This window comes from Lactuca serriola, chromosome 1 (genome assembly GCF_051521515.1).
Source record: "Lactuca serriola cultivar US96UC23 chromosome 1, Lser_US96UC23_V15, whole genome shotgun sequence".
NCBI classification, from domain to species: domain Eukaryota; kingdom Viridiplantae; phylum Streptophyta; class Magnoliopsida; order Asterales; family Asteraceae; genus Lactuca; species Lactuca serriola.
This window is the reverse complement of record NC_136408.1, coordinates 228,497,180-228,641,358: the sequence shown is the minus strand read 5'-3', so window position 1 is coordinate 228,641,358 and position 144,179 is coordinate 228,497,180. Positions and strand designations below refer to the sequence as shown.

The window sequence follows — 144,179 nt, the reverse complement described above, 5'->3', positions numbered from 1 at the left end:
TATCAATCACATGTGATTTATAACCCGCATGCACAAGATTTTACAACACTATACGCTGTTTTACCGAGTAGGACACTATAATGGTTTTCTAAAAGGTTTTCATTTGTTTCAAAACTCTTACTTACACTGTTTTATCTAAATTCATTGTAAATTGGTTTATGAAAGATTTCCAAAGGTTTTCAAACATATTTTACAAAAGAATACAAATTATGATTTTTCCCCGAGTATAAAGGCTTTTCCTCAAAGTTCCCTTTTACGACGTATATTCTTACTTGTTAGTTGCTACTGCTTCGCTTTCATGTATTTTAAACTCCTACTTGATAATGCTTTCTCTTCGTGATACGCTTATACCTGTTATTGCCTCTATTTCACTTATACTTGTAGTCGCTTATACCTGATAGACGCTCTTGCTTCACTTATTGTCGTCTCTACTTCGTGATACGCTTATACTTGTTCGACACTCCTACTTCACTGGCGACCGCTCTTACTTCACTTGTTCGACACTCCTACTTCACTTGCGACCGCTCCTACTTCACTTGTTAGACACTCCTACTTCACAAGAATCACTTCTACTTGATACACACTCAGTCGTAGTTAGATGTATGTCTGTGCTTGTATAGGTACATATAAGTAAGGATTGAAAGACATAGGAAGGCTCATCCGCCCTATTTCCTTTTCTTCGTTGAGATGTGGTCTGGTGGGATCGGATGGCCGTCCGAAGGTCGTTTGATTCATTAGTTATATATTATGTATATGAGTATGGTCATACAGGAATTCTCTAGTCAGTTCAGTTAAGAGTCTCTATCTCTAGTCTACACTTACATTAGAAACACACTACTCACTATTTGGAAGTCTCTACCTCTAGTTCAACACTTACACACTACCCACTATTTGGAAGTCTCTACCCACTATTTGGGATGCATCTTCAGGACATGGCCTTCTCCGTCGTCTAGTTGGTAACCAGAGTCTCCTGTAGGGAGAGAGGAAATTATGTGTATAGATCTATACGGGATTGACAACCCCGCACCCAGACTGCTAGCTACAGTCCCGGCCTACCAAGCCAGCGGGTGACAAATGTCACATTTTATAGACGCCTGTAGGGCGTCTGGAACTCTAGTCAGTATGGTTACAAGTATCCCGGGTTATCTTATAATTCATTGGCCTTATGGTAACGGTATTTCACCGGCAATTTACATTGTATGCTGGTAATTCATTTTCAGAGTCACACTGTTTTAATCTTACAAGACGTATCTTTCATTTGATACTGTTTGGGGTCTGTCTTCTCTGGTTTGACCTTACAAAATGTATCTTTCATTTGATACTATTTGGGGTCTGTTTTCACTGTTTTAGACCTTACTAGTTGTACCTTTCATTTGGTACCTTCTGGGGCCTGAGTCTCTATTTGTTAGGCTGAACCAGGCATGTCGATCGTTCGATACTTTCCTGGAGTCTATGATTCCTTGCCTTAGTCAGCAGTCCTCACTGCTGAGGCATATGTTATTCCCTGGTGTCGTTTTCTTTTCCTCAATAATTTAATTCAGTATTTTGATAATGATAGCAGTTTAGGGAAAACTACTTTTTATCACATAACACTGACCAGCCTTGGTAGAAGGCTGCTTTATTAAAGAAAATATAGGATTTTCTGGAAGGAACTCTAATACACAGTAAACTCTTAAACTACTACTTTATAAAGCTATTTGAATAAATGTCACTAAATACTTATGAACTCACCAGCATTTGTAAAAATGCTGATACTCACTTTTCAAATAACTTATATTCTCAGGTCAGGAATTAGACAGGTACACCCTCAGAGCTGTTGATGAAGATGGCTTAGTACCTTGCTGTACTTTATATATATTTTTATGTATTACTTTGATACCTTGTAATGTAACCATATAAAATTATTCTATTAATGCAATGTTTTGTTGTACTTTGATTACTATAATGCATGTGTTGTGATACTTGACATGACGTCATCCACCCTAGAACGTTTCCGCCGTTCGGGTTTTAGGGTGTGACACATGATATTATGTTATGTGATAGTGATGGTAGGGGTGAAATAGTCACCGATAATCAGTCGATAGGACCGAAGGGGTAGTTTAGTACCCCAGTCATGCTAGTCAGATTATGATATATGTGACATGATATTATGTGGTAGTAGTAGGGGTGAAATAGTCTCTGGTTACTGGTCTACTGGACCGAAGGGGTAGGCCAGCACCCATATATGCTAGGCAGTATGTGATTTATGTTTATATGCTAGGGTTTTATGTGGTAGTGGTAGGGGTGAAATAGTCCCCGGTTACCGGTCGAGAGGACCGAAGGGGTAGGCCAGCACCCAGATATGCTAGGCAAGGTCACCGGTTGAGAGGACCGAAGGGGTAGGCCAACACCCATATATGCTCAGCAAGGCCACCGGTCGAGAGGACCGAAGGGGTAGGTCAGGCACCCAGATATGCCTAGCAGTATGTATGTCATGTGTTTGTATGGTATGTGGTATGATGGGGGAACTCACTAAGCTTTGTGCTTACGGTTTTTAGTTTTGGTTTCAGGTACTTCGTTTTCAAAGGAAATGAGCCGACTTGATCGCAGCGCATCACACCATATTTTCCGCACACTAGATCTTTGGGATTACACTCTGATATGGTTTATGATACTATGTCTTGATTATTGACACTTTGGTTTTGACATGAGATATTATTATGAACGTTTTTATACTGATAGTTTTATGTAATAACTTAATTAGAATAGATTTTTTGGCCTGTATTTTGGGATGTTTCAAGTTGGTATCAAAGCCTTGGTTTGAGGGATTCGGACACACTCTCGGGTGTGTCTGAACTCAAACTAAGGACTTGGTATGAAAATTTTCAAAAGCAAAACCCTTTTATAAAAAGAAGTTTGAAAAGAATGTGAAAAGAGAAAATAACTTTGAAAAGAACAAGGTGTGTGATGCGTGCAATCAGCCGAGCTCAAGTAAGTTTTCCCCAAGATACCCATACATGTTATGATATGTTATGTTATGCTATGATTATGAGAACTGCATGCTAGATTAGGACTAAGGATATAGGAGGATGCCTTATGTGCATGTTTTATGTGAATAATCTCCATGAATTGCATCCTAGTACAGATTCCTGAATAGAGAATAGAACAGTTTGATTGATGGTTAGATTTCCATTATCCGAATGTTGCTTTCTTTGTGCTTTGTGGGACTCTTAGCAATACGAGCTAACTAATAATTGAATATACTAAGTCACGTGTGGCACAGGCTGGATAATCTCAGAGTGTTGGATTTGACCCTATTGCGTAGCTCTCGTATGAGTCTAACTGTTTTAGGGATGAGTCCTTTAGTCAAAGGATTATCTGATCCCTGTTGCATGTGACTATATTCATGAGGTAGTTAGATGATATTGGTGGGAAGTCCTTCAACAGCTGAGGACGGGGTGGTTTAGTGGATTCCCTGGGGTAAGCCTAGGATGAGAGTAGTGTTGGTAGCAATAGTAGTAGAGTAAGGGACTTAGTGGAGTCAATGCAATTCTTGAGGAAAGTACGGATAGATGTGGCAGGTAGTGTGGGCCCGTACTACTGAAAGCAGAGGATCTGTACTCAATTCAAGAAGGACCGAGATAAGACCAGGAAACTTTTAGTGCATATGGGATCCCTCATCAGTGAGGAGTATTCAGATGGGTGTTATGATATGTTTGCAGCATGGTGACGCTACGAGATAGACTGGTGGGCGGTGCGGGCGCCGGTGAGGGATCAGGCTCGGGTTCAGGAGCCAGTCAGCTCGAGGAGCAGATGGGACAGTTTGTATCAACTGAGGTTACGCACGGTATCTTTGACCAGACTCCTTTGATCTTTGGCACGGTCAAGGAGGGAATTTAGGAGCTTTTGGATAGCCGCCTCGAGGCCTTTCAGGTCAAGATCGCTGCAGGACAGTTAGAGGATCCTCAGGGGCCAAATGTTGGTGGGTCACTAGGATCCCTCGGTAGGAAGGATTCCGTTATTAGCTTGAGTCATCAGGGGTCAGAGATGAGGTACTCACCTGGTCTTCAGGAGAGTTACTACACGGTTGGATTGTGATGGAGGTTTCGTGGGTCGTACACAAGGAGTTACCTGACATTATTGAGCGTGTTACTAGCAGGGTAATAGCGAGGTTTCAGGGTCAGACGCGACTGTTTAGGCAGTTGATGGGGTAGCCGAGGCAACTCGGGAGCAAGAGATTGGTTTGGATGTGTAGTTAGGGAAAAGGAAGCGGACGCCAACATTAGGACGATTGAAGGAAGGTGGAGGTTCCGACTCGGTTGGGTTGAGTGTTGGAAGTCATGGAGATCTTGTGGTTTGTGGCAAGTGTTGGGGAACCCATGGATTTACTTATCAAAAGTTTAGGTGTTTCAAATGTGGAGAAAGAGGGCATGTACACCGGGATTGCAAGAAGGATCATATATGTTTTCATTGTCACCAGCCAGGTCATTTCAAGTCTCGATGTCCTAATTTAGAGGTGGAGAGAGTTCAAGTTCCAACGCCCTTGGTTCCGCAGGAAATCAAGATCGAGCCACAATAGACTGCTAGTATGCATTCCAATTCAGCTTATGTGTGTGATGTTATTGTTATGGTACTGCATCAATGTTAGTAAGTGTATTTCAGAATATTATGTTTTCTGCTCATAATTAAGTTATATGTCATCTGCATACCTTGGATGTTAGAGTAGTAGTTCGAAGATGTTTCCTTTTTGAGCAGGTTCTCAGGATGTTGTCACTGTAGCAAGTGTGAGAGGGGCTCAGGAGGTATTCTATTAGTCTTTTAGAGTGGTTCAGATTCGTTATTAGTTAGTTTTGGAGCACTAGCAATAGTAAGTATTGGTTGCCAGCAGATCGACCATTAGATGGAGAAAAGGATTGAGAATCCTTTTCAAACAATGAGATGTAAGGAATTAGCAGGATCAAAGGGGGGGGGGGGGAACCCTCCAAGTATTCAGGAGCAGTAGCAAACTAAACCTGGAGGAGTTAGTGACCTTCGAGATGGAAAGGAAAGCAGTCCGAGGGGATTTGTGGGTAGAGGAGTGCAGGAGTTAAGAAGTTGGGAAACTTCCCAACGTTTAGTTAGTATATTCATGTTAGTCGATGGATGGTTTGGGAAACCAGGTCGGAGGATCGCCAGCAAGACTCAAGTGAGTCAGGATGAAGATTATGTAAACGTCTGGCATAGGATGCTTTCAGATTGGAGTCAGTGGTAGAGACAACATGGAGAGTGTGGTAAGACTGCGAAACAGCTGCAACATTCGTTAGTAGCCAGTTAGAGGAGTGTGGGCGAGGGCCCGTATCTCCTAGTTAGCGGAGGGTGGGCGAGGCCCGTATCTCCTAGTTAGCATGATAGAAATAAGGAAAGGATAGTTCGTTGAGATTGAGTATAGAGCTGTCCTGCATAGGTCTAGAGGGGTGAGACCTTGGGAGAGGCCGCTCCAAGATATAGTTGGGTGAGACTATATCAACATTTCTTCATATATTGAATTTACCTATCTCCAGTTCCAAATTAAAAGAATAATACAAAATCAGATATGAGTGGAAATATCACCCAAATCATAATTTCATAGTGTAAATAAATAAATAAGTAATGCCATTCCAACCTACCCTTTCACCATCTTCAATAAACATACTCATAACCATTAATCGCAACCGACTTTCTATCTGAAAACATGCCATCCATTTCACTTCCAGAATGATGAGCAATTTAAGTATGGAAACTCAAACGTCATCAACATTAAAAGGTCATATATAAATCCATTAACCACACCACGATTCTACACCTCATCCATTCACAGCACCGGTCAAAAAAAGAAAATAAAAAAACAAAAACCACAAAATGAAACCAGCAGAGATGGAAAACATTGTCACACCCCGAAACCGAAGGCGGAAACGTTCCGGGGCGGATGTGACGTCATGTTGAATATCATAACCAATGTACATAGTAAGCAAAGTAAAAAACCATTACATTACATATGAAAATTTACATCCGTTTGAAAATCAAGTGTTATATATATATATATATATATATATATATATATATATATATATATATATATATATATATATATATATATATATATATATATGAACAAAAGTAAAGACGTGTCTTCCTCGCACTCCGTCTTCGCCATAAGGATCATTGGGTACCTGTCTAATGTAGACCTGAGAATACAAGTAGTTTGAAAATCAGCATAAAGCTGGTGAGTTCATAAGTGGTTTGTTTTCTGAAAATGAACAAGTTTCCTTCTGTTTCTGAAAAGTTATGAATCCAAGAAAATCCCATATTTTCTTATATATAAATTTTAGTTATCCGTTCGTTACACAAGTTTGGTTATGTACAGTTCGATTATCCCAGGAAAAACCCTTATTTTCCCGAAAGTTTGATTACTACAAAAGTTATGTTCTGAAAACACAGTTATCCTTGTAAAGCGTATTAGTTTTAACACGTATATAAAACAAATAAGTAAGTATCAAAGTTTTCATAATCTAGATTGCAAGTTCTATAACCATACTAAAGACTAGATAAGGCTCGAAACGTGGCCAGTATCGTTTTATGACTTTTGTCACCCTTGAACCTTTCGGTTCGACTGTAGCTAGCAGCCAGGTGCGGGGTAGTCAATCCCGTATAGATCTATACACTCAAGTCACGTTCTCCCTCCAGGAGATTCTGGTTACAGGGGTAGTCCTACACTCTCGTATCTCGGTGGAGTGTTACCAAGGACGTGTCTCCAATCGTTAAGATTAATGAATTTTAAAAGTAGTCCTTCACTCTTGTATCTCAGTGGAGTGTTACCAAGAACGTGTCCTTCACTCTCGTATCTCAGTGGAGTGTTACCACGGACGTGTCCTTCACTCTCGTATCTCAGTGGAGTGTTACCAAGGATGTGTTGAAGTATAAGGTTAATGCTTTTAACAGATTTAATGTGGAAAATCATTTATGAAATATAAAATATAAAATATAACATATAATAATGGGTTTCACAAACAGTTTGAAAAACTATCTTCTGCAAGTTAAACGGTTAGCGGATACGATTCCCAGTGTTAAAAGCATAAGTGTCATGAAAACATTTCATACGAGATAATAAGTTTTGAGTACAAGTTCCCTTGTACCCTTGCTTGCATCCCCCCCCCCCCCCCCGAAAACATTGAAAAACGCGGAAAAAGGAGTTGGGGTATGAAATCACCGTTTAACGTAGGGTTCGAGTGTCAACAGATGCCCTGAACGCCAATGGCCCCTATTATTCATGTGATGACACATAAATGAGTTAGAACTAAGGTGTTTCATGACTAAACATGATGGGAAAACATCCTTAGGGCTTGGAATTACTAAGAATAAGTATCTTATGATCCAAAATTAATGATTTATGCAAGTTTAGGGCCAAATATGGGCATTAGAGTGGGTGTATGGCCTTGGAAATGAGTGTGCGGTTGGGGAGTGCGGCCAGGAGTGTGTGTGAGGCTGCACACAAGAGTGTGCAGCCGTACACAGGAGTGTGCGGCCGTACACTCCTCATTTGAGTCCATATGATGATATTTGAAGTGTTTGCTCTTCATACTTGGGAGTTTTGAATGTGTGCTGCCCCCATTTAAAGGTGTGCGGCCGTACACCTTCAAGGAACGATGAATATGATGAACATGATGAGTTTTAAGCTTGGGATTCAAGTGTTTACCACTATAATCAGCTTGAAGATGGAGTAGATCACGAATATGAAGCCTTCAAAGTGTTCTTGGTTGATGATTTAGAGAGAGAAAGTAGAGAGAGGGAAAAGGAACATCTAAATAAATGAATGAAGGGGTATCTATCCATATATGGGGTTGGGTGTGAGGTTGAGGGTGTTTGCGGTTGGGTGTGTGGCTGCACACATGGGTGTGTGGCCGTACACACAGGTGTGTGGCCGCACACACCTTATTTGGTAAGTTTGGTCCGATTTTGTGATGCTAAACACTCTCCAACCCTTCCTAAGACTCATATCTAGATTATACTAAGTCCGGAGCACCCATATGGAACCACAAGATTTAATAAAAGATAATGAATTCAAGATTTAATGCTTATACGCGGATCAATTACATAGGTTAGAAATTTCGGGTTGTCACATTATCCCCCCGTTAGAGGGAATTTCGTCCCTAAATTCAAAAATTAAGACGTAATTCATGGATTTGGAAATAGATGCAGGTATTTCTGTTTCATCAAGTCTTCGCGCTCCCAAGTGAATTCTGGTCCCCGCTTGGCGTTCCAGCGAACCTTCACTATCGGGATGCGACTTTGCTTCGTACGTTTGATCTCTCGATCCATGATTTCGATTGTTTCCTCCACGAAGTTCAGGTTCTCATTGATCTTGATTTCATCAATAGGGATCACGAAGGTTTCATCGGATAAGCACTTCTTAAGATTAGAGACGTGGAAAACAGGATGGATGTTACTAAGCTCACGGGGTAATCGGAGTTTATAGGCTACAGGACCGATCCTAGCGAGGATCTCGAAAGGTCCTATATATCTCGGATTAAGTTTCCCGCGCTTTCCGAAGCGTATCATGCCTTTCCAGGGCGAGACCTTCAACAGGACACGGTCTCCAACCTGGAACTCCAAAGGTTTCTATCGTATATCGGCGTAACTCTTTTGTCGATCTCGTGAAGCTTTCAGTCGTTCTCGGATCTGGATGATCTTCTCGGTGGTTTCACGAATGATTTCAGGACCAGTGAGAGCACTGTCGGGGAATCGACTCTTGGCTAGCTGCGTGTCCCCTACCTCAGCCCAGCACAAAGGGGATCTGCACTTGCGACCGTAGAGGGTTCGAATGGAGCAGCCTTGATGCTGGTGTGGTAACTGTTGTTATACGAGAACTCGATCAAGGGTAGATGAGTGTCCCACGACTTTCCGAAATCAATGACACATGCTCTCAGCATGTCTTCCAGAGTTTGGATAGTTCTCTTACTCTGTCCATTTGTCTGAGGATGGTAAGCCATGCTCATGTCTAGTTTAGTTCCAAGAGCATTCTGTAGAGATTGCCAAAACCTCGATGTAACCTGCTATCTCGATCGAAGATAATGGACACAGGTACACCATGCAATCAGACTATCTCTTGGATGTAGATTCGCGTGAGTCTTTCCATCTTGAATGATTCTTTAATCGGGATGAAGTGAGCGGATTTTGTCAAACGATCGACAATTAACCAAATGGTGTCGTACCCACTCGGACATTTAGGTAACTTGGTAATGAAATCCATAGAAATCATCTCCCATTTCCACTCAGGTATCTCGGGTTGCTGGAGCAAACCTGAGGGTTTTTGATACTCAACTTTCACCTTGGCGCAAGTCAGGCACTTGCCCACAAATGTAGCGATCTCGGCTTTCATGTTTGGCCACCAGTATTGTTTCTTGAGGTCTAGGTACAATTTATTCGAAACTGGGTGAACAGAGTATCTGGTCTTGTGTGCTTCACTCATGACAACTTCCCTGAAACCTCCGAACTTTGGGGTCCATATTCGGTCCATGAAACAGTAGAATCCGTCACCTCTGATCTCAAGTTTGTTATTCATTCCCCTCAAGGCTTCGTTTGACACGTTCTCTGGTTTGAGGGCTTCTAACTGGGCTTCTCGGATTTGCATGGATAAGTGGGAATGGATGGTCATTGTCAGCGTCTTTACTTTGCGGCATGAACTTTCCTTTCGGCTAAGGGCATTTGCCACCACGTTGGCCTTGCCGGGATGGTAGCAGATTTCGCACTCATAGTCACTAAGCAACTCTACTCATCGCCGTTGCCTCATGTTTAGGTCTTTCTGATCGAAGATGTGCTGCAGACTCTTATGGTCGGTGAAGATCGTACACTTGGTTCTGTAGAGATAATGTCTCCAAATCTTTAGCGCAAAGACCACTGCTCCTAGCTCCAAATCGTGAGTGGTATAGTTGACTTTGTGTGCCTTCAGCTGTCTCGAGGCATAAGTGATAACTTTTCCTCTTTGCATAAGCACACAGCCTAAGCCCTGATTAGACGCATCATAATAGACAACGAAGTCCTCCGTCCCTTCGGGCAGAGACAGGATAGGTGCGCTGCACAAGGCTTGCTTTAACGTTTGGAACTGTGACAACCCGAAATTTCCATTCTGAACAAACCATATCAAGTCAATAGAAGTTAGAACAGTTACAGAGAAATTCCAGACTTTGGGTGTAAGTTTGAGTATTTCAGGTTTAACACTTAAGGAGATATCAGGAGAGTGGATGCACTAGGGTTTTGTGCAACACTGTTATTCCAATACTCTACGATATTAGAGTTCATTCCGGGACTAAAATATTTTCTGCCAAAAATATCAAGACTATAAATAGAAATCTGAGCCATATTCATTCATTAGTTACATTTCCAACTAGAGAAAAGCCATTTTCTCTCTCACAGATCTTTGGGTTGTTATCCCAAATCGTGAGTACTTCAATCTAGTTGTTTTATATATCTTAGATTGTGCTTAATAACATCAAAATCGGATCAAAACCCCAAGATTTGAGAGTTTACCGCCCAAGAACACTTGGAGAGTAAACTCCTTTTTAAGGGCCAAAGTGTACCCAATGTCCCTTCAAGCCTTGGAACTCAAACCAGAAGCTACCATTACATGTTTAGACCACACAATCATAACAAAACAACAAGATTTGAGAGTTACCTCCCAAGAACATCTTGGGGAGTAAACTCCTTTTTAAGGGCCAAATGGTGCCTAGTCCATTTCTTAAGCCAAGAGACTAATTTTGACAAGTACCCTAATGGGTTTATTGCCTAGAAATCATAAGGAAACACAAGGAAAAAGGAGTTTACGGCCAAGAAAAGTTCTTGGGCCATAAACCCCTATAAATGGGGCAAAGGACACCCTAACTCCTTCCTTATGCCTAGAACCCAACTTGGATAATATCCTTGAAATGATAAGGACCTAAAGCACCCAAGAAAACATGTTCCCATAGAGTTTATGGCCGTAAGCTCATAAGGATTGGTCCTTAGGCCGTAAACTCTATGAAGGGGTGATATTGTGCCCCTAATGCTTCCACATGGCTAGAACTTATCATAGAACAAATCACCAATGAGCTAGGAACCTCAAAACATCAAATGGTACTCCTTACCATGAGTTTACGGCCGTAAACTCATGGGGGAGTGGTCCCAGGGCCGTGAACCTTAATCACACATGGTCTTTATACCATAAACTTCCATATGAGGTCGTGTAATCCTTTGTTGCAACCCATTAGCCTCCTAGCACTTGACCAAAGTGTTTTCCTCACTTTATGATGTTTATACATGTTTAATTAGTGTTATAATCACTAATTGTTTATATACATATGTCTTCATATGTAATTAGGACCATTGTGTGTGTCTAAAGTCTTCACTTGACACCTAGCAGTCCTATCTCTTCAGTTCATCCGTATCACCCACAACAGGTGAGTTCATACCCCTAAATCAATGTTTTAAATGATTTTAAATGCTTTAATGGGGGGGGGGGATACAAGTAGAAAACAACATGTTATTAAATCATTCATGTGTATTTTATAACTGTGTTTTCATTCAACAGATTTCACATACTACAAAATGTGATGCATGAAATGGTTTTCTATCTTAAAAATACTTTGTTATCAAATGTATTACTTTTGAAATGTTTATTAAAATGACATCAAGTCATTGTTAATTATTGTTCAAAACTCTTAGATGTCTTACAAAACCATTTTTACCTTCTTGAACAAAATTATACTTATACACTTATGTTCTTATATATGTATTGATGTTATAGTTTTCATCCTTCATTCAGTTTCCCACACTCTTGTGTAGTAAGGGTGTATAAACCTACTTGAACAACCAATTACCTTTCAGTTAATTATCATAGGGATAGTTAGAAGATACAAAACATTATTCCTATTACAAGGAATCACACAAGAGTCAGTTCATTCATGAGTCTATACCAGTACATTACCTGATACATGAGTACATTTACATATGCTTACATGATACATGAGTACGTTTACATATTCTTACATGATACATGAATACGCTTACATGAATACACTTACATGAATACATTACATGAGTACCATTACATAGATACATTTTCCTGTATAAACTTACATGAATACATTACATGAGTACCATTACATAGATACATTTTCCTGTATACACTTACATGAATACATTACATGAGTACCATTACATAGATACATTTTCCTGTATACACTTACATGGATACTTGTACCTAGAGTTACGAGGATGATTTATTAGTACCTTCTATGTAAATTGTCCTGCCTATCCCAGTTCAACGGGATGTCTAGATGGTACTAACCATTCTGAATCCCAGCTGATTAGCACCAGTGGTTGATGAACATCTACGGATGCCTACGGTTATTACTTATATTAGTCTACAGCTACGGGACTAACCATTCCTCGAGCCTACTGTTCGCTACAGAGTTTGATGAACATCTACGGATGTCTACGGTTAATACTTATATTAGGAAATCGATTACGTGACTAACCCTTCCTCCCCCCTGCTGCTGCTACAGAGGACAATTGGACAATCTTTAGATGTTCATTATGTTATACATTTCGCTTACCGCGATGTCGTGTTAGTCCTAGTACCAAAAGATAACACTTATATCATATTCTTTTCCTATATTACGTTATTTTGTGACACATTCACATAAACAATGAGTTAGACAAATTACTGTTAGTAATAGTCAAAAAGGAAGGAAACACTATCATTTTTATAACAGAACATTCAAGTCTTGGTAGAAGACTATCATATTCCTTTGTAGTGTTAGTCCTAGTACCAAAGGATAACACTTATATTATATTCTTTTCCTACTTTACTTTATTTTGTGACACATTCACATAAACGATGAGTTAGACTAATTACTGTTTGTAATAGTCAAAAAGAAGGAAAAACTATCATTTTTATAACAGAACATTCAGGTCTTGGTAGAAGACTATCATATCATTTTCCTATTTTACTTTATTTTGTGATACATTCACATAAACGATGAGTTAGACTAATTACTGTTTGTAATAGTCAAAAAGAAGGAAAAACTATCATTTTTATAACAGAACATTCGGGTCTTGATAGAAGCCTACATTTCATACTAGTAGGAAATAAGGGATTTTCTAGGGTTTTCAAACTTATATCAAATGTTTCATTTAAAGATTTACAAGGCATTCATAACAGTTTTCCAAAACAAGACAATAACACTCAAATACTTATGAATTCACCAGCCTTAGGCTGATACTCACTTACAAAATAACTTGTATTCTCAGGTCACTAGTTAGTCAGGAACGATGGCCAGGTTTTGAGAAGACGGAGCACATTCAAGACTCATCTTATTTTGATTATTCATGTTATTGTTGTACATTATGAAAGAACACACATGTATTAAAACTATACTTTAATGCAATTGATGATGTTGTTGCTTGTTTACTACTTTACACTGTTATGATACTTCACATGACATCCTCCACCCCGGAACATTTCCTCCGTTCTTGGTTTTGGGGTGTGACAGATTGGTATCAGAGCATTGTTTATAGTGAATTAAGTATATCAACCCATAAAAGATATACTAACTATAAACACATTGGGATTAAAACACTCTGTCTAAGAGTTTATACTTTTAAATAATAAAATATTTAACAAAGTATACGTGCCTGCATTCATACTAAAAATCAGTGTCACAATGACAAGAACAAAAGTATTACGATTGTTGAATATCACAAGTAAGCCTGGGGATGTATGGCCAGTCTTGGGAGTGGCATAGCCTGATCAACTATGCTGTTCCAAGGAGTGATTAGCACATGCCCAAGAATGGTTGTGATATGGCAACAAGTCTAAAAACTTACCAACATTACCACAATGAGAACATTATAACAGAACCTAAGTTTAAAATACCATAGGGGTGTTTTGTGTTACTATAAGTACTTTATACTTGAGAACTAAAGCGGGATCTTCATTACCAAGTTGATAGTTGCTAAGTGGATACACTAAAGTTATATGTAACTAGGATGTTATAGACTTAGAATCAGTGAAATTTTGCTTTACCCCTATTCCTTGTGAATTTGGAGTTGAGGTCACTTATTCGAAGGCCTATCCTGTGTTGATTACATATAACTGGTATGCACTTTACAAATAGCGATGTAACTAATGACGATTTCCTAAATAATTATCCAGATAGTTCGTCTAATAATTATTTTCTTACCCCAAATTCTCGCGTAGATAACATGGCTGGATTCCATCCCCACATCAACCTGTTCCTTCCGAACGCGGTTATTGCTGGATGGTTTGGAGAAGAACCTGATAATGATTATCCGGTCCCTCTGAATGATCACCATGCTGACGACCTTTTGAATGGTGCTAACTCCGAACCCAAGGTTGAGGATCTACCCCAGGTAACTCCCGTTCCAATTCCTAACCCTCGTCCGACTTTTCATGGCCCGACGCCTCCATGGGTGGAATGTCTGGAAACATGGAGCGAAGATCAAGATCAAACTATGCCGTTCAATGGAGACCAAAGTTTCTACAATGTAAGTGAAGGGAGCTTAGCAGACAGAGTTCTACCAATTCTGATCCGAAGAGTTGCCCGAAACGAAATTCAGGGCAGGACAACTCTACAACGTATCGCAGAAGTGGATACAAATGGAGGAATGCATATGCTTCGCACCAGGCGACTTGAACATGCTCGTGAGAGTTCTGAGAGAGACCATGAAACCTTGCTTCAAGCACTAGCTGAATCACGAGCCAAAGTCATAGAACTTCGAGTACGCCAGAGAGTGTACGAAAGACACCTAGTTGATGTGGAACGCGAACTGGTCTTTAGACCATAAACTTCCGCCGTTCTGGTTTTGGGGTGTGACAGGAATGCAGTTTCTTGCTTTTCACTCCAACAAAAGGGTACACCTTTTTGTGTCAGAGTAGTTAAGGGCTTGGCGATTCTGGAAAAATTTCGGATGAATCTGCGGTAATAGCCGGCAAGACCCAAGAATTGACGGATTTCTGTGGGTGTCTTTGGTGCCGACCAATTCTCTATCGCTTTGATCTTGGAAGGGTCCATGTGAATACCCTCTTCACTAACCACGTGACCAAGGAAGGTTACCTTCCGAATCGAGAATTCACACTTAGAGAATTTCGCGTACAACTTTTCAGATCTGAGGGTTTCCAACACTAACCTCAAGTGTTGTTTGTGATCTTCTTCGCTTCTGGAGAAGACGAGTATATCGTCAATGAACATAATGACGAACTTGTCCAAAAAAGGGCGACACACCCAATTCATCAGGTCCATGAACACTATCGGTGCGTTGGTTAGACCGAAGGGCATCACTACGAACTCGTAGTGTCCATACCGAGTCCTGAAAGCTGTTTTGGAAACATCATTCTCATGAACTCCAAGCTGATGGTACCCTGACCTAAGGTCTATGTTTGAGAAGTAGTTGGCTCCCTGAAGTTGATTGAAGAGGTCATCTATTCGAGGAAGAGGATATCGGTTTTTTACGGTCAACTTGTTCAGCTCACGGTAGTCGATACACATCCGGAAGGATCCATCTTTCTTCTTAACAAACAATACCGGAGCTCCCCAGGGTGAGGAACTTGGTCTGATGAACCCTTTGCTGAGCAGCTCATTGAGCTGGCTAGATAACTCCTGCATTTCTGCTGGAGCTAAGCGATACGGAGATTTCGCTACGTGGGTAGCACCAGGAATTAGATCGATACGAAATTCAACTTGACGTTTGGGAGGAATTCCCGGAAGCTCTTCAGGAAAGACATCAGGAAAATTACAGACTTAGGGGATGCCCTCGAGGTCTTTTACTTCCTGTTTCTCGTTGATTACATGAGCTAGGAATGCATGGCACTCCTTTCGCAGAAGCTTTTGAGTTTTGATGCAGGAAATGATGCGAAGATTGGAGCTGAGCTTATCGCCATAGATCATGAGAGTCTGACCAGAGGGGAGATTGAGGCGGATGGCTTTTTCGTAATAAAGGATATCTGCATGATTGGGACTCAACCAATCCATGCCAATGATAACATCAAAGCTCTTTATGGAGACTGGCATAAGATCGATGGGGAATGAATGGTCGTACAGGGTAAGGGTACAATCTATGAATACATCGCTAGCACTTTCTTTCTCACCATTAGCCATCTCGACGGTAAATGTTTCAGTTAATAGTTGGGGATTATGTTTGAGGTTATGTTTGAATGAATGGCTCACAAAACTTCTTTCGGCACCCGAATCAAAAAGGATACTAGCATAAGAGTTGTCGAGAAGGAACGTACCCGAGATAACGGTGGGATCGACGACTGCCTCCTCTCGTCCCATGGCTAGGACTCTACCGGTATTACCAGTTGTTGCCGTCTTGGGGCAGTTCCTCTTGAAATGCCTGACTTCCCCACAATTGTAGCAGGCCTGACCGACACCTGCTCCGCAAGTTCGATTTGTTGATTGGGTTGGTGACTTGCAGTTTCGAGTAAGGTGGCCTTTCTTGCCACAGTTTTTGCAATGCACCTCCCGACACGGGCTGGAAGTGAGGTGATGGTAGTTGCATTTGTTGCACAGGGGAAGAGAACCAACATATTTACTGGTAGGAGTTTGAGTTGTGGATGTCACGGCAGAAGCAGCAGCAACAGGGATAGTAGCAGCGTGGACTGCTATAGTTTGCTGTTTCTTTGAGGATTCTTGAGAAGGATGACTCTTCTTTTTGTTCCAAAACTTTCTTTTCTCACCACTCCTCTTGGTCGGTTCAGGAGTGGTGGTTGCTTCTTCATGGTCATCGCTGTGGTCGATCAGAGTTTGCGCTAGACATTTGGCGCTGTAATAAGTGTCTGGCTTTGCAGCCAAGACATTCCCTTTGGTCGGTTGGGTCAGCCCCCAGATGAATCTCTCAATCTTTTTGCTCTCCGGGGTGACCAATCCCGGACATAGTAGCGCCATATCGTCGAATCTATAAGCAACAATATTGGAACCCTTCATCTTTAGGTTCCAGAGTTCATGCTCCAGATTTTGCATTTCGCCTCGAGGGCAGTACTTAGCTAGTAGAAGTTCCTTTATGGCCTCCCAACCCATAGCATTGGCTACAGGTAGGGTTAGGGATTTGACTCGGCCATTACACCAAGTTAGAGCTTTATCGGTGAAAGTGCAGGCGGCGAACTTCACCTTATCGGATTCAGAGCAGGCACAGATCTCGGAAATAGATTCGATTTTCTCGAACCATCGAGTCAGGGTAATGAAACCTCCAATGCCATCGAAAGACGTGGGTTTCGCGTTCATAAAGTCTTTGTAGGAACACTCCTTCTGGTGTCCCTGACTGCCTTCTTGGTTTTGAGTTTGGGTACCACCTCCTGAGCCACCGGAGCCACCGGTGTTCATTTGAGATATGGCGGCTGCTACTGCGGCAGTAACAGCTACCTGGAACATCACAGGATCAAATTGAGGAGGAGGTGGTGGCGGAGGGTTGTTGTTCTTTGAGCTGGGTCTCTTTCTTGGAGGCATCTTGATCTAAAAAGATCATGAAAGAGAGGATGGTAAGTCCTCTGAATTGAATCAAGAGATATGACAGATATAGATTTCTAATAAGCGATAAAGCAGGAATGAGTTATCAAAAAGTTAACAAAGCAGATAAATTATCGCTAAAGGAATGATTGAGGAGCAATGCTGGAATGAGGGTTCTCATAACAAAGTTGGCTCTAGAAATACTCCCATAGTATTTCATGATTCGCTACGACAATGGCTCGATGTTTGAGGGATTACGTAAGTTTTAGGCATGCCGAACACCACAGTCACACCCAAGCACATGTTGGTCGTGTCTCGAATGAATATAGTTGATCAGACTATATTGACCCTAGACACGACTACATAACTGCCCAGGTTTAACCGCAACGCCCAACATCCATTTACTTATGTTTTGTTCTAATCATAGTTACGGAATCTGGCGGTTAGGTATACTTGTATACTTTCGAAAATACTTTTATTTTAAAGCATACTTTTAGTTCAGAGCACATAGGCCGCTTTAGTGTTTATAGTTTTACACCATGTAAGGTTTGGTATACTTAGTTCACTATAAACAAGGGCTCTGATACCAATCTGTCACACCCCGAAACCGAAGGCGGAAACGTTCTGTGGCGGATGTGACGTCATGTTGAATATCATAACCAATGTACATAGTAAGCAAAGTAACCAACCATTACATGACATATGAAAATTTACATTCATTTGAAAATCAAGTGTTATACATACATACATATATATATATACATATATATATATATATATATATATATATATGAACAAAAGTAAAGACGTGTCTTCCTCGCACTCCGTCTTTGCCATAAGGATCATTGGGTACCTGTCTAATGTAGACCTGAGAATACAAGTAGTTTGAAAATCAGCATAAAGCTGGTGAGTTCATAAGTGGTTTGTTTTCTGAAAATGAACAAGTTTCCTTCTGTTTCTGAAAAGTTATGAATCCAAGAAAATCCCATATTTTCTTATATATAAATTTTAGTTATCCGTTCGTTACACAAGTTTGGTTATGTACAGTTCGATTATCCCAGGAAAAACCCTTATTTTCCCGAAAGTTTGATTACTACAAAAGTTATGTTCTGAAAACACAGTTATCCTTGTAAAGCGTATTAGTTTTAACACGTATATAAAACAAATAAGTAAGTATCAAAGTTTTCATAATCTAGATTGCAAGTTCTATAACCATACTAAAGACTAGATAAGGCTCGAAACGTGGCCAGTATCGTTTTATGACTTTTGTCACCCTTGAACCTTTCGGTTCGACTGTAGCTAGCAGCCAGGTGCGGGGTAGTCAATCCCGTATAGATCTATACACTCAAGTCACGTTCTCCCTCCAGGAGATTCTGGTTACAGGGGTAGTCCTACACTCTCGTATCTAGGTGGAGTGTTACCAAGGACGTGTCTCCAATCGTTAAGATTAATGAATTTTAAAAGTAGTCCTTCACTCTTGTATCTCAGTGGAGTGTTACCAAGAACGTGTCCTTCACTCTCGTATCTCAGTGGAGTGTTACCAAGGACGTGTCCTTCACTCTCGTATCTCAGTGGAGTGTTACCAAGGACGTGTTGAAGTATAAGGTTAATGCTTTTAACAGATTTAATGTGGAAAATCATTTATGAAATATAAAATATAAAATATAACATATAATAATGGGTTTCACAAACAGTTTGAAAAACTATCTTCTGCAAGTTAAACGGTTAGCGGATACGATTCCCAGTGTTAAAAGCATAAGTGTCATGAAAACATTTCATACGAGATAATAAGTTTTGAGTACAAGTTCCCTTGTACCCTTGCTTGTATCCCCCCCCCCCCCCCAAAAAAAAAACATTGAAAAACGCGGAAAAAGGAGTTGGGGTATGAAATCACCGTTTAACGTAGGGTTCGAGTGTCAATGGATGCCCTGAACGCCAATGGCCCCTATTATTCATGTGATGACACATAAATGAGTTAGAACTAAGGTGTTTCATGACTAAACATGATGGGAAAACATCCTTAGGGCTTGGAATTACTAAGAATAAGTATCTTATGATCCAAACTTAATGATTTATGCAAGTTTAGGGCCAAATATGGGCATTAGAGTGGGTGTATGGCCTTGGAAATGAGTGTGCGGTTGGGGAGTGCGGCCAGGAGTGTGTGTGAGGCTGCACACAAGAGTGTGCTGCCTTACAGAGGGTGTTCTTCATACTTGGGAGTTTTGAATGTGTGCTGCCCCCATTTGAAGGTGTGCGACTGTATACCTTCAAGGGACGATGAATATGATGAACATGATGAGTTTTAAGCTTGGGATTCAAGTGTTTACCACTATAATCAACTTGAAGATGGAGTAGATCATGAATATGAAGCCTTCAAAGTGTTCTTGGTTGATGATTTAGAGAGAGAAAGTAGAGAGAGGGAAAAGGAACATCTAAACGAATGAATGAAGGGGTATCCATCCATATATGGGGTTGGGTGTGAGGTTGAGGGTGTTTGCGGTTGGGTGTGTGGCTGCACACATGGGTGTGTGGCCGTACACAGAGGTGTGTGGCCGCACACACCTTATTTGGTGAGTTTGGTCCAATTTTGTGATGCTAAACACTCTCCAACCCTTCCTAAGACTCATATCTAGATTATACTAAGTCCGGAGCACCCATATGGAACCACAAGATTTAATAAAAGATAATGAATTCAAGATTTAATGCTGATACGCGGATCAATCACATAGGTTAGAAGTTTCGGGTTGTCACAAACATCCTCCATGTCCTCATCGGTCAGGCAGAGGAAGAGAAAAGAACACTGGCAAACTTTGAGAATGATTTCTTCTTACACCAACATATGAGGGAGGAAATACTGGAAAAGATGAGTTGCCGCCCCAAGTTCACCAACTACCTCTAGATAAAGGACACTCTCACCGCTAGCACCTACGACGGAGCAAAGCAATCCAAGCCATCTATAGCTTGAAGAAGGAAGCAGAACTGAACATCAACAACCTGAAAAAACAACTCAAAAAGGTTCCAGAAGATGATCATCCATACATGGACTTATCCATGATAGTGAAGCAACTGTCTCTTTTGCTCTTTTGTTTAACATCCGATGGGTGAACAATTTCCTCTTTTGATCTTTTGGTTATCGTGTTCCCTTTATTTCCCAAGATGTATGCATATCTAACAAATACATCCTATGGCTTTAACTTTATTTTCTGATTCTTATTGCATAGTATTTTAACTGTCAACACAAATATCCACACACATCAATGCACCACTAACACATTTAATAAAAAAATTACAACTCTATTTTTAAGGCCATGCATGAAAAAGAAAATGACATCTAAGTTCAACAAGTCACCGCCATTTTCAAACTTAATAGGTAGGTCATCATATAGATATCTAAGATCTTATCAAATCATCAAAGGAAAAAATAAATACCGCTCAACAATAAATTCTCTATATAAAACACCACTTTCTTTCTATCACCAACAAACAAGAGATGGAAACCATCATCGCAGAACTTACGACCAGACGAACACCATGAAGTTGAGCATTTTCGCAACCCAAACAACTTATGCCACCATCTCCACCATGACCTACTCAAACAGTCACCGACATTTCTCCCATACACCCACTGCGTTATCACAAAGGAACTCATCAAAGACATGGATAAAGAAACAACTCTGATGATGGACTCCTTCCAAGCCATGCAGGAGAGACTCCTTCCAAGATCCTGAAAGATCTTCCCTACATGTAGCAACCAATAATCTTATATTATCATTTAATAAGATAAGCATCGCGTATAATATCTGGTATGCCTTTATGCTAATGTCAAGTATCTAACTGTCACACCCCAAAACTGAGAACGGTGGAAATGTTCTGGGGCGGAGGACGTCATGTAATGTATCACAACACAGTAGTAGTAAACAAGCAAACAACATCATCCATTGCATTAAATATATAATTTTAATACAAGCATGTTCTGTACAGTTTTAGACACCAAAAATATAATGTAAATCACAATAATAAGACGAGTCTTGGATGCGCTCCATCTTCTCAAAAGCTGGTCTCGGTACCTGTCTACTGATGACCTGAGAATACAAGTTATTTTGAAAGCGAGTATCAGCATTAAGCTGGTGAGTTCATAAGTATTTTAGTGTCGGTGTTTGTATCAAAACGTTTGAACATGTCTCAATTGTAAGTTTGTAAAACATATGTAAATGTTTGTAAGTGTTTGTAGAAGTTTGAATATCTCAGAAAAACCTATATTTTCTATTAAAAGTAGCCTTCTCCCAAGGCGTAATTGTTTTGTATGTTTGTTTATCGTAAAAGTGGGTAATTTTCCAAGTGTAACTATCATTATCAAAATATAGTTTATACATTGTTATTTAAGTGAAATAGTCACTAAATGTATATAAAGGATAAATTACTGTAGTACTTGTAGTATTGTATTATAATAACTACTGTTGTACTATCTACCTTAAACCAGATTTATATTAAGGTATCATGTGATAAATTGCACCATACTATAGACTGGTAATAACGACAACGTATAGTCGAAAAATAAGGTATGACGTTTGGCACCCGCAGACCTGCCGGTCCGGCTGTAGCTAGCAGCAAGGTGTAGGATAGTCAATCCAATATAGATCTATACGCAAACTCATGCTCTCCCTTCAAGAGACTCTGGCTACAACTCGGGTCATGACAATTAAGGCATGCTCCCATACAGTGGATCACAATTGTTAACATATTCATGTATATGTAATGTAATGTTACTCGTTCTAGTATAGTTGTATATGTTCTCTTTCTAGTATAGTTGTATATATTCTCTTTCTAGTATAGTTGTATATGTTCTCTTTGTAATAAGTATTGACTCATGAATGAACTGACTCATTGATCTAGAATTTGTAGTAGTATGATCCTGTGTTACCCCGATGGTAACTTACTAATGATGTACTGATACGCATGAATATGGAAGTAATTTTATGTCTATATATGTATATTTGATATATAATTAATATTGAAACGACCTTCAGACGGTCACCCGAAATCCCACCAGACCACATCCAAATCGAGAAAAAGGAAATAGGGCGGATGGCCTTCCTAAGCCCTTTAAACATTTCTTATATATCTATACATATATGGGCATGCAATTTATAAGAAGTAAAACAAAGTTTAAATAAAATTATTTGATAAGTAAAAGAGTTTGTAAAGCAGTTTGAAGTAAAACAGCTTGGTAAACAGTTTGAACAGTAATAAAAACATTGGTTTTCTAGTTATTAATCACATGTGATTGATGTAATAACTATAAGTATTCAACTTGTATCCCCCTATAAAAGCATTTAAAACATTTAAAAGTATTTCAAAGGTTAATTAAAGGGGTATGAACTCACCTGCAGCGAGTGGTTCTGATGACAACGCTGGATTAGACGCTAGGTGCTAAGTGGTGACTTGAGTACACGCGCGAATCCTATTTAGCATATATTGGCACATATATGGATTTAATTAGTGTTATGAACAACTAATTGATGATTTTGGGACCACCTTGGGGACTAGAAAACACTTATAATGAAGTGTTATAATCATATATGATTGTATGAGGGTTTATAAGGCTATACAAGAGGATGTATGGCCAAAATACACACTATATGTGTGTGTGCGGTCAGGTGTGCGGCCTAGTGTGCTGCCAGCACATGTGTGCAGCCCTGTGTGCAGCCATGTGTGCTTCCAGGTGGTGTGTGCTGCCATGTGTGCGGCCAGATGAAGATCTTGGTGTTCTTGGTGTTCTTGGTACCTTTTATGAAGATCTTCAAGGAGAATGGATGATACTTGAGCGGATTTTCGTGTTTTATGCTTGAAGAAGTGAAGGAAGTGTTCAAGAATGATCTAAGGGTGGCATATATAGGTAGAGTGTGCGGTTGGGAAGGTGTGAGGCCGCAAACAAGAGTGTGTGGCCGCACACTCAAGTGTATGGCCGCACACTCCATGTGTTGGAGTGTTTGGCCCGGTTTTGATTCCTACACTTCGAGTTAACCCTTTTTAACACTCCTTCCTTGATTATATCACATATAGAATGCTTCATTAGACTTTAAAGGGTACTACTATATAGTAAAATAAGTCTAATATTTGAAGGAATTGAAGAGTGCATGCGAGAAGTTTTTCGGGTTGTCACATCATCTCCCTGTTAAGGGAATTTCGTCCCGAAATTTGATTTTAAGTTACTAGATTATTACAAATAACTAAGTAAAAAGATGAGGATATTTCAGTTTCATCTGATCCTCGCGTTCCCAAGTGAATTCTGGCCCGCGCTTGGCGTTCCAGCGGATCTTCACAATCGGGATACGGCTTTGCTTCGTCTGCTTGACCTCACGGTCCATGACTTCTACGGGTTCTTCCACGAAGTTGAGGCTCTTGTTGATCTCGATCTCGTCGAGTGGGATTACAAGAGTCTCGTCAGACTTACACTTTTTCAAGTTGGAAATGTGGAATGTAGAATGTATGTTACGAAGTTCGTTCGGTAGATTGAGTTTGTAAGCCACTGTGCCGATTCTTGCGAGAATCTCAAAAGGCCCAATGTACCTTGGATTTAGCTTTCCACGCTTTCCGAAGTGTATCAAGCCCTTCTAGGGTGAGACCTTCAATAAAACGCGGTCGCCCACCTGGAATTCCAACGGTTTCCTACGTTTATCGGCCTAGCTTTTCTGTCGGTCTCTGGAGGCTTTCAATCGTTCGCGGATCTGAACGATCTTCTCCGTCGTTTCCCGAATGATTTTCGGACCTGTGAGAGTACTGTCAGAAGCTTGACCCTTAGCTAATTGGGTATCACCCACCTCAGCCCAGCACAGAGGGGATATGCACTTTCGGCCGTAGAGGGCTTCAAATGGAGCAGCCTTGATGCTCGTGTGATAACTGTTATTATAGGAAAACTCGACAAGGGGTAAATGAGTATCCCATGCCTTTACGAAGTCAATCACACAGGCTCTCAACATATCTTCCAGTGTTTGGATGGTCCTCTCACTTTGTCCGTCGGTCTGTGGATGGTAGGTTGTGCTCATGTCTAGCGTTGTTCCTAGGGAATGTTGCAACGATTGCCAGAATCTTGAGGTGAACCTACTATCTCTATCGGAGATAATGGATATAGGAACACCATGTAGTCGCACTATTTCCCTAATGTATGTTCTCGTAAGTTTCTCCATCTTATCGGTTTCCTTGATAGGCAGGAAGTGTGCAGAATTGGTCAATCTATCGACGATAACCCATATGGTATCAAGTCCACCCGTTGTCTTGGGCAACTTGGTTATGAAATCCATAGTGATCCGCTCCCACTTCCATTCTGGGATCTTTGGTTGTTGCAGTAAACCAGAGGGTTTCTGGTACTCGACCTTGACCTTTGCGCAATTAAGGCATTTACTTACGAAGGTAGCAATCTTTGCTTTCATATTAGGCCACCAGTATAGCTTTTTAAGATCCAGATACATCTTATATGAACCTGGGTGGACGGAATACCGAGTGTTGTGCGCCTCGGTCATGACCAAGTCTCGGAAACCACCGTGTTTCGGGGTCCAGATCCGGTCCATGAAATATAGGGCTCCTTCACCCTTGGCTTCTAAGTTCTTATCCATTCCTCTGAGGGATTCATTCGCCACATGTTCAGGTTTCATAGCTTCAAGTTGAGCCGCTTGGATTTGTTTAGACAAGTGCGAATGGATAGTCATTGTCAACGAATTAACTCTTCGACCAGAATATTCCTTCCGACTTAGGGCGTCTGCTACTACGTTGGCTTTACCCGGATGATAACGCATGTCGCATTCATAGTCATTGAGTAGTTCGACCCACCGTCGTTGTCTCATGTTGAGCTCCTTCTGGTCGAATATGTGTTGTAAACTCTTGTGGTTGGTAAAAATAGTGCTTTTTGTGCCATACAAGTAATGTCTCCAGATCTTCAGGGCAAACACAACTGCCCCCAGTTCAAGATCATGTGTGGTGTAGTTGACATCGTGTGTCTTCAGCTGTCTCGAGGCGTAGGCGATGACCTTACCCTGTTGCATTAGGACACAACCGAGCCCTTGGTTTGACGCATCGCAATAGACCACGAAGTATTCTATCCCTTCGGGTAGGGATAGTATTGGTGCAGTGCACAATGCTCGTTTGAGCGTCTGAAATGCTCTCTCTTGTTTCTCTTCCCAGTCGAAGGCCACGCCCTTCTGGGTCAGTGTTGTAAGAGGTTTCGCAATACTGGAGAAGTTCTGTATGAATCTGCGGTAGTAGCCAGCAAGACCTAGAAATTGACGAATTTCTGTAGGCGTCTTTGGTGCTGACCAATTCTCAATAGCCTTAATTTTGGATGGATCCACGTGGATTCCCTCTTCGCTTACCACGTGTCCTAAGAATTCGACTCTTCGGATCCAAAATTCACATTTTGAGAACTTCGCATAGAGTTTCTCCGTTCGTAAAGTTCTTAAAACTTGTCGTAGGTTATTGTCATGCTCTTCCTTACTCCGGGAGTAGATCAAAATGTCGTCGATGAACACAATTACGAACTGATCTAAGTAAGGTCGGCATACTCGATTCATCAGATCCATGAAAACTGCGGGTGCATTGGTCAATCCGAATGGCATCACCACGAACTCGTAATGTCCGTAACGATTCCGGAAGGTTGCCTTCGGAACATCTTCCTCTAGCACTAGTAACTGGTGATATCCGGATCTCAGATCAATTTTGGAAAAATAATTCGCCCCTTGCAGCTGGTCAAATAGATCGTCTATGCGAGGCAGAGGGTAACGATTTTTGACCTTCAGTTTGTTGAGTTCCCTGTAGTCGATACACATACGGAATGATCCGTCTTTCTTCTTAACAAACAAGACTGGTGCTCCCCAAGGCGAGAAGCTTGGTCTTATGAAGCCCTTGCTGAGTAGTTCGTTAAGTTGACCAGATAATTCCTGCATCTCAGCTGGTGCTAATCGGTATGGCGACTTAGCTACAGGGTAGCTCCTGGAATTAAGTCGATTCTGAACTCGACCTGTCGTTGCGGAGGTAATCCAGGTAGCTCTTCTGGGAAAATGTCGGGGAAGTCGCTCACTACTAGGATGTTCTTTAATTCTTTCATTTCGAGGCTCGCATCGACGACGTGAGCAAGGAATGCACGGTATTCTTTACGGAGATACTTCTGTGCTTGAATACTTGATATTATACGAAGACTCGCACTAGGTTTGTCGCCATAGACTATAAGAGTTTCGTTAGACGGGAGGTTTAGATGGATTGCTTTCTCGAAGCATATGATGTAGGCGCGATGAAGACTCAACCAATCCATGCCGATGATAACGTCAAAACTTTTAATGGAAACCGACATGAGGTCGATTGGAAATGAATGGTTATCTAGAGTTAGGTTGCATCCTAAGTATATGCTCCTGGTGCTTTCAGTTTTCCCATTTGCCATTTCTACCGTGAATTGTTCCTTAAGTGCATGTGGTTGATGTTTAAGCATGTGAGCAAAGTTATGGTTCACGAAGCTTCGCTCCGCTCCACTATCGAACATAGTGCATGCATAGGAGTTATCGAGAAGGAACGTACCAGTCACCACCGTCGGGTCAGCAACTGCTTCCCCATGGCTTATTGCCAGTACTCTCCCCGATCCACCTGCATTCTTTGCTTTGGGGCAGTCCCTCTTGTAGTGGATTGCTTCACCACATTCATAGCAGGTTGGGCTCGCGCCTGAGCCAGGGACTTGAGTGATCGGTCTCGCCGGAGATTTACAGAAATGGACTGTGTGTCCTTTCCTGTGGCAGTTAGAGCACTGCATTTCATGGCAGGGCCATTGTGGTGGTAGTTTCATTTGTTGCATTTGGGCAAACTTCCAGCATACTGTCCCACTGGAGCAGTAGCAGCAGGGGTTATTGCAGCATGTACAGCCACAATTTGCTGCTTTTTGGCAGCTCGCTGCTTCCTCTTGTCATCCCAGAACTTCCGCTTAGAGTCAGCGGGTTTGGAGGGTTCTGGGATGGCTAGGGTTGTTGTCGCTGTTGGGGATTGAATTCCATGGTCGATGAGTCGCTGTGCCAGTCTCTTGGCACTGTCGAAAGTAGCGGGGTTTGATGATAGAACATTTCCTTGATACGGAGGCACCAGCCCCCATATGTACCTTTAGATCTTTTTCCCTTCAGTGGGAACCATATTGGGACAGAGAGCCACCAGTTCACTGAACCTGGCGGTATAAGCGACTATGTTGGAGCCCTTCATGGTTAGGCCCCACAGTTCTTGCTCCAATTTCTGGATTTCGCCCCTCGGGCAGTACTCCTCAATCATGAGGTCTTTCATTGTTTCCCAACCCATGTCGTTGGCTACAACGAGAGTTAGAGCTTTAACGTGGCCGTTCCACCACGTTAGGGCTTTTCCTTCAAAGGTGCATGCGGCATATTTGACTTTGCACGCAACAGGGCATGAACAGATTTCGAAGACCGATTCAGTCTTCTCGAACCATTGCGAGAGGGCAATGACTCCACCGGTTCCATAAAAGGACTTCGGCTTATAGTTGGTGAAATCCTTGTAGGAACATTCTTTCGTACGCACATGGATCTCAGCATGAGTGGATTCAACAGGGGTTCCACATTGGCTATTGTTAGTTGAGTGGTATTGGGCCATGGCAGTTGCCACTGCCGCAGCTACTGCAGCGTTCAGGGCCGTAGTATCTATGACCGGAGGAGGAGGAGGTGTAGGGTTATTCCGGGGAGATTTTCGAGGAGGCATCTTTCAGCTATAAGTTTATAAAGACAGATACAATGGTAAGAATCAATTGTAAGCAAGTTGAGAGTGACACATGGACTAAGTAGCCATAGTCCAACAGTTGAATGAGTGTACGAATTGAAGTCATGATAGGGAAGAATAGTAGGAAAACACAAGTGTAAAGATTTTCTCATAGGTTAGTTAGCTGTCAATATTACTGGTATTATTGATGTAATGTGTTCAGGGAAAAATCGACCTAACAGTAGGTCTTACATCATACCATACGGAAAAGTTTGACAGTTACTAAATTCCTAGTTAGCGTACTGAAAGTTAGGAATATTTTACAGACAAACGTTACCAAAAGCCCAGATACTAAAGGCTATTCCTTAATCAAAAGACAAAGATGTACTAGGTATCTTCTAACGATGAAGGGAACTCCTAGGGCGAATCCTCATATCTACCAGTTGCCGAACCACTTCTTGGAGGTGTCGTTCGTGAGCTCTTTGGCGAACTCAAAGTTCTGCAATTTCGGTGGTCAATTGATGTCGCAGTGCGTCATTGGATCTCCTCGTCCTTTCGAGTGCTTCTTCTAGATGTCGAATGCGGACGGTATTAACGCCTGAGTTAATATCAATTTCCATGACTCGGTCGATGGCTGCTCGACCTTGTTCAACGTTTCGAGCAATTCTACGGACCATGACAGGCAGAGCTCTATCCGCAGAACCACCTTCGCTAACGTTGTAAAAGCTTCGGTCCCCAAAGTAAGGTAAGGGTTGACCCTGTTCGTCGCTCCAGCGATTCAAGTTGTTTACCCACAAGGGAGTGGGACCTGGAAATGCTGGTCGGGGATCGTTGTTTGGGGCTTGACCTACTAGCGGTAGGTTGTTGACTTCAGGCTCGGAGTCGGATCCATCTGAAAAGCCTTCTGCGAGGTGATCATCCAAAGGGATTGGATGCTCATCTTCGGGCTCTTCTTCTTCGATCGACCCTGCATTGCCTTCTTCTGGAAAGTACGGGTCGCCGTGATGGAATCCAGCCATGATATCTATGCGAGAAGAGAGGTATGAGAATATAGTATATGCGTAGCTAGTAGTACAAAATACACCTATAGTATTTTAAGTTTAGGTTCTACTGATCTTCTTGTGGTATTGTTGGTAAGTTTTTAGACTTGTTAACATATCACAACCATTCAAGGGCATATGCTAATCACTCCTCGGACCAGCATAGTTGATCAGGCTATGCCATTCCCAAGACTGACCATACATCCCCGAGCTCACCTGTGATATTTAACAATCGTAATACTTTTGTTTTTGTCGTTGTGACACCGATTTTAGTATGAATGCAGCCTAGTATACTTAATTAAATATTTTAGTATTTAATGTATAGACTCTTGGTCAGAGTGCTTTAATCCCTAATGGGTTTATAGTTTAGTATATCTTTTATGGGTTGATATACGTAATTCGCTATAAACAATGCTCTGATACCAATCTGTCACACCCCAAAACCGAGAACGGCGGAAACGTTCTGGGGCGGAGGACGTCATGTAATGTATCACAACACAGTAGTAGTAAACAAGCAAACAACATCATCCATTGCATTAAATATATAATTTTAATACAAGCATGTTCTGTACAGTTTTAGACACCAAAAATATAATGTAAATCACAATAATAAGATGAGTCTTGGATGCGCTCCATCTTCTCAAAAGCTGGTCTCGGTACCTGTCTACTGATGACCTGAGCATACAAGTTATTTTGAAAGCGAGTATCAGCATTAAGCTGGTGAGTTCATAAGTATTTTAGTGTTGGTGTTTGTATCAAAACGTTTGAACATGTCTCAATTGTAAGTTTGTAAAACGTATGTAAATGTTTGTAAGTGTTTGTAGAAGTTTGAATATCTCAGAAAAACCTATATTTTCTATTAAAAGTAGCCTTCTCCCAAGGCGTAATTGTTTTGTATGTTTGTTTATCGTAAAAGTGGGTAATTTTCCAAGTGTAACTATCATTATCAAAATATAGTTTATACATTGTTATTTAAGTGAAATAGTCACTAAATGTATATAAAGGATAAATTACTGTAGTACTTGTAGTATTGTATTATAATAACTACTGTTGTACTATCTACCTTAAACCGGATTTATATTAAGGTATCATGTGATAAATTGCACCATACTATAGACCGGTAATAACGACAACGTATAGTCGAAAAATAAGGTATGACGTTTGGCACCCGCAGACCTGCCGGTCCGGTTGTAGCTAGCAGCAAGGTGTAGGATAGTCAATCTAGTATATATCTATACGCAAACTCACGCTCTCCCTTCAAGATACTCTGGCTACAACTCGGGTCATGACAATTAAGGCATGCTCCCATACAGTGGATCACAATTGTTAACATATTCATGTATATGTAATGTAATGTTACTCGTTCTAGTATAGTTGTATATGTTCTCTTTCTAGTATAGTTGTATATATTCTCTTTCTAGTATAGTTGTATATGTTCTCTTTGTAATAAGTATTGACTCATGAATGAACTGACTCATTGATCTAGAATTTGTAGTAGTATGATCCTGTGTTACCCCGATGGTAACTTACTAATGATGTACTGATACGCATGAATATGGAAGTACTTTTATGTCTATATATGTATATTTGATATATAATTAATATTGAAACGACCTTCGGACGGTCACCCGAAATCCCACCAGACCACATCCAAATCGAGAAAAAGGAAATAGGGCGGATGGCCTTCCTAAGCCCTTTAAACATTTCTTATATATCTATACATATATGGGCATGCAATTTATAAGAAGTAAAACAAAGTTTAAATAAAAGTATTTGATAAGTAAAAGAGTTTGTAAAGCAGTTTGAAGTAAAACACTTTGGTAAACAGTTTGAACAGTAATAAAAACATTGGTTTTCTAGTTATTAATCACATGTGATTGATGTAATAACTATAAGTATTCAACTTGTATCCCCCTATAAAAGCATTTAAAACATTTAAAAGTATTTCAAAGGTTAATTAAAGGGGTATGAACTCACCTGCGGCGAGTGGTTCTGATGAAAACGTTGGATTAGACGCTAGGTGCTAAGTGGTGACTTTAGTACACGCGCGAATCCTATTTAGCATATATTGGCACATATATGGATTTAATTAGTGTTATGAACAACTAATTGATGATTTTGGGACCACCTTAGGGACTAGCAAACACTTATAATGAAGTGTTATATTCATATATGATTGTATGAGGGTTTATAAGGCTATACAAGAGGGTGTATGGCCAAAATACACACTATATGTGTGTGTGCGGCCAGGTGTGCGGCCTAGTGTGCTGCCAGCACATGTGTGCGGCCCTGTGTGCTGCCAGGTGGTGTGTGCTGCCATGTGTGCGGCCAGATGAAGATCTTGGTGTTCTTGGTACCTTTTATGAATATCTTCAAGGAGAATGGATGATACTTGAGAGGATTTTCATGTTCTATGCTTGAAGAAGTGAAGGAAGTGTTCAAGAATGATCTAAGGGTGGCATATATAGGTAGAGTGTGCGGTTGGGAAGGTGTGAGGCCGCAAACAAGAGTGTGTGGCCGCACACTCAAGTGTATGGCCGCACACTCCATGTGTTGGAGTGTTTAGCCCGGTTTTGATTCCTACACTTCGAGTTAACCCTTTTTAAGACTCCTACCTTGATTATATCACATATAGAACGCTTCATTAGACTTTAAAGGGTACTACTATATAGTAAAATAAGTCTAATATTGGAAAGAATTGAAGAGTGCATGCGAGAAGTTTTTCGGGTTGTCACACTAACGTTCGTATGTTTTCTATATATCATGCTTTCAACTAACTATTTTGTAAGAAAAACCGCCCTGATGTAAATCGGCCAAACAATAATCTTCTATCACTATAAGTTAGACGTATTCACATCCGACCCCGCAAAGCAGGGTCACTCAAATCCAATCTGGGATGGCATACATATTGATGTAGATTTAAAAATTGATACCTGTGGGTGTAATTAGCCTAGCTAACCTTAGCAATATTAGCATAATTAATAGTTTAAAAAAATATATTTTTAATCAAAAAATTTGGATTGGTGACATCTGGGCATAAACATATAATTAGAGTTGCCACCAATAACCCCTTTTCCATTATGGTTAAGAGTTTGCTAGAAAGTCACGAAAGTGATAGTAAAGTTGTCCATGCAGGATTATCTACATTAGACATACCGATATGCATTCAAAATATGACCGTACAAAGAATAAACCGAAAAAAAAAACTCACATCCGACCCCGCAACGCGTGGTCACTCACCTAGTTATGATTATTATTGTTTAACCCCTTTACATCTATAATGCCTTTTAATTAATTTAACCATTTTTCAAACCTTCAAAGTTTAGTCTTTAATTATATAATTATTCGTTATTATTCATTAACCTCATTTTGAGATAACAAAACGAAAATGTGTGTTACATATCCTTTTCTTCCCTATCTACTATTGTAGGCTATTGGTCATCGAATTCCCAAATGTTGGGTTGTTTATCGGGTTATCCTTAATGCCGGTGTGGATGACAACATGGTTGCAATATATGAGAGTGGCCACTTCTAAGGGTAAGAATGTACAGTTTATTCCCTAGGGTTTTCATGCGAAGTAGATCTCCAGTAGTGGATTGGCATGATTGATGGAAAAGTAGGGTAGTGTAGTAGTGGTTATGGGCTCCTCGGCCTCTATTGGTTTGATCGTTGGTATGCTTCGCAAGATCAAGGTTACTTCCTTCGGAGGCTCTTCCTCGTCAGTCAAAGATGTATGAGTAGGGATGAAATAGTCGATGGGGTGGGGGAATGAGGTGGTGAAAATGGAATCTCATGTGTTCCTCAGAAGAACATGGGACATCCTGACACTCTTCGAAGTCAGAAATGATGGTTACAAGTAGTGGTGGTGAAGACCGCTTTGTGATATTAACAATATCCATTTTGCATTAACCTAGTTAGTAATGTATATGTCATATGAAACAATTGTTTGTAACGGTTTACAATCACACTTATCTCTTAATGTACTAAAAATTTCTAATGGGACATACGTAGTGTATGGTAGCTGAGTAGCTAAACATCAGATGTGATTAATGTTTATGAGTGCTAGAGTTTTATGAGTATTTATAATACTTACATAAGTTTTTTTGATAAGATATTACCGGTATCCTTGTGAGTTCTTAAGTTTTTTCCTTGTCATTCTAAACTGTGTAATCTTATTTGAGTCTCTTAGAACCTACAAGTGTTTAGCCTATCAACTACCATACTCAAGTTTAGTAGTGCATTTGGTCTGACCATAATAAAACATAGCTGATTAGTCTACATTTAGCTGGGTTTGGCCCTAGTACCACAAAACTTAGTTAAGGTATTTGATCTAAAACCTTGAGTCTAAGATAGTTAAGGTGTGTATTATATATGTTTTCTCATCATGACCTTCTTTTCAAATACTCTTTCCCATTTCGCATGTTCAAGTGTTTATATCAACTCTCGTATTGAAAAGTTTTCGTCGATCGTTCTCCTTTTTCCGTGTTTTTTTTAAGGAAAGGGAGTCTGCGAAGTGTGATAATTTTTTCGGTGGTACTTGGTTACTTGGGTCAATTAAATTATGGATAGTTATTATTATCATCAGCTTTCATCTTGTCCTTCTTATAGGGATTCACTGAATGTTCTTGAGGTAGATATGCAGTTTGTTAATATTTTGTAAGTCCTTTTCACTCTCACTATCTTCTTTCTATGTTATCCTTTTCCAGCTTCATCCGGATTAGGGTTCTTTAATGGATTTTCAAATGGAATGTGAATATGGATGTTGTTTTTTACGTACTGTTTTATAGGTGAAATTTTGTCAGAGAGCTTGCTGATTTGGTGTTTTGTGTATTGATCATGTACGAAAAAGAAAAAAACAACAACAACAAGAATCCTTGGGTTCCAAGGTCGAAATTTTTCAAAATTATTAGTAAATTTCTCAAATTGTCGAACCTATAGCGAACTTTAGATATATGAAATTGTGGGTGTTTAATTTTTAGGGGTTTATGTCAATTCTGCAATTACAAAGTAGTTTGTTTGATTTCAGATAACTTTTTCCTCGGGAACGAACTTATATTATTTCTTCCATGTAATGTCCCAAATTTCGTGTCCAAAAAATTTCATTTTAATTAATTGATTATAAAAACATTCATAAGAAAACTTCATGGAAATTTCGTAAATCACTGTATCATGTCTGAAAACCCAAATCATAAGATAATAACATATCATAGTACAATCCCAAAATATCTCAAGTGCGGAAAACCAATGCGTGTGTGTATGATGTGATGCTACCGTGCCAGCTCCTTCCCCTTCGCTGAAGAGGTACCTGAAACCAAAACTGTAAACTGTAAGCACGAAGCTTAGTAATTTACCCCATCATACCACATACCATACAATCACATAACATACATATAATGTCAGGCATATCTGGGTGCCCGACCTACCCCTTCGGTCTTGTCGACCGGATACTGCCTAGCATATCTGGGTGCTAGCCTCCCATTCGGTCCTTCCGACCGAATACTACCTAGCACATCTGGGTGCTGGCCTCCCCCTTCGGTCCTATCGACCGAATACTGCCTAGCATATCTCGGTGCTGGCCTCCCCCTTCGGTCCTATCCATCGGATACTGCCTAGAATATATGGGTGCTGGCCTCCCCTTTGGTCCTGTCGACTGGATATTGCCTAGCATATCTGGGTGTTTGCCCCCCCCCTTCGGTCCTGTCAACCGGATATTGCCTAGCATATCTGGGTGCTGGCCTCCCCTTCAGTCCTATCGACTAGATACTGGGGACTATTTCACCCCTCTACTGCTACCACATAACATGTATCATATAATCATATTCTATCTAGTATGACTGGGTATGACTACCCCTCTTCGGCCCTATCGACCGGAAATCTTGGGGACTATCTCCCCTACTGCTACTGGCATATAACATCATATCATACTAGCACATAACATATCAGGTAGTATCAAACCTAGATGAATATCACAAAGACAATCATCTAACATACAACCCCTACTGGTGGGCCGACATTGTGGCCGTAGACCCACCGCTACTGGAAGGTAACTCACCTCCTACGAGTAGCTGCTGATAATCTGTGCGGGAAATCTTTGTCTGCTGCTGCTCCGGAAATCCTCCGGCTATATTCCCCACAAAACACTCAGTCGGAATCTGATATCTACTCTTAGGGTAAAATGACTATTTTACCCTTGACCAAGTCCAAGTCTAAGTCCAAGTCAAAGTCCAAGTCAAATTCAACTTCCAGTTGACCTGACTCGCCGAGTTGGGTTGCCAACTCGTCGAGTCCCGATCCTTTTGACTGTCCTCATCCACGTCTCTACTCGTCGAGTTTAGAAATGACTCGAGGAGTTTAGAAATGACTCGACGAGTTTTACTTCTATACGAACATCGAATGAACCTTCATTCGACTGCTGAGTTGTATGAACAACTCGTCGAGTCTATCCTCATCCTATGAACCAGTCCTGTCCTTGACTCGCCGAGTTGTATGAACAACTCATAGAGTTCATCTTCAACAGTTAGGAGATTGCCTTGGACTCGCCGAGTCAGTTCATGCGCTCGTCGAGTCCTGTGAACTCCAGGACTGTGGCTTAGCCCAATACGTTGGGTCACTCCCCTGGACCCTCTAAAACCTTCCCAACACTCCATTGGGTCTCTTTGACCCATAACAGAAAAGAGAAGTCTAACCTCAGACTCGCCGAGTCCCAAGAACAACTCGCCGAGTTGTTACTATCCAAGTCCCTTTTCTCGATTTCTGGTGTATACTCTTGTCCAAATGATAGATCTAGGCTCCAAAGATCGATCTAGCACGTAAAGTTACAAACTTTATGTGCATGCATGGGAGAATGAGCTCAAATGTGACAACCGTCAAATTCTGGTCAATTCAAAGTCAAATAAAGTCAATAAGTCAAACCGGTCAACTTAACTAACCCTTGTGTACTAGGGCTTACGTTATGTAATTACTAAACAACTCGCTATTCTAATGAGAGATCATAAATCGAAAAGTGCGTACATCTAGATCTCCTTAACCTAAAACTATGGTACGTGGCGAGCCAAGCCGATAAAACAATGTTGCATACTCATCGGGAGTGTGTAAGATCCTTAAACGAGGCTTAACGGGGTTTACCGACCTTACATTGCGACGCCGGACACTCAAAAAGGTCACAAATGAAACCTCTCTCAATCGTTTTCACTCTATCTCTCTTCGTATGAGAAATCTCTGCAAGAGTGTGAAATCTCTCCCAAATCTCTCTCAAAAGTTCCCGTAACTTTTTGAAGTCATTCGGGTCATTCCGACCCTTAACCGGGTTAAAAACGGCTTGAAACGGGGTAAAAACAAGTAAGATAGGCTTAAGGACCCGAAACCCTCTTATTAGGGTCGAAGCCTCTTAGGACCCGAAAGTCCTCTTAGGGACCGAAACCAAGAGGACCGAACCCGAAGGCTCCCGGACCTGAACCCGAAGGTCCTCCCGGAACCGAACCCTCCCTTCGGGCCTGAACCGCGCACAAGGCTGAACCCGAAACTACTGTTCACTTCGGTCCATTTCGGTTCTGACTATCTTCGGTCTATTTCGCTCCTGATGACTTCGGACCGAGCCCTTCGCCTTCGCCCCTTACTTCCGGTTCGCTCCATTTTGCTTCCAGCTCAACATCAGATGGGACCGAACCTCGGCCTAGGACCGAGAGGTCTCGCTGGAAGCTCCTTTTCTCCCGGTTTTCAACTAGTTTTGCGTTTTAGGCCCGTTTTTAATTGTTTTAACACGGGATTTTCACCCAAAACTTTATTTTAACATATAAGACCCCTTAATTAATGATTAATAATGTTTTGGGGATAAAACCTTATCCAAGAAGAGTGGGTGAAGTACAAAGGTTAAGTGTTGACTTTTCTTTGTATTATGACACAAGCAACCACCATATCCACTCCATGACTAACCCACACTCCTCCCCACCATACCTTGTCATTTCCTTGTCCTTTTTACCTCACTCACAAGTCATTCCCACGTTTTTGAGAGCTGGACATTCATCCTCTCTCCTCATTTTCTTTCACTTGCTCTCATTTCACCAAAAATACAACACAACTTTTCTCTCAAACTTTTCTCTCTAATTCAAGACTCCAAGGCTGATTTTCAAGCTTTATTCTTCTCTTGATAAGTATAATTCATCCTCCTTGTGATTATTTCACTTCCTTCTACTCAAATCATAGATTGCTTACACAAATATCGTCATATTTGTTGTTAGCTCCTCAAATCTTCAAGCATCTCCCAAGTGTTCTTGAGTTGAACACTTCTTTTCTCCATCATCCATCTACTGAAATCACTCAAGGTGAGTTCATACCCCCTACATTTTCATGTTTTCTCAAGTTTTTAGGGGGGGGGGGGAATACAAGTTAAAACACCAAGAACATAACTAAAATTTTCTTACAGCTTTCATTAGAAATGTTGGACTCTATTCACGGATTGTTTTGGACAACTTACACATTTTAGTTTTCAAAACTGTTTTAGGTGCAAGTAGTTCCAGTTCTTAGCTTTAAAATTACTACTTGCACATCTTCACGTGATTTTTCTACAATTTATGGTGATTTTTACAAAACAACCTGTCTTTTCAAACACAAATCCGGACCAGTCTGTGAATATGAGCATTTAAAGGCTTCCAAAAATCATGATAAAAATTATAAGTAAACTAGACTCATTTTAGGACCTCTCAGAATTTACGGATCTAGTTTTCAACTTCGTATGATTTTCTATGATTTTTCTAAAACAGTGCAGAAAGGTTAAGAGTTAGTTAACAACTTATAACTTTCAAAACACTTTGTAACATGCTGAGCAAAGTGTTAAATCTTTGATGACTTCATATATTACATGTATTTCTTTTAGTGGTATATTTATATAATAGGAAATTACTTATTAAATTTATAAGAATCCTCCGTCATAACCATTGGTACAGAAGAAAGAAAGATTAACATAGCTATATAGTACTACACATTAAACACCACAAATAAACATACTAAACTATAATAAGTATAGTTAGGTTGCATATACATTTCAAACATTTTGATAAACTATAATAGGTATAGTTTATAATCATTTACATTACAAAAGTTTTTCACACGGAAATGGGTACATTACAAAGTACCGGGTTTTCATATAAATGGGGTACAATACAAAGTACCGGGTTTTTATACAATAAGGGGTACAAATACAAAGTACCGGGTTTTTATACAAAAAGGGGTACAGATACAAAGTACCGGGTTTTTATACAAAAGAGGTACAAATACAAAGTACCGAGTTTTTATACAAAAAGGGGTACAGATACAAAGTACCGGGTTTTTATACAAAAGAGGTAGAGATACAAAGTACCGAGTTTTTATACAAAAAAGGGTACAGATACAAAGTATCGGGTTTTTATACAAAAAGGGGTACAGATACAAAGTACCAGGTTCACATAAAGTAGTTATTATGATATTAAAACTCTATTTCATCTAGAATTGTTAGACTTCAACTATAAGCGCTGAGCGTATATGCTAGAGTCGTATATGGATTTAGTCTCGATTGGCTTAGAATTGGTGGGCCCGCCTCATCTCCTGTTCCTCGTTGGGTTGTGGACCTAGGGCAGACCCACTATATTCAACGTTTTATCTAACTTAAATCTTTCATAACTTATATACGATGGACGGTTATAGGGGAAATCTACGGGTCATTCTAGGGTTCATTAACACATCATATAGGAATATTCTGTTCACACTTAACTAAGAAAATATTGGATTTTCTGGAAATCAAACTCTATCGATTTTGCAAGGAAAACAGTTTCTACTTCAAACAAAACTCTTATGAACTCACCAACTTAATTGTTTACACTTTTTCAAAACTACTTGTATTCTCAGGAAATCAGTGAAACAGGAAAACTTCAGCGCTTTGAGGATGGGACGTTAAACCGTCAACAATTTATTTTTGTCATCATAATGTAATTGATTTTGAAACATGTAAACATATACTTTGGTGTAACCTTTTCAATTATATTTATGATGGTTGTATTTACTTTGAGCACTATTATACACGTTGTTGTGATACTGTGCATGAAGTCCTCCACCCCGGACGTTTCCGCCATCCTTGGTTTGGGGGTGTGACAGATTGGTATCAGAGCATTGTTTGTAGTGAACTAAGTATATCGAACCACATAAGATATACAAACTATAAATGCATTGGGACTAAGGTCTCTTATTTAAAGTTTTCAAAACAACTATACTTTTAGAAATAAATGATTTCTTGTTAACAGTATACATGCATGCATACATACTAAGGTCAGCATCATTCTAGAACAAAATGAAAGTAATGATTGTTGAATATCACAGGTAAGCTCGGGGATGTATGGTCAGTCTTGGGAGTGGCATAGCCTGATCAACTATGATGGTCCGAGGAGTGATTAGCATATGCCCAAGAATGGTTGTGATATGGCAACAAGTCTGAAAACTTACAACCACTACCACAATGAAATACCATAGGGGTATTTGGTGTTATTATAATTACTTATCTGAAAACTAAATAGATTTTTATCAATAGGTCAATAATTGCTTAGTGGATACATTAAAATTATATGTATCCAGGACGTCATAGACTTAGAATCTGTGGATCTTTGCTTTACTTCCTGTTCTCGTTGGATTGGGGATTTAGAGTTAGGGTCGCTTATTCGAAGGTCTATCCTCTCCCAAATACATATGATTAGTATGCACTAAACAATGTATTGAAGTACCTGATAAAGATCATCTTATAATTACCTAATTAGTACGTCTACTTAGTTATTTCTTATATTCCCATTTCTCGCGAAGATATCATGGCTGGATTCCATCCCCACGACGACCAGTACTACCCTAACCACGACAATACTGAATGGCTCGGAGAGGAGCCAGAGAATGAGTACCCAATCCCTGTGGATGGTCACCAAGCTGAAGGCTTTGCTGATGGTTCTGACTCCGACCCTGAAGTGGAGAACCTACCCCGATGGCTCTTGTTCCGAATCCTAACCCTCGTCCATTTTTTTTCAAGGACCGACACCTCCTTGGGTAGAATGCTTGGAAAACTGGAGCGAAGAGGAAGACCAACCTATGCCATTTAGTGGAGACCGAAGCTTCTACGACATAAGCGAAGGAAACTCAGCAGATAGAATTCTTCCAATCCTGGTCTGTAGACTTGCCCAAAACGAGATTCAGGGCAGAACAACTCTCCATCATATCGTAGAGGTCGATGCAAATGCAAGAATGCATACAATCCGCACCAATCTCCTTGAGCACGCTCGTGAAAAATCTGAGAGAGACCATGAAACCCAGCTACAAGCACTGGCTGAAACACGAAATGAAGTCATAGAACTCCGAGTATGCCAGAGGGTGTACGAAAGACACATGCTTGATATGGAGCGGCAACTAGCTGAACTGAGGGTTCACCAGAGGGATTGGGTATGTCGCGATATGTTAGCATTGGAAGGTCTGGCCCCGGGTATTGATCTCGATTAGTGGAGATGGTGCATGGACTCGAGAGTCCTTGCGAGCAGATTCAGAGCATGTGTGTTGCATGGATAGCGGTTATGCTATAAGGGAGTGGTGTAGCATCGGGCGAGCACCGTGGCACTTGTCGTAGTGACAAGGCGGCCAAGTGGATTCCCTTGGTAGGGAAAGAGAGAGGAATATAGTTCCGAGAGGGAGTGTAAGTTCACGGAAGTGAAAGCAGCAGTGCAGAGTTGTGATTGGAGTGATCCAATTAGGGTCTTTGAGCAGCATGATTGCGACAGTAGTATGGAAACACATCCGGATGGGATGTCTGTTGAGGTTGCGGAAGGATTTCCGCGAGGGTAGAGCCAAGAGGCCCGGAAGGGATGCTGGGAGGGAGTCTTGGATTTTCAGTTTGATTCTGATCGAGGAATTGTGTATGTAGTGGTGATTCATCCTGGGGGATGTTTGGGGGTGTCATTAGTGTGGCGGGTTTTTCCATTCCGAGGGTACTAGAGCTAGTTCAGCATGTGCATGTGATTGCAAGAGGAGAACTCATGGGAGTTGCTCTAAGGCTGAAGAATGTGTCATTCTGTCAGCATGGAGTGGATAGAATTGGACTCGAATCGGGAACCCGATGGTTCAAGGTTATATCTAGCTCGTAAGAGCCAAGTGATTGTTGTGATCAGGATCGAGAAAGTACCATGGAGCGGTACTCAGTTGATAAGTGAGGAGCCTGATAGGTGTGGTTATCAGAGGGTGAAGTCGGTGGTCGGCTTGAGGCGGTAGTCAGGACATCGCTAGAAAGGAGAAAGTAAGTTTCGGGTTTCGATGGTTGCGTCTTGAGGAACCTGGTTGGGTTAATTCCAGGTGGTGCGTGGCGGGAGAAGTTCTGGAGTAGAGATGCCGAAGGCTTCGAGGGCGAGGCCTAATTTAAGTGGGGGAGAATTGTAACGCCCCGTTCCTAAGAGTACCTAATTGTGAGTCCCCGGGATTTAAGAGAAATGATATTTTGGTCATCTTGTGGGAAAAGTGGAAAATGAGGAGCAAGTATGAAATTTGGGGACTCACCGAGTACGCCCAGCGTAAGCTGGGATTACGCCCAACGTAAGGCGTATATGGACGCGGGTGCAAGGCTGAGTATGCCCAGCGTACTCTTAGAGTTCTAAAACCCTAAATTTAGGGTCATCCACTATATAAGGAACATGTTGGTGCATACCCTAGCCTCCATAAGCTCTCCCTTAACCTCAGAACCCCTAGAAACCCGTATTCCCTCCATTGTTGGGTGTGTTTGGCCTTGGAAAGCTCATTTTGGCAAAAGAAAAGCTAGAAGAAGAAAGGAGAAGTTGTCAAAGAAGGAAAGGAACGATTGGAGCTTGTAGATCTGAAGAGATATCATCCTTTGGAGCTTATTTGAGGTACAAAGCTTCTTGCTTGCCATTTATTTTGCATAGATCTAAGTGTTGTGAAGTTTCAGCATCTTTCTTGTCCCAAAGTTCTCATCTTGGTTCATGCTTTGTGTTGGCCGAGATTATCTGTCCTTTCAGACCTTTGGAGAGGTCTTGAGTGAGAAAAATGAGGTCCCAAGGGCTGTAGTTGTTCCATGTGTGAGATATATAGGTCTTAATGGATTAAGAACTTAGATTAAGAGCTTTTGGTCGCCCCAAGTGATAAAGTTTGAGACTTTATGAATCTTAGGCGTATTTAGCCTAGGGATCTGAAGTTTGGGCTTAAGAGCTTAAGCCATTAAGAGGTTATAAGGACTTTATGAGTAGCGAAGTTACGCCCCGCGTAACTTGGTTGTACGCCCCGCGTAGCGGGTCAGGGCCTCGATCCTCAGCTGCGTTTTAGTGTGTACGCCCCGCGTACTAAGGAGGGTACGCCCAACGTACTTCCCCTATTTGGACCTTAATATTGGGCCTTAGAGTTTGGGCCGTTTGTGGGTAGTTGGTTTATGGGCCAAGTCTGTAAATTATGGATAGAGTGTGTTGGGCCCAATTATTGTTATGGACCTTGGATCTAGGCCCATTTGGTGAGGTGGGCCCAATTTGGTAAATTGGGCCAATATTGGACTTTGTATAAGATTTGGACTTTGGCTTTGGCCCGATAAGTGGATGTATGCTTGGCCTAATGTTTATTTTGTTGATGGCTAGTTCGGGATTTGCGGTGAGTTGGTGATTCGAGAACCTCCTCTTCAGTTCAGAGTTTCGGCAGTGCGAGGTGAGTTATCCTCACTATATCGATAGGGTCTAAGGCACCAAGGCCGGCCCTTTATCAGATTGAGATCCGGGTATTTGTTGTTATGTTATTGCTTTGATATGTTTACATCCTGGTAGCTAGGATGGTATATGTTAGAGACCTGGTTAAGGTCGGTTCCCTGATATGTAGGGTGATGCTATGCTAGTGACCGGTTAGGTCGGTATCCTGGTTAGGATGATGATATGTTATGTGATCTGTTTGATCGGCTTGTTGACTGTGAATTCTTATATGATTGTATGTTTATGTGCACATGGTTGTTTGGACTGGAGTTGGGTTGAGGCGGGTCCTGCTTTGTGCTGTAGGCCAAGATACCCAAGGTGGACTGGTTGTCCCGAAGGCCCAGCGAGCGGTCCGGATAAGCTGTAGGCCCCAAGAGGGCGGACCAGACGTGCCGAGGCTCGAAGAGTGGACCAGGCCGACTGAAGGCCCGGTGCGGGCGAACCAGTCATACTGTAGACTCAGAGAGTGGACCAGGTGGGTTGTAGGCCCGATACGGGCGGACCAATCATACTGTAGACTCGATGTATATGGCTAGACTCGGAGGGTGGACCAGGTGGACTGTTGGCCGGTGCGGCGGACCAATCTCACAGTAGACCCGAAGTGCATGGCTGTTCTGTGTTCTGTTATGTTATGTATGTTATGTATGATATGGGCCGGAAGGCACTATGTTATGGGTTGGAAGGCATTATGATTTGGACCGGAAGGTCGTAGCCTGGAAGGGCGTATGTGTGGTTGGTATTTTGGGGATATCTCACTAAGCTTTCGGGCTTACAGTTGTGGTTTAATGTTTTTCAGGTTCTTCAGGAGACCGTGGCAAGGCGAAGGCGTAATCGTACCGCTCCTCATGTTTATGTTGTGATGTGATTCTAGGAATACTTTAAATAAATTGTATTGAAAACCTTTTTGTAATAATTTAATGAAATCGGGTTGTTTTTGAAAAGTTTAAATTGGTTGGAATTTTTCGGTCGTTACATTAGGCCTTTAGGCGGCCAATACTCTCCTGCTCCGGATGTGATGTAAGAGCCTCTACAAGGTCAATTTTTCCCCAATTGGTTACATCTTAAACATCAATGACATCGTCAGTCAGCTAAATTTTGTGTCACCCTTTGTCCAAATACTTCCATCATGCTACCATAGGAGTCTATCTGAAACCCACTCTAGTCAAGTTGTTGGACTAGAGTAACTTAGCTCCGGTATCGTTCCCAATTCTCTTTCAAAGAACCATGCCGCCAAGGAAAAGACCAAGACCTTCAGGCAACACAACACCGCCCCCTCCGCCACCACCTCCGGAGTTTGATCCTGTGATGTTTTAGGCTGCTGTAACAGCAGTCGTGGCGACAACAATGTCGCAAATGGGTACAAATGGTTCCGGCGGTTCCGGATCCGGGAATACTAACTCGAATCAGGGGGACAGCACGGGGCGTACTAAGGAGTGTTCTTACAAAGACTTCACAAATGGCAAACCCGATTCTTTCGATGGAAGTGGGGACGTCATCGCACTAATTCAATGGTTCGAGAGAACCGAAGCAATCTTCAAAATTTGTGCTTGCCCCGAAGCGAGCAAAGTCAAGTACGCGACATTCACCTTCATCGGAAGAGCTCTCACTTGGTGGAACGGCAGAGTTAAGTCGGTTACGCTTGCAGTGGCTAACTCGTTAAGTTGGGAGGACTTAAAGAAGATGATGCTGAAGGAATATTGCTCAAGAGGCGAAGTGCAAAAGCTGGAGCAAGAACTATGGAAACTCATAATGGCAGGCTCCGACCTTACAACTTACACCAACCGATTATGTGATCTAGCACTCCTTTGTCCCGCTATGGTCACCCCGGAAGACAAAAAGTTGGAACGATACCTCTGGGGATTGTCCCCCAAAATTCAAGATAGCGTGCTGGCCTCAAGACCAACTACCTTCGACAGCGCCAAGGAGTTGGCACAACAACTCATCGACCATCATGCTAGCCATGACACTACGACAACCACCCTTAACCAAGCAAGAGGAGGGAACACCAAAAGAAAGTTTTGGGACAACAAGAAGGACCAACCAGCCCAGGATCCCGCTATGAAGCAACAAATTTTTGTTGTTACTGCTGCCACAACCCTCACCATGCCAACTCCCATGAAACAATACGCTGGAACCCTTCCGAAATGCAACAACTGTAACTTCCATCACACTGGGGCTTGCTGGAAGATGCATTGCAAAAACTGCGACAAAGAGGGGCACACTGTCTGTTTCCGTAAGACACCAGCACGACCCATCAACCAGGTCCCTGGCTTTGGAGTAAGCCCATCCTGTTACAAGTGTGGAGAAACGGGACACTTTAAAAGGGACTGCCCAAGAACAAGAGATGCCAGTGGTGGTGGAAGGGTGCTTGCGATCACCGAAGGAGAGACCACCCCGGAACTGCCCGCAAATATCAGTACGTGTTTCTAACATCGACGTTTAAATTCTAAATTTCTTTATATGTTAAATCTAGAATCGATTTAAGCATGCATAGTAGTAATGCCAAGGATTAAACTGAGAGCATAAACAATAAGAAATTCCAAGGCCGTTATGTGACATCGGGCGGGTTATTCCTGACCATAATCAATTTCTTGTAATGCGAAAAGTGATGGGTTTTAGCCATAAGAACTTTCCTATGTGCGCATGCAAAACCCTAATGCTCGGATCTAGGCTTTCTAATTAAACATGCTTTGAATCCAAGACTTCTAATAACTATTTAAGCTAAATAACAACATTGAAACAGATCTAGAACCATACCTTTGAGTTCCTTGTTGATCTTGTGGTCTTGGAGCTTCTAGAGTCACAAATGTCACTCCTCTAATGGCTTACAAACACCAAAGCAAGAAGGATGATTTAAGAGAGAGGAGAGGGGAGGAATTTCGACCAGAGGTTCCTTACTTTAGGTTAGATTTTTGAATTCCCCATGCCATAGGGTCTATTTATACTTGTAGACTCCTTAAGGGTTACAACCTAAACCCTAATTGGATAATCTTCTCTTAAGGCTATCCAAATCCATTCCTAGATAACTCATATGGACGATTTTAGCTATCCTATATCTTATAGAATTCGTCCATATCATATCCAAATGGATTTACAGTCCAAAGTTTAACTATCAAACAATTGACAGTTTATACCCCTTTATTTAATTAATCTCTTTAAGTCACCAAATTAATTCTAATTAATTCTATGACTTATATTAATCAAATAACAATATATTATTCATTATATTATTCCCATAATACATTAATAATATTTACTCTCTCTTATTAAATCATCCTATCAAGTTGCTATGGTGAAGGCAACCCAAAAGGACTATGCACAACCGGATCAAATACTTGCCTAATATAGTTACAGGCTTAGACACTATTCCAACAGTCTCCCACTTGGATAAGTCTAGTAACTATACAAGTACAATTCGGTTTGCAATCGTAGCTCTCAAAGACGCTGTCAAACTCTGATCTAATCAATATTGTCCTTTAGATAAGGGATCGTACAGTCCTCTGTTAGATATCATGCTGACAATCCTATGGAATGGTTAGTCAAGCATTTAGGTTTCTCGATCTCTGATTTATTTGACATAGAACTTAATCGAACACATCAATCCAGTTCTGACCGGGCCCGACACATAAGTCAAATCAAATCATCGAGCGGCCGAGATATCGCTTTTACCTTCTTAGATAAAAGTTACAGATAAACTTCGACTTATATGCATTTACTTATTCATTAATCAACCATACACAACAATGTGTTTTATAACACCGAGTTACTGATGCGTTTTCGCATTATCAATGTACAACCAATTAACAAATAACAAACCATATATCTAGGTTTTAAGACTATATGATATTATCGTCTTGCGATCACCCTTTTATATCTTATTCCATAAGGTGATTCCAGCAAGCGCGGGTTTGTTCCAATGCTCAAAACTAGTTCATAAGCACTCATGAACGTTGCAGCAACCCTTTGCTATGTCTAACACCATTTAGACAATCTACACACCAATTCATGACAATCTTCATTCATATCTACTTCCAAAATATGAACGATTGTGGACAATTTGAACAATTCTATTATTCCTAATAATTTCAATTATTCTGGAAGTCAAAACATGCAAAGTGAAACAATAGTTAAACAATTAACATAAGACAGTAACATTACTCATAAATAAAACTCCTTTATTTAATCATCAAATGTTAATTACATTTATCTATTACACGTTTCTAATACTATCTAATCTATGCTAATATCATCCTTCAGCCCAATACTCCTAGCATGCTGTAAGTGCTTAACCCTACTCAGTCCCTTCGTAAGCGGATCTGCTGGGTTATCTTCTGATGATATCCTCTTCACTACGAGTTGTCCTTCTTCTACACGATGTCTAATGAAGTGATATTTTTTGTCGATATGTCTTGATCTACCATGATCCCTCGGTTCCTTGGTTAAGGCAACCGCACCTTCGTTATCACATAAAATCTCCATTGGCTCCTTTATGGCAGGTACGACTCCAAGATCACCGATGAAGTTCTTTAGCCATATCGCCTCCTTTGACGCTTCGCTCGCTGCAATGTACTCTGATTCGCACGTTGAATTAGCTACGGTCTCCTGCTTGGAACTCTTCCATGTCACTGCTCCTCCATTTAGGGTAAAGACCCAGCCCGACTGCAAACGGTAATTGTCCCTGTCGGTCTCAAAACTGGCGTCACTATACCCTCGCACCTTCAAGTCATCACTCCCTTCGAGGACTAAGAACCATTCCTTCGTCCTCCGAAGGTACTTAAGGATATTCTTCACCGCAATCCAATGTGCTTTTCCAGGATTCCCTTGATATCTGCTAACCATGCTCAAAGCGAAGGCTACATCAGGGCGAGTACAAGTCATAGCGTACATGATTGAGCCAACTGCGGAAGCGTATGGTACTCGGCTCATTTCTGCTATCTCAGCTTCGGTACTCGGACTTTGAGTCTTACTCAACTTGGCATTGCTTTGTATCGGTAATTCTCCCTTCTTTGAGTTTTCCATACTAAAACTTTTTAGTACCTTCTCTAAGTAAGTGTTCTGACTAAGTCCAATTAGTCTCTTACTTCTTTCTCTCACTATCCTTATTCCTAAAATGTAAGAAGCCTCTCCGAGGTCCTTCATAGCGAAGCACTTCCCGAGCCAGGATTTAACTTCCTGCAGAATCGGGATGTCGTTTCCTATGAGTAATATGTCATCGACATATAGAACGAGGAAGCTTACTATACTCCCACTGGCTTTGACATATACACAAGTCTCGTCTTCGCTTCGTACAAATCCAAACTCTTTGACTTTCTCATCGAAGCAAAGATTCCATCTGCGAGATGCTTGCTTAAGTCCATAAATGGACTTCTCAAGCTTACACACTCTATTCGGATGCTTCGGATCCACATCCATTTGCCAAATCTCATAATCATGAAATGCGGCAATAGCTAGCATCACTCTAATAGATTTAATCTTCGCAACTGGTGAGAAGGTCTCATCATAGTCAATTCCAGGAGTTTGAGTAAAGCCCTTCGCAACCAATCGCGCTTTATATGTGTGCACGTTTCCATCCACGTCGGTCTTCTTCTTGAAGATCCATTTGCACCCAACGGTCTTACGTCCGGGCACATAGTCAACCAAATTCCAAACTTGGTTATCATACATGGATTGGATCTCGCTATCCATTGCCTCTTTCTATTTCGCAGACTCCAGGCCTGCCATGGCTTCCTTATAGCTATTAGATTCATCAAGATTTATTAGTGTACTATCACTAATATACGTGTCCCCTTCGGTAGTAATATGAAGGCCATAAAACTGGGGATGAACTCTAACTCTATCGGAACGTCTAAGAGGTAAGGATTCGTCAATTGGTTCAACCGGAGTTTCCTCCTCGGGTTGAGTGCCAGCGGTAGAGGTTCCTTCATCTATCGATTCTTGAATCTCTTCAAGTTCGATTTGCCTCCCACTGTCTCCTTGGCTTATGAGTTCTCGCTCTCGGAAAACTCCTCTCCTCACAACGAAGACAACATTGTCCTTCGGTCTATAGAAGAGATATCCAAAGGATGTCTGCGGGTAGCCGATGAAAATACATTTCTCACTTCGAGGTTCAAGCTTGTCGTGAGTATCTCATCTTACGAAAGCCTCGCAACCCCAAACCTTGATATGTGCCAACGAGGGAGCTTTCCCTGTCCACATCTCGTGAGGTGTTTTGGCAACCTTCTTAGTAGGGACTCGGTTAAGGATATGGGCGGCAGTCTCTAAGGCATACCCCCAGAAAGAGATAGGTAGTGAAGCACGACTCATCATAGAGCGAACCATATCCAATAAGGTTCGATTACGCCTTTCTGCCACACCATTCAACTGCGGTGTCCTAGGAGGCGTCAATTGCGAAACTATTCCACACTCCTTGAGATAATCGTGGAATTCAAGACTTAGGTATTCTCCTCCTCGATCGGATCGAAGTATCTTGATTTTCCTGCCCAATTGATTCTCCACTTCATTCTTGAATTCTTTGAACTTTTCAAAGGTTTCTGACTTTTACTTGATTAAGTAGATATACCCATATCTACTATAGTCATCTGTAAAAGTCACATAGAAGCGGTTCCCATCCTTTGTGGTTGATCTAAATGGTCCACATACATCGGTATGTATTAGGTCCAATAGACCTTCACCTCTTTCACATGTACTTGTGAAGGGTGATTTAGTCATCTTTCCAAGTAAACAAGATTCGCATGTGTCATCTTCCCTAAGGTCGAATGACTCCAACACTCCATCCTTTTGGAGTTGGGCTATGCGTTTCTTGTTGACATGTCCAAGACGACAATGCCACAAGGATGCTTTATCCATACTAGTGGAAGAATCAATATTCAAAACATCATTTCCTAAGTTATCAACAATCATAACAGTTTCATATATTCCATTACATGGTATAGCTTCAAAGTAAAAGACACCATTTAGATAAGCCAAAATAGAACCATTCTCATTATTAAAACAAAATCTAAATCCTTGTCTATATAAACCATGAAATGAAATGATGTTTCTTGCCATTTCTGGCGAATAGCAACAATTGTCCAAATCTAAAACCAAACTATTCCTAAGCACTAAAGAATACACTCCAATCTTGGTTACAGGCGACGATCTTCTGTTCCCCATGATTAGATTGATCCTTCCTTGCTCCACATCCCTACTTCTTCTTAGTCCCTGCACATTAGAACAAATGTGATAACCACAACCGGTATCAAGGACCCAAGAAATAGCATGATTAGAATCGTTAGATTTAATTGCGTATATACCTGCGAAAGATGGCTTGATCTTTCCTTCTTTGATTGCTTGCAGGTACTCTGGGCAGCTTCTCTTCCAATGTCCTATCTTGTGGCAGTGGTGGCACTCTGCCTCCTTCGGGTTAGGACAGGGCTTAGCGGGATCAACTTTGGTCCCACTAGAAGAGGCACCATCTCGGGCCTTCACCTTGCGATGGTTCTTCGATGAAGCTTTCCTCTTCTTTCCCTTTCCTTGACCAATAGCCAAGACAGGAGCAGCGGGCGGATTGGGAGTAGGTGCAACAGACTTGTCCTTGAAGTTGCTCTCAGCGACTCTCAAGAGACCTTAGAGTTTGCTTAGGGTGACCTCCTCTTTGTTCATGTGGTAGGTCATCCTGAACTGGTTGTACATCGGAGGCAAAGAGTGAAGCACCATGTCGATCGCCAAGTCTTCCCCGAAGTCAACATTTAACTTGCGAAGGCGGTCGACATACCTTTGCATCTTTTGCAAGTGCACGGTAAGAGATTCTCCATGACCCATCTTTGCGGAAATCATGTTAGTGAAAATCTCATACCGCTCTTGTCTCGCGTTTTGGTGGTACCTCTCCAATAAGTCTTGGTGCATCTCATACGGGTGCATGTCCTCGTAGGACTTTTGGAATTCGGAGTTCATGGTAGCAATCATGATGCAATGTACCTTCGTTGCATCTCGCTCATGAGTTTCAAAGGCGGTGATTTCGGCCGGAGTAGCGATTTCGGTGTTGATTTTCTCGAGCTTCTCATCAAGGACATACTCCTTGTCCTCATAGCGAGCAATGGTGCGAATGTATCTTATCCATTCGCTAAAGTTCGTTCCATCGAAAGTGACCTTTTGGCAAAGGCTCATCAACGTGAAAGAACTAGCAGCAGCGTTGTTTGCGTTCGACATCTATAATTAGAAAATGACAAAGATAGATTAGAATATGAATCCCTAATTATCACCCAATAAGAAAAATTAGGGCTAGGATCCAACAATGACATTTACATATTAGAAAAGGGATGTCATAATCTAACATGCAAATAAATTGAAGGTAAGTGAATGACGATTCACTAATTCTCCATCACAAAAACCTAAACTATTAGTCCTAAGTGTTTTTTGAGAATTCCTAGTTTCGGATGAGATTCATTGAAACTATTCAATGGCATGTTTAAATCTCGATATGCCCCTCTTGTTTGTGACTGGGATACCGAGGATCACAAAGCGGGTGTGAATAACCATGCAAATTCACATGGTGCCTTCATTGTAACGATCACCTATTCGATGTGCCGGTAAACCACACACGCTCCATCGAACTATGATATACAAAGAATCACCCTTTGCCACCTTCGCTTAGAACCAATTAGTGTGCCGGTAAACCACACACGCTCCACTAACTTCTTAGCAAGGTGCAAAGTGTAATTTCATGGGATTGCATCAATTCACTTTTCCTAAAGTAACTAAGATTGGGAATTTTTAAAATATGTGTAGTTACTTTATATTTCTTATTATACTTTTAATGAGAGGATGAGGTTGCCCTATCCTACCCGTTCGGCTAACGACCCTCCACCAATCAAGCAAGCGGTGGGTGTGAGTGTACACCCATTAAGCGCCATTTTATAGGCCGCAACCTTATACCCACCTTATAGATCGGCTTCGTGAATGAGGCCTACTAACGGTAAGACTAGCATTTAGTTATACATATATATATATATATATATATATATTATACTAATAATATCATATTAGTATAGGGTTGTATTTTAAACCTTTTAAAATCTAGGGTTTTGAAATTTAAGTTGTCTAAATTAAAACTTTTAATCATAAATATAAATTTCAAAACTTGAGGGCAAGTTTTAAACATTTAAAACATGGAGGATCAAATAACAAATAATTCCAATTAACAATTAATATCCTAATTATCTATATTTGATTTATTCAAGATTTCTTTTAAGATAATTACCAAAATAATCAAAATAATTAATTAATTATCATATAAGGAAATTAAATATTTTATTATATGATAAATATCTTTAATTAGATCAAGATTGCAGTTATATTTATCAGAAAAACGAATTAACATTGATCTAATTAGTTTATGGAAAGTTTAGATAAGATAATTACAAAGAAATCTCGAATCTGGCCATTCCTGACGCCTGGACTCGCCGAGTGCACAAGGGGACTCGCCGAGTCAGGCCTACTCGCCGAGTCCACCTTGGAACTCGCCGAGTCCATGACTCAGAAACCTAAAAATCGGATTTTGCAGGTTTGTTTCAGTTAATCAAGCAACAATTTAAAGAAAACCAAGCTAGGCTCTGATACCACTGATAGGTTTTAGCCATAAGAACTTTCCTATGTGCGCATGCAAAACCCTAATGCTCGGATCTAGGCTTTCTAATTAAACATGCTTTGAATCCAAGACTTCTAATAACTATTTAAGCTAAATAACAACATTGAAACAGATCTAGAACCATACCTTTGAGTTCCTTGTTGATCTTGTGGTCTTGGAGCTTCTAGAGTCACAAATGTCACTCCTCTAATGGCTTACAAACACCAAAGCAAGAAGGATGATTTAAGAGAGAGGAGAGGGGAGGAATTTCGACCAGAGGTTCCTTACTTTAGGTTAGATTTTTGAATTCCCCATGCCATAGGGTCTATTTATACTTGTAGACTCCTTAAGGGTTACAACCTAAACCCTAATTGGATAATCTTCTCTTAAGGCTATCCAAATCCATTCCTAGATAACTCATATGGACGATTTTAGCTATCCTATATCTTATAGAATTCGTCCATAGCATATCCAAATGGATTTACAGTCCAAAGTTTAACTATCAAACAATTGACAGTTTATACCCCTTTATTTAATTAATCTCTTTAAGTCACCAAATTAATTCTAATTAATTCTATGACTTATATTAATCAAATAACAATATATTATTCATTATATTATTCCCATAATATATTAATAATATTTACTCTCTCTTATTAAATCATCCTATCAAGTTGCTATGGTGAAGGCAACCCAAAAGGACTATGCACAACCGGATCAAATACTTGCCTAATATAGTTACAGCCTTAGACACTATTCCAACAAAAAGTTACCCCCATCTTTCCTCCGAATTCTTGGATCCCCATTCGAAGTACAAATTTCGGGACGAAATTCCCTCTAACGGGGGGATGATGTGACAACCGTCAAATTCTGGTCAATTCAAAGTCAAATAAAGTCAATAAGTCAAACTGGTCAACTCAACTAACCCTTGTGTACTAGGGCTTACGTTATGTAATTACTAAACAACTCTCTATTCTAATGAGAGATCATAAATCGAAAAGTGCGTACATCTAGATCTCCTTAACCTAAAAATATGGTACGTGGCGAGCCAAACCGATAAAACAATGTTGCATACTCATCGGGAGTGTGTAAGATCCTTAAACAAGGCTTAACGGGGTTTACGGACCTTACATTGCGAAGTCGGACACTCAAAAAGGTCACAAATGAAACCTCTCTCAATCGTTTTCACTCTATCTCTCTATGTATGAGAAATCTCTCCAAGAATGTGAAATCTCTCCCAATTCTCTCTCAAAAGTTCCCGTTACTTTTTGAAGTCATTCGGGTCATTCCGACCCTTAACCGGGTCAAAAACGGCTTGAAACGGGGTAAAAACAAGTAAGATAGGCTTAAGGACCCAAAACCCTCTTATTAGGGCCGAAGCCTCTTGGGACCCGAAAGTCCTCTTAGGGACCGAAACCAAGAGGACCGAACCCGAAGGTGTAACAACCCGTTATCCCGGGCATTATAAACCGAGTCTTGTAACCCCTTTTGAATGTAATGGGAATATCATCGATAAATGAATTGTTCAAAAGCTCTGATTTGGAGTACGCTATGTAGTAGATATCGTCTTAAAGGTTCCAAATAAATAAAGAAACACTAAAATCTGAGTTATGGCGAAGAAGCTATGACCATTCTAAGATTTCTGTCAAAACCGACAACACCGATCAAACGAAAAACGCAAAGTTTCAATACGATAACATTTAGCCTTAGGTATCTAAATGAAAGTCGTAGATAACATTAAACCGTGAGCGTACACAAAAAGAACGTCCGAATCTGACTTCGCATGAGGAAGCTATGATTTTTCAAAGAAATTCCTTAAAAACGATTAGTTATAAAATAAATAATAAAAATAATTTTGGAATTTGCCAACGGAGTCTAAACGAAAGTTGTAGATCGTAGTCTCACCTACGCGTGGATATAAAGACCATCGAAAACGGAGTTCGTATGAAGAAGATATGGATTTTTGAAGTTTATTAAATAAATTAATTAATTATTTAATTCAAAATTCGGATATTATCCGAAGAGGAGTCAGCGTCCTTCTCCGAAGTACGCGCTGCGTACTCCTGTACGCACCGCGTAACCGAGAGGATTGGCCTCGGATCGTCCACGTCGCCATATCCGAGGAAGCCGACCCGTCCGACCCGTCCGACCCGTCCGATCCGACGTCCCATCCGACCCGACGTCCCATCCGACCCACCTCCCCAGCAACCCGTCCCATCCGACCCGATAACCCAAGAACCCGTCCCATCCGAACCGAAGCAGTCGAGGCTTCGGTCATGCATGACGTACGCGTACGCAGCGCGTACGAGCGTACGCCCCGCGTACCGAGGCAGACTTGCCTTCCTATAAATAGAATGCGAGGGTTTCCAAAGAAAGGGTTCATTTCTCTTCTCTCTCTCTCAGCATTTCCTCGTTTTCCGTGTCCGTTCAAACCCGAAGCTCTGGTCTTTTTGGCTCAAGTCCCGAAGGCCGATTCCACTCCCGAGATTCCCGAGAATCCCAAGAAAAATCAGTTTCCCGAGACGAAACTCTGCTCGGTTTTCCACCTCACAATCTTCAAACTATCAAGTGAGTTCATATCCCCTTCGAACACTCTTTAAATACATTTTAAATGTTTTATACTCTTTTTGGGGAGGAATACAAGTAAACACACGACTAAAATCGTGTGAAACACCGATCTTTTGCTATACTTTTCATACTGTTGTTTTAACTATCTTATGAAGTTATTATGATGCAAAACACCTCACAACACAGCTTTACCCTCTTGGGATACAATATGTTTATATATAGAAATATGTTTTATCTATACGTTTACATACAAATACATCATATCAAGGGTAACATTCTTTACTAAATCATTTTATGCATTCAAAGAATTTATGATTTATGCTTTGTCAAACATTGTGAAAGAAGTTAAACTTTGCATCCAAACTACTACTTTAATACAGACTTAGTTGAGAATCCATGAGTCGTGTATATCTTCAAACGTTACTTTCTTTATTAGAAAATAATGCTGCAAGTCCTGTCTATAACCAGAGTCTCCCGTTCGGAGAACGTGTCAAATGTGTATAGATCTATACGGGAAGTCATGATCCCGCGCCCTGACTGTTAGCTACAGTCCGTCTTTTGGGGTGACAGTTGTCATAACGCTACGACGCCTGAAGAACGTCGCTACAGGCATATTATGTTTAGTATGGTTATAAAACTCATCGGATATACAATTATTATGGTATTATGCTTTTATGAACGAGTAGTCATTAAAACTATTCTTCATCTAATAAGTGCGGTCTTCGTATAGCTTTACTATGTAAAACTATGACACAACTTACAAACACGTCGCTTGCTTGCGATTTTCGGTCTTAGAGACTGCCAGTTATGTCAGGGAAATAAGGGTTTTTCCTGTATACAAACCAAACAACTAATAGGAAAATAAGGGATTTTCTTGGTACAATTAGTTGCAATTTACATCACGAACATTCATATGCATTGCATACTTTAATAAGAAAATAAGGGTTTTTCTGGAAAACATGCAAACACTTTCGAATGGCATACATCTTCTCAAAACACTACTTATGAACTCACCAACTTAAATGTTGACACTTTTTCTTTGAAATAACTTGTATTCACAGGAAACCGCTAGCCAGGTAGCAACTACTTCTGAAGACTAACGCATTGGCGTTAGTAACATATTTTGGATCACCATTTTATATTTGATTTCTTTTGCAAACATGTAACACCTACAATCATGTAAACTTTTCAAACATATTTATATTATGGTGGTGTGTACTTTCCTTTCTATGAACTGTTATGATACTGAATATGATGTCCTCCGCCCCCGAACGATTCCGCCGTTCAGGTTTGGGGGTGTGACAGATTGGTATCAGAGCTTCGTTTATAGTGAATTAAGTATATCAAAACCATTTTTTTATACAACTATAAACTCAACTGGGCAAAAAAAAAACTCTGAGAAGAGTCATGCTTTTGAAATTAAATCTATTTAGTTTTTGTAAGTAAGCATGCATTCATTTAGTAACAGTTCCACATTGTACCATATTAGAAGTATTATTAATGAGTTGTGCAGTACGGGTACGCCATGGGACATGTAATCGGAACTGGGAAGGATATAGCCTGATCAACTATATTTGTCCGAGAGCCGACTAACGTGTGCCGAGGGGTGTCTGTAGTGGACAACAAATTTTAAAAAAAAAAAAAACTTACCAAACCGTTATTAGAATCAAACACAATAATTTAAATGCTATAGGAGTAATTGCTATTTAAACTAACCTACATGTTTTGCATGTTCCGACTTTATTCAATTCTTATGACCCTATTTCTCGTACAGTCAAATGGCTGGATTTCACCACCCCAATGACCCCTACTTTCCCAACCAAGGCAACGGAGGATGGATCGAAGATGATCCAGAAGAGGATGAGGAACCCATAGAATTGGGTGATGACTCCGGTACTGACTCAGAACCTGAAGTGATCGATCCACCACCCATTCAACCTCCTGTCCATGTGAGGAACTTCCAAGGACCCACTCCCGTCTGGGGAAGTCACCTACATCATTGGAGCCAACAACAAGGCATACGCCCTCCCTACGGCATGTGTCGGGACTTCTACGATGTCCGCGGTGGCAGTTCGGCTGATCGAGCACTCCCGGTAATGGTTGGTAAGTTAGCCAATCAGTCCTATCAGTCCGGAGTACAAGCAAGCCGACTCCGGGATATCAACGTGGAAGTGCAGGTTCACACTTCCGATATCCGTAGGCTGGACAAGATACAAGATAATGTCCAACTCCAGTCTGAGGCATTTCAGGCACAGATAATTGCAGCCCTAGCCGAGTTAAGGGAGCAACAAGCCGCTTTTGATCGACGCCTAATGGAATCGAAGCAATCAGATGCGGAGTCAAGCTCCAAGCGCAACCTACGTCGCAAGTAGTGCCTGCCAGGATTTCAAATTTTGTTATAAATTAGGACTTCGGATAAGAATTTTCTTTTCGTTAAAACTTTCTGTAATCGGAGACCTTTAGAAAGGTCACAAAGTTTTGTCTAAACTCGGATGTAACACAACTATATGTTATATATATATAGGGCATACCCCCCCCCCCTTTTCTGGTTTTAAATATGTGTTTCCGTTCAACTCATAAGTGCATCCATTCAAACGTTATTAATAAATCAAGCTCAAAACCCATTGTTGATCAAACCAAATTCTTAATCTATTTAAGGTAGTTAACTCAATACCATTCAACTCACAACCACCAAAACTCATAATATCTCATTTTTCCTTTTGACAGAGCAATGCCTCCTCGTAGATCAGCACGTACCAACGCAACCCCACCACCACCTCCACCACCAGCTTATGATCCGGCAATGGTTCAGGCTGCTATCACAGCAGCGGTAACCGCAGCCCTCTCGCAAATAAACTCCCAAGGGAATGGAGGGGCGGGAAGCAGCACGAATCATCCAAATCATGGCACTGGTCATGGCCAAGGAAGAGAATGTACCTACAAGGAGTTCTCTAACGCTAAACCAAAAACTTTTAATGGAACAGGAGGAGTCATTGCACTAATGCAATGGTTCGAAAAGACCGAAACGGTCTTCGAGATCTGCTCGTGCCAAGAAACAAGCAAGGTTAAGTTCGCTGCTTGCACCTTCATAGATCGAGCCCTCACTTGGTGGAAAAGCCATGTGAACTCAGTGACGCTCACTGTCGCTAACGCCATGAGTTGGGAAGAACTGAAGGTACTACTACTGGAAGAATACTGCCCAAGAGGTGAAGTGCAAAAGCTTGAGCAGGAACTCTGGAATTTGAAAATGGTCGGGTCTGACCTAGTCGCTTACACAGCTAGGTTCAACGATCTCGCTGCTTTGTGCCCTACCATGGTCAACCCAGAATCAAAGAAGGTCGAAAGGTACATTTGGGGGTTGTCACCCCAGATTCAAGGGCATATTCTAGCCTCCAACCCTATCACCTACAACAGCGCTAAACGCCTGGCGCAACGACTCATCGATCACGGAGCAAAACAGAGTACCATCACGACAGCCGCAAATCCACCTAGGGAGGCTCAGGGACAGAGTAGAACTTGGAACAAGAGGAGGGGACAAATCCTCCAGGAGAACCCTAAGAAACAACAAGTGATAGCGACCCACGCCATTACTGTACCTACCAACTCTGCCCCCACAAGTTCATACAATGGAAAGCTACCGAAATGTAACCAGTGCAACTTCCACCATCACGGTCTCTGTCATGGCCTTCAATGCACCAGGTGCAATAAGAAGGGTCATACAGCCCGCTATTGCAAGGAGCCAACCCAACAATCCGCCCCCACTGCTAATACCGGAGCAAGCCGCGCTTGCTTTGAGTGCGGGAGCACAGGGCACTACCGCAAGGACTGCCCGAAGGCAAACAACAGGAATATCGGCGGGAGAGGCCGAGTTTTCGCAATGGGACAAGATGAAGCCATTGCGGACCCTACTGTTGTTACGGGTACGTTTCTTCTCGATAACTCGTATGCATGCATTTTGTTTGATAGTGGAGCGGAAAGGAGTTTTGTGAGTCACGACTTTAAAAGCATGCTAAAACCAATACCACAATCATTAAGTGAACCGTTCATAGTAGAAATGGCCAACGGGAAAACTGAAGGCACTAAAGAGATATACTTAAACTGCACCCTAACCCTAAACGATAATCCCTTTCAAATCAACCTCATGCCAGTCTCGATTAAGAGCTTCGATGTCATCATTGGCATGGATTGGCTGAGTTCACATCGTGCGGACATTCTATGTTACGATAAGGCCGTTCGCCTTAATCTGCCAACCGGCGAAACCTTCCTCGTCTTGGGCGACAAACCTAGTACCACTCTTAGAATCATCTCAAGTATCCAAGCTCAGAAGCACTTACGAAAGGAGTGTCACGCATTTCTTGCACACGTTGTAGACGTGAAACGCGAAGTCCGGGACATCAAGGATGTGCCCGACGTATGCGATTTTCCCGATGTATTTCCCGAGGACCTTCCAGGGATACCACCCGTAAGACAAGTCGAATTCAGAATCGATCTGATTCCCGGAGCTACCCCAGTAGCCAAAGCACCCTATCGATTAGCCCCGGCAGAGATGCAGGAGCTATCCAGTCAACTGAATGAACTACTGGGAAAAGGATTCATCAGACCGAGCTTCTCACCATGGGGAGCACCCGTGTTGTTTGTGAAAAAGAAGGATGGATCGTTCAGAATGTGCATCGACTACAGAGAACTCAACAAACTGACGGTCAAGAATCGTTATCCTCTACCGCGCATAGATGATCTATTCGACCAACTGCAAGGGGCGAACTATTTTCCTAAGATTGATCTGAGATCCGGGTATCACCAGTTACGAGTGCTAGAGGAGGATGTGCCGAAGACCGCCTTCCGAACTCGTTACGGACATTACGAGTTCGTGGTGATGCCATTCGGATTGACCAATGCGCCCGCAGTCTTCATGGATCTGATGAATAGAGTATGTCGACCTTACTTGGATCAGTTCGTCATCGTTTTCATTGACGACATCCTGATCTACTCCCGAAGTAAGAAAGAGCATGGCGATCATCTGCGACAAGTTCTAGGGATATTACGAAAAGAGAAACTTTATGCGAAGTTCTCGAAATGTGAATTTTGGATCCGAAGAGTCGAATTCTTAGGACACGTGGTAAGCGAAGAGGGAATCCACGTGGACCCATCCAAAATTAAGGCCATTGAGAGCTGGTCAGCACCGAAGACTCCTACAGAAATTCGCCAATTTCTAGGTCTCGCTGGCTACTACCGCAGGTTCATTCAGAACTTCTCACGAATAGCGAAGCCTCTTACAACCCTAACCCAGAAAGGTGTGGCCTTTGACTGGGAAGAGAAACAAGAAAGAGCGTTCCAAACGCTCAAACGAGCCTTGTGCACCGCACCAGTACTATCCCTTCCCGAAGGAATAGAAGACTTCGTAGTTTATTGCGATGCATCAAACCAAGGACTCGGATGTGTTCTGATGCAGCGAGGTAAGGTCATCGCCTACGCCTCGAGACAGTTGAAAACACATGAGGTTAACTACACGACCCACGATCTTGAGCTAGGAGCAGTAGTGTTTGCCCTGAAGATCTGGAGACATTACTTGTATGGAACGAAGAGCACTATCTTTACCGACCACAAGAGCTTACAACACATTTTCGATCAGAAGGAGCTCAACATGAGACAACGGCGATGGGTCGAGCTACTCAGTGATTACGAATGCGATATTCGCTATCATCCGGGAAAGGCAAACGTAGTAGCCGATGCCCTTAGTCGAAAGGAGTACTCAGGCCGGAGAGTGAAGTCATTAGCTATGTCAATCCATTCGCACCTATCAACGCAAGTCAAGGAAGCTCAATTAGAGGCCTTGAAACCCGAAAACGTGGCAAGTGAGGCCCTTAGGGGAATGGACAAGAACTTAGAAATCAAGAGTGACGGAGCACGCTACCTCATGAACCGGATCTGGACACCAAAGTTTGGGGGATTCAGAGAGGTAGTTATGAGCGAGGCACACAGGACCCCATACTCCGTACACCCAGGGTCAGACAAAATGTATCTAGATCTCAAGCAACTCTACTGGTGGCCAAACATGAAAGCGGAGATCGCTACGTATGTAAGCAAGTGTTTAACTTGCGCCAAAATAAAAATAGAACACCAAAAACCCTCAGGCCTACTCCAACAACCTGATATACCTGAGTGGAAATGGGAGCAGATTTCCATGGACTTCATAACCAAACTGCCCAAAACTCAGAGTGGCCAAGATACTATTTGGGTAATCGTCGACAGATTAACCAAATCAGCCCATTTCTTACCTATCAAGGAAACCGATAGGATGGAAAAACTATCAAGAACCTACATCCGGGAGATCGTACGACTTCATGGGGTACCAATGTCAATCATCTCAGATAGAGACAGCAGGTTCACTTCCAGATTTTGGCAATCACTGCAAAAATCCATGGGAACGAGGTTGGACATGAGTACAGCATACCACCCTCAAACTGACGGACAGAGTGAGAGGACGATCCAAACCTTGGAAGACATGTTGCGAGCATGTGTAATCGACTTTGGCAAGGCATGGGATATTCACTTGCCTTTGGTCGAGTTCTCTTATAACAATAGTTATCATACTAGTATCAAGACCGCTCCGTTCGAAGCCCTTTACGGCCGTAAGTGCAGATCACCCCTGTGCTGGACGGAAGTGGGCGACACCCAATTGGCAAAAGGTCTAGTCACTAAAAGCACCCTTACTGGTCCAGAGATCATCAGAGAAACTACCGAAAAGATCGTGCAAATACGAGAACGACTGAAGTCCTCAAGGGATAGGCAAAAGAGCTATGCCGACAGGAGACGTAAACCCTTGGAATTCCAGATTGGCGACCGTGTGCTACTGAAGGTCTCACCCTGGAAAGGCGTGATACGCTTTGGGAAGCGCGGAAAGCTAAATCCCAGGTACATTGGACCCTTCGAAATCATTTCGAGAGTTGGTCCAGTGGCCTACAAACTCCAACTTCCAATCGAGCTTAACAAAGTGCATCCAGTACTCCACGTGTCGAACCTGAAAAAGTGTTTGTCCGACGAAACACTTGTAATTCCACTCGATGAAATCGCGTTAAACGAAAATCTCAACTTTGTGGAAGAACCCGTCGAGATCATGGATAGGGAAGTTAAAAGGACCAAACAGAGTCGCATTCCAATAGTAAAAGTTCGATGGAATGCTAAGAGAGGACCCGAATTCACATGGGAACGGGAAGACCAAATGCTACAGAAGTATCCGCATCTCTTCCTCAGCCCCTAAAACTCTTACCTTGTATTAAATTTCGGGACGAAATTCCGTTTAACGGGGGGATGATGTAACAACCCGTTATCCCGGGCATTATAAACCGAGTCTTGTAACCCCTTTTGAATGTAATGGGAATATCATCGATAAATGAATTGTTCAAAAGCTCTGATTTGGAGTACGCTATGTAGTAGATATCGTCTTAAAGGTTCCAAATAAATAAAGAAACACTAAAATCTGAGTTATGGCGAAGAAGCTATGACCATTCTAAGATTTCTGTCAAAACCGACAACACCGATCAAACGAAAAACGCAAAGTTTCAATACGATAACATTTAGCCTTAGGTATCTAAATGAAAGTCGTAGATAACATTAAACCGTGAGCGTACACAAAAAGAACGTCCGAATCTGACTTCGCATGAGGAAGCTATGATTTTTCAAAGAAATTCCTTAAAAACGATTAGTTATAAAATAAATAATAAAAATAATTTTGGAATTTGCCAACGGAGTCTAAACGAAAGTTGTAGATCGTAGTCTCACCTACGCGTGGATATAAAGACCATCGAAAACGGAGTTCGTATGAAGAAGATATGGATTTTTGAAGTTTATTAAATAAATTAATTAATTATTTAATTCAAAATTCGGATATTATCCGAAGAGGAGTCAGCGTCCTTCTCCGAAGTACGCGCTGCGTACTCCTGTACGCACCGCGTAACCGAGAGGATTGGCCTCGGATCGTCCACGTCGCCATATCCGAGGAAGCCGACCCGTCCGACCCGTCCGACCCGTCCGATCCGACGTCCCATCCGACCCGACGTCCCATCCGACCCACCTCCCCAGCAACCCGTCCCATCCGACCCGATAACCCAAGAACCCGTCCCATCCGAACCGAAGCAGTCGAGGCTTCGGTCATGCATGACGTACGCGTACGCAGCGCGTACGAGCGTACGCCCCGCGTACCGAGGCAGACTTGCCTTCCTATAAATAGAATGCGAGGGTTTCCAAAGAAAGGGTTCATTTCTCTTCTCTCTCTCTCAGCATTTCCTCGTTTTCCGTGTCCGTTCAAACCCGAAGCTCTGGTCTTTTTGGCTCAAGTCCCGAAGGCCGATTCCACTCCCGAGATTCCCGAGAATCCCAAGAAAAATCAGTTTCCCGAGACGAAACTCTGCTCGGTTTTCCACCTCACAATCTTCAAACTATCAAGTGAGTTCATATCCCCTTCGAACACTCTTTAAATACATTTTAAATGTTTTATACTCTTTTTGGGGAGGAATACAAGTAAACACACGACTAAAATCGTGTGAAACACCGATCTTTTGCTATACTTTTCATACTGTTGTTTTAACTATCTTATGAAGTTATTATGATGCAAAACACCTCACAACACAGCTTTACCCTCTTGGGATACAATATGTTTATATATAGAAATATGTTTTATCTATACGTTTACATACAAATACATCATATCAAGGGTAACATTCTTTACTAAATCATTTTATGCATTCAAAGAATTTATGATTTATGCTTTGTCAAACATTGTGAAAGAAGTTAAACTTTGCATCCAAACTACTACTTTAATACAGACTTAGTTGAGAATCCATGAGTCGTGTATATCTTCAAACGTTACTTTCTTTATTAGAAAATAATGCTGCAAGTCCTGTCTATAACCAGAGTCTCCCGTTCGGAGAACGTGTCAAATGTGTATAGATCTATACGGGAAGTCATGATCCCGCGCCCTGACTGTTAGCTACAGTCCGTCTTTTGGGGTGACAGTTGTCATAACGCTACGACGCCTGAAGAACGTCGCTACAGGCATATTATGTTTAGTATGGTTATAAAACTCATCGGATATACAATTATTATGGTATTATGCTTTTATGAACGAGTAGTCATTAAAACTATTCTTCATCTAATAAGTGCGGTCTTCGTATAGCTTTACTATGTAAAACTATGACACAACTTACAAACACGTCGCTTGCTTGCGATTTTCGGTCTTAGAGACTGCCAGTTATGTCAGGGAAATAAGGGTTTTTCCTGTATACAAACCAAACAACTAATAGGAAAATAAGGGATTTTCTTGGTACAATTAGTTGCAATTTACATCACGAACATTCATATGCATTGCATACTTTAATAAGAAAATAAGGGTTTTTCTGGAAAACATGCAAACACTTTCGAATGGCATACATCTTCTCAAAACACTACTTATGAACTCACCAACTTAAATGTTGACACTTTTTCTTTGAAATAACTTGTATTCACAGGAAACCGCTAGCCAGGTAGCAACTACTTCTGAAGACTAACGCATTGGCGTTAGTAACATATTTTGGATCACCATTTTATATTTGATTTCTTTTGCAAACATGTAACACCTACAATCATGTAAACTTTTCAAACATATTTATATTATGGTGGTGTGTACTTTCCTTTCTATGAACTGTTATGATACTGAATATGATGTCCTCCGCCCCCGAACGATTCCGCCGTTCAGGTTTGGGGGTGTGACAGAAGGCTCCTGGACCCGAACCCGAAGGTCCTCTCGGAACCGAACCCTCCCTTCGGGCCCGAACCTCGCACAAGGCCGAACCCGAAACTACTGTTCACTTCGGTCCATTTCGGTTCTGACTATCTTCGGTCTATTTCGCTCCTGATGACTTCGGACCGAACCCTTCGCCTTCACCCCTTACTTCCGGTTCGCTCCATTTCGCTTCCGGCTCAGCATTAGATGGGACCGAAGTTTGGCCTAGGACCGAGAGGTCTCGCTGGAAGCTCCTTTTCTCCCGGTTTTCGACTAGTTTTGCGTTTTAGGCCCGTTTTTAATTGTTTTAACATGAGATTTTCACCCAAAACTTTAATTTAACATATAAGACCCCTTAAATAATGATTAATCACGTTTTGGGGATAAAACCTTATCCAAGAAGAGTGGGTGAAGTATAAAGGTTGAGTGTTGACTTTTCTTTGTATTATGACACAAGCAACCACCATATCCACTCCATGACTAACCCACACTCCTCCCCACCATACCTTGTCACTTCCTTGTCCTTTTTACCTCACTCACAAGTCATTCCCACGTTTTTGAGAGCTGGACATTCATCCTCTCTCCTCATTTTCTTTCACTTGCTCTCATTTCACCAAAAATACAACACAACTTTTCTCTCAAACTTTTCTCTCTAATTCAAGACTCCAAGGCTGATTTTCAAGCTTTATTCTTCTCTTGGTAAGTATAATTCATCCTCCTTGTGATTATTTCACTTCCTTCTACTCAAATCATAGATTGCTTACACAAATATCGTCATATTTGTTGTTAGCTCCTCAAATCTTCAAGCATCTCACAAGTGTTCTTGAGTTGAACACTTCTTTTCTCCATCATCCATCTACTGAAATCACTCAAGGTGAGTTCATAACCCTACATTTTCATGTTTTCTCAAGTTTTTAGGGGGGAATACAAGTTAAAACACCAAGAACATAACTAAAATTTTCTAACCGCTTTCATCAGAAATGTTGGACTCCATTCACAGACTGTTTTGGACAAATTAAACATTTTAGTTTTCAAAACTGTTTTAGGTGCAAGTAGTTCCCGTTCTTATCTTTAAAATTACTACTTGTACATCTCCACACGATTTTTCTACAATTTATGGTGATTTTTACAAAACAGCCTGTCTTTTCAAACACAAATTCGGACCAGTCTGTGAATATGAGCATTTTAATACAAGTTAAAGGCTTCCAAAAATCATGATAAAAATTATGAGTAAACTATACTCATTTTAGGAACTCTCAGAATTTACGGATCTAGTTTTCGACTTCGTATGATTTTTCTAAAACAGTGCAGAAAGGTTAAGTTAACAGCTTATAACTTTCAAAACACTTTGTAACATGCAAAGCAAAGTGTTAAATCTTTGATGACTTCATATATTACATGTATTTCTTGTAGTGGTATATTTATATAATAGGAAATTACTTATTAAATTTATAAGAATCCTCCATCATAACCATTGGTACAGAACAAAGCAAGATAAACATAGCTATATAGTACTACACATTTGACTTACATAGAAAGGATTCTTAAACACCACAAATAAACATACTAAACTATAATAAGTATAGTTAGGTTGCATATACATTTCAAACATTTTGATAAACTATAATAGGTATAGTTTATAATCATTTACATTACAAAAGTTTTTCACATGGAAATGGGTACATTACAAAGTACCGGGTTTTCATATAAATGGGGTACAATATAAAGTACCGGGTTTTTATACAAAAAGGGATACAAATACAAAGTACCGGGTTTTTATACAAAAAGGGGTACAGATACAAAGTACCGGATTTTTATACAAAAGAGTTACAGATACAAAGTACCGGGTTTAGATACAAAGTACCGAGTTTTTATACAAAAAGGGGTACAGATACAAAGTACCGGGTTTTTATATAAAAGTACCAGGTTCACATAAAGTAGTTATTATGATATTAAAACTCTATTTCATCTAGAATTGTTAGACTTCAAATATAAGCGTTGAGCGTATATGCTAGAGTCGTATATGGATTTAGTCTCGATTGGCTTAGAATTGGTGGGCCCGCCTCATCTCCTGTTCCTCGTTGGGTTGTGGACCTAGGGCAGACCCACTATATTCAACATTTTATCTAACTTAAATCTTTCATAACTTATATACGCTGGACGGTTATAGGGGAAATCTATGGGTCATTCTAGGGCTCATTAACACATCATATAGAAATATTTTGTTCACACTTAACTATGAAAATATTGGATTTTCTGGAATTCAAACTCTATCGATTTTGTAAGGAAAACGGTTTCTACTGCAAACAAAACTCTTATGAACTCACCAACTTAATTGTTTACACTTTTTCAAAACTACTTGTATTCTCAGGAAATCAGTGAAACAAGAAAACTTCAGCGCTTTGAGGATGGGACGTTAAACCGTCAACAATTTATTGTTGTCATCATAATGTAATTGATTTTGAAACATGTAAACATATACTTTGGTGTAACTTTTTCAATTATATTTATGATGGTTGTATTTACTTTGAGCACTATTATACACGTTGTTGTGATACTGTACATGAAGTCCTCCACCCCCGGACGTTTCCTCCATCCTTGGTTTGGGGGTGTGACATCAAATGGCTCAAAAAGGGGCTCCTAATATGCATGGGGCTTTCAATGGGTTCAAAGACAGCTACTTTATGCCTTAAGGTCCCTTAATGACCTTGGATCTGAAGCCTTAGCCTCCAGCCACGCTTGCAATCATGTTTGGTTGCCAAGAATGGCTCCTAGAAGCCCTAATTTCCTTCAAGAAGAGATCTAGCTTAGTAATGAACAAGGTATGAGCCTTATACCTCAGATGGACTGTGAATGATGCTCAAGCTCGATGTGACAATCGTCAATTTCAAGTTAAGTCAAAGTCAACAAGTCAAACCGATCGACCCGATTTGTGTATTAGGGTCTACGTTATGGAATTACTACTCATTGCGCAATTTTAATGAGAAATCATCAGTTGGAAATTTGTGTGTTTGATTTCCGTAGCCTTAGAAATGCTGAACTCAGAGACAAAGAGATAACATGCCATTTCACGCTCATCGGGAGTGTGTACGACACTAAATCATGGCTTAACGGGGTTTACGGACCTTGCGTTGCGAAGCCAGACACTCACAAGTGTCACACACGAAACCTCTCTCAACCAATTTCACTCTATCTCTCTCTATCTAAAATCTCTCCAAGAATGTGAAATATCTCCCAAATCTCTCTCAAAACCCCTTTGGAGTTATTTTGATCATTTGAGCCGTCCCGACCCTTAACCGTGTCAAAAATCGCTTAAAGCGAGGTTAGAACGGGTAAAATACCCCAAAGGACCCGGAACCACCCCCTAGGGCCGAAGCCTCTTAGAGGCCGGACCCTCTTGGGTTGGAACCGCAGCGTGCGAGCCGCAGCAGCCAGCCGCAGCCACGCCCACGATAGGACCCTCGGACCGCAACTTCATCCCCCGGATCCGCACCCGCTGTTCAGTTTTAGGCTGCTGATGACCAAGATTTCGCCTGAACTTCGGATTTCACCCCTTTTTTCACCCGATTTTCGATCATTCCTTCATTTTAAGTCCGTTTCTAATTATTTTAACGCGGGATTTTCTCCAGAAATCATTTTTTAAATTATAAGACCCTAAATAATCATAATTTCGGCATATTTTCATAAAAATATTTATTTGAGAATAAAATCTTTTAAGTGGGATCTTGGGGTGGAGTGTGGATCTTGCCATAATATTTGACACAAACAACCACCCCATACCCATTCCTTTGACCAATTCTTGTACTCCTCCCCACTCCTAGTCACCTCAAGGCCTTACCCCACTCATTTTCCCAGCAACTCACGTCCAAAAAGAGCTGGAGAACCTTCTTTCACTCTTCACTTCACACATTTTCCCCATTTTCTCCAAGTATCAAGCATCACTTTTCTCTCAAATTCCCCCACTCCAAATTCGAGATTTAAGGGCTGATCTTCAAACTTTCTCTCATTATTGGTAAGTTTCATCACCCTTATTATGATTATTACACTTCATTTTACACAAATCATTGATTGTTTGCACAAATCCATCATTAATTATGCTAGATCCTTGAATCTTCAAAGTGATCCTTCAAGTGTTCTTGAGTTGAACACTTCTCTCCTTCAACATAAATCCCATGAAATCACTCAAGGTGAGTTCATACCCCAACAATTTCATGTTTTCTTAAGTTTTAAGGGGGAAAATACAAGTTAAATCATCAAGAACATAACAAATTTCTTCTAACAGCTTTAATCAGAAAAAGTTACACCCCATTCACGGACTGTTTTGGAAAACTTAAACATTTTAGTTTTCAAAAATGTTTTAGGAGCATTTAGTTCAAGGTTTTAGCTTTAAAATGACTACTTGCACATCTTCATACAATTTTTCTACAAATTATGGTGATTTTTACAAAACTGTCCATCATTTTAAACGTCAAGCCGGACCAGTCTGTGATCATGGACTTGTTCACACAAGTTAGAAGTCACTAAAAATTATGGGAAAATTTAGGAAGAAACTAGACTCATTTTCCAAACTCTCAGAATTTACGGAACTTGGTTTGGAGATTTTATGATTTTTCTACAAATTTTCTAATAACAGTTACAGAAAATGTTATCAACATGGTATAAATCATTATGTGATTATGTGTTATTACAATATAGGACATTTGTGTCTTAATATATATATATATATATATATATATATATATATATATATATATATATATATATATATATATATATATATATATATACACATCATTTAATAAATGGATTTTGCTAGATAAAGCATAGAAATAACAAGGTGTTATGATCAAGTACATCCAATACATACAAACGTTTGATTTAACTATGTTAAGTATAGTTTATGTACATTACTATTACTACCCTTATTTTGATAAACTATAATAGGTATAGTTTATGATACATTACACAATACATATACTTCAAATGGGTACATTTATACAAAAGGGAACTTTCATTACGCTACATGTAAATTCGTTAATGACTTTGTGAGACATTCGCTTCACATTGCTTATAAGTCCTGTATTGTAACCAAAGTCTCCTGGAGGGAGAGCGTGATAGTTGTATATAGAGCTATATTGGGTTTGACAAACCCACACCCGAGCTGCATGCAACAGCTAGACCGGCAGGTCTGAGGTGACAAATGCCATAACAATTCCGACGCCTGAAGAACGTCGTTTTCAGGCCAACTAGGTCATAGTATGGTTATAATAACTCACAGAAAGTATTAACAAACATAAGAATTTACGGAAAACTCATTAACATCATACGCGTTTATGTTGAATTAAACTCATGTTATTTTCTGTAAATAAGGAAGGTTGCTTATACGTTTCGGTCTTTGGATATAAGACTACATTACACATTTTTTTGAGGAAAAGATTGGAATTTTCTGGAAACAACCGTACATTTTCTAAACAAGATTTTTCATAATTGTATACAAAAGCTTGTGATCCTTCAAGTGTTCTTGAGTTGAACACTTCTCTCCTTCAACATCAATCCCATGACATCACTCAAGGTGAGTTCATACCCCAACAATTTCATATTTTCTTAAGTTTTAAGGGAGAAAATACAAGTTAAATCATCAAGAACATAACAAATTTCTTCTAACAACTTTAATCAGAAAAGTTACACCTCATTCACGGACTGTTTTGGACAACTTAAACATTTTAGTTTTCAAAACTGTTTTAGGTGCATGTAGTTCAAGGTTTTAGCTTTAAAATGACTACTTGCACATCTCCATACAATTTTTCTACAAATTATGGTGATTTTTACAAAACTGTCCATCATTTTAAACATCAATCCGGACCAGTCTGTGATCATGGACTTGTTCACACAAGTTAGAAGTCACTAAAAATTATGGGAAAATTTAGGAAGAAACTAGACTCATTTTCCAAACTCTCAGAATTTACGGAACTTGGTGTGGACATTTTATGATTTTTCTACAAATTTTCTAATAACAGTTACAGAAAATGTTATCAACAGAAAAACACTATCAATTTCATTTCACCTTGTAACATGTTGAGCAAGGTATAAATCATTATGTGATTATGTGTTATTACAATATAGGACATTTGTGTCTTAATATATATATATATATATATATATATATATATATACATCAGTTAATAAATGGATTTTGCTAGATAAAGCATAGAAATAACAAGGTGTTATGATCAAGTACATCCAATACATACAAGCGTTTGATTTAACTATGTTAAGTATAGTTTATGTACATTACTATTACTACCCTTATTTTGATAAACTATAATAGGTATAGTTTATGATACATTACACAATACATATACTTCAAATGGGTACATTTATACAAAAGGGAACTTTCATTACGCTACATGTAAATTCGTTAATGACTTTGTGAGACATTCGCTTCACATTGCTTATAAGTCCTGTATTGTAACCAAAGTCTCCTGGAGGGAGAGCGTGATAGTTGTATATAGATCTATATTGGGTTTGACAAACCCACACCCGAGCTGCATGCAACAGCTAGACCGACAGGTCTGAGGTGACAAATGTCATAACAATTCCGACGCCTAAAGAACGTCGTTTTCAGGCCAACTAGGTCATAGTATGGTTATAATAACTCACAGAAAGTATTAACAAACATAAGAATTTACGGAAAACTCATTAACATCATACGCGTTTATGTTGAATTAAACTCATATTATTTTCTGTAAATAAGGAAGGTTGCTTATACGTTTCGGTCTTTGGATATAAGACTACATTACACATTTTTTTTAAGGAAGAGATTGGAATTTTCTAGAAACAACCATACATTTGCTAAACAAGATTTTTCATTATTGTATACAAAAGCTTGTGAACTCACCAACCTTTGTGTTGACACTCTTTCAAACAACTTGTATTCTCAGGAAATCACTAAGCGGGAATATCAAGTGCATTTGGAGGATGGACGTTAAGGCGTCAAACATTTCATATTTTGTCAACATATAGTAATTGATTTTGAAACATGTAATGCATACAATGATGTAACTCTTTCAATTATATATATATATATATATATATATATATATATATATATATATATATATATATAGGTTGGTTTGTTTACTTTCATCACTATTGCCATTGTTTTTATGATACTATACATGAAGTCCTCCACCCCTGGACGTTTCCGCCATCATTGGTTTGGGGGTGTGACAGATTGGTATCAGAGCACGGTTTATAGTGAATTAAGTATATCAAACCACATAAGATATACAAACTATAAACACATTTGGGACTAAAAGTCTCTGATTTTAAATATTTCTCAATTGAATAGACTTTTAGAAAATAAATAGTCTTCCTGTTAAAGCATACATACATACATTACATGCTAGCATAGTGTCATAACTAGGGAGAACATAAAGTGAAAGAAGAGGAGTTGAACACTACGAGTATTCCTTGGCATGTGTAATCAGTTCTGCAAAGGATATAGCCTGATCAACTATATTCATCCGAGAAGTGACTTACGCTCACTGGGGGATAGTCGTAATGGGCAACAAGTCTAATAACCTAACTGTTAGAAATATGGTTTAGTGGCACTTGGAAATCTGAGAATCGTGATAATCACTTTCAAATCGAAGTATTTGGGTGGTACTCCCAAATCTCAATTGGATAAGACTCAGATAAAATCAGAGAGAAAAGAAAGAGAGATTGAGATGGTGTAATTTCGTGAGTACCAGAAAAAATGACTAAAATTGGTTATAAACCTGTCTTATCCGAAAAACTGTCAAAACTGTCATATAACAATTTTTCTCAACAATAAAAACTGTCATAAATCCGGGTTTTGTATAAAGATTAATTCAAAGTCAAAACCGGGTCAAATATTCAAAATTTGGATTTTCTGATGCATTTTTAATATAGCAATACACCCCAGCAAGGGGCTCTGCCCCTTGGACCCCGCTCCCAGGGGTGCTGCCCCCGGACCCCCGTTCGTTCAGGGGCTTCGCCCCTAAATGACAGTATACTTTAATACTTGATCAAACTTAAACAAGTGTGTACTCCACACCTTCCTTACTTGTTTAATATTTATCAAGATCATTTTAGTCAACAAAGTAATCCCTATTACACTTAAATAACATTGATGATAACAAATCACCAACACTAACTCCACTCTGCAAGGAACGCTCTAAGAACCAAATCTAAACATTTAAAATACTATAGGAGTATTTGTATATTGCTATAGCGCAGTATTATTAATATCCATTATGTGCTTCTTACCCCCCCCCCCTTTCTCGTGCAGACGCCATGGCAGGATTTCACCTACCAGGAGACCCGTACTTTCCCAATCAGGGAAATCCCGGCTGGATCGAAGAAGAGCCCGAAGAACCAATCGAAGAAGATCCCGAAGAAGAACCCGAAGAAGAAGAAGAAGAAGAAGAAGACGTCGAAATAGAAATGGACGAGGATGAAAGTGAAGAAGAGCCAGAAGTTTTCAACCCCCCTTACATCACGAGGGTACCTGCAAACCGTTGGGGGCACAACGGGCATGAGCCCCGTTGGGCAACAATAATCGAAAGGTGGAGCCGACAACAGTGCCAGCCGTCACCATATGGCGACCAACGTGGTTACTATGACCTCAGCCATGGGGGACCGGCTGACAGAGCCCTCCCCGTTATGGTCCAACACATCACGAACTTGGGGAACCAGAGTAGGGAAATGGCATACCAGGTTCGAAATCTCAGCGCTATTACGGCAGCCACCGATGCCCGCACCAAGGATTTGGAGAGGGACTTCTATCCAGTGGACCAACTCATCGAGGACCTCACCACTGCTCGAGCGGAGGTAAGGGAGTACCAGGAGAGGCACGCAGCTCTCGAGGAGAGAGTGATCGCGGCCGAATGCCGGATTGCGGAGCTTCAGGGAGCCTCGACCTCATCTCAAAGCCACCATGGACCAGATGCCACCCGCCGCGAGTATTGTTTACACTATTCAAAGGGCTTTTTGTGCTGTTCAAACTATCTTTTGCGTTGATGTAATGTAGACCCTTATGAGGTCAAACTCCCTCAAAACAATATGTATTAAAAAGCTATCTATGGTTTTGGCATGCATTTTACTTCATTGAATGTTGACATGAGATTTACTATGTGGTATTACAAACAATTTACAACTGATAATTCTAAGATTTTAAGTATACCTCGTTGTTATGTGTAATTAAAACTGTAATCGACCTAGAAATGATGAGTCCGACTTAGGACTTGTTCCTTGTTTGGTTGTGGACTTAGGGTAAACTCATTACTATCAACATTTTATTAAAATTTTAATTACGCATAACTAAGACACATCGAACGAATCTTAGGAATGAGTCAGACACGGAACCCAACGCATGACTCCGTTTGAGTCACCATTATTAAATTCATAAGTTTAATTGCATAAACTTTTCTATGAATTACTTGTTAATGCAATAAAGTTGGGTATAATACAATTGAGATAAAACAAGTAGCACTTGACATCTTTATTACTATTGAAGTCTTACCGACTGGTCATTTTTTTTAAAATTTATGACAGAACCATGCCACCAAGGAAAAGACCAAGACATTCCGGCAACACAGCACCACCCCCTCCGCCACCACCTCCGGAGTTTGATCCTGTGATGTTTTAGGCTGCAGTAATAGCAGCCGTGGTGGCAAAAATGTCGCAAATGGGTACAAATGGTTCCGGCGGTTCTAGATCCAGGAATACTAACTCAAATCATGGGGACAGCACGGGGCGTACTAAGGAGTGTTCTTACAAAGACTTCACGAATGGAAAACCCGATCCTTTCAATGGAAGCGGGGGCGTCATCGCGCTGATGCAATGGTTCGAAAGGACCAAAGCCGTCTTCGAAATCTGTGCTTGTCCCGAAGCGAGCAAGGTCAAGTATGCGGCATTCACTTTCACCGGAAAAGCTCTTACTTGGTGGAACGGCCGAGTTAAGTCACTTACTCCTGCAGTGGCTAACTCCATAGGATGGGAAAACTTAAAAGCATTGATGTTAAAGGAGTATTGCCCGAGGGGTGAAATACAAAAACTCGAAGAAGAACTCTGGAACCTCAGGATGTCGGGCACGGATCTTGAAACTTATACTGCTCGCTTCAATGACCTAGCACTCCTCTATCCAGCAATGGTCACTCCAGAGGAGAAGAAGGTGGAGCGATATCTCTGGGGGCTGTCATTCAAGATTCAAGACAGCATACTGGCCTCAAAACCCACTACCTTTGAAAGTGCCAAGGAATTAGCACAACAGCTTATCGATCACCGGGCTAGCCGTGGCACTGTGGTCGCCACCACCGACCAAACAAAAGGAGGGAACAACAAGAGGAAGTTTTGGAACAATAAAAAGAAACAACTGACGCAGGACCCCGCCAAGAAGCAATAGACTGTTGATGTCCGTGCAGCCACTACTGCTACCACTCCAGCGCCACCGAAACAGTACGCTGGAAATCTCCCTAAGTGCAACAAATGCAACTACCACCACAATGGTGCTTGCCGGGAAATGCACTGCAAAAACTACGACAGGAAGGGGCATACCGCTCGTTTCTGTAAAGTGCCAGCACGACCAATCAACCAAGTTGCTAATGCAGGGGCAAGCCAAACCTGCTATGGATGTGGAGAAGCAGGACACTTCAAAAGAAATTGCCCCAAAGCACAAGCTCCTAATGCCGGTGGTGTAGGGAGAGTCCTGGCAATAGGACATGGGGAAGCAGTCACGGATCCCACAATGGTTACCGGTACGCTTCTCCTCAATAACACATATGCATGCATACTATTTGATAGTGGAGCATAGAGGAGTTTTGTGAGCTATCAATTCAAACAATTTCTAAAACAAACCCCTCATTCATTAAAAGATACGTACGTAGTAGAAATGGCAAATGGGAAAGAAGAGCGCACTAATGATATATACTCAGGGTGTACCCTCACTCTAGACAACCATTCGTTTAAAATAGACCTGATGCCAGTCACAATAAAATGTTTCTATATAATCATTGGTATGGATTGGTTAAGTTCCCATCGTGCCGACATTCTATGTTACGAAAGGGCCGTTCACCTTAATCTGCCAAATGGCGAAACCCTCTTCATCTATGGCGACAAACCCAGTTCAAATTTGCAAATCATCTCTTACATCAAGGCCCAAAAGTATCTCCGAAAGGAATACCACACATTTTTAGCCCACGTAGTAGATACGAAACAAGAGGTGAAGGACATCAACGACATTCCCAAGGTGTGTAACTACCCCGATGTATTCCCCGAAGATCTTCCAGGTGTACCCCTCGCACGACAAGTCGAATTCCGGATCGACTTAATTCCAGGAGCTACCCCCGTCGCCAAAGCTCCATACCGCTTAGCACTGGCAGAAATGCAAGAACTGTCCAGCCAGTTGAATGAACTGTTGAGCAAAGGGTTCATCAGGCCAAGCTTCTCGCCTTGGGGAGCACCGGTCCTGTTTGTAAAGAAGAAGGACGGATCTTTTCGCATGTGCATAGACTATCGGGAGCTAAACAAACTCACTATCAAAAACCGATATCCCCTACCCCGAATCGATGACCTCTTCGACCAACTCCAAGGAGCAAGCTATTTTCAAAAATTGACCTGAGGTCGGGTTATCATCAACTACGAGTTCAAGAAGAGGATATTCCCAAGACTGCGTTCAGAACTCGCTACGGGCACTACGAATTTATAGTAATACCCTTCGGGTTAACGAACGCACCGACGGTATTCATGGACCTGATGAATCGAGTGTGCCGACCCTACTTAGACAAATTTGTGATCATATTCATCGACGATATTTTAATCTACTCCCGAAGCGAGGAAGAGCACCGTCAACATCTTCGGCTAATCTTGGAAACACTAAGGGCGGAGAAGCTTTATGCCAAATTTTCTAAGTGCGAATTCTGGATCAGAGAAGTGAATTTTCTTGGCCATGTGGTCAGCGAAAAGGGGATACATGTGGATCCCTCTAAAATCAAAGCTATCGAAAATTGGTCAGCACCTACAACTCCGACAGAAGTTCGACAATTTTTAGGGCTCGCCGACTACTACCGAAGATTCATACAAAACTTCTCCAAGATCGCCAAACCACTCACCACCTTGACTCAGAAAGGTGTGGTATTTAAGTGGGAAGATAAACAAGAAGCCGCTTTCCAGACGTTAAAACAAGCCCTATGTAGCGCACCGGTTTTGTCTCTTCCAGAAGGAACCGATGGCTTCGTGGTATATTGTGATGCCTCAAAGCAAGGCCTCGGATGCGTGCTCATGCAGAGAGGGAAAGTCATCGCTTACGCATCAAGGCAACTTAAGACACACAAAGTTAATTATACCACCCACGACCTTGAGCTGGGAGCAGTTGTGTTCGCCTTAAAGATCTGGAGGCACTACCTCTACGGCACCAAGTGCACCATCTTCACTGATCACAAAAGTCTTCAGCATATTCTCAATCAGAAAGAACTTAACATGCGGCAAAGAAGATGGGTAGAGCTGCTGAATGACTACGAATGTGAAATTCGCTACCACCCGGGCAAGGCCAATGTAGTGGTCGATGCCCTAAGTAGGAAAGAATATTTGGGCCGCTGAGTAAAATTTTTAACCATAACCATCCATTCCCACCTGGCCACGCAGATCAAAGATGCTCAGCTAGAAGCCTTGAAACCAGAAAACGTGGCAAACGAGGCATTAAGAGGAATGGATAAGAACTTGGAAGTCAAGGATGATGGAGCTCGCTATCTCATGGACCGAATCTGGACACCGAAGTTCGATGGGTTTCGAGACGTTGTAACGAATGAAGCACACAAGACTCGATACTCCATCCATCCTGGGTCAGATAAGATGTATCTAGACCTCAAAAAGTTATACTGGTGGCCAAACATGAAGGTTGAAATTGCTACTTATGTGAGCAAGTGTCTGACTTGCGCCAAGGTCAAAGTAGAATATTAGAAGCCATCAGGACTACTTCAGCAGCCGGATATACCCGAGTGGAAGTGGGAGCGGATAACCATGGACTTCATAACCAAGCTGCCTAAGACATTGGGTGGGCTTGATACCATATGGGTTATCGTAGATAGATTGACCAAGTTCGCGCACTTCTTACCGATAAAAGAAACAGACAAGATGGAGAAGTTAACCAGGACGTACATCAAGGAGATCGTGCGACTGCATGGTGTACCAATATCCATTATCTCTGACCGAGATAGTAGATTCACCTCGCGGTTCTGGCAGTCCCTACAGAGATCTCTGGGAACTAGGCTTGACATGAGTACGGCCTACCATCCACAAACCGACGGGCAAAGCGAAAGAACCATCCAGACGTTGGAAGGCATGTTGAGAGCCTGTGTGATAGACTTTGGTAAAGCATGGGATACTCATTTACCACTTATCGAATTCTCCTATAATAACAGCTATCACACTAGCATAAAAGTCGCTCCGTTCGAAGCTCTCTATGGTCGCAAGTGCAGATCACCCCTGTGTTGGGCCGAAGTGGGGGATACTCAGCTAGCTAGGGGGCAAGTCCCTAATAGCACCCTTACTGGTCCTGAAATCATAAGGGAGACCATAGAAAAGATTGTTCGAATTCGAGAAAGGCTGAAGGCCTCCCAAGATCGGCAAAAGAGTTACGCAGATAAGCGACGCAAACCTTTGGAATTCCAGGTTGGTGATCGAGTACTACTAAAAGTTTCCCCTTGGAAAGGAATGATACGTTTCAGCAAGCGTGGGAAACTAAACCCAAGGTACATTGGTCCATTCGAAATCCTTGCCAGGATTGGACCAGTGGCATACAAACTTCGATTACCTCAAGAACTCGACAAGGTACATCCCACATTTCACGTGTCGAACCTAAAGAAGTGTCTGTCTAACGAGACACTCGTAATACCACTCGACGAAATCTAAGTTAACGAAAACCTCCACTTCGTGGAGGAACCAGTCGAGATCATGGATCGGGAGATCAAAAGAACGAAACAAAGTCGCATTCCCATAGTGAAGGTTCATTGGAACGCGAAACGAGGACCTGAGTTCACCTGGGAACGCGAAGATCAAATGAAACAAAAATACCCGCATCTCTTCCCAAACCCTTAATGTCCCAGTCAGAGTTTAAATTTTGGGACGAAATTCCCTCTAACGGGGGAATGATGTGACAATCGTCAATTTCAAATCAAGTCAAAGTCAACAAGTCAAACCGATCGACCCGATTAACCCTTGTGTATTAGGGTCCACGTTATGTAATTACTATTCATTGCGCAATTTTAATGAGAAATCATCAGTTGGAAATTTGTGTGTTTGATTTCCGTAGCCTTAGAAATGCTGAACTCAGAGACAAAGAGATAACATGCCATTTCACGCTCATCGGGAGTGTGTACGACACTAAATCATGGCTTAACGGGGTTTACGGACCTTGAGTTGCGAAGCCGAACACTCACAAGTGTCACACACGAAACCTCTCTCAACCGATTTCACTCTATCTCTCTCTATCTAAAATCTCTCCAAGAATGTGAAATCTCTCCCAAATCTCTCTCAAAACCCCTTTGGAGTTATGTTGATCATTTGAGCCGTCCCGACCCTTAACCGTGTCAAAAATCGCTTAAAGCGAGGTTAGAACGGGTAAAATACCCCAAAGGACCCGAAACCTCCCCCTAGGGCCGAAGCCTCTTAGAGGTCGGACCCTCTTGGGTTGGAACCGCAGTGTGCGAGCCGCAACCACGCCCGCGACAGGACCCTCGGACCGCAGCTTCCTCCCCCGGATCCGCACCCGCTGTTCGGTTTTAGGCTGCTGATGACTGAGATTTCGCCTGAACTTCGGATTTCACCCCTTTTTCACCCGGTTTTCGATCATTCCTTCATTTTAAGTCCGTTTCTAATTATTTTAACGCGGTATTTTCTCCAGAAATCATTTTTTAACTTATAAGACCCTAAATAATCATAATTTGGGCATATTTTCATAAAAATATTTATTTGAGAATAAAATCTTTTAAGTGGGATCTTGGGGTGCAGTGTGGATCTTGCCATAATATTTGACACAAACCACCACCCCATACCCATTCCTTTGACCAATTCTTGTACTCCACCCCACTCCTAGTCACCTCAAGGCCTTACCCCACTCATTTTCCCAACAACTCACGTCCAAAAAGAGCTGGAGAACCTTCTTTCACTCTTCACTTCACACATTTTCCCCATTTTCTCCAAGTATCAAGCATCACTTTTCTCTCAAATTCCCCCACTCCAAATTCGAGATTTAAGGGCCGATCTTCAAACTTTCTCTCATTATTGGTAGGTTTCATCACCCTTATTATGATTATTACACTTCATTTACACAAATCATTGATTATTTGCACAAATCCATCATTAATTATGCTAGATCCTTGAATCTTCAAAGTGATCCTTCAAGTGTTCTTGAGTTGAACACTTCTCTCCTTCAACATCAATCCCATGACATCACTCAAGGTGAGTTCATACCCCAACAATTTCATATTTTCTTAAGTTTTAAGGGAGAAAATACAAGTTAAATCATCAAGAACATAACAAATTTCTTCTAACAACTTTAATCAGAAAAGTTACACCTCATTCACGGACTGTTTTGGACAACTTAAACATTTTAGTTTTCAAAACTGTTTTAGGTGCATGTAGTTCAAGGTTTTAGCTTTAAAATGACTACTTGCACATCTCCATACAATTTTTCTACAAATTATGGTGATTTTTACAAAACTGTCCATCATTTTAAACATCAATCCGGACCAGTCTGTGATCATGGACTTGTTCACACAAGTTAGAAGTCACTAAAAATTATGGGAAAATTTAGGAAGAAACTAGACTCATTTTCCAAACTCTCAGAATTTACGGAACTTGGTGTGGACATTTTATGATTTTTCTACAAATTTTCTAATAACAATTACAGAAAATTTTATCAACAGAAAAACACTATCAATTTCATTTCACCTTGTAACATGTTGAGCAAGGTATAAATCATTATGTGATTATGTGTTATTACAATATAGGACATTTGTGTCTTAATATATATATATATATATATATATATATATATATATATATATATATATATATACATCAGTTAATAAATGGATTTTGCTAGATAAAGCATAGAAATAACAAGGTGTTATGATTAAGTACATCCAATACATACAAACGTTTGATTTAACTATGTTAAGTATAGTTTATGTACATTACTATTACTACCCTTATTTTGATAAACTATAATAGGTATAGTTTATGATACATTACACAATACATATACTTCAAATGGGTACATTTATATAAAAGGGAACTTTCATTACGCTACATGTAAATTCGTTAATGACTTTGTGAGACATTCGCTTCACATTGCTTATAAGTCCTGTATTGTAACCAAAGTCTCCTGGAGGGAGAGCGTGATAGTTGTATATAGATATATATTGGGTTTGACAAACCCACACCCGAGTTGCATGCAACAGCTAGACCGACAGGTCTGAGGTGACAAATGTCATAACAATTCCGACGCCTGAAGAACGTCGTTTTCAGGCCAACTAGGTCATAGTATGGTTATAATAACTCACAGAAAGTATTAACAAACATAAGAATTTACGGAAAACTCATTAACATCATACGCGTTTATGTTGAATTAAACTCATATTATTTTCTGTAAATAAGGAAGGTTGCTTATACGTTTCGGTCTTTGGATATAAGACTACATTACACATTTTTTTTAAGGAAGAGATTGGAATTTTCTAGAAACAACCGTACATTTGCTAAACAAGATTTTTCATAATTGTATACAAAAGCTTGTGAACTCACCAACCTTTGTGTTGACACTCTTTCTAACAACTTGTATTCTCAGGAAATCACTAAACAGGAATATCAAGTGCATTTTGAGGATGGGACGTTAAGGCGTCAAACATTTCATATTTTGTCAACATATAGTAATTGATTTTGAAACATGTAATGCATACAATGATGTAACTCTTTCAATTATATATATATATATATATATATATATATATATATATATATATATATATATATATATATATATATATATATATATGTTGGTTGTGTTTACTTTCATCACTATTGTCATTGTTATGATACTATACATGAAGTCCTCCACCCCCGGACGTTTCCGCTATCCTTGGTTTGGGGGTGTGACACTCGAATTGCTCTAGCCTCTTCTTGTTTCCTCAAGCCTTTCCTTCATTCATTTGATCACAAGCCACCAAGATCACTAAAAAGCCTTTAGATCTTCACACACACACACACACAATTATGGTCGATATGGAGGGTTCTGGAAGCAATAGGGACGAAGGGTGGCTGAATGAGGCGTTTAAATAGGGTGCAAACCCCTTAGATTAGGGTTTTGTCCAGACAGTGCGGACTCGTCGAGTCCGGACGCCGACTCGTCGAGTCACTCACTTAACTCCCGTGTCCAATCCGCTTCTACTCGACGAGTTGGACCACCAACTCGTCGAGTCCCAAGTCAAAATGAGAAATATACTTGAATAAAATGCATACCAGAAATCGTGTGCTACATTCCATTTTCTCGGTATGAGTCTTTTTTGAGTTTTGGCTTCAATCATCGCTGCATATCCAATATGTACATTTGACATAATCAGGGAAATTCTTTGCTTGTACTTTTTCCTTTGTTTCTATAGTTTCACATTGGTGGTCAAACGAAGGGATTGAATTATAAAATGACAAATTAACATGCACGTAGTTAAATTGGCGAAGGTTAAAAGCTTTTAAATTGGTTAATGAGTTTACTGCTCGTATCATTTAACATAGAAGCTCCTTTTTCATTAAATTTGAGTAATTCATGCATGCCAATATGTCATCATGCATCATCTATAAATTCACTATTTGACCAAAAGTCAACATCTTTACATTTCTAACCTTTTTTTTTTTTTTTGTGTGTGTGTGTGTGTGGGGGGGGGAGAGGAACAACTAATCAAGTGGTTGTCTAAACTCTAAATCATGTAAATGAAGCAGTTTGACCAAAATTCAATATCTCAATATGTGTTTCCAATCTTTTTGTTTGCAAGGTAGCTTCTATTCCGAGGGATAAAAGTGGTGCTTGTCTCCAAATGGAGTTGGCTTACAGTGACACGGCACACATTTTATCATTTTTACTATAATGGATGGATTTCCCATGTTCATGTTTCCTTCAGACCTGTTTAAACTTTTGTTATATGGTTGTACACGCGATTAGTATTGTAAATAACCAAGCAAACAATTAAACAAAATCCGTATATCATTTCCATGTTGGCAAGTCACCATAACATCAGTTTCTCTTTCAGGTATTGCCAGATGGAAAACCAAAACTTACTTCGTTTGGGAGAAAGGCGACCATTAGAGAGTTTTACGGTATGCAAATATCAAAAATCTGTGAACTTGAAAAAATGGTCAATGATTTGAGTTTGACTTTTAATTGTGTGAGAGTTTCAATTTCGTGTGGATTGAACTCCATAGGGTTACATCATATTAGATTCACCTGATGTAAATTTGACATGATGCTTTTGGTCAATCAGCGTCTGCTTGCGAGCAAGATGTTGTATACTAGATTTACAATGGGTCAGGATTGTTAGGAGAATAACTTTTTTGCATAAATGTTAGACACCAAACTATTTTTTTATTGATTTATAAAACAAAAACGTAACTCAAAGAAAATTTCTGACGATGCTGCCACCCCTCAAACGTCTATTAACAAACCACTCATTGGAGCTAGAAGTCAATGAAGGTGATATTCAACCAATTAGAAAGACGATAGAAAAAATAACACAAAAAATACAGATCTTGATACGGAAAGAGAAGATGCATGTGGTATCTGCTTAGAGCCTGCACCAAGATGGTTTTTTGCCCAGCTGTTATGCAATGTGGCATCAATTGCTTTACAAACATGTTTCCCATTTCTTATTTTTTAGGTTAAAATTTTAAGATCTTTATAGGAATCCTGCCCTTTTTGTCATGCTAGCTTGAAGAGAGTCAACTCAGAAGACTTATGGGTTCTTCCATGCAGAGGAGATGTGGTTGACCAAAAAACCATGTCAAAGGAGGACAAGAAATGGTTTTATAATTATGTTAACAAGCTGCCTAAAGATGTCCCAGATGTTGTATTCTTACTATTTATTTTAATCTGAGTAACGTAAAAGGTAGAACGTTTTTCGTGTATATTTGTAATTTTAATGCAAGTGATTTTGTAGTTGATTTCTGGAAAATACGTACATTCCCAAAGTAGAACTTAACTATTGTTTTCAATGGAGAATGTTTTCTCTAAAGTTCCTAGTATGTTAAATCTCTTACACTTATGTAGTTCAAATTAGCCGTGAAAACCGTACATTTTCATCACACTTTTTTCTTGTTTCTCTAATTATTATCTACTATCTACCTATAATGGAAAAGTGCCTTCCATTTATAGAAAGTGAAGTAATTTCCTTTTATAAATGTAATAGAGTTGTAGAAGAGGGTTGGATCCATAGTTTAATATATATATATATATATATATATATATATATATATATATATATATATATATATATATATATATATATATATATATATATATAAATAAAGGGAACTTGAGGGTTGGATCCATATATATATATATATATATATATATATATATATATATATATATATATATATATATATATATATATATATATATATATATATATATACAAAGGGATCTTCCCTAACGAGGGTTTAGTATCTAAACTTAGGTGAGACTGTAATGTATATTCACTTTTTTTTTCTCTCTCTCTCTCTCTCACTATATATATATATATATATATATATATATATATATATATATATATATATATATATATATATATATATATATAGGGGATAGGGAATATACATTACAGCCCCACCTAAGCTTGGGTACTAAATCTTTAAAATATGTCGTTTTAACTTAGTAAACATACTCGGTTGGTTTTCACTTGGTAAATATATCATCATCGATAACATTTCTTTCCTCTATTATCGTTTTACCATCCTTGTTTTCTTTCCTCCATTATAGTTTATTACTTCACCATAACGAACATTACTTTTTTCACTGTCACAAAGTTCGAAGATAATCAATATTCTCGCTTCGTTATCAAAACTATTGCGTCGATCTTGAATCTACACATTCAAGTGTTAATCGTGAATCACCTAACCACAATCTTTATATAGTAAAATGACGTATTTTCATGAGGTTTAATACCTAAGCTTAGATGGGGTTGTAATGTATATTCACTTTTCCCATATATATATATATATATATATATATATATATATATATGTGTGTGTGTGTGTGTGTGTGTGTGTGTGTGTGTGAAATAACCATGCTAATCATGCTATAAGTAATCAATAAAATTGTTGAAATATTGACTTAATCTCGAAAATTGAAATTCTGATTTTGGTTTTCCGCCAAATTCAAATAGATAACTTTATCCCATCATAATCAAACTACAATTTGTTATCCAATTTTCGAAATCAAATTTTAAATTCCAGATAACCATGACTTTTTACCTTTATAACAACCTGATAAGCCCCTGACTTTACTGATTCATAGCAAGAGGGTAAAAAGGGCAATTGGGTGAACTTTTGCTGGGTTGTGCTTGAATAGAATGGTCCAAGGGGTATTTCAGTCTTTTATTTATTTATTTTCCTGTTAGTAAGTATACAGCCAATTATGATTGTTATTGGCTGTTTTGGTTAGTAGGAAGAGCACCTGATTATGTTTGCTGTTATTCCTTTGTGTCTTGTCTCTAGTGGTAGTATATATATATATATATATATATATATATATATATATATATATATATATATATATATATAGTCCTTTGTTTTAGAGAGTCAGTAGCTAAGAATTGATTTGAATAGAACTTTGTTCTTTCTTGGAGAGCTCCATTCCTCTCGAATGAATGGTATCATTATCTTAATATTATCATAGTTTGATTATTTGTTCAAGAATGTATCAGTGCCTATCACAACCCCACAAAACTATTAAGTAAAACTCCAAAACATCGTTCTTCGCTGAAAACTTTGCTTTATCGTGTCATTGAAGACTGAACTCTTGCTCCTACAAAAGGCATGTTGTTTATTTTTTCGTTTATACTGATTTTATATATAGAATTGTTATAAATCTATCTACATATCAAAAGACCAAAGACTTTAAATGATATTTCTTCAAAATAGTACAATAAATTATAAGATATAAGTCTGCCCATTCGGCTTATTGTTCCCCCTTGCACCGTGTTAGTTGATTGACAAGCCTTTTGTCTTTCATTTATGTTTATATAAAAAATATGTTTGTTATCTTTCAACAAATAAATTTTAGAGTACCACTGTCTAATAAGTAATTTTGTAAGTCAACATCCTCATACATTTGTTTATTTTCGGTTATACATGATTTCTTGCTTCTCAATTTCCCATAGGAAATTTCTTTATTTCTTCGTTTATACATTATTTCTTGAAATTGTTCAATCATCAATGATTTTCTATAGCTTTTTGTGAAACTACCATATTAAGATTATCAAAAAAAAAAAAAATCAAAACAAAACAAAACAAAAAACAAACAAACCTTCTGTTCCAACTCTTGCATCCCGAAGTATCAAGCAAGCAAGAATCATGTCCAACACTACAGAATTCTTTTGTGCTTTATAGACATACAAACAAAATCAAATCATTAGATAGTAATTTACATAAAACTTTAAAATGTTACTATTTAATCAACTAATGAAAAATACCAAGAGGGACAAAAGTAGATATCTTCAACCGGACATAACTGGACATCTTCAACTATATCCGTGTCACCCCACCACATTTTGAAATTTATAGCTTATAATTATCAAACAATTAGCCTAGAAATGATATAGCTTATAATTTTCTTGCTTATCAATTTCCCAGAAGTTGTAAAAAAATTATTGTGAACTGTCACATGGAAGCTTCATTTTCGAATTCATGTGTGAAGTCAAAATTGAAGGTTACCTTAGATAGGGAAGACGCAAAGGGTACCTGATGGATGCAACTTCTATTATTCTCCCTACCTGCTTTAATTTTCTTTACAAACGATGACCTAAAAACCCTAGACTAGGGGATATACAAGGAAAGGGAGGTGAGATAAAGCAGGATTAGACCAACAGCACACCGAGTAATGTGCCCCCTTATATCCCATTAGGCAGCATAACCAAGTCTTGATATATACTCTTCTTCTGCGGATTTATCTCTTTGCTTCATGCTACTCCTTCGTTTTTGTCTGTCTTTCGGTTACTCGTATACAATTTGTCAAGAACAAAGTGATGATGAAAACAATTCTTCTAGGTAATTAGTTTATAGCTAAAAACAACAATGTTTTGATGTACCGATATAAAGTTATTGAAACTATTTAACATATAGAAATGAGTTGCTACATAACAAAATCCAAGTCATTTACTATGATGATGATATAGAAGAGGCATGTTGACCGCTTTCGGAATACAAGTCTTTCATATATGTAAGTATCATAATATAATATATAAAATACAAGCAGGTGTTGTATGGTGCATCAAACTAGGCCACAAAAGGTTCTATTGCATATAAGTTTCAAAAAGCTTACAATGGAAACATGGTATATCAAGACTTCTTTTAGAAATCGCACTATCATACTCTATCGGTTGACCATATTTCATGCACGACAGAAAATGTGGACCAACCGGTTAATTGAGAAACATGTAGGAGGTTTGCATTAGTTTTTATAATGATCTCAACACAATGTTTTTATTTTATTACAATATTATTGTTATGCAAGAAATTAAAAGTCAGCTGTTACTTTTCATATTGTCAAATTTCATACTTTCGGAACCAATTTAGCCACATCTTTTCCAATTCACATCATAACAGTTCCACAATAACAATAAAGGTATTTCAAAACCAAATGTCAAATTTTATAGTGAATATCCAAGTCCATAATATATTAATTTAAATACTTCAAAAACTAATATGAATGATATTAATCTATCATTGAATGCGATACTTGTTAGTGTACTAATTGCTTCATGTATTCTTAGTTTATAAATTTCTACACCTCTTATAAACTTACATCTTTAAAACGTTCATAGACGTGGTCGCTATAAAATACAATTCTGCAAAAGTTTTGAAAACCATCCCTGATAAAATAATCTCCTAAGTCCTAAGTGATTTGCAAGTTACAATCATAATAAATATTACAATAATCAACAATTATAATTGGTTATAAATATTAAAAAACAGTCATTAAAATAATTATCTACTCTCAAACAAAAACAGGCATTAAAAAGGTTATTTTCTCTTCATTTCTCCACATATAACCATCATGTCCCTACATCTCCTCTGAAACAAACAAACAAAAAAAAACGCACATAACACACAATGTAAATTTTCTTATTAATTAACAAATTTGGCACAATAAAAAAATTAATTATAAAAAATGATACTTACCCAACTTTAAACAAAATTGAAATCCGATTAACTTTTTCGGTAGGTAGACTTCAGTTAAATACTTCATCCCAAAACATGTCACAATTGAATTTCTACCTTTTCCTTAGTCTCCAACATTGACCTCAACTCTTCAGCCTACTTAGGTTTATTATTCACACATTTCTTTTCTAACATATTTTCAGTCATCTTAATCACGCAATGTCATTTAGATTCGAACATCTTCGGAGAGATTAAACTTGTTTATATGCGAATGTTTCCTAACCATTTGACTTCTAGTATGGTTAGGCGACCATTTTAATAAGACAAATTCCTTGACCATGAAACAAATATACAGACATTATCTACATTACCTGAATTCCATATGGATCACAGTCCATCAAACTCAAAACAGGTAACCTTAATTCCATTTTCAGCTTTTGTAGAAAAAGTCAAGTGACAACATCGATTGTCCTCTAGCGGTTAAAATTATGCATAGAAAACTGTTATATAATTTTTTCCGTGGCCAAAAAAGAAAAATATTGCATCTTTTTCAACCAAAAGTATGAAAGATGCCTTAGAATGCACAATTTCAACATTTTTCATGTCATGAGGGATTGCTTTCCCCTCTTTATATTCTTTTGTATAATCAAAAGTATGATCATTTTCCTTAAAAATAAGATTTCCAAAGACAACTCATTTATCAACATCAAATATATTCAAGGAAAGTCTCATGCAATTGAGCATACAAGCAATATTTTCAAAGACAGCATTCAAAATGGCCTTAAACAACTTGGAATTAATGTAGAAACATCTCTTTTGGTCATTGAAACATTTTATGATAAAATAATCCCTATGATTGATAATATGCAAGATGTAATTATAGCACTCCGAGATGTTTTTGGATTATCAAAGCGTTGTTAATATACGTTCTCCTTAATAAAGATATGATCATCCTGCTTAATATAGATTTGGTTAACTAACTAGCGAGAGAGTATGCTAAAGTAGTAGCTGTGCCCATTGGCATTCCCTTCATACTCGAGTGTTTTTATGGCTCTTATGACGGCTCCAGGCTTTAACACAGTAGCTTGACGGAAGTTATAAATATGACCGAGATCCGAGAGAAAACGCTTTGGAGATGGCGGAGCTGACCTAATAACTTCTGCTCGGGATTCCAGGTTGAGACGTATTTGAGCTTCCACTTTCAAATATGTTTTTGTAAAAGTAGGTTTCAAATCTATGGTGTTCGGATCCACCGCCGCTTATGTATCGCCCCACGATGACATGTTTTTTCTTTGTTAGTTCTCTTCTTAGGGTTCTTTTAATCTTTTAGGGTTTTCTTTAGTACTAAATCGTAGGGTTTTATAGCCCTTCTGTTAATTGAACAATTATAAAATTAAAATATACAATATACAAAAACTAACATTTTACAAATAAAGTCTAAATTTCTACAAGTATAGTCCATATATTAATATCCCTTGATGTTTTTCACAAAAAAAATAATAATAAATAAAAAATAAAAAAAATAAAAAATCAGTGTATCCCAACGACAGCTTTTTTCATCATCATCAGACTCGATCACCATACTCATCCCTAACCTCTTTGCCCTTTGTTTCTATCTTAATATTTATTCAACTCATCCATTGCCACCTGTTTATCTTTCGGCTCCCACCTCCTCCCATCTTAGGGCCATACCCCAGCGACGGCGAATCCCGAGACTGTAGATTTGAAACTTGACTTCACAAAAAGAAATTGAAAGAGGATGCTCAAATACATCTCAACCTCGAATCCTGAGCCGAAGCTATTAAGTCAACTCCGCCATCTCCAATGCGTTCTGTTTTGGATCTTGGTCATAATTACAACTTCCATCAAGTTACCACGTTAAAGCCTGAAGCCGTCATAAAAGTCGTAAACGGATACTATAAAGGGAATGTCAAGGGCACAACTATTACTTTAGTATACCCTCTCGCAGGTCAATTAACCAGATCTATATAAAGGAGTATGATCAGATCTTTCTTAAAGAGAACGTCTATCAACAACGCTTTGATAATCAAAAAGGTCTCGAAGGACTATAATGACATCTTGCATACAGTCAATCATCAATCATCAGAATGATTTTATCACAATGTTTCAATGAGCAAAATAGATGTTTTCTACCTGAATGTCAAGTTGTTTAAGGCCATTTTTGATGTCATCATTGAAGATATTGTGTGTATGCTTAATTAAACGAGAACTTCCTTGAATATATTTGCTAGTGATAAAGGAATTGTTATTAAAAATCTTATTTTTAAAGAAGATCATCATACTTTTGATTGTATGGAAAATGTTGAAATTATACATTTTAAAACGTCTTTCATATTTGGTTGAAAAAGATTAATCTTTTCTCTTTTGGCCACATAAAAATTGTATAACCGTTTTCCATGCATAATTTTAACCGCTAGAGAGCAACCAGATGTTGTCGTCCGGCTTTTTCTACGAAAGTTGAAAATAGAACTACAATTACCTATTTTGGCCTTGATGGACTGTGGAATTTAGATAATGTCTATATATATGTTATAGGGTTAAAGAATTTATCTTATGAAAATAACCACATAACCACACCAAATGTCAAGTGGTTAGATATTAAACCTTCTCAAATAAGCAAGTTTAATCTCCCCAAATATGTTCGAATCCAAATGACATTGCATGATATTAAAATAGCTGAAAATCTGTTAAAATAGGAATATGTGAATAGTAATACTAAATGGGCTGAAGAATTGAGGACGATATTAAACACGAATGAGAAAGCAGAAATTCAAGTTGTTACTTGTTTTTAGATGAACTATTTAACTGAAGTCTACCTAACAAAAAATCTATACGATTTCGATTGTGCTTAAGGTTGGGTAAGATTTATTTTTTCTAATTAAATTCTTTTTATTGTTTCGAGTTTGTTAATTTATAAGAAAATTTCCATTGTATGTATGTGTGTATTTTTTGTTTAAGATGAGAGATAGGAGCATGGTGTTGGTACGTGAAGAAATGAAAAAAAAAATATAACTTTTTAATGACTGTTTTTGTATGAAAGAGGATAACTATTTTAATGATTGTTTTTCATTATTTATAACCAATTATAAATATTTATTATGATTGTAACTTGCAAATGACTTAGGAACTTATTTTATCAGGGGTGTATTTCAAAACTTTTACAAAATTGCATTTTAAAACAACCGTGTTTATAAATTTAATAAAAATATAAATTTATAAGTGGTATAGAAATGTTATAAACTAAAAGTAAATGAAGGAATTTGTACCAACAAATATTGCATTCAATGATAGGTTAATATCAATTATATTAGTTTTTGAAATGTTTAAATTAATATCTGTGGATATTCAAAAAACATTATTGAGTTATATGTTTATTATATATTTAAGTAAAGGGCATGAAAAGAGTCGTGTTAAGCACAACCGAGCCTACCGAGCTTTCTCTCGGAAATTCTACCAATCGTGTAAGTCGTTTGTTAAGGATTGTCGACTTAAATATTCCCTATAAAATTTGACATTTGGTTTTGAAATACCTTATTGTTATTTTGGACTCGTTATGTGTGGGAAATGGAAAAGATGTGGCTAAACTGGTTCGAGGGTGTGAAATTTGCCAACATAAAAATTAACAGTTGACTTTGACTATGTAGTTGACTTTTTATTTCTTGCATAATAATGATATTGTAATAAAATAAAAACATTATGAGCGTATTTAGGTAAAAAAAACTTAAAGTAACTTATGTATGTTTTGTAAACTATATTTTGAAGCAAATCTCAATAGCATACCACACATGATAAGGCATGTGGACCATTTGCTTCCGTCACTAAGTCCATCACACATGATATATATATATATATATATATATATATATATATATATATATATATATATATATATGACTAAATCTAATGTCTTGGTATGCTTAGGCTATGGTTGATTGCATATCAACAAGATCCTAATTTATAACAGTAGATAACCATGACGAATATTCTTAATACTCAGGAAGAAAGATGAACTGAAGAACAGGTGTCCTTGATATACTTGAGCATTGAAATAGCCATTTTTAATACATGGTTGATGAAGTTATTATGAGTGTACTTTAGATATGGATGGATTTTTACCTTTTCGCAATATTTGTTGCAACCATGTTAGGCTGCAGCACCTTATATATACTCTCACCAAATTAGTCCTCTCCTAAAGGTGTAAGACATTAGAAAGAAGCATTAAGTTATTTTTATGAGCTTAATGGGTCAAGCTCTTACATAGATATATGTTTAGAGGAGGAAACAGTATCATACATTGCCACTATGATCATCAAATTTGGTATGTTGACCAATCAGGCGTTGGATGATACGCAGCAAATCCACGGCTGATGGATGGTACATTGTTTCTACTGGAGGCATTTCCTCTGTCAATTTTGGATAACTTTTTTCCACCACACCATTTTCACTACAGGAAAACAAACATTAATCAACAAACCAGATGTGTAATTATGTTTTATATAAATAAATAAAATAAAATAAAATAAAAAAAGGTAACCAGAACAAATCAAAACTTGAATTCTGCATAAGGAGTAATAACTGCCATTTGGCGCATATACTCCAATATCTCCGACTGCAAACATATATCATATACACATGTTAATTTAAGAGATAATTACATTGAACAAAAATGATACATGATTTACATACACCATATGTTGTCCAGTTTCCCTCAGTTACAACTTTGATCTCAACTCCATGCTAATTCTCCATGTCACATATCTTTTCATGTAAATGGATATGGGGAATGTTTCTGATCATGAAAAATTTCAATCAAACACCAATAGCACATGTCAAAAAAATAATATATTTAATTCAGCATCCTTTTATACCTATCAATGTCTACATCCAGAGTGCATAGCATAACTTTCATTCTTCATTGATGAGTAGCATACTCATGTACTCATCTTTGACCATATTGAGACCTGAAAGACATCATGATGAAATATAAAAGTTACATTGAAAGAAACAAAAAAATATAAACCATTTTTGCACCACCAAATCCGAAATTTCCTCGTGTTTGTTTCACCCCCATACTTTTTCCTAAATAAAACTGCATCATCTTTATAACAAAAGAAATATTCTCTTCTTATTATTTTTTTTTTTTAGAAAATGAGAATTATAATAGATAAACCTGTGTGTGGATGATAGATAATAAGATAGTAAATATTAGATAATAGATTACCATCTTTCAACTTTTAGCAAAACTGGTTAAGCCTTAAGGAATGGAAATTAACAAATGAAAGGAACTTGATGCCTTTAGTATTTAGGAATGATCCATTCCATTCCATCTAGCAATACAAACAGCCTTTTCAATTCCATAGGATGGACCATTCCATTCCTTGAGTAATCATTTTTCCACATACAAATAAGATACAATACAGTAAGATTGTTTTTAACGACAAAAATCATATATTGAACAAAAATAATGACCAATATGTGTAAGTCATGCTTAATCATGAAAGAGTAATCAATTTTATTGTCAAACAAGAACCAGAGTAACAAAATAACAAGATAAAATACAGTAGATTCGAAGTATTGGTAACCCCATTGTTGGAAAAGATATGTTCATAGTCGACTAGAAGAACAGAAGAGGAAATTGAAAAAAAAAAAAAAAAACTACGAGAATGGTCGAATCCAGAAGAGGAATTTGAAAAAAAGACCTTGCCTGAGACGAAGATGCTCGACGCTCGAATACAGAATCGCCAAAATCGAGAGCTTCCTTCCAGTCAACGGAGTCGATGCTCGATGGTTGCTGACTTGCTTCAATGGTTCGATGATTCGATTGTTGGCTGCTCCAATCGCCAAAACGGAGGCTAGGGCTTTTTAGAAAACACAACTTGAATGAAAGAAACATTGTGAAAGAACTGGAAGTCTGGATAGAGCCTTTTCTTTTTGGACATGTATTTTGATTAAAAAAATAAAATATATATTTAATTAATAATATTAATAATATTTTAATATTGCGGTGCGGTTTGGTTATTTTGCGGTTTTCTGAAATATAAAACCGCACCGCACTGTAAAGTTGCGGTTTTTTGAATTTCTAAAACCGCACCGTCGGTTATATGTTCGGTTTCGATTTTTCGGTTATTTTGCAGTTTTTCGGTTTACGGTTCGGTTTTTGCTCACCTCTAGACAATGCTACAGACAGAAGCTTTAACTACAATTTATTTATGGGGATATATATTAAATAACTAAACCTCGTCCAGACATATTGGGGATAGCATCATGGGGCATTCCTTTTCCATTATCCTAGATACAAATTTCAAAATGTATGTTATGAGGCAAATAATTTACGGAGTAAAAGATGAAACAAATACAATAATACAATGTTTGAAATGGAAAATATTATGTTATGTTCACACCTTACAAGTTACCATGTGAGGGACCCTTTACGGGTTTTGTAGCAGTCGGTTCTACTATTTTCTTCTTTTTCTGATAAAACAATAACAAGACAATTGATTTTTGTGAAAACTTAAATAGAATTTAAAGTAAGACAGCTTCCAGTTGTGAAAAAACTTATGGATTTTAGTGTTTCAAATCAGTGTATACAAACCTCATGATCCTTTAGTGTCTCAAAATATACATCAATCATGGAATTGAACTTGCTTCTATTCAACTCCTCACTGTGATACAATGGATCACAGATAAAATGAGCTTCACCAATAATCTGGCGGTATCCCTTCACATTGAGTCCGCAAGAAAGAGTTAATCACCTCAAAGCATCGTCGGAGATTCATCGGAACAACTCGGAACTTTCTCTTCTTTACCCAGAAAAGAAAATTAAAGATTTCTTTACCCGGAAAAGAAAAATAAAGATTTGATTACTTAAACTTCAAGAACTAGTAAGGAAGCAAAACACAACCCACAGCGACGTGCGGTGGCGATTGAGTGAGCACCGACGACAATGGTGGTGGCTCTCGGTAAAGAATCAAGAGGAAAAAGAGATAGATTGAGGGGGTGTTTGTATTAGCTTTTAAACTGACTTTTGACTTTATCTTTTAGAAAAAGTCCAAAAAGATGTTTGGGTAAAATGACAATGACTTTTTAATCAACTTTTGCTATAGTGTAAATTCCAGCTTTTTGAAAAGTCACGAAATCGTGACTTTTCATGACTTTTCACCAGCTAAAACATTGAATTTTTATAACCCATCTAAAAGTTAAACTATGTCATTTTTAGTCCTTTTTAGTCATTTTACATGTAAAAGTTAAACCAAACATTTTAATTTTTGATTTTTTCCCTTCAAAAGCTAATACAAACACATTTTAAAAAACAACTTTTACAAAAAGTTCTTTTACAAAAAGTTCTTTTACAAAAAGGACTTTTGCCCCACAAAAGCTAAGCCAAACACCCTCTGAAAGAGAAGAGGTTTCTTACCTAATCTAAACTTCCAAGCAACAACACCCACCTTGTCCACCGCCACTCCATGTTTTCCAGCGACTACATTCCTCTGACGGGGCTCCGACGACGCCGATTGGGGGTTGCTGGCGACCTCCAGCGAGATTTCAACGGTGGCAGCCTCCCTTCACCTTCCCCTTTTCTCTCTTGGACTCAAATCCCTCCCCTCTAACTCACCAGCCGCACACAATGCACACAAAAACTAGGGTTTGCTCTATGTAGCTTTAAAGAAAACGGGAGGTCCCCCGCACACGATGTTACATATCAGGGGACAAGAGGACTAAATTTCTGAAGTTCGCATGAAAGGTCCCTAAGGTTTTGTCTTTTGACATATTTTTCCCTAACCTAATTCCTTGAACATAATGAGTTTCCAAAATGACTTAATTGCTCCTTGGACCTTTTATATTTAATTATTTGTAATAAATTGATTTAGTTTAATTATTATGATTATTATTGTTTAAGCCCTTTACATCTATATTTTCTTTTAGTTAATTAAATCATTTGTCAAACGTAACAGCCCGAAATCCAGGTAAGCTTTATGACCCTTCTATTTTGAGAGTTGGCAAAATTAGTCCCTTAAGTGGTATGTTGGATTGGTGAGTACGTTGGGCGTACTGAGGTGTATGTCGCGCGTACTCACGCGCTTATTTTGGACGCGGACTCGCCCGGGTACGCGGGGCGTACCCAGGGGTTACGCTGGGCGTAGTGAGCCCAGATGCAAACCCTAATTTCTGGCTTGTGCACTATAAAAGGAACATGTTGTCCTTTTCCCTAGCCACCATATCCCCTTGAGTGAGTCCTTAGAGAGCTGAGATCCGTGCTTTAGCTTGTGTGTGTGTTTTTGAACTTGAAGTTATCTTTTTAAGGTGAAGAAGAAGGAGAAAGAGCCCTTGTTGGAGCTAGAAGTTGAAGAACAAGTGTAGATCCATGTTCTACAGTGGTTGGAGATCCCTTTTGAGGTAAAAAGGTTAGAGCTTTCCTTGTTCTTCGTAAGTTTTGCTTTTAGGACCATTTTTAGGGTTTTAGGTTCAAAGTTTGAGACTTTGTGTGCAAATAGTCTCCATGAGCTTAGATATGGCCTTATCTAGTGTGTATTGTGTTGAGGATTCATAAAAATCCAGTCTTGGTCGTGGATCTAGTGTCATGCATGGGTTATGGTCCCATTATGGAAAGAGGAAAGCTGTTTTGAGCTCAAAGTGACCTTTACAGCCATGCAAAGGCATAAAGGTCTCAACTTTATGGATTAAGTCGTATAAGAGGATTCAGATCTGGATTTTGGACGAAAGTCTTAACCGATTAAGGCCTGAATGAGTTGGATAAGAAAATTGGGTGTTACGCTGGGCCGTACGCGCGGCGTAACGGGTCGCGTACCCCGATTCTGTGAAGGCTCCGGGTACGCCCAACATACATGTTTGGTACGCGCAGCATAACTCGGAGGGTTGACTTTTGTTGACTTTTAGGGTTTGGTCAACTTTAGTGTACTTGAGTCAAGTAAGGGGTAAAATGGTCTTTTGCCCTTCCTGATAGTGATTAGAGGGATTGGTCTAGCCTTGGGATATATGTTGATATCGAGTGTTTATTTCATATGATTAGGCGGAGGCTAGGTCCTATTTCACGGAATTCGAGATTTCCGAGTTACCGAGTTACACGAGGTGAGTCTTCTCACTATACGTTACCTAGAGTGGTATTATGTGCTGACCAAAGGGTCTTATGTGCTATGTATGAGAATATGTGCTATGTGATAAATATGTATGTTGTATGATTTTATAAGACCGGACCGGAGGGTCCAACGATACAGATCGGACCGGAGGGTCCAACTATTCAGATTGGGTCAGAGGGCCCAACGAGCTATGACCGGATCAGAGGGTCCAACGAGCTACGGGACTGGAGGGTCCCGCTGAGATACATCGACCGGAGGGTCATGCTATAGCCTCGATTGGCGTATGTGTTATATGCGGTATTTTGGGGAACTCACTAAGCATTTATGCTTACAGTTGTTGTATTATGTGTTTCAGGTACTAGCGAGGACCGTGGGAAGGCGTCGGCGTGAACCGTAAACACGGAGCGGATATTTTTCTATGATCTTGGGAATATATTTTGAGTAATAACAATTGTGAAATACTCTTTGAGAATGTTTTTAAATGTAATTTTTGTTGTTGAAAAATGAAAAATTTGTTTTGAAAATTACGTTGTTACAAGTTGGTATCAGAGCCTTGGTTTGAGGGACTCGGATGCACCTTCGGGCGTATCTGAACTCAAACTGAGGATTTGAGAAATCATCAACAATAAAAACTAAATTTTCTAAAAAGAGCAAGAGTTTGAGACAACCAGAGCAGAGCAGTATGTACGGTCATCCAGCGCCCGAACGGTGAATCCCCAAAATACCCTTACATTATGTGTTATGAGATATGCTATGTTATGTTATGCATGCTAGAGTAGGCTAGGTATACATATTAGGACTAGAGTGGCCTGATTTGTGATGCCTTAGCCTAGGAGATTACTACTGCTGTGAGATGCCTTGAGAGCGAGTAGGTAGCAGTGAGGAGCTCGTGAGAGTTCTACCAGAGGGTGGCCAATGCATAGCGAGAGTAGAGTACTTGCGGTCCGGGATCCAAGGAGGAGGACTTAGGGTGAATGCTGATGCGGTGTAGTCGGTAGTATAAGGCCCGTACTACTGAAGACACCGGATCAGTGAGCAGTCCAAGTAAGAATCCTTAGGATATTGGAGGACGGGTAGGGTTGCGTTATCGAGTGCGAGTATGATCGATTGAGTCTCTGATGTTTTTATGATGTATTTCAGAGGCATCATGGTTGGGACACGACACACACCTGAGAGCAGCGGTGTCAGCGACGAGGAGATCCGTCGGTTGATTCATGAGGAGGTGGATGCGGCCATTCGGGCAGAGATACCGGAGATGTTTGGGTCTATCAAGACCACACTGATTGAGACTTTTGATGAGCGGTATGCTGCTCTTACTGAGGTTGTTGTCGCAGCAGCCACCGCAGCTGTCGCGGCTTCCAGGCCGCAAGGGGGTGATTCGTTGTTGTACCGGGAGTTCAGCAACACGAAACCACCGGAGTTCGATGGGACACAGGATCCGATTGCTACCATGAGATGGATTGCAGATGTTGAGGGGTGCTTTTACACTTGTTCATGTCCAGAGCACTTGAAAGTGCGGTTCGCGTTGAACCAGCTTCGCCTGGGGGCGAATCACTGGTGGAAGTTTGTGTCAGCAGATTTCACCCCAGCAGAGCTTATTGCGGTGACCTGGGAGAGGTTCACCACCAAATTCCGGGATGAGTACGTTCCCCCTGTGGAAAGGGAATGACTAGCTTAGGAGTTCTTGACCCTCAAGCAGGGTACTGACTCGGTTACTGTGATTACGCGGAAGTTCCATGAGAGGACGATGTTTTGCCCTGAGCAAGTGTCTACGGAGCAGGCTCGTATGAGCCGGTATCTGAGTGTGCTGAGGAGGGATATTCGGGAGTTCGTGGCGAACTCGACATACCGGACATTTTCCGAGCTCCAGGCAAATGCCCGGAAGAGGGAGATAGAGCTGGAGACTCAGGCCAGGGAGGAGGCAGAGTCTCAAGGGAGAGATTGGCGGTGTAGCACCTGGTTCCCGGTACATATTTCTTGTAATTTAAAATCCATAATTCTTGCATTTTGCCTTGGACTCGGCGAGTTGAAGGACCGACTCGCCGAGTAGGAGCGGGATGCGACGCGGGGTTTGAGCCTTGGACTCGGCGAGTCGGTTCCCCGACTCGGCGAGTAGGCCCTGTTTGGGCAAAAACCCTAACCTGAGTATTGTCACCCTATTTAAGCACATTAACTCGACCCCTTATCCTTAACACTTCCAGAGAGCTGTAGTGAGAGTCCCTAGTCCCCCATTTTGTGCTTGTGAAGTGAGTTCTAGCTTGGTGAAGGGAATTGGAGCTTAGAAGAAGAAAAGAAGAGATTGAAGAGTGCAAGAGAGGGAGTAGATCCGAAATATACATTGGGAGAAGCTTCCATTCAGGTAGTAAAGTTTCTACCTTGATCTTTAGTTCATTAGAGCCCATTTTGTCCCAATTTGGTGGTTTTCAAGCCCTAAAACACCAACTCCATGTGTTTGAGCTTAATGATCCGAAAGGACTTCGGATCTAGACCTTATGGACGTGCTAAGAGCATAAAGTTTATGTGGTTGAAGTGATTGAGGTACCCATTGAGTGTTTGACCTCTTAAAGACCTTGGATTTGCCCTTTTGAGCTTATAGGGCCCATGCATGCACGTAAAGTTTGCAACTTTACGTGATAAGCATGCCCTAGGAGCATAGATCTGTGGTTTTGAAGCGTTGCATGTCTCAGATTCGGCTTTTATGGGAGTTGGGTCAAGGGACTCGGCGAGTCCCAAAGAGGAACTCGACAAGTTCTATGAAGATGGCCTTAGACTCGGCGAGTTGGATGAACAACTCGGCGAGTCCTATGAAGATTGCCTGGTACTCGACGAGTTGTTCTTCAAACTCGGCGAGTCATATGAACTGCTACTAAGTACGAAGGGTTTAAGTGTTGGAAGTCCAACCCTTCGTGTTTGCACGTAGAATTAGCAATCTAACGTGTTGTGATAGTCCCAGAAACCCCAAATTCTCATGAAGGATGTTCGGATAAGGATCTGAAAGCGAATGGGAAGTTTGCTCGCATGGACTCGGCGAGTCGGATCACGAGCCGGTCCTATTGTCCTGAGTAGTGAGTTAAGGACGACTCAGTGAGTGGGAAAAAGGGACGTGTAGAGTGGGACCGGGTTAGTGGGAGAAGGACTCGGCGAGTCGGTGCCATGACTCGGCGAGTCCAGTCAACTGGAAGTTGACCTTGACCAAGGAGTTGACCTTGGACCAAGGGAGGGTCAGTCATCTGACCTAAGGGAGTATAAGAGAGGCTAACCTATGTTTATGATTTATAGTCGGAGGATTTCCGATCCAGCAGTCAGGCGCTTAGCAAGCAGACTTCAGCAGCTACTTTCGAGGTGAGTTTCCTTCCAGTAGCGGTAGGTCTACGGCCACAATGTCGGCCCACCAGTAGGAGGTGTATGTTTGATGATTGTCTTTGTGATATCATCTAGGTTTGATACTACCTGTTACGTTATATGATGGCATGATATGTGATAGTAGTAGAGTTCGGTCGTTAGGACCGAAGGGTAGGTCAGACACCCCAGCTATGTCTGACAGTATGTGATGATATGTTATATGCCAGTATGATCTGTTATATGTGTTAGAGGTAGTAGGAGGGGAGCAGTCCCCGAGGTTCGGTCGTTAGGACCGATGGGTAGTCAACACCCCAGAATGGCTTGACACGAGCAGGACGGCACCCCAGAATGGCCGCATGGGTAGGTCGGCACCCCAAAATGGCCGTACCGGGTCGGTCGGGCACCCTAGAATTGCCTGGTAGTATGTATGATATGTGAGTACATGGTATGTGGTACAGTGGGGGAACTCACTAAGCTTCGTGCTTACGGTTTTCAGTTGTTGTTTCAGGTACCTCTTCTGTCAAGGGGAAGGAGCTGGTACGGTAGCGGCGCATCATACACACTCTTTTGATTTCCGCACCAAGAGACATTCTGGGATTTTGTACTCTGACATTTTTATGTTTTATGTTTTGGTTTATGGCCACAAGACATGTTTTATTAAATATTATGACTGTATGATGTTTTGTTACAAATGCTTTTTCAAATCGCTTAATTAAAAACGAAATTTTTGGCCCATATTTTTGGGATGTTACAAGTTGGTATCAGAGCCATGGTTTGAGGGATTCGGACACACTTTCGAGGGTGTATGAACTCAAATCGAGGGATTAAAAGATTTTGAAAAAGAAATGTTTTCTAAGAGGTTAGTGAAGAGTTTTAAGAAGGAACAAAGTGTGTGATGTGCACGACCGGCCGAGCTCAAGTAAGTATTCCCCAAAGTACCCATACACGCTTATGTTATGTTTATCAATTTCATTTGAACATCATGCTAGAATAGGACTAAGGATCTAGGAGTGATGCCTTATGTGCCTGCTTTATGTGCTTCAGTGTATGAAAATTGCATGCTAGAATTGAGTAGACAACAGTAGGATATCTTGTTTAGGTTATGCCTGATAGTATGAGTTTAGAACTGTATGCTAGTTCAGTTTCTCTCAATGAGAGCGGAGTTGCTTGAGAGTGTTTCCTTTGTCTGAATGTTGCTTGCTTTGTGCTTCGTGGGACTCTAAGTGATGGGAGTTAGCCATTAGGTGAATACGTCACGTCACAGGTGATCAGAGTTGAATAATCTTAGAGTGTTGGATTTGGCCCTATTACGCAGCTCTCGTTTGAATCTAACCGTTGTAGGGACGAGTCTGTTACTCGAAGGATTATTTGAGCCTCATCACATGTGATGGTATTCAGGTAATGGCTAATTGGCATTACAAGGAGGCCTTCGGCAGCTAAGGACTGGGTAGGGTAGAGTCAGAGATTTCCCTAGGGCTAGCCTAGGATGAATATCGGAGTGATCAGCAGTAGTGAAAGGGATCTGGTGGAGTCGAGGCAATCCTTGAAGAAGGTACGAATAGATGTGGAAGGTAGTATGGGCCCGTACTACTGAAAGCAGAGGATCCGTACCCGAACCAAGGAAGACCAAGATGTCACAACTAGGAATTTTGATGCCTTGTAAACATTGAACAATGATAACAAATGTGAACCAACAATGTGAAAACTGTTGGGATTTGAGCAATCTAACACTTCCTAAGTGTGCATGCAACCCTAATAAACCTTGGATCTATGTTTGTCTAATACATGCAAAATAATAATTTTTCCAAGGTTCATAACTTATCTAACATGGCATGAGGAACTTTTAAACATAAAAGAGTTAGATGAGATTACATACCTTTTGATGAGATTGATTCCTTGGAGTTTGAGAGCCAAGCACCAATAGTGTGAATGCCTCAAATGGAAATCACAAATCACCACAAACACTTGGAAACCTTTAGAGAGTGTACACACACTTGTAATTTTCGGCCACACACAAGCACACACACTAGTGGCTATTTCATGCAACATAAGCATGCTTATATAGTGTACATGGTTAGGGTGAAACCCTAATAACCCATGACCTTTCCTTTTCCAAGGATCCATGGGTTAAAAGCTCCATGGATCATCCATGGACTTCCATATAATCCTAGCCCATTAACAAATGAGTGTTAGCCCACACCATATAAAACCAATAGCCCATAATCTAATTAGTCTTCCTTTTAATCTCTAAATTAATTCATAATTAATTTAAGACTAAGACTAATTAAATAACATGACTTCATATTAATATATTATAACTTATAATATATTAATAAACATATGTGTATAACTCTCATAAAATTATCCATAAATAGTTCGGGTGAAGTGCAACCCAAATGGACCATGCCGGGTCGGGTCAAGTATATACCAAATAAGTTATGGACTTAGACACCTTATCCAACAGACTCCCACTTGGATAAGTCTAATAACTATATTTGCCTATATAACTTCAAGAACCAACCAACAATCGTAGCTCTCGAAAACTCTGTTGAACTATGAAGCGCCATTTTAAGACAAGTGATCATATAATCCTCTGTTCTCATGATATCAGCCAGACAAACACATGGAACTATGTCTTGCTTATTGTCTGGCAGTTGTTTCTCGATCTCTGATTTGTTTGACAAAGAACTTTACTGAACACATCAGTTTAGTTCTGACCGGGCCCGGTGCATGGGTCAACACAAAATCATCGAGGGGCCCAGATATCGCTTCTATTTCTAGAAGGAACAGATAAACTTCGACTCATATGCTTGTTCTACTACTTGTTGAACTGCACACAAAGGCACGTTTTATAACATCAAGTTACTGATGCGTTTACGTGCAATCAATGCACAACCAACTCATAGGTAACAACTCATATTTCTAGGTTTGAAGACTTATATGATAGTATCGTCTCACGATCACTCGAGATAAATTCCATGAAGTGATACAAGTGAGCGTGGGTTTATACCAATACTCATAACTTATGAGTACTCATGAACGTTGCAGCAACCATTGCCATGTCTAAACACCTTTAGCCGTCTACAATCCCAATTCATGACAATCTTGATTCATACCTACTTCCGACGTATGACCGATTGTGGAGGTTTGAATAAATTAATTATTCTGGAAGTCAAAACATGCAAAAATGAAACAATAGTAAATAATTGACAATGACAGTAACACCTTACTCATAAATAAATCACAAATTTTTTTCATCATCAAATGTCGATTACATTTTACAAGTTTCAGGAAAACTATCTAATCTGTAAAACTAATATCGTCCCTCAGCCCGATGCGCCTCGCATGCTGAAAATGCTTAACCCTCGCCAGTCCCTTCGTAAGGGGATCTGCAGGATTCTCATCTGACGATACCCTCTTTGCCACGAGGAGTCCTTCTTCAATCTTGTGTCTTATGAAGTGATATTTTCTGTCAATGTGTCGGGATCTGCCATGATCTCTTGGTTCCTTGGCTAAGGCAACCGCACTATTGCTGTCACAGAAAATCTCCATAGGTTCTTTAATAGCTGGTACAACTCCAAGGTCTCCGATGAAGTTCTTCAGCCATATCGCCTCCTTCGCTGCTTCACTCGCTGCTATATACTCTGATTCACAAGTCGAATCAGCCACCGTCTCCTGCTTGGAACTCTTCCAAGAAATTGCCCCTATATTTAAGGTAAAGACCCAGCCCGACTGAGAACGGAAGTTATCCCTATCAGTCTGAAAACTGGCATCACTATACCCTAATACTCTCAAGTCATCACTCCCACCAAGGGTAAGGATCCAATCCTTAGTCCTCCACAGGTACTTGAGAATGTTCTTTACCGCGGTCCAATGCCTTGCCAGGGTTCCCTTGATACCTGCTGACCATGCTCAAAGCAAAGGCCACATCATGGCGGGTACAAGTCATAGCATACATGATCGAGCCAACAGCGGAAGCATACGGTAATTGGCTCATCTCAGCTATCTCTGCCTCTGTACTCGGACTCTGAGTCTTACTCAGTTTGGCATTGCTTTGGATCGGTAAATCTCCTTTCTTGGAATTTTGCATGTTGAACCTTTTCAACACCTTATCCAAGTAGGTACTCTGACTAAGTCCAATTAGTCTTTTACTCCTTTCTCTTAATATCCTTATCCCTAGGATATAGGTTGCCTCCCCTAGGTCCTTCATAGCAAAGCACTTCCCAAGCCAGGACTTAACCTCCTGCAAGGTTGGGATGTCATTTCCTATAAGTAGTATGTCATCCACATACAGTACCAAGAAGCTAACTATACTCCCACTAGCTCTGACATACACGCAAGACTCATCTTCACTTCTCGAGAAGCCAAACTCTTTGACCTTCTCATCAAAACAAAGATTCCAGCTACGAGATGCTTGTTTTAATCCATAAATGGATTTCTCAAGCTTGCATACTCTATTAGGGTACTCTACACTGACAAAACCCTCTGGCTAATTCATGTACACATCCTCAGCCAACTTTCCATTAAGAAAAGCGGTTTTGACATCCATTTGCCATATTTCATAATCATGAAATGCAGCAATGGCTAGCATAACCCTAATAGACTTAATCTTTGCTACCGGCGAGAAAGTTTCATCATAATCAATACCTTGAGTCTGAGTAAAACCCTTTGCAACCAGTCGAGCCTTATAAGTATGCACTTTTCCTTCCATGTCGTTCTTCTTCTTGAAGATCCATTTGCACCCGACTGTTTTACGGCCTGGTACATTGTCAACCAAGTTCCAAACTTGATTGTCATACATGGACTGTATCTCGCTGTCCATAGCCTCCTTCCATTTAGCAGACTCCACGCCTGCCATGGCTTCCTTAACACTGCTAGGTTCATCCAAGTTTACCAGTGTACTATCGGTGATAAACGTATCGCCTTCCGTAGTAATATGGAAGCCATAATAAAACGAAGGTGTGTTCCTAACCCGTGTGGAACGCCTCGGAGGTACAGACTTGTCAGCTTGCTCAACAGGAGTTTCCTCCTCAGGTTGATTACTAGTGTCTGAGGTTCCTTCACCAATTGCTTCTTGAATTTCTTCAAGATCAATTTGCCTCCCACTGTCTCCTTGGCTTATAAACTCTCTCTCTCACGAAAGACCCCTCTTCTTGCTACAAAGACCACATTCTCAATGGGTCTGTAGAAGAGGTAACCGAAGGATTTCTGTGGGTAGCCGATGAAAATACACCTTTCACTTCGGGGTTCGAGCTTATCATGAGTCTCACGCCTCACGAAAGCTTCGCAACCCCAAATCTTGATGTGGTCTAAATTGGGAACCTTCCCAGTCCACATCTCATGAGGTGTTTTGGTAACCTTCTTTGTAAGGACTAGATTAAGGATATGGGCGGCAGTCTCTAAGGCATACCCCTAAAAAGAGATTGGTAGCGAAGCTCGACTCATCATAGAGCGAACCATGTCCAACAAGGTTCGATTACGCCTCTCAGCTACACCATTTAGCTGTGGTGTCCTGGGAGGAGTCAATTGTGAGACAATCCCACACTCCTTAAGATAGTCAAGGAACTCGGTACTAAGATACTCACCACCTCGATCGGATCGAAGCATCTTAATGTTCCTGCCCAATTGATTTTCTACTTCCTGTTTGAATTCCTTAAACCTTTCAAAGGTTTCTGACTTATGTTTGATTAAGTAGACATACCCATATCTACTAAAATCATCAATAAAAGTCACATAATACCGATTAGCATCCCTTGTGGCGGTTTTGAATGGCCCACATACATCAGTATGTATTAGGTCCAACAAACCCTTACCCCTTTCACAAGTTCCAGTGAAGGGTGATTTTGTCATCTTTCCAAGTAGACAAGATTCACAACTATCATCCGATTTAAGGTCGAATGACTCCAAGACTCCACTCTTTTGGAGTTGGCCTATGTGTTTCTTGTTTACATGTCCAAGACGAAAATGCCACAATGATGCTTTATCTAGGCTAGTAGAAGAATCAATATACAACACATTATTTCCTAAGTTGTCCACAATCGACACAGTTTCATACACACCATCACAAGGTAATGCTTTAAAATAAAACACATTTTTAAAGAAAGCATTAATACCACCACATTCATTATCAAACGAAAAGGTAAAACCTTGTTTGTACAAAGCATGAAAAGAAATAATATTCCTCGCCATTTCAGACGAGTACACACATTTATTCAAATCTAATTTTAACCCATTATTAAGCAACAAAGTATAAACTCCAATCTTGGAAACAGGTGAAGCCTTCCTATTCCCCATGATCAAGTTTATCTTCCCGTGCTCCACATCCTCACTTCTTCTTAGGCCCTGCAAATCAGAACATATGTGAATACCACATCCTGTATCAAGCACCCAAGAGTTAGAATATGATGAGTAATTAGACAATATTGTGTAAATACCTGCATGGGTGGGTTTCACTTTCCCATCCTTTAGATCCTGCAAGTACTTAGGGCAGTTTCGCTTCCAGTGCCCCTTGTCCAGGCAATAGTAGCAATCAGCATCCTTGGGAATGGCAGAAGGAGTGACAGAACCGCTCTTGGTCTTTGATGAGGAGCCTTCAAGAGACTTTCCTTTGGTACCCTTCGAAGGGTGCTTCCTCTTTTTCCCTTTGCCTTGCCCGATAGCCAAAACAAGGGTAGATGTTGGAGTAGAAGTAGTAGAGGTAACAACCGCCTTGCCCTTAAGACCGGTTTCAGCGGTCTTCAAGAGTCCTTGAAGCTTGTTGAGGGTAACTTCCTCCTTGTTCATATGATATGTCATACGAAAATGGTCATAACAAGAAGGTAAGGAGTGCAAAATGATGTCAATTGCCAACTCCTCAGGGAAGTTCACATTCAGCTTCAGCAAACGGTCCACATACCTTTGCATCTTTTGCATGTGGGCCGTGACGGATTCACCGTCCTTCATGCGGGTAGTTATTATGGAGGAGATTATTTCATACCGCTCCTGACGAGCACTCTGATGGTACCTTTCCATCAGGTCTTGGTGCATCTCAAAAGGGTAGAAGTCCTCATAGGACTTTTGGAGCTCGGCTGTCATCGTGGCCATCATGATGCATGCCACCTTAATAGCATCTCTCTCATGTGTCCTGAATTCAACGATCTCCTCAGGAGTAGCAGTGGACTCATCAAGCTCTTTTAACTCCTTATCGAGGACATATTCCTTGTCCTCATAACGAGTAACCATCATGATGTTGTTCCTAATCCAATCCATGAAGTTGGAACCATCAAAGATGACTCTCCTACAAAGATTCATGAGAGAGAAAGAACCAGCTGGGTTAGAGCCCGAAGCATTAGTGTTGGAAGACATCTGAAAGAAGAAAGCAAGTTCAGATTAGATATATAGAATCCTTAATAAGACACCCAAATGTAATATTAAGGCTAGGATCCAATCACAATATATTATACTTAGAAGAGGGATGCCGTAATCTAAGTAATAATATATTTGAAAGGTAGGTGAATGAAGATTCACCAATTTTCACCATGAAAAACAAAATGAATTATTAGGTTTTAATTGGATTTGAAATTCCTAGATTCTTTTGAGATTCATTGAACTTTTCAATGACATGTTTCAATCTCGATCGTGCCCTTCAAGTTTTGTGACTGGGATGCCGAGGATCACAAAACAAGGTGTGAATAACCATTCTAATTCACTTGGTGCCCTTAATATTATCACCTAATCAATGTGTCGGTTAACCACACATGCTCCATTGATCTATGACAAACATTAAGTCACCCTTCGTGATCCTTACTAGTCCAAGTTAGTGTGCCGGTTAACCACACACGCTCCACCAACGACTTGGTAAGGTACAAAGTGTGAATTCCATGGACTAGCACCATGTTCACATTTTCCTAAAGTAACTAAGATTTGGAATTAAAAAAATATTTAATTACTTTATAATAATCATTATACTTTTAATGAGGATTTAAAGTCATTGTCCTACCCGTTCGGCTAAAGACCCTCCACCGATCAAGGAAGCGGTGGGTGAGAGTGGACACCCATTAAGCTGCCATTTTATAGGAAACAACCTTATGCCCCCTTATAGACCGGCTTCGTGAATGAGGCCTACTAACGGTAGAACGACTTATTCTTATACATATATATAATAATTAACCATTAATGTTATAAATAGTATAAGGGTTGAATTTTAACTATTAAAACTATAAGGGTTGGAATTAAAGTTTATTAAAGTGTGTGAAACTTTACAAATTCCAAAACTTGAGGGCAAGTCTTGTAACTATCCAAAACTTTTCATTTCATAACTTATGAATTAAAGGTTCATAAAAATGAAAACTCTTCATTTTCATGTAACTTATGTGTTTAAATGTGTGTTAAAGAAAAGTGACCTTTGGATATCCATAACTTGAGGACAAATTATGGACTCCATTAAAACACATAAATGATCAAGAATTAATTCTAAACAATTCAGCAAATAATTCCTATCATCTTCTATTTTCATAAGAACATGAACATGATCATCAAAATTTCAAGAATTATATGAACATATAAAATCATGGAATTTTGATATATGCTATTGTAAATGGATTAGAACAACCATTACACCAACTAAAACAAGTTTTAAAACACCAAAACAGGTTAGGGTAATGTTTCTAGTCCATTTTCAGCAGCAAAAGTCAAAATTCTGCATTCTGATCATTCTACTCGCCGAGTGCACGAACCTACACGACGAGTAGGATGAATTTTGTCTTGAACTCGGCGAGCCCCCCCATGGACTCGGCGAGTCCATCAGCCAGACAACAACAATTTCAACTTTTTTCACTATTTTGCATTAAGTATCAAACAAGCAAGCCTAGGCTCTGATACCACTGTTGGGATTTGAGCAATCTAACACTTCCTAAGTGTGCATGCAACCCTAATAAACCTTGGATCTATGTTTGTCTAATACATGCAAAATAATAATTTTTCCAAGGTTCATAACTTATCTAACATGGCATGGGGAACTTTTAAACATAAAAGAGTTAGATGAGATTACATACCTTTTGATGAGATTGATTCCTTGGAGTTTGAGAGCCAAGCACCAATAGTGTGAATGCCTCAAATGGAAATCACAAATCACCACAAACACTTGGAAACCTTTAGAGAGTGTACACACACTTGTAATTTTCGGCCACACACAAGCACACACACTAGTGGCTATTTCATGCAACATAAGCATGCTTATATAATGTACATGGTTAGGGTGAAACCCTAATAACCCATGACCTTTCCTTTTCCAAGGATCCATGGGTTAAAAGCTCCATGGATCATCCATGGACTTCCATATAAGCCTAGCCCATTAACAAATGAGTGTTAGCCCACACCATATAAAACCAATAGCCCATAATCTAATTAGTCTTCCTTTTAATCTCTAAATTAATTCATAATTAATTTAAGACTAAGACTAATTAAATAACATGACTTCATATTAATATATTATAACTTATAATATATTAATAAACATATGTGTATAACTCTCATAAAATTATCCATAAATAGTTCGGGTGAAGTGCAACCCAAATGGACCATGCCGGGTCGGGTCAAGTATATACCAAATAAGTTATGGACTTAGACACCTTATCCAACAAAAACATGTAAGATGCTTATTCAATAACAACATAATTTCAATCAAACACTTCATAGAAGCACTGCAAATAGTCAACAAATAATTGGAAACCCTAGAAATCCTTGTTTAAGTCCATTTTGGACTAGGATTTCCTTATTGGGCCCAATGGGCCAATAAGCTTCCAATTGGACTGTCTTGGGCTTAGAACTCTTGAATGGGCTCTAATTGGACCCACTTTCATTTATTTTAATATTTTGGGCCTAGAATGAAATAAAATATTTAAATTGATCGTATTGGGCCAAAATTAACCTAATTTAGCCCTAATAGGTCATAAAAATCATATTTATATTTATTTGGGCCAAACATCACTCGACATAACCATGAAATGGACTTAAGCATACAAGTCCCAATCCTTTTCTTTTCCCCTCTCCATTCTCGGCGCAAACCACAAAGGAAAGGGGGGAGTTGACTTCCCATGGCCACCTCATTTTTACATAATGGTCTTCCATGCAACTTTTCCCATGTCTCCATGCACACATCACTTCAAGACCTCTCTCTTCTTCTCTCTCTTTCTCTCGGCCGAAACAACACCAACACACACACACACACACACTTCACTCAAAAATCTCTCAAAGAAACTCTCTCCATTTCCTCTCCAAAATTTTCGAGATCTAGGGAGCTTTCAAGGAAATTATCCCACAAATTCTTCATCTAAGGTAAGATCATGATTGGATCTATGATCTAGATTCTTTGTTTTTATCAAAAATCTCTTCCTAACCCATGCAAAATCATGATCACTCTCTTAGAAACCCTCTAAGTTCGAAATCAACAAAGGAAGGCTTGCTAGGGCCGAAAGTAACATCAAACTTCTCCCAATCTTCTTCAAAACCGAAATCACAACTCAAGGTGAGCTTCATATCCCTTTCTTTTCGGTTTCTATGAGTTTTATGGGGGAGAATACAAGAAAATGTGTAGATCTATGTGTATATGTATGCTGTGTGTGATTTGATGCATGTATGTGTGTGATATCATGTGTTTTGTGATGAATATGTTATCAAAAAGGGTGTAAATCCGAGATCTAAGACATGAGAAAGGAAATAAACATAACTTAAGCTATTTTACACTAAACTGTTGGAATAGTGTCTAAGGCTGCAACTATATTAGGCAAGTATTTGACCCGATTGTGCATGGTCCTTTTGGGTTGCCTTCACCATAGCAACTTGACAGGATGATTTATTATGAGAGAATAAATATTATTAATATATTATGAGAATAATATAAGGAATAATAATATTGTTATTTGATTAATATAAGTTATAAATTAATTAGTATTAATTTGGTGACCTAAAGAGATTAATTAAATAAGAGGGTATAAACTGTCAATTGTTTGATAGTTACACTTTGGGCTGTAAATCCTTATTGGATAGAGGATGGACAAATTCTAGGGCTTGGGATAGCCTCAAATTCGTCCAAGGCTTATCTAAGGAAAGGATTTGGATTGCTTTAAGGAAAGATTATCCAACTAGGGTTTAAGGGTGAAACCATAGGAGCCTTACAAGTATAAATAGACCCCTAGGGCAAGGGAAATCGGCACCTCTGCAAAAGCAAAGAACCCCTGGCCGATTTCTAATCCCTCTCCTCTCTCTTAAATCATCCTCCTTGCTAGTTGGTGTTTGTAAGCCATTAGAGGAGTGACAATTGTGACTCTAGAGCTCCAAGACAACAAGATCAAAACAAGAGATTCAAAGGTAAACTTCTAGATCTGATTTTGTATTGTTCTTATACCTAATTAGTCATTAGAAGTCTTGGATTCAAAGCATGTTTAATTAGAGAAACCTTGATCCAAGAATTAGGGTTTTGCATGCGCACATAGGAAAGTTCTTATGGCTAAAACCCATCAGTGGTATCGGAGCCTAGATTGGTTTCTATTAAATTGTTGCTTGATTGTTTGAATCTTGTTTGCAAAATTCGAATTTTGTGGTTCTGTGTCATGAACTCGACGAGTCCCATGGTGGACTCGACGAGTTGGCCTGACTCGACGAGTCCAGTTGGGAACTCGACGAGTCCGAGCGTCAGGAAGGGCCAGATTCGGGATTTTTTGATATTTATCTTATGGAAACTTGCCTTTATCATATTAGATCAACCCTAATCCGATTTTTTGATATATATGACTATAATCTTGATCTAATTAAAGATATTTATCAACTAATAAAATATTTAATTTCCTTATGTGATAATTAATTAATTATTTTGATTAAATTGGTAATTATCTTGCAAGAAATCTTAAATAAATCAAATATGGATAATTATGGAATTAATTGTTAATTGAGATTATTTGTTATTTGATCCTCCATGTTTTAAATGTTTAAAACTTATCCTCAAGTTTTGAAATTTATGTTTTATGATTAAAAGTTTTAATTTAGAAAATTTAAATTTCAAACCCTAGAATTTTACAAGTTTAAAATACAACCCTATACTAATATAATATTACAAGATTAATATATATATATATATATATATATATATATATATATATATATATATATATGTATAACTAAAATGTTAGTCTTACCGTTAGTAGGCCTCATTCACGAAGCCGATCTATAAGGTGGGTATAAGGTTGCGGCCTATAAAATGGCGCTTAATGGGTGTACACTCACACCCACCGCTTGCTTGATCGGTGGAGGGTCGTTAGCCGAACGGGTAGGATAGGGCAACCTCATCCTCTCATTAAAAGTATAATATGAAATACAAAGTAACTACATGTTTTTAAAATTTCCCAATCTTAGTTACTTTAGGAAAAGTGAATTGATGCAATCCCATGAAATTACACTTTGCACCCTTGCTAAGAAGTTAGTGGAGCGTGTGTGGTTTACCGGCACAAAAATTGGTTTAAGCGAAGGTGGCAAAGGGTGATTCATTGTTTATCATAGTTCGATGGAGCGTGTGTGGTTTACCGGCACATCGAATAGGTGATTGTTACAATGAAGGCACCATGTGAATTTGCATGGTAATTCACACCCGCTTTGTGATCCTCGGTATCCCAGTCACAAATTAGAGGGGCATATCGAGATTTAAACATGTCATTGAAATGTTTCAATGAATCTCATCTAAACCTAGGGATTCTCAAATTCATTTAGAACTTATAGTTAGGTTTTCATGGTGGAGAATTAGTGAATCGTCATTCACTTACCTTCAAATTGTTTGCATATTAGATTACGACATCCCTTTTCTAATATGTAAATATTGTTGTTGGATCCTAGCCCTAATTTTTCTTATTGGGTGATAATTAGGGATTCATATTCTAATCTATCTTTGTCCTTTCTATTTGTAGATGTCGAACGCGAACAACGCTGCTGCTAGTTCTTTCACATTGATGAGCCTTTGTCAAAAGGTCACTTTCGATGGGACGAACTTTAGTGAATGGATAAGATACATTCGCACTATTGCTCGCTATGAGGATAAGGAGTATGTCCTCGATGAGAAGCTTGAGAAAATCAACCCTGAAATCGCTACTCCGGCTGAAATGACCACTTTTGAAACTCACGAGCGAGATGCAACGAAGGTACATTGCATCATGATAGCCACGATGAACTCCAAATTACAAAAGTCCTATGAGGACATGTACCCGTACGAGATGCATCAAGACTTATTGGAGAGATACCTGTTGGAATAGTGTCTAAGGTTGCAACTATATTAGGCAAGTATTTGACCCGATTGTGCATGGTCCTTTTGGGTCGCCTTCACCATAGCAACTTGATAGGATGATTTATTATGAGAGAATAAATATTATTAATATATTATGAGAATACTATAAGGAATAATAATATTGTTATTTGATTAATATAAGTCATAAATTAATTAGTATTAATTTGGTGACTTAAAGAGATTAATTAAATAAGAGGGTATAAACTGTCAATTGTTTGATAGTTACACTTTAGATTGTAAATCCTTAAGGGATAAGGAATGGACGGATTCTAGGGCTTAGGATAGCTCAAAATTGTCCAAGGGTTATCTAAGGTAAGGATTTGGATTGCTTTAAGGAAATATTATCCAACTAGGGTTTAAAGGTGAAACCCTAAGGAGTCTACAAGTATAAATAGACCCCTTGAGCAAGGGAAATCGGTATCACTTCAAAATAAGAGAACCCCTGGCCGATTTCTTCCCAACCTCTCTCTCAAATCATCCTCCTTGCTAGTTAGTGTTTGTAAGCCATTAGAGGAGTGACAATTGTGACTCTAGAGCTCCAAGACAACAAGATCAAACAAGAGATTCAAAGGTAAACTTCTAGATTTGATTTTGTATTGTTCTTATACCTAATTAGTTATTAGAAGTCTTGGATTCAAAGCATGTTTAATTAGAAAGCCTAGATCCAAGCATTAGGGTTTTGCATGCGCACATAGGAAAGTTCTTATGGCTAAAACCCATCAGTGGTATCAAAGCCTAGATTGGTTTCTATTAAATTGTTGCTTATTTGTTTGAATCTTATTTGCAAAATTCGATTTTTTGTGTTTCTGAGTCATGGACTCGGCGAGTTCCATAGTGGACTCGGCGAGTTGGCCTGACTCGGCGAGTCCCTTGGTGCACTCGGCGAGTCCAAGCGTCAGGAAAGGCCAGATTCGGGATTTTTTGATAATTATCTTATGGAAACTTGCCTTAATAATATTAGATCAACCCTAATCCGATTTTTTGATATATATGACTATAATCTTGATCTAATTAAGATATTTATCAACTAATAAACTATTTAATTTCCTTATGTGATAATTAATTAATTATTTTGATTAAATTGGTAATTATCTTGCAAGAAATCTTGAATAAATCAAATGTGGATAATTATGGAATTAATTGTTAATTGAAATTATTTGTTATTTGATCCTCCATGTTTTAAATGTTTAAAACTTGTCCTCAAGTTTTGAAATTTATGTTTTGTGATTAAAAGTTTTAATTTAGACAATTTAAATTTCAAACCCTAGATTTTTAAAAGTTTAAAATACAACCCTATACTAATATAATATTACAAGATTAATATATATATATATATATATATATATATATATATATATATATATATATATATGTATGTATGTATAACTAAAATGCTAGTCTTACCGTTAGTAGGCCTCATTCACGAAGTCGATCTATAAGGTGGGTATAAGGTTGCGGCCTATAAAATGGCGCTTAATGGGTGTACACTCACACCCACCGCTTGCTTGATCGGTGGAGGGTCGTTAGCCGAACGGGTAGGATAGGGCAACCTCATCCTCTCATTAAAAGTATAAAATGAAATACAAAGTAACTACATGTTTTTAAAATTTCCCAATCTTTGTTACTTTAGGAAAAGTGAATTGATGCAATCCCATGAAATTACACTTTGCACCCTTGCTAAGAAGTTAGTGGAGCGTGTGTGGTTTACCGGCACACTAATTGGTTCTAAGCAAAGGTGGAAAAGGGTGATTCATTGTTTATCATAGTTCGATGGAGCGTGTGTGGTTTATCGGCACATCGAATAGGTGATCGTTACAATGAAGGAACCATGTGAATTTGCATGGTAATTCACACCCGCTTTGTGATCCTCGGTATCCCAGTCACAAACAAGAGGGGCATATCGAGATTTAAACATGCCATTGAATAGTTTCAATGAATCTCATCCGAACCTAGGAATTCTCAATACATTTTGGACTTAAAGTTATGTTTTTATGGTGGAGAATCAGTGAATCGTCATTCACTTACCTTCATATTATTTGAATGTTGGATTACGACATCCCTTTTCTAATATGTAAATATTGTTGTTGGATCCTAGACCTAATTTTTCTTGGGTGATAATTAGGGATTCATATTCTAATTTATCTTTGTCCTTTCTATTTGTAGATGTCAAACGCAAACAACGTTGCTGCTAGTTCTTTCACATTGATGAGCCTTTGTCAAAAGGTCACTTTCGATGGGACGAACTTTAGCAAATGGATAAGATACATTCGCACCATTGCTCGCTATGAGGATAAGGAGTATGTCCTCGATGAGAAGCTCGAGAAAATTAACCCTGAAATCGCTACTCCGGCTGAAATGACCGCTTTTGAAACTCATGAGCGCGATGCAACGAAGGTACATTGCATCATGATAGCCACCATGAACTCCGAATTCCAAAAGTCCTATGAGGACATGTACCCGTACGAGATGCATCAAGACTTATTGGAGAGATACCACCAAAACGCGAGACAAGAGCATTATGAGATTTTGACTAACATGATTTTCGCTAAGATGGGTCATGGAGAGTCTCTTACCGTGCACCTGCAAAAGATGCAAAGGTATGTCGACCGTCTTCGCAAGTTGTATGTTGACTTTGGGGAAGACTTGGCGATCGACATGGTGCTTCACTCTTTGCCTCCAAGCTACAATCAATTTAGGATGACCTACCACATGAACAAAGAGGAGGTCACCCTAAGCAAGCTCCAAGGTCTCTTGAGGGTCGCTGAGAGGAACTTCAAGGACAAGTTTGTTGACTCCCAATCCACCCACTGCTCCTGTCTTGGCTATTAGACAAGGAAAGGGAAAGAAGAGGAAGGCTTCGTCTAAGAACTATCGCAAGGTTAAAGCCCGAGATGGTGCCTCTTTTAGTGGGACCAAAGTTGATCCTGCTAAACCCTGCCCTAACCCAAAGGAGGCAAAGTGCCACCACTGCCACAAGATAGGACATTGGAAGAGAAGCTGCCCAGAGTACCTGCAAGCCATCAAGGAAGGAAATATCAAGCCATCTTTCTCAGGTATATACACAATTAAATCTAACGAATCATCTCATGCTATTTCTTGGGTTCTTGATACCGGTTGTGGTTACCACATTTGTTCTAATGTGCAGGGACTAAGAAGAAATAGGGATGTGGAGGCTGGAAGAATAAATCTAATCATGGGGAACAGAAGATTGTCGCCTGTGACCAAGATTGGAGTGTATTCTTTAGTGCTTAGGAATGGTTTAAGTTTAGATTTGAACAATTGTTGCTATTCGCCAGAAATGGCTAGAAACATCATTTCATTTCATGGTTTGTTTAGACAAGGTTTTAGATTTTATTTTAATAATGAGAATGGTTCTATTTTAGCTTATCTAAATGGTGTCTTTTATTTTGAAGCTATACCATGTAATGGAATATGAAACTGTTATGATTGTTGATAACTTAGGAAATGATGTTTTGAACATAGATTCTTCCAATAGTATGGATAAAGCTTCCTTATGGCATTGTCGTCTTGGACATGTCAACAAGAAACGCATAGCCCAACTCCAAAAGAATGGAGTGTTGGAGTCATTCGACCTTAGGGAAGATGACACATGCGAATCTTGTTTGCTTGGAAAGATGACTAAGTCACCCTTCGCTAGCTCTTGCGAAAGGGGTGAGGGTCTATTGGACCTAATACATACCGATGTATGTGGACCGTTTAGATCAACCACGAAGGATGGGAACCGCTTCTACGTGACTTTTACCGATGACTATAGTAGATATGGGTATATCTATTTAATCAAGCAAAAGTCAGAAACTTTTGAAAAGTTCAAAGAGTTCAAGAATGAAGTGGAGAATTAATTGGGCAGGAAAATCAAGATGCTTCGATCCGATCGAGGAGGAGAGTACCTAAGTCTTGAATTCCACGATTATCTCAAGGAGTGTGGAATAGTTTCACAATTGACGCCACCTAGGACACCACAATTGAATGGTGTGGCAGAAAGGCGTAATCGAACCTTATTGGATATGGTTCGCTCTATGATGAGTCGTGCTTCACTACCTATCTCTTTTTGGGGGTATGCCTTAGAGACTGCCGCCCATATCCTTAACCGAGTCCCTACGAAGAAGGTTGCCAAAACACCTCACGAGATGTGGACAGGGAAAGCTCCCTCATTAGCACATATCAAGGTTTGGGGTTGCAAGGCTTTCGTAAGACGAGATACTCACGACAAGCTCGAACCTCGTAGTGAGCGATGTATTTTCATTGGCTACCCGTAGAAATCCTTTGGATATCTCTTCTACAGACCAAAGGACAATGTTGTCTTTGTTGCGAGGAGAGGAGTTTTCCGAGAGCGAGAACTCATAGGCCAAGGTGACAGTGGGAGGCAAATCGAGATTGAAGAGATTCAAGAGTCGATAGATGAAGGAACCTCTACCGCTGGCACTCAACCCGAGGAGGAAACTCCGGTTGAACCGATTGACGAATCCTTACCTCTTAGACGTTCCGAAAGAGTTAGAGTTCAACCCCAGTTCTATGGTTTTCATATTACTACCGAAGGGGACACGTATATTAGTGATGGTACACTAATAAATCTTGATGAACCTAATAGCTATAAGGAAGCCATGGCAGGCCCGGAGTCTGTGAAATGGAAAGAGGCAATGGATAGCGAGATCCAATCCATGTATGATAACCAAGTTTGGAATTTGGTTGATAATGTGCCTGGACGTAAGACCGTTGGGTGCAAATGGATCTTTAATAAGAATACCGACGTGGATGGAAACGTACACACATATAAAGCGTGATTGGTCGCGAAGGGCTTTACTCAAACTCCTGGAGTTGACTATGATGAGACCTTCTCACCAGTTGCGAAGATAAAATCTATTAGAGTGATGCTTGCTATTGCCGCATTTCATGATTATGAGATTTGGCAAATGGATGTCAAGACCGCTTTCCTTACCAGAAAGTTGGCTGAGGATGTTTACATGGCTCAGCCAAAGGGGTTTGTGAATCCAAAGCATCCGAATAGAGTGTGTAAGCTTGAGAAGTCCATTTATGGACTTAAGCAAGTGTCTCGCAGATGGAATCTTTGCTTCGATGAGAAAGTCAAAGAGTTTGGATTTGTATGAAGCGAAAATGAATCGTGTGTATATGTCAAAGCCAGTGGGAGCATAGTTAGCTTTCTCGTTTTGTATGTTGACGACATACTACTCATAGGAAACGACATCCCGACTCTGCAGGAAGTTAAGTCCTGGCTCGGGAAGTGCTTCGCTATGAAGGACCTCAGAGAGGCTTCTTACATTTTGGGAATAAGGATAGTGAGAGAAAGAAGTAACTGACTAATAGGACTTAGTCAGAACACTTACTTAGAGAAGGTACTAAAACGTTTTAGTATGGAAAACTCGAAGAAGGGCGAATTACCGATACAAAGTAATGCCAAGTTGAGTAAGACTCAAAGTCCGAGTACCAAAGCTGAAATAGCAGAAATGAGCCGAGTACCATACGCTTCCGCAGTTGGCTCAATCATGTACGCTATGACTTGTACTCGCCCTGATGTAGCCTTTGCTTTGAGCATGGTTAGCAGATATCAAGGGAACCCTGGCAGAGCCCATTGGATTACGGTGAAGAATATCTTTAAGTACCTTAGGAGGACGAAGGAATGGTTCTTAGTCCTCGGAGGGAGTTATGACTTGAAGGTGCGAGGGTATAGTGACGCCTGCTTTCAGACCGACAGGGACAACTACCGTTCGCAGTCGGGCTGGGTCTTTACCCTGAATGGAGGAGCAGTGACTTGGAAAAGTTCCAAACAAGAAACCATAGCTGATTCAACGTGCGAATCAGAGTACATTGCAGCGAGCGAAGCGTCGAAGGAGGCGATATGGTTGAAGAACTTCATCGGTGACCTTGGAGTTGTACCTGCCATAAAAGAGCCCATGGAAATTTTCTGTGATAATGAAGGAACGATTGCTTTGACCAAGGAACCGAGGGATCATAGTAGATCTAGACATATCGACAGAAAATATCACTTTATTAGACATCGTGTAGAAGAAGGACAACTCATAGTGAAGAGGATATCATTAGAGGATAACCCGGCAGATCCACTTACGAAGGGACTGAGTAGGGTTAAGCACTTGCAGCATGCTAGGAGTATTGGGCTGAAGGATGATATTAGCATAGATTAGATAGTATTAGAAACATGTAATAGATAAATGTAATTAACATTTGATGATTAAATAAAGGAGTTTTATTTATGAGTAATGCTACTGTCTTATGTTAATTGTTTAACTATTGTTTCATTTTTGCATGTTTTGATTTCCAAAATAATTGAGTTTATTAAGAGTAATCGAATTATTCAAATTTTCCACAATCATTCATATGTTGGAAGTAGATATGAATGAAGATTGTCGTGAATTGGTGCGTAGATTGTCTAAATGGTTTTAGACATAGCAAAAGATTGCTGCGACGTTCATGAGTGCTTACGAACTGGTTTTGAGCATTGGAACAAACCCGCGCTTGCTGGAATCACCTTATGGAATATGATATAAAAGGGTGATCGCAAGATGATAATATCATATAGTCTTAAAACCTAGATATATGGTTTGTTATTTGTTAATTGGTTGTACATTGATAATGCGAAAACGCATCAGTAACTCGGTGTTATAAAACGCATTGTTGTGTATATTTGATTAATGAATAAGTAAATACATATAAGTCGAAGTTTATCTGTAACTTTTATCCCAAGAGGATAAAAGCGATATCTCGGCCGCTCGATGATTTGATTTGACTTATGTGCCGGGCCCAGTCAGAACTGAATTGATGTGTTCGATTAAGTTCTATGTCAAATAAATTGGATATCGAGAAACCAAAATGCTTGACTAATCATTCCATAGAATTTTCAGCATGATATCTAACAGAGGACTATACGATCCATTATCTAAAGGACAAGATTGATTAGATTAGAGTTTGACAACGTCTTTGAGAGCTATGATTGCAAATCGAATTGTACTTGTGCATATAGTTACTAGACTTATCCAAGTGGGAGACTGTTGGAATAGTGTCTAAGGCTGCAACTATATTAGGCAAGTATTTGACCTGATTGTGCATGGTCCTTTTGGGTTGCCTTCACCATACCAACTTGACAGGATGATTTATTATGAGAGAATAGATATTATTAATATATTATGAGAATAATATAAGGAATAATAATATTGTTATTTGATTAATATAAGTCATAAATTAATTAGTATTAATTTGGCGACTTAAAGAGATTAATTAAATAAGAGGGTATAAACTGTCAATTGTTTGATAGTTACACTTTGGGCTGTAAATGCTTATTGGATAGAGGATGGACAAATTCTAGGGCTTGAGATAGCCTCAAATTCGTCCAAGGCTTATCTAAGGAAAGGATTTGGATTGATTTAAGGAAAGATTATCCAACTAGGGTTTAAGGGTGAAACCTTAGGAGCCTTACAAATATAAATAGACCCCTAGGGCAAGGGAAATCGGCACCTCTGCAAAAGAAAAGAACCCCTGGCCGATTTCTAATCCCTCTCCTCTCTCTCAAATCATCCTCCTTGCTAGTTAGTGTTTGTAAGCCATTAGAGGAGTGACAGTGACTCTAGAGCTCCAAGACAACAAGATCAAAACAAGAGATTCAAAGGTAAACTTCTAGATTTGATTTTGTATTGTTCTTATACCTAATTAGTGATTAGAAGTCTTGGATTCAAAGCATGTTTAATTAGAGAAACCTAGATCCAAACATTAGGGTTTTGCATGCGCACATAGGAAAGTTCTTATGGCTAAAACCCATCATAAACAAGTCAAGAAAAATAGTTTATAAGGTTATGATGAACGTACTTGAACATAAAACCCATTTTTGGGCTTAAATTGTCAAGAATATAAACTTGGGGTAAAAATCAAAAAGTCACAGTTTCTTGAAGGTCAAAAGGGGTCAAAACAGTTTCTATAAACATATTTCTGAATATTCGAAATTTCCAAGGACTTAAAATGTAAATTTTTAACCTAATGGGCTAATTATGGGCTTCTCGGCCCAATAAGCCTCAAAATGCGAAATTTACAAGTTTGAGGGGTTGGAAATGTAACTTTCTGTAAAACAGGGGGTAATTAGCCTAACAAAATGTTTATAAGGGTCAAAAATGCTTTTCATTATCAAAAAGGACAAAAAATGCAAACTTTTTAGACTTTGGGCCAAAACTGTAAAAGTCGTGAAAAATGGGTCCTTAATCGAGAATTCTCTATCCTAGAGGGGCTGAAGCTGTCAATAAAGTAAATTTTGGGTTAAACTCGTGTTTTCATCAAATAAACATTAAAAAAGTGTTAAGAAAAGGGTTTTAAGGACTAAAAATGAAATTCTTTTATATAAAAAGGACTAAAAGTGTTATTTTTATAAAAGAAGGGTAGTGAAAAGGGTCAAATTTCACTTTCAAACAAATTAATTCATTAATACAAAATACAAGATCCACTACTACAAACAAAATGGAAAACAAATACACTCTCAACAACAAATATCGTTACAAAACGAATTGATTCGGTCTCGAATCAATAACAAAACAAAAATCGTAAAACCAAAGCATTTCAATAAACACGCGATAATTATGATGAGTTAACTTACAGAATTTGGGCTTGGAAGTTTCAAATTATGCTTGTTGGGCCTTGCTAGCCCAATAACATGATATTTGGGCCCGAAGGGAATACGCTTACGTGTTGTTGGGCCTCCTATGACCCAATTCCACGTAAAAGGACTTTCAATAGCTCTAATGTGCTATTGGGCCCTAGTGGTCCATTAGTATTGCTAGTGAGGTCGAGAAGTCAAATGCGAGTGGGACCAAGTGTCTTTTGCATTCCCGATAGCCTTGAATAACTCATGGAAATAAAGGGGGCTTCACATTCTCCTATCTCCTCGGTTATTGGGGTTATGAGAAATCAAGTAAACAGATTCATGGTGTTAATCAAGAGAAATCAAGGTGGTTGGATTAAGTGAGTAGTACGGGCGACGCCTTAAGGATCGTTCGTAACCTGTAGTTATAAACTACTCATTTTCTTTAATGCGTGATTATAACAACTCACAAACCCTAATTAATCCAATGTCACCCGGGTAATCAAAATCATTCGACGAAACAGTATAACAATCGAGAAATCATGGTATTTTATGTATTGGGAAAACGTCGGGTTTTCCTGGGAAGTTCAACATTTTCACTTACGCGATCTATACAAAAGTTCAACAATTATACATGTTTTTGAAAAATCAACAAGCATATATTTACGGATCTTTACACTTTTTATAAACAAATACTCTTTTTCAGAGAATATCGGATTTTCTGGGTTTTACAAACTTCACCAAATCATTTTACCATAACAATACTTATGAACTCACCAACATTTCATATGTTGACGTTTTTCAAAATAACTTGTATTCTCAGGTAACAGGTAAGCCTAAGAATAAGTATCAAGTAATGTCATGGTGTTTTGCTTAGGTCATCTGTCAGACAGTTTATGTTATGGATTTGTAATGTCTAAAACAATGTATTGAATGTAAACAATATCAGTTGTAATATTTCAATGCATGGTGATGAATTATGTTATGATTCATGTATATTCATTGTGATGGTATTCAATTTAAGTCACAAGAGCCCTCGGACGTTTCCGCCGTCCGGTTCGGGGGTGTGACAGGTTGGTATCAGAGCTCTGTTTATAGTGAACTAGCATATCTCACCACACATTCATATGCAACTATAAACCAAAAGAGGGACTAACACAACTCTGAACAAAACAAGTAAAACATAATGATAAAAACATATTTGCTTGTATTAGGAAAAAGAACATAACAACGAACCAAACAAGATAATGATAGCATCTCGGTTAAGCCAGGAAAGACCGATTTGTTTAAGTCTAGAAATTTCCTACAAATTCCTAGTTCGCTTAAACTAATGCTCTGATACCAACTGTGACATCCCCAATTTCATGGCCAGAAAAGACCGATTTGTTTATGCTTTGTTTTTTAAATTAGACTAATCTTTTAAAGAAAACAATTGCGGAATTTGTTCCCAAAATATGATAAAGATTTATCAAAGCATTTCTTTAAAGAAATGTATTTTCATTTTATAACAAAATCTCGGGATGTCATGTTCAATACAGACCAAAAGCATAAACAGAACAAAATAGACCTTACAACAGTTATTTGTAACTACTGGCCTATAATCCAAAATCTCTCGTTATGTCAGCCAACTTATGCTCTCGTGCCATAACCTCTAATACAAAGAAAACTGAGAGGGTCAGGTTTGGGAGCCTGGTGAGCACATAGGGTTTTCAACCCACAATAATATAATTATTATATTTAATTATCAAACAATCAATCCAATTACCCACCCCCATTATCTCTATTTATTTCTTAAATATTTATCCTAAGAACCGATTACCCTTCTCCCATTCATTCCTAAGGATTGCCCTAAAGAACTGGCACAAAGTCTAGTACTGCCAAGGTTCTTAGATTACCTCTGGTGAACATTTAGTTCCAATATTACCCAATGAACCTAATTATCTAAGGAACACAGAGTATGAAAGCTCTTAATTCAAACAACGTGATAATAAAGTATATCTCGATCATGCAAAACCACTGATATTATAAACACATATTATATTTCTAAAACAACATATCCCATCCCGTCGATCCCCACATACTGACCCTATACAATGATCTTACGAGATCTAGCCTAAGGAATCGATATGAACAACAACTGACGAAGCTGCTTCGGAAATACCCTGGCAGCAAACGAGGATCAATAAAGACATCAAATGAGGGGAATGGAATAAGTTTCACCACGAACCTTCGTTCGTAAAAGAAAGAACCACAAGGCATTTTAAGTCAGGAGTAGTTATCTAGATAACAATGCCTAGGCGTGGTCCGACTATCATGAGGTATTATACCCCCAGACTCTACATATCCCAGCATCGAACTTTGCCTAGCAGTGGCCTGAATACATGAGGTATTTCACCCCCAGACGCACCCTATCCAGCAATATAACACCAGACATACCTAGCAGTGGTCTATTACCGACGCACTTTATTAGGTAGTCTACGAAGTTCCCTTAATTACTTCGTGAAACAAAACGCTGACATATGAAGCTCAGTCGATCACTTCATAAAAGAAACGCTGACTCCAAAGCTCTCTCAAAATAAAAGTATGGGGAAATAATAATAGAGTATTCTCGTACGCTCCCATAACCGACACACAAAATTGTCAAAAAGACTTTGTACATGATAGTACTTCTGGCACATTATAGTACTATGGTATGCGAAAGAATCGTACCCAAGAACATAATAGTACCCTGGCACAAGCAGCACCTAAGACACAGAGCTTTGAAAAAGACTTCGTACATAAAATGTACTTCTATACGTAGGACGTACTCCACCGATCATAAGTCTCACAACACACGTACTCTTAATAAGAGGCTACCCAATGTCCAAACTTAATTGAACTAAACATCCCTATTTAAGTCTTAACCCATCACTAGGCAAACCTACAATGTTTATAATCAATTTTTGATACTATCTCTGTTTAGGAAATGCTAACTAGTGTATACTTAACACAAGGTTTTAAGTAATAATATCATATATTCACATCGTAACACATATTGAACCATAAATGATTCGCACGTTGTATATCATCAAATATATCTAACTCGTATTTCGGACAATAACAAATACTTTACACACATATGTATATTTCATACTTTAATCAATACACGTATAAAAATCACGTTCCTAAAAGGGACCATACGCATGATACATTATGGTATGAACAAATAATTCAAAAATACATAATTCGTACTCCCGGACCTAAAATTTACCTCCTTACCTAATCCATATTCCCGGATCTAAAACTAACCTCTTGATTTGATCCATACTCTCGGATCTAAAACTAACCTCCTAACCTGATCCATACATCCAGATCTAAAACAAGTTTATCTCTTTATCCTTTTATCTCCTGGTCCAACCCACCTTTTGTCACCTACCAACAACCTCATCTACTCATGTTCTACCCGACATATTTTTAGATACAAAATACATATATAGTTTAACTCATTAAAACTTATATAATTCATCCATTCCACAATCATCTCAAATAAACAACAATATTACATAGCACGTATTTCATAGAAAATACTTAATATTTATGTGTTAGAAGAAAGTGACCACACACTCACCTGATCAAAAGATGATCGGGCAGTACTACGGCTTGTAGAAATAGTATCCTTCGATGAAACTGTGATCTCTTCACACACCAGACTTCTCGTGGGCAGAGTTTCAGCTCAAAAACTCTTTTCTTCTCGGGATCTTCGGGCATCGGGACTTGCTTCGGGTATCGGGGTCGATACCGGGGCTTCAGGGGTTAAAATTGCACGTAAAACGATGTTATATGGGTGAGAGATGAGAGAATGAGCAACCAAACTCGGCTGGCCCTTCAAATCTATTTATAGGGTAAAATTGGCCCTTGCCATGTCGTGGCACCTTTTTCCACGTCGTGGGCTTGGTCGTCACTGCATGCGTCATCGCAAGTTGCATCTGGGGGACTCCCGGAGGTGTCAGAAGACTTGCCACGTCGTGGCACTGCTTTCCACGTCGTGGTATCTGACAGTTTTGGGGTTTCGCGCCCCGAACTTGAGCAATTCATAACTTTCGCGTACGAACTCCGTTTTCGACGTTCTTTATATTGAAGCGAAGGTGAGATTATGCTCTACAACTCTTGTTTAGACTCCATTGGCTAATTTTGAATTTATTTTTAATATATTATAATTATATTACTTATATATTATTCTTAGTAGGCCGGGACAGGAAAACTCCGTTCGAAATTCATAACTCCTTCATCTGAACTCCGTTTTCGTCTCTTTTTTTTTCGGTAGACTACTATCAAAGACATATTCGAATCTTTTTTAGATCACTAAGGATAGATATCTATCTACCTTAAATTCACTATTTACGTCGCGCTGGGTCGTGTTGGTTCTGTCGCGAAACTTCGGCTCATAACTTCTTTGTTATAACTTGGATTTTGGCGTTCTTTATATGCACGGAAACCTTGTGACATATACTAAAACTTGGTTAAGATTAATCCTTATAAATAATATTCCATCAAAAAGTCATTTTTGATGCTTATCGTCTCTAAATTGACTAGCCCGGATCTACGGGCGTTACAATTATCTCCCCCTTAGAATGATTACGTCCCGAAATCATCAACGAAAATAGGGCTTGTATAATTCCATACGCTATCTCTTCATCCTAGGAAATAATCGTAACTTCTATGTCTCCTCGAAAATGTATTTAACTCTATGGCTTTCTTGACCGCAGACGATGCCCAATCTTGCATCTGCTTATCGTACTATGTTGTACTTTCAATCATAACTTCCGAGTTACAAAATAAATCCTTATTGATGACTCCTTTTTCTTCTTAGGATAAGTACTTTCATTCATCTATTGCAATAGATCGATGGGTCATGTTCTAATGACCTCTCATCGTATGATGCAACGCTTAGACTCAAGTCTCTTAGAGTCAAATTCCAGAATGGAATATACCTTCCTTCATATTCTAATGTGATATAATCACATTCTTAACATGTAGCATGCCTAGCTACATACTCCTTTTTTTAACGAGCGCGATACTATCAATCGCATTGATTTCAATCTTCTGACTTGAGTCAGATGCTACCTCGAACTTGGTTCTATGAACCACGTAACAAACTCCTCATAGTCGGACTCAATTTGATATGACCACTAGGGTCGGAATAACAACCATCTTACTAGTCACTACCGAAACAAGGGTAATGACACACTTGAACAAAACGTAATCAATTACTAGCTTCTTGGTAACCTTGTGACTTTCCCTGATCCAAGTGTGAGTCCTGTGCTTCCGGTAGTATATGCATCTACTACCTTTCACACCTACTCATACTCGTCCCAAGTATTGTCCCGTAGTCGACCAAGTCACCATACAAGAAAATCACACAACAATTTAACACATACGAAAGTGTCCAAATAATCATACAAATTTCCCTAGACTCTACTAGGATTTCTTCATTGCTTAATCTACAATCATCAATTCTACTTCAACTCGATTGGTGATGTAAATTCCAGACGATGGGACAACTTCAAGAATTACACCAACCGTTCCATCATCCTGCCAACGAAGGGGTACTTCAGACGTACCGTACTCCTCTAAACGTACCGTTATTTCATAAGACATACTCTAAAGGCAAGATACCACTCTTACGATAATTTCTGATAGGTGTCATCCACTATCATAAGCCTTCTTCGTTCCCTCTATTTACTCAATTTCTCTACGAGTCTACACCGTGACCCTTTGTGCACCCAAGCAGACATTCGGTGTACCAAGCGAGAATTTAAGATAGGAAGCTTTATTTACGATAAACGTATAAATCTCCTTATCACTCCGAAACGTTTACATTCTAGTTCTAATATCGTAGTCATACGCTTAGAATCCTAAACACATAAGGTTTCCAGATTCGGTCGGCAACAGACCAAAGATCCGAACAAATAATAGCATCAATTTAGCTATCACACAAAACAATTAGCACATAAAAGCATTTTAGGCATCATTCCTAAAATAAACTAGTGATTGTGTCAATTTAGGTGTACTATCTATCATATTCTAGACACACTCCTCACAATCATTACTTAGCATTCTAAGTTTAAGTCTAGAAATTTCCTACAAATTCCTAGTTCGCTTAAACTAATGCTTTCACGACTAGAAAAGACCGATTTGTTTATGCTTTGTTTTTTAAGTTAGAGTAATCTTTTAAAGAAAACAATTGCGGAATTTGTTCCCAAAATATGATAAAGATTTATCAAAGCATTTCTTTAAAGAAATTTATTTTCATTTTATAACAAAATCTCGGGATGTCATGTTCAATACAGACCAAAAGCATAAACAGAACAAAATAGACCTTACAACAGTTATTTGTAACTACTGGCCTATAATCCAAAATCTCTCGTTATGTCAGCCAACTTATGCTATCGTGCCATAACCTCTAATACAAAGAAAACTGAGAGGGTCAGGCTTGGGGCCTGGTGAGCACATAGGGTTTTCAACCCACAATAATATAATTATTATATTTAATTATCAAACAATCAATCCAATTACCCACCCCCATTATCTCTATTTATTTCTTAAATATTTATCCTAAGAACCGATTACCCTTCTCCAATTCATTCCTAAGGATTGCCCTAAGGAACTGGCACAAAGTCTAGTGTTGCCAAGGTTCTTAGATTACCTCCAGTGAACATGCAATTCATAATAATTAATGGATACCTAGTTCAAGAACACCTAACGAACATTTAGTTCCAATATTACCCAATGAACCTAATTATCTAAGGAACACAGAGTATGAAAGCTCTTAATTCAAACAACGTGATAATAAAGTATATCTCGATCATGCAAAACCACTGATATTATAAACACATATTATATTTCTAAAACAACATATCCCATCCCGTCGATCCCCACATACTGACCCTATACAATGATCTTACGAGATCTAGCGCCTAAGGAATCAAAAAATAATATATTTAATTCAGCATCCTTTTATACCTATCAATGTCTACATACAGAGTGCGTAGCATAACTTTCATTCTTAATTGATGAGTAGTATACTCGTGTACTCATCTTTGACCATATTGAGACCTGAAAGACATCATGATGAAATATAAAAGTTACATTGAAAGAAACAAAAAAATATAAACCATTTTTGCACCACCAAATCCAAATTTTCCTCATGTTTGTTTCACCCCCATACTTTTTCCTAAATAAAACTGCATCATCTTTATAACAAAAGAAATATTCTCTTCTTATTTTTTTTTAGAAAATGAGAATTATAATAGATAAACCTGTGTGTGGATGATAGATAATAAGATAGTAAATATTAGATAATAGATAGATTACCATCTTTCAACTTTTAGCAAAACTGGTTAAGCCTTAAGGAATGGAAATTAACAAATGAAAGGAACTTGATGCCTTTAGTATTTAGGAACGATCCATTCCATTCCATCTAGCAATACAAACAGCCTTTTCAATTCCATAGAATGGACCATTCCATTCCTTAAGTAATCATTTTTCCACATACAAATAAGATACAATACAGTAAGATTGTTTTTAACGACAAAAATCATATATTGAACAAAAATAATGACCAATATGTGTAAGTCATGCTTAATCATGAAAGAGTAATCAATTTTATTGTCAAACAAGAACCAGAGTAACAAAATAACAAGATAAAATACAGTAGATTCGAAGTATTGGTAACCCCATTGTTGGAAAAGATATGTTCATAGTCGACTAGAAGAACATAAGAGGAAATTGAAAAAAAAAAAAACTACGAGAATGGTCGAATCCAGAAGAGGAATTCGAAAAAAAGACCTTGCCTGAGACGAAGATGCTCGACGCTCGAATCCAGAATCGCCAAAATCGAGAGCTTCCTTCCAGTCAACGGAGTCGATGCTCGATGGTTGCTGACTTGCTTCAATGGTTCGATTATTCAATTGTTGGTTGCTCCAATCGCCAAAACAGAGGCTAGGGCTTTTTAGAAAACACAACTTGAATGAAAAAAACATTGTGAAAGAACTGGAAGTCTGGATAGAGCCTTTTCTTTTTGGACATGTATTTTGATTAAAAAATATAAAATATATATATTTAATTAATAATATTAATAATACTTTAATATTGCGGTGCGGTTCGGTTATTTTGCGGTTTTCTGAAATATAAAACCGCACCGCACTGTAAAGTTGCGGTTTTTTTGAATTTCTAAAACCGCACTGTCGGTTATATGTTCGGTTTCGATTTTTCGGTTATTTTGCAGTTTTTCGGTTTACGGTTCGGTTTTTGCTCACCTCGAGACAATGCTACAGAGAGAAGCTTTAACTACAATTTATTTATGGGGATATATATTAAATAACTAAACCTCGTCCAGACATATTGGGGATAGCATCATGGGGCATTCCTTTTCCATTATCCTAGATACAAATTTCAAAATGTATGTTATGAGGCAAATAATTTACGGAGTAAAAGATGAAACAAATACAATAATACAATGTTTGAAATGGAAAATATTATGTTATGTTCACACCTTACAAGTTACCATGTGAGGGACCCTTTACGGGTTTTGTAGCAGTCGGTTCTACTATTTTCTTCTTTTTCTGATAAAACAATAAAAAGACAATTGATTTTTGTGAAAACTTAAATAGAATTTAAAGTAAGACAGCTTCCAGTTGTGAAAAAACTTATGGATTTTAGTGTTTCAAATCAGTGTATACAAACCTCATGATCCTTTAGTGTCTCAAAATACACATTAATCATGGAATTGAACTTGCTTCTATTCAACTCCTCACTGTGATACAATGGATCAGAGATAAAATGAGCTTCACCAATAATCTGGCGGTATCCCTTCACATTGAGTCCGCAAGAAAGAGTTAATCACCTCGAAGCATCGTCGGAGATTCATCAGAACAACTCGGAACTTTCTCTTCTTTACCCAGAAAAGAAAAATAAAGATTTCTTTACCCGGAAAAGAAAAATAAAGATTTGATTACTTAAACTTCAAGAACTATTAAGGAAGCAAAACACAACCCACAGCGACGTGCGGTGGCGATTGAGTGAGCACCGACGACAATGGTGGTGGCTCTCGGTAAAGAATCAAGAGGAAAAAGAGATAGATCGAAAGAGAAGAGGTTTCTTACCTAATCTAAACTTCCAAGCAACAACACCCACCTTCCACCGCCACTCCATGTTTTCCAGCGACTACATTCCTCTGACGGGGCTCCGACGACGCCGATTGGGGGTTGCTGGCGACCTCCAGCGAGATTTCAACGGTGGCAGCCTCCCTTCACCTTCCCCTTTTCTCTGTTGGACTCAAATCCCTCCCCTCTAACTCACCAGCTGCACACAATGGACACAAAAACTAGGGTTTGCTCTATGTAGCTTTAAAGAAAACAGGAGGTCCCCCGCACACGATGTTACATATCAGGGGACAAGAGGACTAAATTTCTGAAGTTCGCATGAAAGGTCCCTAAGGTTTTGTCTTTTGACATATTTTGCCCTAACCTAATTCCTTGAACATAATGAGTTTCCAAAATGACTTAATTGCTCCTTGGACCTTTTATATTTAATTATTTGTAATAAATTGATTTAGTTTAATTATTATGATTATTATTGTTTAAGCCCTTTACATCTATATTTTCTTTTAATTAATTAAATCATTTGTCAAACGTAACAGCCCGAAATCCAGGTAAGCTTTATGACCCTTCTATTTTGAGAGTTGGCAAAATTAGTCCCTTAAGTGGTATGTTGGTTTGGTTAGTACGTTGGGCGTACTGAGGTGTATGTCGCGTGTACTCACGCGCTTATTTTGGACACGGACTCGCCCGGGTACGCGGGGCATACCCAGGGGTTACGTTGGGCGTAGTGAGCCCAGATGCAAACCCTAATTTCTGGCTTGTGCACTATAAAAGGAACATGTTGTCCTTTTCCCTAGCCACCATATCCCCTTGAGTGAGTCCTTAGAGATCTGAGATCCGTGCTTTAGCTTGTGTGTGTGTTTTTGAACTTGAAGTTATCTTTTTAAGGTGAAGAAGAAGGAGAAAGAGCCATTGTTGGAGCTAGAAGTTGAAGAACAAGTGTAGATCCATGTTCTACAGTGGTTGGAGATCCCTTTTGAGGTAAAAAGGTTAGAGCTTTCCTTGTTCTTCGTAAGTTTTGCTTTTAGGACCATTTTTAGGGTTTTAGGTTCAAAGTTTGAGACTTTGTGTGCAAATAGTCTCCATGAGCTTAGATATGGCCTTATCTAGTGTGTATTGTGTTGAGGATTCATAAAAATCCAGTCTTGGTCGTGGATCTAGTGTCATGCATGGGTTATGGTCCCATTATGGAAAGAGGAAAGCTGTTTTGAGCTCAAAGTGACCTTTACAGCCATGCAAAGGCATAAAGGTCTCAACTTTATGGATTAAGTCGTATAAGAGGATTCAGATCTGGATTTTGGACGAAAGTCTTAACCGATTAAGGCCTGAATAAGTTGGATAAGAAAATTGGGTGTTACGCTGGGCCGTACGCGCGGCGTAACGGGTCGCGTACCCCGATTCTGTGAAGGCTCCGGGTACGCCCAACATACATGTTTGGTACGCGCAGCATAACTCGGAGGGTTGACTTTTGTTGACTTTTAGGGTTTGGTCAACTTTAGTGTACTTGAGTCAAGTAAGGGGTAAAATGGTCTTTTGCCCTTCCTGATAGTGATTAGAGGGATTGGTCTAGCCTTGGGATATATGTTGATATCGAGTGTTTATTTCATATGATTAGGCGGAGGCTAGGTCCTATTTCACGGAATTCGAGATTTCCGAGTTACCGAGTTACACGAGGTGAGTCTTCTCACTATACGTTACCTAGAGTGGTATTATGTGCTGACCAAAGGGTCTTATGTGCTATGTATGAGAATATGTGCTATGTGATAAATATGTATGTTGTATGATTTTATAAGACCGGACCGGAGGGTCCAACGATACAGACCGGACCGGAGGGTCCAACGATTCAGACCGGGTCAGAGGGCCCAACGAGCTATGACCGGACCAGAGGGTCCAACGAGCTATGGGACTGGAGGGTCCCGCTGAGATACATCGACCGGAGGGTTGTGCTATAGCCTCGAGTGGCGTATGTGTTGTATGCGGTATTTTGGGGAACTCACAAAGCATTTATGCTTACAGTTGTTGTGTTATGTGTTTCAGGTACTAGCGAGGACCGTGGGAAGGCGTCGGCATGAACCGTACACACGGAGCAGATATTTTTCTGTGATCTTGGGAATATGTTTTGAGTAATAACAATTGTGAAATACTCTTTGAGAATGTTTTTAAATGTAATTTTGGTTGTTGAAAAATGAAAATTTTGTTTTGAAAATTACGTTGTTACATCAAACCTTCGAAATTTAGTCTTTAATTATATAATTATCTGTTATTATGTATTAACCTCATTTCGAAATAACTAAACGGAAATGGGCGTTACATATCCTTTTCTTCCCTTTCTACTGTTGCAGGATATTGGTCATCGAATTCCCAAATGTTGGGTTGTTGATCGTGTTATCCTTTGTGTTGGTGTGGATGATGACATGGTTGCATTATATTTGATTAGCCTCTTCAAAGGGTGAGATTGTGTTGTTTGTTCCCTAGGGTTTTCATATGAAGTACATCTCCAATAGGTCTCAACCAAATTTCTCCATATCAAGATTTGCGTGGAATTGTTCAATCTTCCGATTATCACATCGAGTTCATCGTCAGTTGTTGGATTTCTTTTAGAATCATCTTATTTTTTGGTAGTGTTAGTAATCTATAAGGCGTCCACGTGCTTTAGACTCTAGGGTGTTAGGAGTCCGGGTTGAGGGTTGTGTGGAGGGCTTCCTTGTATGTTCATGTTTGATTGGGACTTTGAAGTCTGAGACACGTCCCAAAAGCATGGTAGGGTGTAACGACCCAATTTTCAAAAGAATTTTTTTCATTTTTAATTTATCAAAACATTTACCATAAACCATAAAATCCCGATACAATTGTTTCCAAGTTCATGCCAATAACAATATTATTTTAAATCATCAGAATGTCACATAAAAACGCGTGAGAGAGAGTGCATGTCGTGCCATCAAGCCTTGCCTTTGCCCTTTGGCTCAGATGTACATGAAACAAATCCACAAACTGTAACCTAATGCTTAGTGAGTTCCCCATAACATACCTCACACACAATCCACATAAACACATATAATATCAACTATAAAAGCTATATCTACCTACCACTTAAACCATGCATACAACAAATAAGGAAGCCATGGAAACCCTCCAGGGTCTTACAACTAGTGTCACTGGAACCCCCACGTGGTCTTAGCTAACTGCCATAGGAACCCCCACATGGTCTCCCTGCCATGGGAACCCCTAAATGGTCTTCCTGTGGGGGTTCCCCCACACGGTCTTACTATCAAGAGATGACATACAAACATACAATCAAATATACTAGAATGTCATGGAAACCCTCCAAGGTCTTACATATAAGTGCCTCGGGAACCCCCCGAGGTCTATCATGAGAGTATCACAATAACTATAACATCCCTCTCTGGCACGTATCACAATATTGTCCGCTTTGGGCCACTCGGCACGAGGACTTCCCAGGGGGTCACCCATCCTGGTACTACTCCCGCCCGAGCACGCTTAACTGCAGAGTTCTTATGGGATTTGCTGCCCTCACGGCTTTAAAACGTGTTGTGACAAGGAAGGTATCCACACCCCTTTAAAAGGAAATGTTTCGGTCTCCTTCCAAGCCGATGTGGGATCAGATCTAACCAACTTTCACTGTAACACCGTAAATTTTTAAACAAAATTTTCATTTCTAAGAATGTATTTTCATCCAAAACAAGGCATAAATATCCAACGTATCATGTCATAATACAAATCATATGAATCCCAAGATCATAAATCATCTATCAGTGTGTACGAATCACGCCGGCGCCTTCCCACGATCCTCGCTAGTACCTGAAACACATACACAACAACTGTAAGCATAAATGCTTAGTGAGTTCCCCAAAATACAACTTACGCACATACGCCTTTCCAGGCCCTGACCTTCCGGTCCATGTGTCTTAGGGGACTTCCGTCCCTGCTGGGTAAACCTTCCGGTCCTACCCACGCCAACCCTTCGGTCCACATTACAACGCCTTCCGGCCCATAAGATATTCGCCTTCCGGCCCATATCATAATGCCTTCCGGCCCACATTAAACATATCATACATAGCACATATAACAATTAACTTATCACATATAACACATAAGTCTCATATCATATCCGACCTTCCGGTCACACAATCAAACCCTTCCGGGTACAGTATAAGGAGAAGACTCACCTCGTGAATGTCGATAGCTAGCAAATCCCGAATTCACTCGTGCTCGATCCTCCAAGATAAAATCTCCCTATAACATCATACATCTCTTATTAAACACTTTTTATCTCTAAGGTTGACTATCCCTAAGAAGTCAACACAGGTCAACTCTGGTCAACGGTCAACGGTCAACTTTGACCGGACTCGACGAGTGCACAAGGGCAACTCGGCGAGCCTAGACGTTTTCACCAACTCTCTAGGATTCCCTTCCAACACGTCGAGTACTCCCCCTGACTCGACGAGTTCCACCTGGAAGAATCGCGGGGCCACCCCGACTCAACTCGCCGAGTCTCAAGGACAACTCGGCGAGTCCCAGCTCGACTCAGACCACTAGACCACCCTTCCCTAACTCGCCCTGACTCACTGAGTCAACCCATGACTCGACTGGACCACTCACTGGCCGATCCAAGGCAATCTTCAAGCTACTCGCCGAGTCTGCTCATCGGACTCGGCGAGTCCATGCCATGCAATCACTCAAACTCACTTCTAAGGTCAGATCTGTTCCATCAATTCATAGATCTGGCCTTCCTAGACTGATTCACCACGTAAAGTCCCAAACTTGGTGTACATACAACCTCTATATGTCCATATATGAAGACTTATCAACAAATATCACAACTCAAGGTCATAACCTCCATTGTTCTTCATAAAGCTTGATGAATGAGGCTCTCTGGACCTCTATGGATCCAGATCCAAAGCCTCATCACTAGCAAGGGACTATTTGGCCATCAAATCAACCCAACAAAGGCCACAAGAAACCCTAAATCCAAATATACATCACAAAACAGAAGATGAGCCGAAGTCATACCTTTAGATCGATGATCTAAGCTCCAAATCCACAGAATAGCAACCTCCTTTGCTTCCTCTTGGCTAGGACTTCCCTCTTCTTTTCTAAACAACACACAAAGGTCAAGAAATGCTTCCTTTCTCACTCTCAAATCGCTAAAGCACTCTAGGGTTTCTCTCTATGGACTGCTGGGTACAAATGACGGCCATAAGGCCCTTTAAATAGGTCCCAAACCCGAGAAATTAGGGTTTCATTAAACAGCGCGGACTCGCCGAGTCCATATCCTGGACTCGCTGAGTCCAGGCGAATCCCGCGTCCAGAATCGCGTCCCTACTCGGCGAGTCTGAGCTCCGACTCGCCGAGTCCCCTCTCAAAACACCAAAATCATAAACAATAAAGATACCTGGAAATCCGGGTTGTTACAATTCTCCCCCACTAGAACAAGACTTCGCCCTCAAAGTCTCGCTCTGAAAATAGCTCCGGATGCTGCACCCGCATCTCGTGCTCCGGCTCCCAGGTCATCTCCGATCCCTTCCGGTGTTGCCACTGAACCAACACTAGAGGTACCTCCTTGTTCCTCAGAACCTTGATCTTCCGATCTCTGATGGCCACAGGCCTCTCGGCATAATTTAGGCTCGCATCCATCTGAATATCCTCTAATGGAACCACTGCCGACTCATCGGCTATACACTTCCTCAATTGCGACACATGAAAAGTGTCGTGGATCTGCCCCAACTCTGCTGGGAACTCCAAGAGATAGGCTACCCGGCCTACCCTCGCAATCACACGAAATGGCCCAATATACCGGGGCCCCAACTTGCCCCTCTTCCTGAATCGAATCACTCCTTTCCAAGGAGAGACCTTCAGGAGAACGAAGTCGCCGACCTGAAACTCAAGCTCGGACCGGCGTCTGTCTGCATAACTCTTCTGTCGGCTCTGGGTGGTCAATAACCTCTGTCTGACCTGCTGAATCTGCTCTGTCGTCTGAAGCACGATCTCTGTACTGCCCATCACTCTCTGCCCAACCTCTCCCCAACAAATGGGGGTCCGACACCTCCTACCATAAAATAGCTCAAAAGGTGGCATACCAATGCTCGAATGATGGCTGTTGTTGTAGGAAAACTCTGCCAAAGGTAAATACGCATCCCAGCTACCCCCGAAATCCAACACACATGCTCGAAGCATGTCCTCAAGCGTCTGAATCGTCCGCTCACTCTGACCGTCTATCTGGGGATGATATGCGGTACTAAAATGCAATCTAGTACCCAACTCCTCATGAAATTTCTTCCAGAATCTGGAAGTGAAACGCACATCACAGTCCGAAACAATCGAGATCGGCACCCCATGCCGAGATACCACTTCTCTCACATATATCTCCGCCAACTTCTCCGCTGAAGAACTCTCACTGATGGCTAGGAAGTGAGCGCTCTTCGTCAACCTATCCACAATCACCCAAATTGCATCAACTCCTCTGGCAGTCCTCGGCAATTTTGTGATGAAATCCATGGTGATCTGTTCCCACTTCCACTCGGGAACCTCCAATGGCTGCAACTTGCCATGCGGTCTCTGGTGCTCGGCCTTGACCCTGCGGCAGGTCAAGCACCTCTCAACAAACCAGGCAACGTCCCTCTTCATACAGGGCCACCAATACTCTTTCCTCAAATCCAAATACATCTTCGTGGCCCCCGGATGGATCGAAAATTTCGACCGATGAGCCTCTTCCATCAAAGTAATACGGGTACCGCCCACAAACGGTACCCAAATCCGACCCTGAAAGGTCATAAGCCCTCGTACATCCGTAACGAACTCCGAAACCAACCCAACGACCCGCTCCTTCTTCTGCATCTCCGGTTGCACAGCTTCGGCCTGTGCCCTGCGAATGGCATCCATTACCGGAGCTATCACGGTCAATCTCAAACATACATCCCGCAGTGGAGTGCTCTCCGCCCTGCGGCTCAACGCATCGGCTACCACATTAGCCTTGCCTGGGTGGTACAGGATCTCACAGTCATAATCCTTGACCACATCCAACCACCTCCTCTGCCGCATATTTAGGTTGGGCTGATCCATCAAGTACTTCAAACTCTTATGGTCCGTGTATATCGTACACCGAACCCCATACAAGTAGTGACGCCAAATCTTGAGGGCGAACACTACTGCCCCCAACTCTAGATCATGCGTGGGATACCTCATCTCATGAGGCTTCAGCTGCCTCGATGCATATGCTATCACATGACCCCTCTGCATCAACACCGCACCCAGCCCCAAAATCGATGCATCACAATATACTACAAAATCCTCCATCCCTTCCGGGAGAGCTAATACCGGGGCTTCGCACAACCGTTGGCGAAGTGTCTCAAAGGAGGTCTGCTGCTCGGGACCCCATGAGAATGCAACACCCTTCCGGGTCAACCTGGTGAGTGGCACTGCGATCTTGGAGAAATCCTTGATAAATCTCCAATAATACCTTGCCAACCCAAGGAAACTCCTGATCTCAGATGGTGACTTCGGCACCTCCCAACTCATCACCGCCTCAACCTTTTCCGGATCGACCAGAATCCCTTCCTGGTTAACAAGATGTCCTAGGAACTGGACCTCCCGCAACCAGAAATCACACTTGGAGAACTTTGCATAAAGCTTCTCCGATCTCAAAACCCCAAGGACCTCCCTCAAATGCTCCTCATGCTGCTCTCTAGATCTCGAATATACCAGAATATCATCGATAAATACAATCACCGACCGATCTAACATCGGCCTGCATACCCTGTTCATGAGATCCATGAACACAGCCGGGGCATTGGTGAGCCCAAAAGGCATCACCACAAACTCATAATGCCCATATCGCATCCTGAACGCTGTCTTCTGGACGTCCTCATCCCGCACTCTCACCTGATGATATCCTGACCTCAAATCGATCTTGGAAAACCAAGATGCTCCCTGCAACTGATTGAATAAATCATCGATCCTCAGTAACGGGTAACGGTTCTTGACCGTCAGCTTGTTCAACTCCCGGTAGTCGATGCACATCCGGTGTGAACCATCCTTCTTCTTGACGAACAAGATAGGTGCTCCCCACGGCGAGATGCTCGGCCGAATAAACCCCTTCCCCAGCAACTCCTGGAGCTGCGAGGACAACTCTTTCATCTCAGGAGGTGCAAGGCGATAAGGCACCTTAGCGATAGGTGCGGCCCCCGGAACCAAATCAATACTGAACTCCACTTGCCTCTCAGGAGGCACACCCGGTAACTCCTCGGGGAAAACATCGGGAAACTCACGCACCACCGGAACCTCCTCAACTGAACTCGGTCTCTCGAAAGCCACCCGTGTATCCATCACATACGCCACAAAACCCTTACAGCCCTGCTGTAGACACTGCCTCGCCCTAGCGGCCGAACAAAAAGCTGATCCTGAACGTGTACCCTCGCCGTACACCAAAAGAACTCCCCCACTAGGGTCTCGTATGGTCACCAGCTGACGCTCACAGTCGATGACTGCACCAAATCGGCTCAACCAGTCCATGCCCACAATGACACAGACATCACCCATCGTAATAGGAATCAGATCAATCGGAAACTCAACCCCGAAAATCTCTAACACACATCTCTGGAGAACCTCCGTGGCACAAATCACTCTCTCATCAGCTATAGAAACTCTCAGAGGCCGACTCAACGGCTCACGACTAACACCGATCTGCTGACTAAAGGCCAAAGATACGAAAGACCTGATGGGTTTTAGCCATAAGAACTTTGCTATGTGCGCATGCAAAACCCTAATGCTTGGATCTAGGCTTTCTAATTGAACATGCTTTGAATCCAATACTTCTAATTACTAATTAGGTTAAATAACACCATTGAAACAGATCTAGAATCATACCTTTGAGTTCCTTGTTGATCTTGAGGTCTTGCAGCTTCTAGAGTCACAAATGTCACTCCTCTAATGGCTTACAATGACCAAAGCAAGAAGGATGATTTGGGAGAGAGGAGAGGGGAGGAATTTCGACCAGAGGTTCCTTACTTTAGGTCAAGTGTTGAATTCCCCATGCCATAGGGTCTATTTATACTTGTAGACTCCTTAAGGGTTACAACCTAAACCCTAATTGGATAATCTTCTCTTAAGGCTATCCAAATCCATTCCATAGATAAGCCTTTGGACGATTTTGGCTATCCTAATACTCTTAGAATTCGTCCAAAGCATATCCCAATGGATTTACAATCTAAAGTTTAACTATCAAACAATTGACAGTTTATACCCCTTTATTTAATTAACTTCTTTAAGTCACCAAATTAATTCTAATTAATTCTATGACTTATATTAATTAAATAACAATATATTATTCATTATATTATTCCCATAATATATTAATAATATTTACTCTCTCTTATTAAATCATCCTATCAAGTTGCTATGGTGAAGGCAACCCAAAAGGACCATGCACAACCGGGTCAAGTACTTGCCCAATATAGTTGCAGCCTTAGACACTATTCCAACAAGACCGACTCGCACCCGAGTCAAATAACACTAAAGCAGGTACAGAGTTCACAAGGAAAGTACCTACGCATATCATAACATAAGCATAATATCTCAACATCAAAATAAATACATGAAATAAAGCATACCTGCCACAACATCGGGCGCAGCGCGGACCTCCTCCGCAGTCAGCTGAAAGGCTCTCCCACGAGCCCTCGGGGCCTCGGCCTTCACTGGTTGAGTCTCAGTAGCCCTGGCAGCAGGTGCAGATCCCTGAAGAAGCTGAGGGCACTCGGACTTCCGATGGCCGGTCTGGTTGCAATGAAAGCAAACCATAAACCCCTTGGGGCAATCCCTAGCGATGTGCCCCTCCTTGCCACACTTGTAGCAAGCACCTGATCGACATGTCCCCTCGTGACCCTTGTCGCACTTTCCGCAAGTGCGGCCCTTCGGACCTCCCATCCTCGAATCGGCGGACTTAGTCCGCTTGGCTGCCGGCTGAGACTGAGCCGGCCGCCGATCCACCTGTTGAGACTCGGCCTCCTCTCTGGCCTGGGTCTCCAACTCGATCTCGCGCTTCCTGACATTCGCCTGAAGCTCAGCAAAGGTATGATATGTGGAGTTCGACACGAACTCCCGGATATCCCTCCTCAATACACCCAAATACCGGCTCATCCGAGCCTGCTTTGAGGACACCTGCTCGGGGCAGAACATCGCCCTCTCATGAAACTTCCGCGTGATCACCGTAACCGAATCAGTACCCTGCTTGAGGGTCAAGAACTCCTGAACCAACCGTTCCCTCTCCACCGGGGGAACGTACTCGTCTCTGAACATAGAGGTAAACCTCTCCCACGTCACAGTTGAAATCTCTGCCAAAGTGAAGTTCGCCGTCACGAACTTCCACCAATCCTTCGCTCCCTGACGAAGCTGGTTCAAGGTGAACCATACCCTCAGATGCTCCGGACATGAACAAGTGTAGAAGCATCCCTCGATATCAGCAATCCACCTCATTGCAACGATCGGATCCTGCGTCCCGTCAAACTCAGGTGGCTTCGTGTTGCTGAACTCCCGAAACAGCAACGAGTCACGTCCCTGTGGCCTGGCAGCGGCCACAGCTGCGGTAGCTACAGCGGCTGCAGCCTCAATCAACGCGGCGTACCGCTCATCAAAGGTCTCCATCAAAGTGGTCTTAATAGACCCAAACATCTCCGGAATCTCGGCCCGGATCGCCGCAGCCACCTCCTCATGAATCATCTGACGAATCTCCTCGTCACTCACACTGCTCGTACTCGGTCTGTGGCGTGGTCCAACCATGATGCCTCTGAAATACAACATAGAACCTATCAGAGACTCTATCGAGCATAATCGTACTCGATAACGCAACCCTACTCAATCTCCGATACCTAAGGATTCTTACTTGGGTTGCCCACTGACCCGGCGTCTTCGGTAGTACGGGCCCAATACTACCGACCACACCGCATCAGCATTCATCCCAATTCCTCCTCCCCAAACCCCGGATCGTGAGTACTCTACTCTTGTTATGCACTAACTACCCGCTCGCTATCAAAGCATCTCATAGCAACAGACTTCCCTAGACTAAGGCATCACAATTCAGGCCACTCTAGTCCTATCATGAATACCTAGTCTTCTAGCATGCATAACAATTCATATCATATCATATCTCTTAACACAACATTGTAAGGGTATTTTGGGGATCTTTACCGTTCGGGCGCTGGCTGATCGTACACACTGCTTCATTCTTGTTTACCACAAATACTTTATAAAAATTTTATGCCTTTATTTTAAAAGTTTTCCTCAAATCCTCGGTTTGAGTTCAGTTACGCCCGAAGGTGTACCCGAATCCCTCAAACCAAGGCTCTGATACCAAATTTGTAACAACGTAAATTTTTAAACAAAATTTTCATTTCTAAGAATGTATTTTCATCCAAAACAAGGCATAAATATCCAACGTATCATGTCATAATACAAATCATATGAATCCTAAGATCATAAATCATCTATCAGTGTGTACAAATCACGCCGATGCCTTCCCACGGTCCTCGCTAGTACCTGAAACACATACACGACAACTGTAAGCATAAATGCTTAGTGAGTTCCCCAAAATACAACTTACGCACATACGCCTTTCCAGGCCCTGACCTTCCGGTCCATGTGTCTCAGGGGACTTCTGTCCCTGCTGGGTAAACCTTCCGGTCCTACCCACGCCAACCCTTCGGTCCACATTACAACGCCTTCCGGCCCATAAGATATTCGCCTTCCGGACCATATCATAATGCCTTCCGGCCCACATTAAACATATCATACATAGCACATATAACAATTAACTTATCACATATAACACATAGGTCTCATATCATATCTGACCTTCCGGTCACACAATCAAACCCTTCCGGGTACAGTATAGTGAGAAGACTCACCTCGTGAATGTCGATAGCTAGCAAATCCCGAATTCACTCGTGCTCGATCCTCCAAGCTAAAATCTCCCTATAACATCATACATCTCTTATTAACACTTTTTATCTCTAAGGTTGACTATCCCTAAGAAGTCAACACATGTCAACTCTGGTCAACGGTCAACGGTCAACTTTGACCGGACTCAGCGAGTGCACAAGGGCAACTCGGCGAGCCTAGACGTTTTCACCAACTCTCTAGGATTCCCTTCTTACACATCGAGTACTCCCCCTGACTCGACGAGTTCCACCTGGAAGAATCGCGGGGCCACCCCGACTCAACTCGCCGAGTCTCAAGGACAACTCGGCGAGTCCCAGCTCGACTCAGACCACTAGACCA

At 40.0% G+C, this 144,179-nt stretch overlaps 1 protein-coding gene, 1 long non-coding RNA gene and 1 pseudogene across 2 annotated transcripts; 1 reads left to right on the top strand and 2 right to left on the bottom strand.

Moving 5' to 3' along the window:
* Nucleotides 1-33,827: 33,827 nt before the first annotated feature.
* On the top strand, nt 33,828-84,088 carry LOC145066456 (E3 ubiquitin-protein ligase AIRP2-like; annotated as a pseudogene).
* Nucleotides 84,089-85,811: 1,723 nt separating this feature from the next.
* Nucleotides 85,812-96,052, bottom strand: LOC145049728 (uncharacterized). Its single transcript, XM_078998098.1, has 11 exons — nt 95,809-96,052; nt 94,987-95,223; nt 94,796-94,865; nt 94,094-94,682; nt 93,263-93,355; nt 93,081-93,183; nt 92,929-93,003; nt 92,688-92,838; nt 92,511-92,583; nt 86,521-86,595; nt 85,812-86,019 (listed from the first exon to the last, which is right to left on the bottom strand). The coding sequence occupies exons 6-11, from the start codon at nt 93,083-93,085 to the stop codon at nt 85,988-85,990; spliced, it is 411 nt and encodes a 136-aa protein (XP_078854224.1). The 5' UTR covers nt 93,086-93,183; nt 93,263-93,355; nt 94,094-94,682; nt 94,796-94,865; nt 94,987-95,223; nt 95,809-96,052; the 3' UTR covers nt 85,812-85,987.
* A 34,956-nt stretch (nt 96,053-131,008) lies between these two features.
* LOC145072649 (uncharacterized) lies at nt 131,009-131,701 on the bottom strand. Its single transcript, XR_013691085.1, has 3 exons — nt 131,476-131,701; nt 131,285-131,354; nt 131,009-131,171 (listed from the first exon to the last, which is right to left on the bottom strand). It is a non-coding gene; the product is annotated as an uncharacterized LOC145072649 (long non-coding RNA).
* Nucleotides 131,702-144,179: the final 12,478 nt, after the last annotated feature.

Coding starts and splice junctions, on each gene's coding strand:
- LOC145049728 (XM_078998098.1), bottom strand. Junction 92,839..92,928: donor TCAAGTTTTGATTTGTTCTG/GTTACCTTTTTT, acceptor GTTTTCCTGTAG/TGAAAATGGTGTGGTGGAAA. Junction 86,596..92,510: donor GCAACAAATATTGCGAAAAG/GTAAAAATCCAT, acceptor ATGTCTATAAAG/CACAAAAGAATTCTGTAGTG.